General features: G+C 42.8%; 1 protein-coding gene across 1 annotated transcript; it reads right to left on the minus strand.

The window, feature by feature from the left end:
- Positions 1 to 30848: 30848 nt before the first annotated feature.
- On the minus strand, positions 30849 to 120722 carry LOC122943639 (cytochrome P450 2D14). The gene is made up of 9 exons (XM_044301531.1): positions 120483 to 120722; positions 104943 to 105114; positions 101245 to 101397; positions 88001 to 88158; positions 61928 to 62101; positions 56170 to 56311; positions 35823 to 36010; positions 35321 to 35462; positions 30849 to 32256 (listed from the first exon to the last, which is right to left on the minus strand). Exons 1-9 carry the CDS (start codon positions 120675 to 120677, stop codon positions 32075 to 32077), a joined length of 1506 nt encoding a protein of 501 aa, XP_044157466.1. The 5' UTR covers positions 120678 to 120722; the 3' UTR covers positions 30849 to 32074.
- Positions 120723 to 144179: the final 23457 nt, after the last annotated feature.

The raw sequence follows: 144179 nt of genomic DNA on the forward strand, positions 1-144179 counted from the left end.
CATGGACTTTATCACGGATCTTCCTCGTTCCTCAGGGAAGTCGGTGATTCTGGTGGTGGTGGACCGTTTTAGCAAGATGGCTCATTTCGTACCCTTCCCTGGTTTACCCAGTGCTAAAACGTTGGCGCAAGCGTTTGTCGACCATATTGTTAAATTGCATGGCATTCCCTCGGATATTGTTTCTGATAGAGGTACGCAGTTTGTGTCCAGATTCTGGAAGGCTTTCTGTTCTCGCCTGGGGGTTCGGCTGTCCTTCTCTTTTGCTTTTCACCCGCAGTCGAATGGTCAGACTGAACGCGTCAACCAGAATCCGGAGGCATAATTGCTCTGTTTTGTGGCAGAGAACCAGGAGGATTGGTGTTCTTTTCTCCCTCTTGCCGAGTTTGCTCTGAACAACCGTCGCCAGGAATCTTCTGATAAGTCACCATTCTTTGGTGCATATGGGTTCCATCCGCAGTTTGGGACATTCTCGGGAGGGGCTCCCTCTGGTTTGCCTGAGGAGGAGAGATTTTCCTCGTCTTTGTCTACCATTTGGCAAATTGGATTTGAGGGGCGCGTACAACCTGGTCAGGGTCAGAGAGAGGGATGAATGGAAAACGGCCTTTAATACCCCTAACGGGCATTTTGAGAATCTCGTTATGCCTTTCGGCCTGATGAATGCTCCGGCCGTCTTTCAGCATTTTGTTAACAGTATTTTCTACCATTTGATAGGGAAATTTGTATTGGTGTATCTTGATGATATTTGGATTTTTTCCCCTGATGTTCAGACCCATCGGGATCATCTTTTTCAGGTTCTGCGGATTCTGCGGGAGAATAAATTGTACGCCAAGCTGGAGAAATGTGTTTTTATGGTATCGGAGATTCAATTTCTGGGTTTTTTCCTCTCTGCTTCTGGTTTTCGCATGGATCCGGAGAAGGTCCATGCTGTGCTGGAGTGGGAGCTTCCTGAGAATCAGAAGGCATTGATGCGCTTTCTGGGTTTTGCGAACTATTACAGAAAGTTCATTTTGAATTATTCCTCTGTTGTATACACCACTGGTCAAAAGACCAAAGAAAGTCCCTATAGGGGTCTACTAATTTAGAAAGTTTAAGACGAGTACTTTATTAAGTTCATTTAAAAAGGGAGTTTATAGATAACCAAAAATACTACACATTTTAAAACTGTCAGGCGGCAATGCAAATTTGTGTAAAGACTTGCTCTTCTCTCATTTAATAAGGGAGATATATTTGTGCAGGTGGGTGGTTGGTAACAGTTGACCACAATTGGGTATGCCCTATTACTTGGCGTCCTGGGACCTGGGCCCAAGTCCCGAACACCAATCCGTTGGGTGCCTTTGCACTGGTACCGCAACAACACCACACTAGTTCGACACACACAAAACTGAGGCCCTACTACTACGTGGGGTTAACACATTTGCTGCCGACTGAGCTAAAAAGAGCGCCTAACACTAGTCCCCACCCGACATGTTTCGCCGCGATGCGGCTTCGTCAGGGGTTCGGGGTATTAGCGTCGGCGCGCTGAGCAAACATGGGTTATATGCCCTAGGTAACGCCCACTGTTTGTGTATTGCAGCAAACCCATTGGTCATGGCCGCAAGGGGCGTGTCTCCGAAGTCACGTGCGCAGACGCCTAGCGATGAGATCATCACAGGTCGTATGCGCCCGGTCACATCCCTGTTTAAGCAGCGGCCGAACTATTGGTTGCGGCCGTCCGGGGCGTGGTCAGTACGTGACGTGCACAGGCGCCCAGCGATGACCTCATCACCAGGCGTCCACTCACCCAAGCCAGTCATTGACGCCGTCTGATGACCGCGTGCTCATCGTCATCACCTCACCACCTCCCCATCAAGGAAATGGGAGTGGTTATCTCAAAAGATACAATGCCAGAAACTTACACTGGATACATATTTAGTAAAGATGACTGGATACAGGCAAATGGACATTAATTACTTAGATGTGATATGGAGGGAAGAACAAGGTGGAAAGATACACAATATATTTGAGTGACACCAGCAGTTTATAAACTGTATATGATTCGCTGGTCAGAATCATGTGCACTACATTTGTCATATAGTATCTACCACCTTGCTCCATTCTACCACAGCATATGTGGCCATGTCGGCTCTAAAAAGGGTTTTTTTAGGGATAATCTTATCACTTTATATATATTTTATAGATTTATTTTATTTTAAAATTTATAATTTTATCCTCTCATAAATGACGATTAATGACAGTTAATCCAAATTTCTTTTTTACTCCCCCAGTTTGGGGCCCCAGATCTGGAAACTTGGATACCAGATTGCTAAGAGAAGAAGCCAAATGGATATACAGACTGTCAAGTCAAACTCCATCTGGCCTCAATGAAGGCTTCTCCTTTTCTGCCTTTTTATAATAATAATAATTACAATATTCTGTAAGTAAAAAATAAATTTGGATTAACTGTCATTAATCGTCATTTATGAGAGGATAAAATTATAAATTTTAAAATAAAATAAATCTATAAAATATATATAAAGTGATAAGATTATCCCTAAAAAACTCCTTTTTAGAGCCGACATGGCCACATATGCTGTGGTAGAATGGAGCAAGGTGGTAGATACTATATGACAAATGTAGTGCACATGATTCTGACCAGCGAATCATATACAGTTTATAAACTGCTGGTGTCACTCAAATATATTGTGTATCTTTCCACCTTGTTCTTCCCTCCATATCACATCTAAGTAATTAATGTCCATTTGCCTGTATCCAGTCATCTTTACTAAAAATGTATCCAGTGTAGGTTTCTGGCATTGTATCTTTTGAGATAACCACTCCCATTTCCTTGATGGGGAGGTGGTGAGGTGATGACGATGAGCACGCGGTCATCAGACGGCGTCAATGACTGGCTTGGGTGAGTGGACGCCTGGTGATGAGGTCATCGCTGGGCGCCTGTGCACGTCACGTACTGACCACGCCCCGGACGGCCGCAACCAATAGTTCGGCCGCTGCTTAAACAGGGATGTGACCGGGCGCATACGACCTGTGATGATCTCATCGCTAGGCGTCTGCGCACGTGACTTCGGAGACACGCCCCTTGCGGCCATGACCAATGGGTTTGCTGCAATACACAAACAGTGGGCGTTACCTAGGGCATATAACCCATGTTTGCTCAGCGCGCCGACGCTAATACCCCGAACCCCTGACGAAGCCGCATCGCGGCGAAACATGTCGGGTGGGGACTAGTGTTAGGCGCTCTTTTTAGCTCAGTCGGCAGCAAATGTGTTAACCCCACGTAGTAGTAGGGCCTCAGTTTTGTGTGTGTCGAACTAGTGTGGTGTTGTTGCGGTACCAGTGCAAAGGCACCCAACGGATTGGTGTTCGGGACTTGGGCCCAGGTTCCAGGACGCCAAGTAATAGGGCATACCCAATTGTGGTCAACTGTTACCAACCACCCACCTGCACAAATATATCTCCCTTATTAAATGAGAGAAGAGCAAGTCTTTACACAAATTTGCATTGCCGCCTGACAGTTTTAAAATGTGTGGTATTTTTGGGTATCTATAAACTCCCTTTTTAAATGAACTTAATAAAGTACTCGTCTTAAACTTTCTAAATTAGTAGACCCCTATAGGGACTTTCTTTGGTCTTTTGACCAGTGGTGTATTTGAGGGTTAATTCCCGGGGTCTGACTAGGGCCTAATTTTTTGTATTCCTCTGTTGTCAAACCCCTCACTGACATGACAAAAAAGGGGGAGGATTTTTCCTCTTGGTCGGAGGAGGCGCTTGCAGCTTTTTCTAAGCTTAAAGAGAGTTTTGCTTTGTCTACCATTTGGCAAAAGATTCAGAGTAATCTTAGAAAGATGAGGGAGAGATATAAGCGTGTGGCTGATAGGAGACGTGTGCCTGGTCCGGACCTGAATGTGGGTGATCTGGTGTGGTTGTCTACAAGAAATATTAAACTGAAGGTTCCCTCCTGGAAATTGGGTCCCAAGTTTATTGGGCCTTATAAAATCTTGTCAGTCGTCAATCTGGTTGCCTTCCGTCTTGATCTTCCTCGGGTTTGGAAGATACATAATGTATTTCACAGGGCTCTTTTAAAACCATATGTCCAGCCCACGGTACCCTCCTCTTTGCCTCCTCCTCCGATTTTGGTTGATGGCAATCTGGAGTTTGAGGTTTCCAGAATTGTGGACTCTCGCATTGTCCGCGGTTCTCTTCAGTACCTCGTTCATTGGAAGGGTTATGGTCCTGAGGAGAGGATGTGAGTTCCGGTGTCGGACATTAACCCCTTAAGGACCGGGCTCATTTTCACCTTAAGGACCAGGCCATTTTTTGCAAATCTGACCAGTGTCACTTTAAGTGCTGATAACTTTAAAACACTTTGACTTATCCAGGCCATTCTGAGATTGTTTTTTCATCACATATTGTACTTCATGACACTGGTAAAATAAATTTAAAAAAATTAATTTTTTTGCATAATAAAATACCTAATTTACCAAAAATTTGGAAAAATTAGCAAATTTCAAAGTTTCAGTTTCTCTACTTCTGTAATACATAGTAATACCCCCAAAAATTGTGATGACTTAACATTTCCCATATGTCTACTTCATGTTTGAATTATTTTGGGAATGATATTTTATTTTTTGGGGATGTTACAAGGCTTAGAAGTTTAGAAGCAAATCTTGAAATTTTTCAGAAATTTACAAAAACCCAATTTTTAGGGACCACTACAGCTCTGAAGTCACTTTGCGAGGCTTACATAATAGAAACCGCCCAAAAATGACCCCATTCTATAAACTACACCCCTCAAGGTATTCAAAACTGATTTTACAAACTCCGTTAACCCTTTAGGTGTTGCACAAGAGTTATTGGCAAATTGGGATGAAATTTGAGAATTTCATTTTTTTGCCTAATTTTCCATTTTAACCCATTTTTTCCACTAACAAAGCAAGGGTTAACAGCCAAACAATACTGTATCTTTATTGCCCTGACTCTGCTGTTTACAGAAACACCCAATATGTGTCCGTAAACTACTGTACGGCCAGACAGCGGGGCGTAGAGTGAAAGGTGCGCCGTATGGTTTTTGGAAGCCAGATTTTGCTGGACAGTTTTTTTGACACCATGTCCCATTTGAAGCCCCCTGATGCACCCCTAGAGTAGAAACTCCATAAAGTGACCCCATCTAAGAAACTACACCCCTCAAGGTATTCAAAACTGATTTTACAAACTTCGTTAACCCTTTAGGTGTTGCACAAGAGTTATTGGCAAATTGGGATGAAATTTGAGAATTTCATTTTTTTGCCTAATTTTCCATTTTAACCCATTTTTTCCACTAACAAAGCAAGAGTTAACAGCCAAACAAGACTGTATCTTTATTGCCCTGACTCTGCTGTTTACAGAAACACCCCAAATGTGGCCGTAAACTACTGTACGGCCACACAGCGGGGCGTAGAGTGAAAGGTGCGCCGTATGGTTTTTAGAAGCCAGATTTTGCTGGACAGTTTTTTTTACACCATGTCCCATTTGAAGCCCCCCTGATGCACCCCTAGAGTAGAAACTCCAAAAAAGTGACACCATCTAAGAAACTACACCCTTCAAGGTATTCAAAACTGATTTTACAAACTTTGTCAACCCTTTAGGTGTTGCACAAGATTTAATGGAAAATAGAGATACAATTTCAAAATTTCACTTTTTTGGCAGATTTTCCATTTTAATATTTTTTTTCCAGTTACAAAGCAAGGGTTAACAGCCAAACAAAACTCATTATTTATGGCCCTGATTCTGTAGTTTACAGAAACACCCCATATGTGGTCGTAAACTGCTGTACGGGCACACGACAGGGCGCAGAAGGAAAGGAATGCCATACGATTTTTGGAAGGCAGATTTTGCTGGACAGTTTTTTTGACACCATGTCCCATTTGAAGCCCCCCTGATGCACCCCTAGAGTAGAAACTCCAAAAAAGTGACCCCATCTAAGAAACTACACCCCTCAAGGTATTCAAAACTGATTTCACAAATTTTGTCAACCCTTTAGGTGTTGCACAAGATTTAATGGAAAATAGAGATTCAATTTCAAAATTTCACTTTTTTGGCAGATTTTCCATTTTAATATTTTTTTTCCAGTTACAAAGCAAGGGTTAACAGCCAAACAAAACTCATTATTTATGGCCCTGATTCTGTAGTTTACAGAAACACCCCATATGTGGTCGTAAACTGCTGTACGGGCATACGGCAGGGCGCAGAAGGAAAGGAATGCCATACGGTTTTTGGAAGGCAGATTTTGCTGGACAGTTTTTTTGACACCATGTCCCATTTGAAGCCCCCCTGATGCACCCCTAGAGTAGAAACTCCAAAAAAGTGACCCCATTTTAGAAAGTACGGAATAGGGTGGCAGTATTGTTGGTACTAGTTTAGGGTACATATGATTTTTGGTTGCTCTATATTACACTTTTTGTGCGGCAAGGTAACAAGAAATAGCTTTTTTGGCACGTTTTTTTTTTTGTTATTTACAACATTCATCTGACAGGTTAGATCATGTGGTAATTTTATAGAGCAGGTTGTCACGGACGCGGCGATACCTAATATGTATACAATTTTTTTTATTTATGTAAGTTTTATACAATAACTTCATTTTTAAAACCCAAAAATTGTTTAGTGTCTCCATAGTCTAAGAGCCATAGTTTTTACAGTTTTTGGGCGATTATCTTGAGTAGGGTCTAATTTTTTGCGGGATGAGATGACTGTTTGATTGGCACTATTTTGGGGTGCATATGACTTTTTGATCGCTTGCTATTACACTTTTTGTGACGCAAGATGGCAAAAAATTGCTTTTTTTACACTTTTTTTTTTATTTTTTTTTACGGTGGTCACCTGAGGGGTTAGGTCATGTGATAATTTTATAGAGCCGGTCGATACGGACGCGGCGATACCTAATATGTATACTTTATTATTATTTATAAAAGTTTTACACAATTATTTTATTTTTGAAACAAAAAAAATCATGTTTTAGTGTTTCCATAGTCTAAGAGCCATAGTTTTTTCAGTTTTTGGGCGATTATCTTGAGTAGGGTCTCATTTTTTGCGGGATGAGATGACGGTTTTATTGGTACTATTTTGGCGTACATGCGACTTTTTTGATCACTTTTATTACCTTTTTTGGGAAGTAAGGTGGGCAAAATTTCAATTTTCTCATAGTTTTTATTTTTTTATTTTTATGGCGTTCACCGTGCGGGGAAAGTAACATGACCGTTTTATAGATCAGGTCGTTACGGACGCGGCGATACCTAATATGTGTAGTGTATTTTTTTATTTTTATTTTTATTCAGTGATAAATGTTTTTTTATTTTATCTTAACTTTTTTCACTTTTTTTAAAAAAAATTGGACCCAGACCCACTTGGTTCTTGAAGATCCAGTGGGTCTGATGTCTGTAAAATACAGTACAGAAACTATATAGGTTTCTGCACTGTATTTTACTTACACTGAACAGATCTATGCTTTCAGCACAGATCTGTTCAGCACCATGGACAGCAGGACGCCTGAGCAGGCGTCCTGTTGCCATGGGAACCTTCCCCGTCTGTCACAACTTCGCAGACGGGGAAGGGTGAGGACGGGGCTTCGGGGGGCTCTCTGGGGGCTCTCTCCCTCTCCCATCGGGGGGCTGCAAAGGCACAGCAGCCCCCCGATCGGAGAGGGAGGGAGCTCCTTGCGCTGTTAACCTTTTCCATACAGCGGTCCGTACGGACCGCTGCATGGAAAGGGTTAAACGGCTGACATCGCATCACCGATGTCAGCCGTTTATACCAGGGTGCCAGCAATGTGCTGGCACCCTGGTATAACCCACTAGACGCCAACGATTATGCAATGGGAGGCGGGCGGGGGATCGCGATCCCGCCTGCCGCACCGCCCGCCTCCCGCAACGCCCCCACCGCCTGCGACACCCCCCCTGCACCACCCGCCGCCATCAAATCATGCAGGGGTGCAGGGGGGGGTGCGCAATATTGATTTTAGGCACTCTGAAGTTTCTGATCCCCACGGTCAGGGACCGCGGGGATCAGAAACTGCAAAAAGCGCAGCAAACCGCAGGTCTGAATTGACCTGCGGTTTGCTGCGATCGCCGACACGGGGGGGTCAAATGACCCCCCCCTGCATTGTTACGGGATGCCGGCTGAATGATTTCAGCCGGCGTCCCATTCCGATTAACCCCCGCGGCGCCGGAATGCAGATTTTAAGTCAGGACGTACCGGTACGTCCTCGGTCCTTAAGGACTCGGGAAATAGGGCGTACCGGTACGTCCTCGGTCCTTAAGGGGTTAAAGCCACTCGCCTCATCAGGGCATTTCATAGGGCTCATCCTGAGAAGGTGGGTCCTGGGTGTCCGGAGTCCACCCGTAGAGGGGGGGTACTGTGACTACCAGAGCTTTGAGATATTCTCACAACTCTGTTTCTCCACCCCTGTGATGATGTCACTACTAGAGCTTGGAGGAGTTCCCTCTGCCCTGTTTCTCTGCCCCTGTGATGATGTCACTACTAGAGCTTGGAGGAGTTCCCTCTGCCCTGTTTCTCTGCCCCTGTGATGAGGTCTTTACTTTTGGTTTCCTTCCTCCCAGCTGTCCCTCCTATGTTTGATTTCGCTGCCTTTAAATCACCCCTCCTCCTTTGTAGAGGTGCGGATTATACTTTTCATTTGAGCTGTATCTCTCGCTTGAGTATCTTCACCTGTGTGATATCGTTTCACTGGATCTGTGTTCTGCTGAAGCAAGTACCTTGGATATTGTCAGCTGACTTTGGATCTGTTTCACTGCAGCTCCCGCTCCTTCAGTTAAGTGTTCAGACATTGTGTGTTTCTGTTTCTTTGTTGACTGGATCCGAGGCGACCCCGGTTCCGTCCATATACTGAGCAGGGCACCGGTGGCCGTGCCCCTTCCACTATTGTAGGGGTTTCAGTGGTCATCAGCCTCAGGTACGCGGGCATGTCTCGATCCACCATTCGGATCCGGACATGTGCTTAGCAGCTTAGGGAGAGCTTTTAGGGTCTGACAGGGGTCACCCTTTATCCTCTCTAGTTTGGGTCCGGTCAGTTGCTATTCACTGTGTAGGCTCTTGTTGCTCACTTACAGCCGTGACATATTCCTTGTTTTTAACCTTGGCTTTTAACATTTGCCTTCAACCTTCTGTGCAAACCACAGCAGGGACCTCATTTTATTTCAACTGTTTTGAAAAAAAGTTTTTTCATTTATATATAAAATATTTTTTTTACCTATATGTATAATATGCTAGCACTATAGCACCATGATACCAAATTCTTGACATTTTCTAGTGCATTTTTGCTCGGTTTGGTGCCTTTTTGTACCTTCCCCTCACCCTTATTTTTGTCTTTTCAAAATCTATTGTATCTGATCGGGGTTCGCAGTTCACCTCCCTTTTCTGGAGCCAATTTTGCCGCTGCCTCCACATCACCCGCAACCTGTCCTGTGCTTATCATCCCCAGTCCAACGGCCAGACGGAGAGGACGAACCAAACCTTGGAGCAGTATCTCCGCTGCTATTCGTCATACCTACAAGACGACTGGGTGGACCTTCTCCCTCTGGCAGAATATGCATACAATCAACAGCAGCATACCTCTACGGGACTCTCACACTTTTATGCGAATTACGGGTACCATCCCTTGACGCTTCCAGACCTTCCGGTGGACATTCCCGTACCTGAAATGGCCCAGCGCCTCCGTCGTCTCTGGGGTTTGCTACGTACCCTAGTGCGGAAGCTCCGCACTACCCAGCAACAGCAAAAGACTCAGGCGGATCGGAAACGCACCGAGAGCCCCAAGTACAGAAGTGGGGATAGGGTATGGTTATCTTCTCCGCACCTTAAATTGACCTGCCCGTCCAAGAAATTGGGCCCTCGCTATTTGGGACCATTCACCATCGCCTCAATGGTCAACGACGTCACGGCGAGACTAAACCTGCCCACTTAATTTAACATCCATCCAGTGTTTCATGTATCACTACTAGAACCCTACCGTGCCAACACCCTTGTGGGCAGAGTGCCGGTGCCACCCTCTCCCATTTAGGTGGATAACAATGATGAATATGAAGTCATGGGGATCTTGGACTCCCGCAGACGCCGTGGAGTCTTGGAATACCTTGTCCACTGGTAGGGATATGGGCCAGAGGAGCGCTCCTGGGAACCAGCAGGTAACCTTCATGCAGACGCCAAGGTCCGCGCATTCCACAGGGCTCATCCTGATCGGCCATCCCAGGTTCGCGTCCGGCGGCCGCTCCTTGGTGGGGGGCTCTGTCAGGGAACCAGGGGGGCCGTTTCGTATCGGGTTCGCAGGCGCGGTCGGCGGGCACAGATAGCTCCTCCTCTTCCTCCTGACAGGACACCTGACGTCAATGTGGCCAGTGCGCCTGCGCGAGTCGGACGCCGGGTGCGTGGTACACAAGCCGCGTGCGCAGGGATACGAGCGTAGTGCACACGCTCCATTCCAGACCACAGGTGCTACTCAGGCTGGGGGAGGGCTTCAGCCTCCGTCACCGCCCTCAGCCTTGTGATTGGCTTCTGACTAAGGAAGCCTCCTGGTTGCCTGGCAACCAGGGGGGCGGTCCTGGGTTAACTGTGTACTTAAAGCCAGTCAGAGCCTTGACTCATTGCTGAGTTAGTCAACCTTATGGTGAACACCCAGCTCCCTCCTGTGAACCTGTTGTTTAATCTGACTTCCCAGCTACTGACTCCTTGCCTGTTTCCTCGATTACGATTTCTGCTGCCTGCCACGACCCGGAACTGGAACCGACTACACGATTGGATTGACCTTTTTTTGTACTACGCTAATTTTTGGTATTATTTCGTCCCTGCCAAAGGATTCCATACCTGATCCACTATTCCAGTCCTGACAGAAGGACAGCTGTCGATGGGTCAGCTGAAAAAATGAATCTCATATCAGAAGTGGCCAACACATCTTCAAACCGCCATCTTCTTGCAGGCGCTGTTGGATTGGTACCCGCAACAGTTTCTCTGTGAGTGTAAATTCCTCTGCCAGCACCCAAAAAAGCAGAATGCAGCATTTCTCTAAGCAAGGCCTGGAAGTGCTGCATTCTGACAGCCCTCTGTGATGGTGGTAAAATTTCCGCCATTTTTTGTTTGTACCGGGGGTCTAAGTACGTTGCCACCCTGTACTGGTCCTTGCCCTTTATGCTTTTTATACGGGGGTCCCTCTTCAAACACTGGAGCATGAAGGCTCCCATTTGCACTAAACTGGAAGCAGTGTAGTGGCCTGCCTCCTGCTCATCATCCAGGATAATGTCGTCCTCGTTCTTCTCCCCCCATCCACGGACAACACCAGGGATCCCAGACAGGTTTAAAGCATGCTCTTCTTGCTCCTCCTCCTGTGCCCTGGCACCATGCTCCTCTGACTCCTCTTCAGACTCCTGTTGTTGACTTGTCTCAGATGGAATAGCCCCCCCTGGGAATTCATCCAACATTGCGACTTCCTCATCTTCCTGCTCCTGCTTCTCGATGGCTTGATCAATGACACAACGCAATGCACGTTCCAGATAGAAGGCAAAAGGTACGATGTCACCCTGGCTGCGACTGACCAGTTTGGTGATCTCATCAAATGGCCGCAGAAGTCTGCATGCGTCGCGCATGAGCAGCCACTGGCGCTGTGAAAAAAAAAACAAGCTCCCAGAACCTGCCCTGCCGCAGAGTTCGTACAGGTAGTAGTGCGCTCACCAGATTGGCACCGTTGTCGCACACCACTTTACCAACTGTCAAATTGAACGGTTTTAGCCACTAATCTGCCTGTGAACGCAAAGCTGAAAGGAGTGCAGGACCGGTGTGGCTCTTGGCTTCCAGGAACAACAGACGCAGCACAGCATGGTCTAACCTGGCATGTCGAATAGGTTCTGTGGATCTTGGGTGGTGCAGCGTAAGAGACAGTAGCAGTGGAAAAGGAGGAGTCAGCCAAGTAGGAGAGGGAGAATGGAGTAGGAGGAGGAGAAAAAGAGGCAGGTCTGCATGCAAGCCGTGGAGGTAAAACCAAATCCACGCAGGTGCCACGGGTTACATGCTTGACGGCCGTCGGAAGGTTCACCCAGTGGGCAGTAAAAGTTATATACCTTTGCTGCCCGTGTTTGCTAGACCACGTGTCTGTGGTCAGATGTATCTTGGCACCGACACTGTGCGCTGAACGTGGCCATATAGCTCCGGGATGCCCTTTTGCAAGAAATATTTCCTTCCTGGGACCTTCCATTGTGGTGTTCCAATGGCCACAAATTTCCGAAAGGCCTCCGAGTACACAAGTTTATATGACAGTAGTTGGCGGGCTATCAGTTCTGACGAGCCAACGGTCAACCGTTGGGCAAGAGGTTTATCCAGCATCATCATTTTCTTACGCTCGAACATTTGGGCCACGGAAGCCTGCCTTTTTCCTGACAAACGTGAGGACGGCATGATAGAAGGTGGAGTGGAGGACAAATGTGAGGAGAGATGAGAAGGAGAAGAGGCTGGACGGTGAGAGCCTGGAGTGTGGCTTTGTGGATTCTGACGACGTTGCTGCCACTAGGCTGGGTGATGGGAGGCCAGGTGCCTTCTTAAGACGGTCGTCCTTAGGTGAGTGTTGGGCTTACCACGACTTATGTGTTGACTGCACAGGCTGCAGATGGCAACACTATAGTAAGCAGCTGACACATTAAAAAAAGCTTACACTGCGGAGCCATGTGCCGGCGTCCTGCGAGTGCCAGATGAGACCGTACATGGTTGATGGCTCACTCCTGATACATTAGGAGTCTGGTTTTTCACTCCTGTGCAATGTAAGTTCGACCTGCTCCTCCTGCCTATCTGCTGGTCCATGTTTCCCTCTGAACTCCCCTCCTCTTCCTCTCTTGTGGGCACCCAGGTTACACCCATAGACACGTCATCATCAACGTCACCTTCCCCACCACTAACATTAGAGATCTCTGAGTAGGCAGCAACAGCGGGGACCAACCTCCTTGGGCTGATCTGGGTACTGTCATCCGACTGAGTGGTGGCTGTTGCTACTTGCTCTTCCTAATCCGATGCCAAGAATGGCTGAGCATCGGAAATGTCTTGTGATGGATCAGAAAATAATTCCTGTGACTCAAGTGGAGGGCATATGGTGGTGGTGGTGGTGGTGGTGGTGTTGTCTTTGGGGGTGCACACAGCAGAGAGTGAAGAGGGTGCAGATAGAGAGGATGAGGAGGGTGCAGAAGCGGAAGGCTGAGCGAGCCACTCAACTAAGTCTGGTGCATCCCTGACGTAATTGAACGCACCTTCTGCAACTTCCCACTTTGGCTCCAGCGATGGTGCTCCTGCCCTACTCCTACCTTCCCTGCGGAAGGGCCTGCCTCTTCCTCTGCCTGTCATTTTTTTACTGACCCGGTGACAAAAGTCTCTAAAGAAGCGCAGTGTATGTGGAAGAAGGTATATAACACCCCGCTTCAATATGTTGTTTTGGGGGGACACTGGTCTATCACACCAGTTATAAAAAAAAAAATCCTGGAAATTTTCTCACTGTGTGTAGCAGAGGTAACGCAGTGAAAGCGGCTAAATTTCTGCAGTACCCAAATACACTATTAGAAAAGTATATTCTTATATAACACCCCGCTTCAATATGTTGTTTTGGGGGACACTGGTCTATCACACCAGTTATAATACTTTTTTCTAATTGCGTTTATCACTCTTTGTAGTTGTACTATCGCTGCAGAACCGATCACAAGTCACAATGCTGCACTATACAAATCCACTATAATATGCTTTCTATATTAGAAAGTGTATTATAAGTGTATTACACCCCTAATTTTTTTTGGTGGCAATTAAGAATAAATTAGCAATTCTTTTTTTTTTTTTTACGCAGTACACCGCAGTCTGGGTCGTTACAGGCGCGGTTATACCAAAACATATAGAGGAGATAATTTTTTTTGCTATTTTTTTCATTGAAAAGCGTATTTTCAATGGAAAAAAAGCGTTTTGTTTTTTTTAACCACTTAATAGTCCCATAAGGGGACTATAACAGACAACATTCTGATTGATTTTAAAATGCAATGCACTATCCCTATAGTGCATTGCATTTAATGTCAGTGCTATTCTGAAACTGGCCAGAGAGGCGCAGCTTGCAGGAAATTACTAAATGCTGGTCTGGGACTTAAACGAGACCAAAGCCAGCCTTCACACACACATCGGCACCCAGCAATCGCATTTGCGGGGTGCCGATGGGAGACAGAGGGAGTCCACTCTCTCTGTCAGCACGTTACATGCAGCAGGCACCATTTCCCGTGGCATATAAAGTGTTAAATGGCCGGATCGGCACTCCTACTGGTACGGAATGTTAGAGCATGGCCGCGTGCAGCGCTTAGACTTGGCCACCGTAAAAAAGTGGCGGCCTAGCATAAGGCCCCTTAGTGACCGCTGTAAAAGGTATATGGGTGGTCACTAAGGGGTTAAAGGACAAGTGCACATTAGATGACCATTGACCATTGTGACGGACTGAACCGCTGGAGAAGCCTGAGGGCCAGCCTCCTTCCTACAAACTATGGACCCAGAACTATGGAGACCCCCTCAGACCTTTTGGGGTTACAAGGAACTATGAACCCTGATTTATGTGTGTAATTTATATGCCACATATTTCCTATTGCCCATTAAAAAGGCATGGTGTGCATTCAGCAACACAAAAAGGGTTAACTCTGCACTGAGACTCTCACTGATTGTGTTAGTGATGGGATTAAGATAGTTGATTATAATAGTAGACGACTCCTAGATGAGTAGATCACCCTATGATACACTCAGGAGATAATCCCATCACATGTGTCTCCTCCCTCCCTATTCATTCATTATGGAGGGGGTGAAGATGTCTGTTTGCATGTTGTTCATGGCTGATTGCGTTATGTTGTTAGACTTCTTGAACTGTATATATACTGAGTTGATAATATTATTTGCAGAAGATCCACTGGACCCAGGAGATCAATATTTATAATCCAATGGTCAAAAAGACCAATAATACCTGTTTTAGGTCAAATTTTAAAATATAACTTTTATTGTTATTTATTAGAATAATTTCCCCCACATATAATACAAAACAAACAAACAAGAAACAACTCTATTGAGAGTGTTTAAAAATATATATGTAAGGGATGGTGTCCACGGGGTGATTGTGGTACTGTATCAATACCTATTCCCGGATAGTATCCTTCTAAGAATGATAGTTGTGTTAAGTAAGTGCACCTCAAAAGGTTATCTTCACCCTTGATGGTGCCCTGGTGTTATATACCACCAGATTGTTCTATCATTCAGCGATGTGTGCGGTCTGCTATTAGCAACATTACATATTTATTAAAGCCATGTGTCTCGCTGCTTGTTTCAGCTTAGTATCTATTTCCAAAGCGACTCGCTACATCTACACCCTCGTGGTCATAATCCAGAGCATACTGCGTCTGCAGCTCGCAGTGCTGTGAATATGCTTTCCCTAACATACGTTTAAAAATTATTACGACGAAGCTCCCCCGACATGTTTCACCGCTCGCGCGGCTTCTTCAGGGGGATGGAGCTACATGCAACACGAGCGCTTGTGATGCGTAATGTTTTATAATCCCAAGGCGGGTCATCAGGGAGGAGAGCCAATCATAGCCTTCCTGCTCGTGTTGTAAGCGTCTGAAGGGGCCAATCAAATTGCCGTCTATTACTTATGACGTCATCCACTAGAGGTCAGAAGGTACGGGTTCATGCGCCTGCGTCAATACCCTCTTCCTACTGCGCATGCTCCCGCACTTAGACGACCAGGTCTGTTCAAAATATACATTAGATCTTCATTGGTTTAAATCGGAGCAGACTTATCAATATATAGAGAGGGGAGATATCCGCTCGGAACTTGTTAGATCCATATGGGAAAAATAACCATTCGGAGCTTACTATATCCACATGAACATAATAATACATTCCGAGCTGTGATTCATAGTAGATGTCGGATGTTCCAAAAGGAGAGGCATATTGACTATATTCCAAGTTTTTTAGTTTGCTTTTTTTCTTTCTCTCTTTTTTTCTCTTTTTTTCTCTTCTTTCTCTTTTTTTCTCTTCTCTTTTTTTCTTTTCTTTCTTTATTTCTTTTCTTTTTTTCTTTTTCTCTTTTTTTCTTTTTCTCTTTTTTTCCCCCTTTTCCTTTCTTTTTTCCTTTTTCAGATTCACATCTTAATTCTCTATGAAGCTTCTCACTTTTATTATCATGATTTTATATCTTCTCCATATATTGTGGAGCTCTCTATAATAGTTCTAATTTTCCTTATACCGTCGCTATATGTATTTAGAACCCAATTGGATGACTATTGCCATATATCCGTTCATTGCGGATTATTGGTGCCCCCATTATCTCAACTATTATTCCCAGTTTGATTCTTAGATATTATCTTTTATCTTTGGTGGTTAATATTCTCAATGTTCATAACTGATATACTTATTATTCATAATTCTCAAGAGAATCAAATCAATACTCAGTTTTTATTCAATCTTCCAAGCTACTTCAAGCTATTATTCAGATCTCTATTAGTACTATTAGTATTCTATCTTCCCCCCCCCCTTTTTCTTTTTCCATTCACTATTAGTATTCCTATAATCTAAAAAAGAGTCCCATTATCTCAGTGTCTATAGAAATGCTGTGAAAGAGAAGCCCTCATTGAGACCATTTGGGCTCATTGTGTTTAATCGATCTATCCATCGTGCTTCACACTGCAGAAGTTTTCTGTCCAAATTTCCGCCTCTGGGGCCCAGATTTAATTTTTCTATACCCCAGAACCGCAATACTGATATTTTATTTTCATGTACATATTTGATGTGTCTGGCAATTGGGGTGTCTTTGCCTGTCTCAATGGAACTGAGGTGGCCAGATATGCGACGTCTCAACTCCTGCGTGGTCTTGCCCACATACAGCATGGGGCAAGGGCACGATGCTATATATACAACCCCCGTGGTCTTACATGTAATTAATTCTCTAATAGTGTATTCTTTCCCGTCTCCAGGATTAGTGAATTTCCTTATTCGGGGGATGTACTTGCAGAAGGAGCAGTCTCCACAGGGGGTTGAGCCACTATATTTTGCTCTCAGTGATCTATTTCCCATTTCTTTTTCTTTTTCTTTTAGATGGCTATGAACCAATTGGTCCTTCAGATTTGGACCTCTTCTATAGGTGATGCTTGGATGTGGGGTAAGTACGGTCTTTAAATCTCTTTCTCTTCCAAATGATCCCACAAAAGTGTATACGTCAGAATTAAAAACACTTCTTTCTGACGCAAAAGAGAGACATCTTATTACAAAGGACGAATTTCAATACCTCTTTAAGAAGGATCCCACAATTCCCACTTTCTATGCACTTCCGAAGGTGCACAAGGACAAAGTCCCGGTCCCAGGTAGACCTATTGTGTCCGGCAATGACAATTTAACTCAGGGTATCAGCGAATATGTTGATAAAATCCTGAGACCCTTCGTGACTGGCCTCCCATCTTATATCAGGGACACTAAAGACCTTCTCCTGAAAATCAATGATATAACCTGAAAGGGATTTTCATAATCTTACTTTTGATACATCACAGATTAGACATATATTATACAAGCCTCCTCTCTTGTGAAATGCAGTACCTTGCATTAACATATCACACCCTCTGCCAGTCCGACACAATAGCAGCCTTCCTGACCAAAAGGCTATTTAACATCTCACCTCTATACATTGACAGGAACCTGTGATTTCCTATTTAACTTGTTAGCATGGAGAGAAAAACCTGTTCAATGTAAAATAACCCTTTCATGTATTGTATATAGCAGATGTCAGCATTGTTTAGCAAAGTTTCAACTGTATATTCACAAACACATGATTCCCAATGCCTTGTGAGTTCTAGGAGGATTGGTGCAATTGGAGCTGGAAGGACACTATGTTCCCACCCCCAACAAGCCCTATAAACTATGTGCTGGGAGAATAAAGATTTCAGATATTGACAACCTATGTTGAGTCAGGGCTGTCTTAGGCTCCTTTCACACTAGCGTTCGCTGGTCTGCTCGTGAGCTCCGTTTGAAGGGGCTCACGAGCGGACCCGAACGCAGCCGTCCAGCCCTGATGCAGTCTGAATGGAGCGGATCCGCTCAGACTGCATCAGTCTGGCGGCGTTCAGCCTCCGCTCCGCTCGCCTCCGCACGGCCAGGCGGACAGCTGAACGCTGCTTGCAGCGTTCGGGTGTCCGCCTGGCCGTGCGGAGGCGTGCGGATCCGTGCGGATCCGTCCAGACTTACAATGTAAGTCAATGGGGACGGATCCGTTTGAAGATGCCACAATGTGGCTCAATCTTCAGGCGGATCCGTCCCCCATTGACTTTACATTGAAAGTCTGGACGGATCCGTCCGAGGCTACTTTCACACTTAGCTTTTTTTTTTGCTATTTTAATGCAGACGGATCCGTTCTGAACGGAGCCTCCGTCTGCATTATTATGAGCGGATCCGTTCAGAACGGATCCGCCCGAACGCTAGTGTGAAAGTAGCCTTATCTCTCTGATCAGAAGCAAATAGGATATTCGTTGCACAGGGAAATATTCACGGGTGTGGAGGTCTGAAGCCTCATAATATAACCATCATAAACCTGCCTAGAAAAATAGCTAACAGTTTGGTGTCAGAAGGTGGGATCCGCCAAAGCAGTATCGGGAAAGTGATTCTATATTTAAGATATATATTATTACTGCCCTATACTGTAAGAGTGGATTATTTGAACCCGGTAAGCGCTTCTGATAAGCGTCTCCCAGGAATCTGATATTCCTAAAGTAATAGAGGGATCTGAAATCCCAGAGGAATCTGATATTCCTAAAGTAATAGAGGGATCTGAAATCCCGCAGGAATCTGATATTCCTGAAGAAAAAATGGGGTCTGTATTCCCTAATTTGAAAAACAGTATTGTGTGCAACGAATATCCTTTGCTAAACCTGTATATAGCTGTATAGTTGCTTAAGCATTTTTTTTTTAGTCGTTATATATATGTATAAGGTTGAATTTACTGTATAGACTGTGTATAGATTATGTATAGATTGTATGTGAGTTCATGCTGAAATTGAAGGTATAAAATTGGCCATCAATAGTTTAAAATCTGCCATAGATTCAGGAGTAATATGAGCCTGAATTAGAAGTAATACCATCCAGAATAGTTAAAATCTGCCATAGATTCAGGAGTAATATGAGCCTGAATTAGAAGTAATACCATCCAGAATAGTTAAAAAATCTGCCATAAATTCAGGAGTAGTTATGAACCTGAATTAGAAGAAATAGGATAAAAAAAAAAAAAAAAAAAAACACATAAACTGATAAGCATAAGGTTTATCAGTAAGTATTTTCGCACTGAACACAAACATAATTATCCTTAGATAAACCTTCAAATTCAGCTGATCTCACTGTATATTTTAGCTAAGTAAAAAAATAAATAAAAAAAAAATGGGCAATTCTTATGGTAAGAAGGATCCCATAAAGAAACAATTTTAAAATTTGGAACTGAAAATCATGTACCCTGAGTCTGCTGCAAATCTCTATGGTGAAACTGTCTCCTAAAAATGAATTGGGGGAAAGTCTAAAAAATGTTTGTCCAGAGGTGTTTAGGTCCATTTTACACTGATCCTTGGGTTGATAATATGTGTAAATGGACAGAAGGAATGAAATGTACTGACCCGTTCCCAAGAGAAGGGTCTTTTTCAGACTTTCATATGGCCATGATCAAGAGCCTGTGTCTGAATGACATAGACACTTTTCCATGGTACAAAGGAGACCCTCATTGGAATAAAATGTATATGAATACTTGTGGCCAAGCATGACTATGTGCAGAAGTTTTGGACTGACTTGTGCAGTTCAAATACAAAACAACAAAGTAGAATCCCCATTGTGACTCCAACTCCTGTCCCACCCCCATATTTAACAACAGAATCAGATGATAAGATATGCGCACACTTGACTCTACCACAGGTTCCTGGCTTTACAGAACCTGAGGAACAAGTTTTGTCTGAGAATACTAGCCAGCCTATTGTACAGTCTGCACAGCCCAGTAGAACAATATATGCAAGGGCATCAAAGATTCAAGGGATGAGCAAAGACACTAAATGGTCTATGCTCAAAGGGAGGAGTAGTATGGGCAGACCTTTCCCAGCCCCATGGACAATGAGTCCATTAATTCTGATGCCTAGATACTTGCAGCAGATACAAGAGGAATATATGACCAAACTGATTGAAAAAATAAAAACATTGATTATGATGATATTTTGCTTTTGTTTCCCTTGCCAACAGGTGCACCAACCCAACCCTCGTCTTAGAGGAAAAGATGGCACTGGATTATCTTTTAGCTTCTAAGGGGGGGGGGGGGGGGGGTTTCTGTGAGTTTATAGGAGAGGACTGCAGATACCAGGGATAAAGTCCAGGCCCATATAGATAAGGTCACTGTAGTTCAGGGCATAGATAGGGCTATTATTAATGAGAGATAGAATCCTTTCACAGCTTTGGGTGGTTTTGGAGATTTCCTGTTTTCCATAGGTAACTGGTTGAAGGAAATAGGAGTATATATCCTCATGTTGTTGTTTTTCTCTTTATCATATATATCCTGGTGAGATGCTCCTGCTGTTTGATCGATCGGATGGCCCAGTCACGTGCAGATAATCACATCCTCATCGCAGCTCCCAGATACACCACGGATCAACCTATGTCTTTGATGGAATCGATGTCCAACTAAACGTTCTTCGCCACGTCACACCTTACCACATCAGGGCTTAGAGTCTACTCCCCGAAGAATCGAACCGAAGGAGGGATCATCATCATGGAGGCAATAACACCCAAGGAGCACCACAATCGACGAGGGCAAGCTGACGAAACCGAAGATTCAGCAAGAGACTCAAAGAACACAGGGGACATATTGCAGAGAGGAGGGAACTGTCGTGGAAAGTTTTATTAAGCATAGGATGACTATGGTAGACTTTCTTTTTGGCTTAGGAATGGTATGTAGGTCTATAGATCAGCACTCTGGTTCCTGCTACCCATGTGAAAGCCGCCACCGTTGGTTTGAGAGGGATCTAATGGCTGCTGGCTCTGAAAGCAATGTTCTTAGTGAAAGCTACCAGCGGGTCCTCATCAGCAACGGTGGGGTATGGCACGCTGATGCCAGTCTCACTGAACCATGGGCGCCCCAACATGAAACATTGGTTGGTGAGACTGGTGTCCATGTGAATGCTATATCACCTTTCTTGGTCGACCCTGTTTTAAAAGACCTTCCTCAGGGACTGATCCCCCCTTTTGGAACCATGTCTAACAGAGATTCACTGTGGGTTAGTAGCATCTTTGTGCCAGATTAAATAGATGCTGTCCGATTAGGGCCACATTTGTTTAAAAAAAGGGCTGATTCATTTGGGAGCATTTGCGCATGTTCTGGGTGTGGTGGTGGATGGTGAGTGTTTGAGCGCCACCCACTGGCACTCTCAGGAAATGTGCGAATGTGGACCTTCCAGGTCTAAAAAGAATTTCTATTGGTCAAGGCATAAGGTGGAATGTACCTGCATATCTGCAACTTTACTGGGCAGCCATGTGCCATAGAGGGCGGGGTTAGCCCAGTAAAAGGTCTAACCCGAATATCCTATCTATGTGTAGAACTTACATGCCTTATGTTTTTTCTTACTTTTCTTTCTTCTCTCTTTTCACTATGCAGGAGATTTTTTCCTACTGTGCGCCAAATTACACAGAAGGTTTTTTTTTCATCTCCTTCATAGTCTTTAGTGTCTTCATGTGACACACACACACATATATATATATATATACATACATACATGCATACATATATACACACACACACAGCCTTAGATGGAGAAAAACATACAGTGATCCCGTTTTTATATATATATATATATATATATATATATAAAAGTTGGGATCAATGGTTGGATTGAAAGGGATTTTCATAATCTTACTTTTGATACATCACAGATTAGACATATATTATACAAGCCTCCTCTCTTGTGAAATGCAGTACCTTGCATTAACATATCACACCCTCTGCCAGTCCGACACAATAGCAGCCTTCCTGACCAAAAGGCTATTTAACATCTCACCTCTATACATTGACAGGAACCTGTGATTTCCTATTTAACTTGTTAGCATGGAGAGAAAAACCTGTTCAATGTAAAATAACCCTTTCATGTATTGTATATAGCAGATGTCAGCATTGTTTAGCAAAGTTTCAACTGTATATTCACAAACACATGATTCCCAATGCCTTGTGAGTTCTAGGAGGATTGGTGCAATTGGAGCTGGAAGGACACTATGTTCCCACCCCCAACAAGCCCTATAAACTATGTGCTGGGAGAATAAAGATTTCAGATATTGACAACCTATGTTGAGTCAGGGCTGTCTTATCTCTCTGATCAGAAGCAAATGGGATATTCGTTGCACAGGGAAATATTCACGGGTGTGGAGGTCTGAAGCCTCATAATATAACCATCATAAACCTGCCTAGAAAAATAGCTAACATAACCTTAACATCAAATACTATCTTGGCAAGCTTGGACGTAGAATCCTTATACAGTAATATACAACATCCACTTGGTATAAAAGCCACCAATAATTTCCTAAGCACTAAAAGTAGTAATTTCACAGAGCACAATCACTTAGTATTATCTATGTTAGAATTTATTTTAGAGCACAATTATTTTATTTTTCAGGATAAAATATATCAACAAATTAACGGTACCGCTATGGGTACGTCATGTGCACCAACTTATGCAAATTTGTTTTTAGGGTAGTGGGAGGATAATTTAGTTTTCACGGATGGGATGTCGTCGTATACCTGCCACATTATATTTTGGGGCAGGTATATCGACGACATACTCATCTTTTGGGAAGGAGATAAGTCACTTTTTCATGATTTTACCCAAGCACTAAATGACAACAATATAGGTATGAAATTCACATATGAGATTCAGGAGAGGGAAATAGTGTTCCTAGATTTAAAAATCAAAATCATCGAAGATGGGCACCTGAGCACTGAGATACATAGAAAGCCGAGCTCCACTAACAGCTATTTACACTGGTCCAGCTGGCATCCAACACCCCTGAAAAGGGGAATACCCACTGGCCAGTATCTGAGGGCTCGACGCAACTGCTCAGATGAGGCCTCCTTTATGAAAGAAAGTGGGCAATTGTGGGAGAGGTTCAAAAAGAGGGGATACCCTACGGCCCCCCTAAAAAAGGCCTTTAATAGGGCGAGAGCGACGGACAGAAGGGATCTCCTGAAGTCACCTTCCATAAAAAAGAATGAGGTCATCAGGTGCATCGGCACCTTTGATGGCTATAATAAAGAGATCTGTAGTATTCTGGACAAATATTGGCACATCATTCAGACAGAAAGAGATTTAAAGACCGTACTTACCCCACATCCAAGCATCACCTATAGAAGAGGTCCAAATCTGAAGGACCAATTGGTTCATAGCCATCTAAAAGAAAAAGAAAAAGAAATGGGAAATAGATCACTGAGAGCAAAATATAGTGGCTCAACCCCCTGTGGAGACTGCTCCTTCTGCAAGTACATCCCCCGAATAAGGAAATTCACTAATCCTGGAGACGGGAAAGAATACACTATTAGAGAATTAATTACATGTAAGACCACGGGGGTTGTATATATAGCATCGTGCCCTTGCCCCATGTTGTATGTGGGCAAGACCACGCAGGAGTTGAGACGTCGCATATCTGGCCACCTCAGTTCCATTGAGACAGGCAAAGACACCCCAATTGCCAGACACATCAAATATGTACATGAAAATAAAATATCAGTATTGCGGTTCTGGGGTATAGAAAAATTAAATCTGGGCCCCAGAGGCGGAAATTTGGACAGAAAACTTCTGCAGTGTGAAGCACGATGGATAGATCGATTAAACACAATGAGCCCAAATGGTCTCAATGAGGGCTTCTCTTTCACAGCATTTCTATAGACACTGAGATAATGGGACTCTTTTTTAGATTATAGGAATACTAATAGTGAATGGAAAAAGAAAAAGGGGGGGGGGGAAAGATAGAATACTAATAGTACTAATAGAGATCTGAATAATAGCTTGAAGTAGCTTGGAAGATTGAATAAAAACTGAGTATTGATTTGATTCTCTTGAGAATTATGAATAATAAGTATATCAGTTATGAACATTGAGAATATTAACCACCAAAGATAAAAGATAATATCTAAGAATCAAACTGGGAATAATAGTTGAGATAATGGGGGCACCAATAATCCGCAATAAACGGATATATGGCAATAGTCATCCAATTGGGTTCTAAATACATATAGCGACGGTATAAGGAAAATTAGAACTATTATAGAGAGCTCCACAATATATGGAGAAGATATAAAATCATGATAATAAAAGTGAGAAGCTTCATAGAGAATTAAGATGTGAATCTGAAAAAGGAAAAAAGAAAGGAAAAGGGGGAAAAAAAGAGAAAAAGAAAAAAAGAAAAGAAATAAAGAAAGAAAAGAAAAAAGAGAAGAGAAAAAAAGAGAAAGAAGAGAAAAAAAGAGAAAAAAAGAGAGAAAGAAAAAAAGCAAACTAAAAAACTTGGAATATAGTCAATATGCCTCTCCTTTTGGAACATCCGACATCTACTATGAATCACAGCTCGGAATGTATTATTATGTTCATGTGGATATAGTAAGCTCCGAATGGTTATTTTTCCCATATGGATCTAACAAGTTCCGAGCGGATATCTCCCCTCTCTATATATTGATAAGTCTGCTCCGATTTAAACCAATGAAGATCTAATGTATATTTTGAACAGACCTGGTCGTCTAAGTGCGGGAGCATGCGCAGTAGGAAGAGGGTATTGACGCAGGCGCATGAACCCGTACCTTCTGACCTCTAGTGGATGACGTCATAAGTAATAGACGGCAATTTGATTGGCCCCTTCAGACGCTTACAACACGAGCAGGAAGGCTATGATTGGCTCTCCTCCCTGATGACCCGCCTTGGGATTATAAAACATTACGCATCACAAGCGCTCGTGTTGCATGTAGCTCCATCCCCCTGAAGAAGCCGCGCGAGCGGTGAAACATGTCGGGGGAGCTTCGTCGTAATAATTTTTAAACGTATGTTAGGGAAAGCATATTCACAGCACTGCGAGCTGCAGACGCAGTATGCTCTGGATTATGACCACGAGGGTGTAGATGTAGCGAGTCGCTTTGGAAATAGATACTAAGCTGAAACAAGCAGCGAGACACATGGCTTTAATAAATATGTAATGTTGCTAATAGCAGACCGCACACATCGCTGAATGATAGAACAATCTGGTAGTATATAACACCAGGGCACCATCAAGGGTGAAGATAACCTTTTGAGGTGCACTTACTTAACACAACTATCATTCTTAGAAGGATACTATCCGGGAATAGGTATTGATACAGTACCACAATCACCCCGTGGACACCATCCCTTACATATATATTTTTAAACACTCTCAATAGAGTTGTTTCTTGTTTGTTTGTTTTGTATTATATGTGGGGAAAGTTATTCTAATAAATAACAATAAAAGTTATATTTTAAAATTTGACCTAAAACAGGTATTATTGGTCTTTTTGACCATTGGATTATATATACTGAGTTGATCTTCAATAAAGGGAGTTCCTGTTTTACCCTTCATCATGTTGAGGCTGGTGTTTGGGTAACTGATCGACACTGGGGATTGCTATACGCTGAAGATTTGCTATACTCCCCTGGCTATAACTACTAGCTCTTGTAAGAGATGTTCCTGTTCCTGCTCTCTGGATTTAGGAGAGGTTCCCCCACTGGAGCCTGGAGCCTTGTCGTAGGTCCAGGGTGGGTAGGAGACGTCGAGACCTCAACGAAGCTTCGGCGGTTCGTGGGGTCTGCAGTGCTTACGGTGTCAAGTAGAGTGCTTGGAGTCCTCGGGAAGCACTAGGAGCATCCATCAACGGAGGTATCCGGTCAGGGTGCCAGGAGATCCGTTATAACCATGGCAGATCCAAGCTCTCTATACAGTTATTTCAGTGGCTAATTCCTGCCCCATTATTAAGAACAATTAATGCTTGGTCCATTTGAGCATACATGTGTACGGGGAGGGGGTGGTTGAGAGAAAAAGCTGTCGGCTAAACAAGTTTTTGTCCAACAACTAAGATGTATGGCCACCTTCAAAGATAGCAAAGGTTGTTGCAGAAGACCTTGTAATTCTTGCCTCATCTATGCTCTTAGGTCAGTGGTCCAGAGCAGGGTTTCTCCAGTCCTCATGACCCCCCAGTATGTCATGTTTTCAGGATTTCTTCAGCATTGAGCAGATGACATCGTTAGGGTGCTGGCACACGGTGCAGTTCTGACATACATTCAGGATGCAGTTTTCAGCCAGTTTACCAGCCTCGTTAAACCATGGTGTTCTGCATTGTGGGAATTATTCATTTAATTTCAGCATGCTACAATACAAAAAGTCACCCTAAATGCATGTCAAAACAGCACTGTGTGCCAGCACCCTTGTTGTCAGGACTTACCACACATATTCTGTGGGACACAATTTGTGGGATATTCTCAAATCATGACCTGGAAGGTGGGCCCTGAGGACTAGAGTTGATAAACACTACTCTAGAGCATCAGAACTATAACATCTTAGACTGGTTGCTAAGGATGTATAAGTACCTACATAGTTATAATGCACAGTATAACTACAAACCAGAGATGACAAAGCTGTTAATCTCAAAACGGAGTTGAAAGTAAGGAGGGAAAAAGCAGCTTGGCAACAGCCATTCCCTTCCTTATCTGGGCCTGTATACTCTATAGTAAGCAGTGTGTGTGTGTTGCCAGTAGCTTAAAAGTCTGTTCTTCTAGCTGTTGGGGAATGGTTAGAGTCCTGGTAATTCTGCCCACACATAATTAACAGCCATTTGTGTATATACTGATACAGAGAGAGTGGTGAATCACTGTGTATAGGTGGGGTAATCGGGACTTTCACTGTCTCTTTTAGGAATCCAGTCACTCTTTACTCAGAAGTCTTTCTCCAAATCATATAAACTCATTTATCATAGAGCTGAGCTTCTCCCTTTCTATCATATCCTGGTCTTAGAGAGGACATCAGAAATCATCTGAAAGGTTCACTTCAAAAAGACCTGTCACAACAAAATGCAGTGCAACCTACAGAGACCACGTTATAGAGCAGGAAGAGCTGAGCAGATTGATATATAGTTTTGTGGGAAAAGATTCAGTAAAACTAGTATTTTTTATACATTTATAACTTTATTTTGACTTCAGTTGTACACAGGGGAGGTGTTATTAGTGAGAGAGGTCAGCAATATAATTTAGCGGATAACCCCTTTAAGTTTATAAAAAACTGAGGTTTAAATGTATAAATGAAGGTGCACGTTTATTAAGACTGTAGTTTTAGACTCTGGTCTTAATAAGCCCCTGCGCTGGCAGTGGATCCTCGGGAGTTATAAAGAGGCGGCGGCGTCTACATAACTTTGGCCATAACTTAGGATCCACCGCTGATTCTAAATGTAAGACAGCTTCCTTGCTGTCTTACATTTAAACCATTTTCTACACCTAAACCAGGCGGGAGTGGGGAAGAAGTCGGAGATTCTGACGCAGTATGGTGTGCAACAGAATCTGCTCCAGATACGTCACAAAAGTTTGTAAATTACCCCTACATGTTTTGCTGAATGTTTTGCCACAAACCTATATATCTGCTCAGCTCTTCCTGCTCTATAACAGGCTGCCTGCAGATCGCATGGCATTTTGTGGTGACAGATTCTCTTTAAAAAAGAGGGCGGTCCTATACCAGAATAGGTGACAAATGGAGTTAGGACCTTGTGATTTTTCATTTTTAAATGTTTTACTCCCTGCCAGGTATTAGTCTGGATGCATTAGTGCTTCTTACAAATATGTATATGTATATATGAATACATTTATCTGTGATAAAGAAGTCTGGTGCCTCTCATACATCTGTAAATTAAGGTCTCACACAAAGAGCAAAGTTTGTAGAAGAGTTTATTGAGTAAATGATTTACAAAAATAGTAAAGTTATTAAGCGTGAAAACTAGAACTTAGTAGGAAGCACGTGCATGGAGGTCTGCCTCCTTGCTTAAGCAAAGGGCTTTTTTTCTGGCCACCTGCCATTTGGACATTCTCCTTACAATTTGCAGACTCACAGTAAGAGTTAACATCGTATTAACAACAATATATCTAGAACACCATCTCTGTCTCGCATATTTTGATCAGCATTTCTTGGACTGTCCTACCCAGGGTTGGACTGGCCATAGACCCAGGGGTCTGCCTGAGCCCTCCGCCATGAAGGTTGATCTGATGTTTCTATAGCTGGCAGCATCAACTACCTATCTACCTGGCAGCTACAGGTGCCCTCCTGACTTCTTAATTCAATTGTATTGCCATACCGAGGTAACTGGAGTAGGAGGATATAAAATGGCACTGTGGGACATCTTCTGGGGAGGTATTTTGTGCTGCTGGCAGGGGCGGATTAAGTGCATGATAGGCCCGGGGCTGTCTACCCAACTTGGGCCCCCCCCCCCCATTTTAGTTTAGTTTTTTTTTTTTTTGTATGAAGAGGCTGCGGTGCTTTATGAGCGCCACAGTCTCTTCTTAGGCCATATGACATCTTCAGACAAAAAAAAAATACCCCAAATTGGGTCCCAAACTGAAAAATTTGGTCGTCAAATTTAAAATACATATAATTGTAATAAAAAAGACATGGAGGAGAATACAGCACCACATACCTGTTACATCCAGTGACATCTCCTGTCATGTAGACCTTCTATTTCCTCTTCTCCTCCATTTGACCCAGACCACCATGGCAAATTCTTTCAGCCGCATCTCGTCTCTACAGTTTGTAACACAGACACGTTAGATTTCTCAATTTTTCCATCAACCTCCTCATCCTGGTGTCCCCACAGTATCATCCTGCCACCCCCAATACTTTGCCCGTTGTGCTCCCCAATGCCCCAGGAACTATACTGCTGAAAAAATAGTGACCCTGAAAGATATAATTGGGGTAATTTATCAAACTGGTGTAAAGTAGAACTGGATTTCCAAAAGAGCTGTCAAATATGAAAGGTGGAATCTGATTGGCTGCTATGGGCAACTAAGCCAGTTCTGCATTACACCAGTTTGATAAATTACCCCAAATGTCCCTATAGTGTCCACAGCAGCTATAATGTCCCCTAGAGACCCCCAGTAATAATACCACCCTCTATTGTGCTCCAGGCAATAATCCCTGTATAGTGTCCCCAGAAATAATAGAATTGCCCCTATAGTGCCTCCCCAATAGCAACACCCCCATATAGTAATTTCCAGCACACTGCCCCCACATAGTAATCCCCCCATAGTAATTTGCCCCCACACAGTAATTTGCCCCACACTGCCCCCACATAGTAATTTGCCCCACACTGCCCCTACATAGTAATTTGCCCCACACTGCCCCCACATAGTAATTTCCACCACACTGCCCCCACATAGTATTTTGCCCCCACATAGCAATTTTCCCACATAGCAATTACCCCACACTGTCCCCACATAGAAATTACCCCACACAGAAATTACCCCACAGTCCCCACATTGCAATTTCCCCCACACAATAGTTTCCCCCACATAGTAATTTGCCCCCACACTGCCCCATATAGTAATTTGTCCCCACATAGCAATTTTCCCACACTGCCCCCACATAGCAATTTGCCCCCACACTGCCCCATCTAGTAATTTGCCCCCACACTGCCCCATCTAGTAATTTGCCCCCACATAGTAGTCCCTCTCATAATAATTTTCCCCCACATAGTAATTTGCCCCCACATAGTATTCCCTCATAATAATTTGCCCCCACACTGCACCATCTAGTAATTTGCCCCCACATAGTATTCCCTCATAATAATTTGCCCCCACACTGCCCCATCTAGTAATTTGCCCCCACATAGTATTCCCTCCCATAATAATTTGGCCCCATACAGCCCCCACATTCCCCCCCATGTTCGATCGATTTATCTTCCCTAATAGGTCCTCCTGTGTCCCCCCCAAGTAGGCAAATGAAATAAAAAAATAAAAAATGAACAAAAAATGAAAAAATAAATACTCACCTATGTCCAGGGCCAGGCGCTTGCTCGCAGAGGAAGGCGGGCGGGATGAGTCAGGCGCGTCACAGTGCTGCGTCCCGGCACAGGCGCGCGATGACGTCATCACGCACGCCTGCGCCGGGATTTCACTACCGCATAGGCCTCAGGCCTACAAGGCCTGAGGCCTATGCGGTGAATGCCGGTGATCGGCGACGGGACAGGGAGCTATGCGCTCCCATGCCCCGCCGCAGTATGTGGGCGTTCGGGTCAGCGTTGGGCCCCCCCAGCGGTGCTGGGCCCGGAGCTGCCGACCCGAACGTCCCTATTGTAATCCGCCACTGGCTGCTGGGGCATTATTTTGTGGTGCAGTGTGGTATTTGGTTCTTCTGGGGCAGTATAGTGGGCTGTACTGTGGTATTTGCTTCTGCTGGGGTAGTATTTTGTGCTTCAAAATGGTATTGTTGGCTCTACCTACTTTTGTTGTCTCTGCCTTCTGGCAATTTGGACCCACTTAGAACATGGGGCCACTTTTTTTTTCAGGGCCACTAAAAGTTCCCAGTCTGCCCCTGGTCCTACCCTCTTAGTCTCCCTGCATCAAAAGAGGGACAGTAAATGTCCCACAACAAATTCTATCTTAGCACATCAAAATTTGTCACCCAAAATCTGTTCTGCCAGTTAAAATCAGATAGCACATATCCTTTTCTGAACATGATTATGGGGGCTGCCATCTTGCCTCAGCTGTTCTCAACAGCATTTACACAGCATAAAAAAAATGCTTAACAGCAGCCGAATGGGTCATAGACATAATGGTCTGCAGGGGACCTCACTGACTTCTACCGGAGAGTTTTCTAGGCATGCTGTGTGACCTGTGCAAAGGTCAGTGTACAAGGAACGAATAGATAAGCTTTGACAATGCAGGATTTGCAGGATTTAATGTTTTTTTGTCAATATAGATATTGACAAGGAAATAACATCACCGAAAATTATTTTAAAGATATGTTAAACATAAAAACGTGATTTAAAACAATAGGTCATTTTCTGATGACACATTTACTTTAAGTAGGCTATGATATGCATATGATACAATATTGTCAACTGATTATTAGAAATGTTATATATGATTATTTCCTTATCTTATGACATTGCTATTGCTTTAAGGTATAAAATAAATGTTGATACTATTAAAAAACCTGATTAAAAAGCTGGTTTTCTTTTGTTGAGTCAAGGCTCCGTTCCCAAGTTTTGCTTTTTCTTAATATGCAAATTAGGCCTTTGGTGCAATTAGGGTGTCACCATTGCTCTGGTTGCACCCAAGCAGTGGCGATGCCCTCATTGCACCAGATGTTTAATGTGCATAGTTAAACGTATCATAACTCGGGAACGGAGCCTCAGTTCAACAAAAGAAAAATCAGTGTTGTAATCAGGTGAACCAAAGCTATGTGTCTATACAAACAGTTGGATAGGGAGGTCACTGGTAACAGATTTCCTCTAAAGGGGTTCTCCGGGGCTCTAACTAAAGTCTCACTTTGTACTAACCTAAGCAAAAAAGAGAGTTTCAGCAGTATTAACCCTGCCATTGCACCTCAGACTCCATGATCTCGGCTGTGATCACGTGATCTCCTGACTGGCTACAGGCTGTTCTGCTGAAGTCCTGACTAGATGTGCTCCTGTTTTTTCCTACTTAGCTACATAATGTACATGCAGACGGACAGGAGAGGAGTTCATCCGGTCAGGACCTCAGCAGAGGTGAAACAGAAGGGTAAGTACTGCTGAAACTCTCTTCCTTCCACAGGCTAGCCAAGAGCATTTAGGTAAAGTCCAATAGAACTCCTTTAATGCTTTAGCCGAACCATCTGAATATTATAAGAAAAAACAAAAGCATCTGTACATATATATTGAAACTTAGCAAGGACTTCTATAATTATATTTTTTTATGACAACACAGAATCCTAGTGCCGATCAATTATACTGTATATATTCAGATCTCAGTCTGAAAAGTTATACTCTAGGCACAACATGAATATTGTAGGGATATGGACTTAGTGTCAATGCATAGATCGGATCTTCTCTTGGACGAGGTTGGTCACTTGGTATCTCAAATGTAAGTTGCTGTAAAAATGTTGTAAAAAACAGGAAGAGTTCCATTCTGGCAAGTTGTTCTCCTAAACAAGCCCTCCGACCTACAAGAGAAAAAATATTGGTTCACATTTACTTTTCTGATTGCTATAAAATGTGGTACAATTTGATGCATCTAGGTTTAATGAAATTATCTGGACCAAGAAGTGTGGCTTACAGGAAATGGGACATGACCTAATACGTGTCATTTTACACCAAAATTGCACCAAAATTCTGATGCAAAATTCTGTCTCAAAGTAAGCCAATAGTTGGTATAAAGACAAAAGTGTCCATCTCTGCACCAAATGTATACTCCAGCTGGGGCCCCAAGGCAGGGGCGTTGCTAGGGTCTGAAAACATCCAGGGCACAAGCCCACTGTGTTGAAATTGTACATTAAAGGCATGCTTAAAGGGGTGTTCTGGTTTACACAAATGAAGTGCAGTACTGCAGACTGCAGTCATTATATAATACAACATTCGGTAACTTTTCCAATATCTGTTATGTTTCATTTCTTCACCACTGCAGAAATCTTTGCTTGGGCCCTTTAATATTGACGGGAGTGGACCCTGGGCAACTCCACAGATCATCCCCCCACCCCCCTGGTACTTGTTCTGCTGATCCGCTACTTGCGGGCTGTGCGGGCATGAGTTCAGTCACTTCAGGTCACGGGTCCCACAGGACGAGATTGCACACAGAAGTCACTGAACACATGCCCGCGGGGGAGTGGGGGGATGATCTATGGTGGGTTGCCCAAGTGCAATACCAGGCCAGCATAACATTCGGGGCACTGGACAAAACATCTGGGGCTCAAGCCCCGACTGTTTTGACCTAACGACGCCTCTGCCACAAGGGATACATTTGCTATATGTCTAGAGAGCTTGTCTAAGGCCTTATGCACACAGTGCAGTCCGCAAAATAAGGACACATTCTATGTGCATTCTGCATTTTTCTCACTCCAATCATTAGAAATGATTATTTTTGTCCACAATATGGATAAGAATAGGACATATAAATGCAAAATTGTGCTGTCAATTTTTTTCTGCAGACCCATAGGAATAAATAGGTCCATGTGCAATCCCCAAAACATGCGGATCAGACATGGATGCAAAATAAGCCCTAAGGAGGAAATAACCATAAAACTCTCCATTTTTCTATGTCATGTCTGTGGAGTATGCTTTGCAGCAAAGTGATTTTGAATGTGGGTGTTACATTTTTAGGGCCCGCTCACACGATGGATTTTGACGCTGTCAAAATTCGCCACTTATACTGTGGCAGAAACCATAGAGGTTGTTCACTTTTGATGCCATGGGCCCGCTAACAGCTTAACTCATTAATCAACTCCATTAAATGGAGCTAAGCCATAAGTGTAGTACACCAGAGCAGACACTACCATTCCTACACCCTGCTACTGTCTCTAATAGGCTAACTATAGTGTCAACTGTGTATTTATTCCAGGTCATTTGCTACTGTGCATTAATAGTATTGCTATGAAACTGTTTTGTTCATGCACTGTTCCTGCTTCACCAGCAGGTGGCAGTTTATGTGGCAGAGACAGATCTTTAGATACTGTTCCTGCTTCACCAGCAGATGGCAGTTTATGTGGCAGAGACAGATCTTTAGATAGAATGTAACTTACCATTCCATTGTCCCCTATTTTAGGCAGAAGTGGGATAGTCATGCTTCCTACCAAGGGAAGTGTTGCAGGAAGCAATAGTCATTCTAGAATTCAGTTCTAGAGTCTAAACTACAGTTGGAAACGGATGAATCAAGTCACGGGGCAGTGAGGGGAATACCCCTCCCTCTGTGACGGGAGTCTCCAAACGGAAGCAGCTCATAGAGCACCAATCTCCCTACAGATATAGTCAAAGGCACCCCACTAAAAGGTACCAGAACTGTCAGAAAGTCCAGCTACCAGACCAAAGCCAGAGTCTAGCACAGCAGAGAAAGATAAAGTAAGGTATCCCAGTTTGCCTGCCAGCTTACCCTAAAGCCTGCTAAATCCAAGAGAAAGACCAAATATTGTCTGGATGCAAGTTTTTTTAAGTAAAGCTGTTGAACTTTATAAAGTCTGGACTTTTACTCCAACAACTGTCACTCTCCCCCTTGTTGCTTCGGCGCCTTACCCTGGAGAGTGACGATATCCAGGTAGGAGCACCATGACACACACAAAACTGTAAAGGCTGCATCACCACTCGGCATTCCTAAAAACTTGGGACATAATCGGCCCTTGGCAGCGGCATGTTGCACAAGCAGACAGCCTCCACGGCTTCAACCAGCAGCTGTCCACACACATAGCACCAAGAATGGACACTGTCCAAACTTTCAACTTCTGGCCCACAAATGAATTAACACAGCTTACAATGCCCACTTTCCCACACACTTTTCAAAAATATAATGGTGGTGTAAAAATGCCACATGTCAAAAATTTTCACAATTAAGCTCAAATAGTTGCAAATCTCTCCTTTGAGACTTTATGAAGACAGAATTCCTGAGTGCAGAACTTGATATATTTTGCCTATATAGTTTGTGTATTCTAGGCATAGTTAACTGATTACAACTATGTAGTCGTTACAAGAGATTGGCACAGTCCAGGCTGATGGTAAACTTACTATTGCTTGCAAGTATAAGGCATTACTAGTATTAACCCCTTCCTCCTGTATGCATTTGGGACCTTAGTGACCACGCAATTTTTTTTTTTATTTGTTGGTTGTCGCATTCTAAGAGCTGTAACTTTTTCATTTTCTGTGTTATCATTTTTTATTGTAGTTAGTAGGTCACAATATAGTACAACAATATGATTTGGAATATTTTAACAAAGAACAACTGGGAAAGGGAGTGGAGAAGGATAAGGAAAGGGGATGGATATAGAATGCAAATAGTACACCTGACTGTACCTTTTTTATTTTTTCCATTGATGAATAAGTGCTTGTTTTTTGCTGGAAAGTTGTAATTTTTAATTGCAACATTTTGGGGTACACATAACTGACTGGTTAACATTTATTAGCTTTTTCTAGGGAATGGGAACAGAACAGCAATGCTACTACAGAATTTTTATTTTGTAAAAACATTGAGCATTATGACTCCTGTCTGTAACAATTAATAGCTAACACCAATAAGACTTTTCTTACCTGCAGAAAATGGTATAAATGCTTCTCGCTTTACAAACTTTCCATTCTCGTCTAGGAAGTGCTTTGGGTAAAATTGAAGAGGTTTCTCCCATACTTGTTGGTCTTTGAGCACAGAGGACAGGTTGGTGATGACAGTGGTGCCCTGAGGAAAATAAAAACTATAAGAATACTGTAGAACAATTCTACTAAACATATTTCTTGTGTAAAATAAGACAAAAATAACCCAATGATAAGAACAACTGTATCTTTGTAACCCAACAGAATTGTATTGATGCCTATTCCAATGTTTTCTCTGGCCTAGTTGCCTGCTCAGGGTTTGCTACTCTTATGGCTGGTATGTTTGTGGACATGCATCACTTTCATATGTTCTGTATAATTATTTTTCTACTGTTTACTCTATACCATTTCTGCAAAATGGAGTACGTGTACACAGAACAGGTTTTACCATATACTTAATGTAGACACACGATACCTCTTTCAGATTTCTGTTAATAGTTTTTACCTTTGGTATTAAGTAACCTTCAATTTCCATGTCTCTGTAGGTCATATGAGGCAAAGCCAAGGGAGCAATATCTCCACGTCTTTGGACTTCATGGATCACAGCGTAAGTATATGGCATTTGCAGCGCATCGCCCATTGTTGGTTTCCGCTCTCTTCCAATTACTTGATCAATTTCTTCTTGTACTTTGGCTGAATGGAAATGTTCAATATGGCATTAAGACTTGTACCTTACTATAGGATTACTTCAAAGTAGGAATATAATATTAAATAGTGACACTAATATAGAGAGAAGCTGGGCAGATGCAGATCATCATGTTATGTCATCAAAGTTAACAGGCTGACAGGACAGCTCAAGCTTAAAGCGTATTCTGGATATATGAAGTTATCCCCTATCCAAGGGACAACTATTAGATTGGTGGGAGTCCTACCTCTGGGACACCCACCTATCACAAGAACTGCGGTAGCAAACCCTGTGGAGCCCCAAGAAATGAACAGAGCAGCTGGTCAGGCATGCGCACAACCGCTCTATTCATTTCTATGGGAGTTCCAGAGATAGCCAAGTACAGCAAGTTCTCATGGTCGATGGGGGTCCAGCAGTAGGAGCTCCATGATCTAATAGTTATCCCCTATTCTGTGGATAGGGGATAACTTCAAATAACCAGAACATCCCTTTAAATTCAGTCAGCAGAGGAAGCAGGATGAGCAAGGGTACACAGAGTGGGTTGGGTAGGACCTCAGTGCACTTAACTGTTCATTTGCATTTGAATGAAGCTACAGATCACTAAGTGAAAGGTAACATTACATTCAGCTGAGCTTGCCCTACAAGACAGTGATTTAATGAATTCCCTGATAACAGATTCCCTTTGAGGTGGCTTTTATCATTCCCACTTTGTTTCATATGACTTCTCGCCTCTTTTGTGCCTCCCTTAAATAAATTTTTTGTCCTTTCTGTCCTTTTCAATGTGGAATGTACATCGCACAGTATGAGTGTGAAAAGATAAATGCAGCTACAAGTAACAGCTTTCTTTTGAAGTAAAGAATAAGCAACGTACATAATGACAACTACATAGAAGTCCAGTAAAACATGTGAAGATAGTACCCCTAAGAATCAGCGTATCAGGGTGTAGTTGTTACTAAATGTATCTCTGAGTTCGGGTGCTGGGCTGTATCCAGAAAAAGGGGACATCTCTTTAAATGTTACTGAAGCAAACCTTCAAAAATGCTGCCTTCTCCCGCAGACTCTGCATCATCATGAGTTTTATTTTATTTTTTTGAAGACAAAAAAAAATTCGAGAAGATTAGAGATGTCAAAGAATACAGAAGGATTTGAGGAGATTGTTTGTACAATTTTCATAATCAATGCTGGACTGTGATTAAAAAGCAGTCTTGACACATACAAACACCACCAGCCCATATACGATGCTACCATGAAATTCCGTCCCATGTTGTAGTAAACCACATCATTAACATAAGATAGAAGATCAATTTGAAACATAAAAAACACATATAAGCACCACTATAACTATTAATACTGCCATATAACTATTAATACTGGTCAGACAGTCATAGACAGAATACATAACAAAAGGAATCTGTTACCACTATTCACCAGATCACCATTTTTTTAAATTTGCCTACTGCCCTCCACCCGTTCCCCACATTGAGAAGTTCGTCACCAGCCTGCCAGCCAATGATCATCGCTGGCAGGTTGGTGACTTTAAAAAAATTGAATCAGAAGCCATTTAACACATTATATTTATAAATATAATGTGTTAAATGGCTTCTGTGCTCTCTGCTGGTTCCTTTTCGTCGGTTGGTCCCAGAAGAGAGCACACATCACTGTAAGTACACAAAACATTTAGCCCCAGATCACCCCCCATCACCCCAATTAAAATCTTGATCACCCCTGTCAATCACTAGTGAAAGGGAAAAAAGTGATCAGTGTAAACTGTCATTTTTTTTTCCACCAGTATTGACTGTTAGGTTTTAGGTTAGTTTAGGCCCCTTTGGTAGGTAATTAGCTTCAGTTAGCACCCACCGCACCGCAGTCACTGATTCGCTAATTAGCATATCGCTAATCAGCATTGGTACTTTTATAGTATCTGTAAGTGATCAGAACTGATCACAGTCAGATCTATAATAGTATTAGTGTCACCTTAGCTCGTCCTCCACCCAAAATGAAGTGTTTGCCCGATCAGGCCTGATCGGTCGCCCACACGTGCGTTAACCCACGCCCTCCCCGTCGCAGAGACAAAAAATTTTTTATCACTGCACAATCACTTCACAAGCACTGCAGTGATAAAAAAATCAGTTTTGATATTTTTTATCAATCGCAGCGGCATCCTGTACTTCGCTAGCCTCCCATTTGTAAGACAGGTTAGCTTTTTTTCTTGGGTAGTCTCAGGGAATACCCCCTAAATTTAGTTGACCAAATGGCAAGTAAGGGGTATTCTTCTGAAGAGGCCTACAGGCTTCTGACCCAGTCGGATGAGGAATGGGAACCCTCATCTGACAAATCCAGCGGGTCAGAATACGAACCTGTAGAAAGCTGTGGCAGTCTGACCCAAAGTTCGGACGATGAGGTTAAGGTCCCTGATACTGATACCACCAGGTGTACCCGGCCCCGTGTTGCTAGACCACAGGTTGCGCAGGATCCGCTTCTAGGGCAGAAGAGTGGGGCTGGCGCTGTTGGATTACGTGGTGAGGCATACACCAGCAGCGCAGCCCATCCTGGACCTAGTACCAGCACTGCGGTAGAACATGGTGAAGTGGCGAGCACCAGAAGGGCAGTTAAAGCTGGTACGGTAGCACATGCATTAGTTCCCCCATCGCAGCCACCGCACAGACAGGCCTGTAGAGCCCCTAGAGTCCCTGAGGTGCTGGCAAACCCTGATTGGCAGCCCCCAACTTTAGCCGCACCAGTAGTTCCCCCTTTCACCGCCCAGTCTGGAGTTCGGGTTGAGACAGCTCAAATCGAATCGGCACTGGGGTTTTTTGAGCTGTTCTTGACTGCGGAGCTCTTGGACTTAGTCGTGGCAGAAACAAACCAGTATGCCACTCAATTTATAGCCGCCAACCCGGGAAGCTTTTATGCCCAGTCTTTCTGGTGGAAACCTGTCCAAGTTTCCGAATTTAAAACTTTTCTGGGCCTTCTCCTCAAAATGGGCCTGACAAAAAAGCATGAATTGCGGTCATATTGGTCCACAAACCCAATTCATCACATGCCCATGTTCTCTGCTGCCATGTCCAGGACACGATTTGAGACCATCCTGCGTTTCCTCCACTTTAGTGACAACAGCACCTCTCGTCCCAGAGGCCAGCCAGCTTTTGACCAGCTCCACAAAATTCAGCCCCTCATAGACCACTTTAACACCAAATTTGCAGATTTGTATACCCCTGATCAAAACATCTGCCTAGACGAGTCCCTGATACATTTTACCGGGCGCCTTGGCTTCAAACAATACATCCCAAGCAAGCGCGCCCGGTATGGGGTCAAATTGTATAAGCTCTGTGAAAGGGCCACAGGCTATATGCACAAATTTCGAGTCTATGAGGGTAAAGATCAGACCCTGGAGCCGGTCGGTTGCCCTGACTACCTGGGGAGCAGTGGGAAGACAGTCTGGGACTTGGTGTCACCCTTATTTGGCAAGGGGTACCATCTTTATGTGGACAATTTCTACACAAGTGTGCCCCTCTTAGGCATTTGTTTCCAGAACAGATTGGCTGCTGTGGCACCACGTGACCTAGTCGCCGGGGCTTCCCCCAACGGCTCGTTACCACCCATCTTGCAAGGGGGGAAAGGGGTGCCTTGTGTAACGAAGAACTGCTTGCGGTGAAATGGAGAGACAAGCGTGACGTTTACATGCTCTCCTCCATTCACGCAGACACGACAATCGAAATTGAACGAGCAACTGGAGTCATTGAAAAGCCCCTCTGTATCTACAACTATAATTCGCTCATGGGAAGGGTGGACTTCAATGACCAGATGTTGGCTCCTTATTTACTCTCCCGCAGGACCAGACGCTGGTATCAGAAGGTGTCTGTATACCTAATTCAATTGGCGATGTACAATAGTTTTGTTCTCTACAGTAAGGCTGGGAGAACAGGATCCTTCCTCAAATTTCAGGAAGAGATCATCGAGAACCTCCTGTATCCAGGAGGTTCCGTGGCCCTAACCACCAGTGTAGTGAGCCGTCTACACGAGCGACATTTCCCCAATGTCGTTGCTGGTACCTCAAACCAAGCGCCACCCCGGAAAAAAAAATTGTGTCTGTAGCAGGAGTGGAATAAGGCGTGACACCTGCTACTGGTGTTCATATGCTTTGGCAAACATTTTTTATCTAAAATAAAAAAATAAAAATTCCGGCAATGATTTATTCATCCACAGCGATTGATGTGAATGGAGAAATCGGGTTTACCAGGGCATACGAGCTGAGTGGGTTTGGATGTTGGGCGGAGCTCCTATGTCCTGGCAGATGCCTTTCTCCTCCTTTTTTTTTTGCACATTTTTTGGCAGAGATTTTTTCATCCACATTGATCGATGCGAATGAAGAAATCTGTGCCGGTAATTTTTTCTTTCACCCCAGAGGCTGAACGAAAAAAAAAATAATCTCATTACCCGTATGCTCAATATAAGGAGAATAGCAGAAACTCCTAATGCTGGCCATACATGTAATGATTGCAGAGACCCTCAAATGCCAGGGCAGTACAAACACCCCACAAATAACCCCATTTTAGAAAGAAGACACCCCAAGGTATTCGCTGAGGGGCATATTGAGTCCATGAAAGATTGAACTGTTTGTCCCAAGTTAGCGGAAAAGGAGACTTTGTGAGAAAAAAATAAAAATAAATCAATTTCCGCTAACTTGTGCCCCAAAAAAAAAATCTTCTATGAACTCGCCATGCCCCTCACGGAATACCTTGGGGTGTCTTCTTTCTAAAATGGGGTCACATGTGGGGTATTTATACTGCCCTGGCATTTTAGGGGCCCTAAAGCGTGAGAAGAAGTCTGGAATCCAAATGTCTAAAAATGCCCTCCTAAAAGGTACTCATTGGAATTTGGGCTCCTTTGCACACCTAGGCTGCAAAAAAGTGTCACACATGTGGTATCGCCGTACTCAGGAGAAGTAGGGCAATGTGTTTTGGGGTGTCTTTTTACATACACCCAAGCTGGGTGTTAAGGGGGATATTCATTATTGATATTTATGCAAATCTCAATAATTAATATTCATAAATAGGTGCGAGTCATCTAGTGATGACTCCGCCTATTTATGCCTAAACCATAATATATAAACTAACCTATTTAGCTATGTTATTTAGCTAACTACCTCTGTTACCTATACACTCCACTGAACTACCTGCGGCTATTTCTGCGGCGCCTTACTTACTACAAAAGACTACACACTGTGCTTAAATAAAAGGTATTTATTAACACACTATATGTAACAGTCTAATATTTGCTTATAATTATATATAAATATATATATATATCTATATTAATGGAATAGATATATACATTTATAGCAGCACACAGCAATATAAGTAAACACACTATAACAAACCACTAATACGGTTCTAACTATACTAACACAGTCCCAAGTCCTCCCCAGAATCTAACTACAATTACAATAATACACTTACATACACACAAAAATCAGTAAGGGGTAAACACAATTGTGGCACTGCAGGAGTAAATACATGCAGGCCAAGGAACACAGAGTTCTGGGCAAGGCGGGGCAAGGGGTGACTCAGGAAAGGGTTAACAAGGCAGCAGCAGTAAAGGGGCTACTGCTGGGGATACACACAGGGTGATGTGGGTGTTTATGCTCTGCAGGGACTTGCAGGGCAGAGCAGGGCTGAGGCAGGGCAGCATGTAGTGAAGGGGTTAATGGTCAGGGACAATAATACAAGTCTAATTATACGCTATATCTATATATATATTTAGATCAATGGTTATAAATATATATACATATAGACGCACACACCACAATCCAAACCTAACTACACTAGACAATTTACAATTCCCAAATTCACCCCACACTCTAGCTATACAATACACTTTCATACATTTCTTAGCAGCCCAACCCAACCTGGCTCTAAGCTATCCCTATGGGAGGCAAAGGGTTAACACACCATCAGCTGCTACTGGGGTAAGCAGGCATCAGTGACGGGGTAGGATTACAGGGCAGCTACAGGGGTAACTGGGGCTGCCTCCAGGGTACAGTCTCATCAGGGATTAATGCTGAAGCATGAGGTCAGCAGCCAGGGGTTAGGGGATGGTTGGTGGAGCAAGGGTCTGGAGGGAAAAGGTTACTCAGCCATCTCCAGGGGCATGTGGCCTCATGTGGCCTTTCTTCCTTCAGGGAGCTGTTCCCATATGTCTCTGATTGTTGTCTGGTTGCAAGAGACCGCCCCTTTGTCCTGCCTGGGCTAATATAGCCCAAAAGCAGCCCCCCCCCCTCCTCCTTCAACAGGAGGGTGATGACATCATCGTGGGCATGTTCCGGAATGCTTGAACTGAAACAAAGGACTTCCTGCCCAAGCTGTAAATGCATCCCCCCAGCTGCTACACCATAACATCACCCACTCCCACGTCATATATATCCACCCAACCTGGGGGCACTTAGGTATGCATGTATATACATACCATATACTGGGAGGTATATACATCCATATAGATGTTTGGGGCACATCTACCTGCATGTATATATATATATATATATATATATATATATACACAATATAATACTGGGGCATAAATGGGCAGTAATGAGACCATCTGCATATGGATATATTATACATAGAGATGTATGCTGACAAGGGGTCATACATACATCTCCATGTATACACCCATACCACCTGGACCGGCCCATACAAAAGGGCCAATATATATGCATATATGAGAGGGCATATATACATATATATTTAAATCCAACACTTCCCTCAACACTGGGTGAGAGAAATATCTCTGTAAAATGACAACTTTGTATAAAAAAAATGGGAAAAGTTGTCTTTTACAGAGATATTTCTCTCACCCAGTATGGGTATATGTAAAAATACACCCCAAAACACATTGCCCTACTTCTTCTGAGTACGGCATGTGTGACACTTTTTTGCAGCCTAGGTGCGCAAAAGGGCCCAAATTCTAAAGAGCACCTTTAGGATTTCACAGGGCATTTTTTACGCATTTGGATATTAAACTACTTCTCACGCTTTAGGTCCCCTAAAATTCCAGGGCAGTATAAATACCCCACAAGTGACCCCATTTTGGAAAGAAGAGACCCCAAGGTATTCCGTGAGGGGCATGGCAAGTTCATGAAAGATATATTTCTTGTCACAAGTTAGTGGAATATGAGACTTTGTAAGAAAAAATAAATAAATCATTTTCCGCTAACTTGTGCCAAAAAAAATCTATGGACTTGCCATGCCCCTCACGGAATACCTTGGGGTGTCTTCTTTCCAAAATGGGGTCACATGTGGGGTATTTAAACTGCCCTGGCATTTTAGGGGACCTAAAGCGTGAGAAGTAATTTGGAATCCAAATGCGTAAAAAATGCCCTGTGAAATCCTCAAGATAAACAATATTTATTAGTAATATACACTATTAAATGAACATGCTTAAAATTACACAAACTAAAATTAATAAAATATTAAATACAATAATACATGATATTAATACTGTACTTTGACCAGAGTTTGTTGTATGATACAAAAATGTCTTTCCAAACTGGTTAATTAACCCAATCAATACCCCGGTAGGTAAGGTCGCAATAGTGAAGATGAACTTGATATTTAGATACAGTTTTTGAATAGTCACTTGTGTCTTTGCGACTTAATAGTCGTATCACATATATTATCGCTACAATGTTATTGCCTGTTATTAGGAATAAGCCGGAGCTGTATTACTCACAGTTGTAGATAGAGTGGTGCCGGCTTTTGTTGCATCACTGGTGGCGTCCCACGTGTGATGAATTCTTTGCAGGCAGCGATATATGGAGGTTTGATTTCCACAAGGTTTATGCAGATTCGGGATCCTCGGTGATCATATGCAGCCATACTGTATTGGGGGTCGATTGGTAATATGCGCCTTGTAGGAGAGTACCTGGGGTGGTAATAGACGGGAGGTACGTGCCACCGGGGGTCCTGGCCCCGGTGGAGTAAGAGCCAGAAAAGTGCATTTTGCAGCAGTTATGCTGTTAACAGCGGATCCGGGCCGGCTCTTATTGGGAGCAGGCAGATATGCGGGCGGGTGACTGTCTCCCCACGGTCCAGGCCAGGTTTTGCAGGGAAGGGTTAAAACCTGACCAGCAACAAGGGTGTGGTGCGCAATGTGGAGCTTCTGCGTTCTCTGGCTGTGAGAGTGAGAAGTGGAGGTGAGCTGGGCTGTGTGCTGATGCCTGTAAAGGACTGTGCAGGATCCTGCAGCTGAAACCAGGAGGGATCCGTGTCCTGTGGCTAGAAGCAAAACCCATGGACTTACTTCACCAAGGAGAAAAAGGTGACATTACTCCTGGCTTTAAATAGACTTTTCTTTATGTGACTGAAACAGGCCTCAAGTAGCCTGCAGCAGGGACTTGCTGTGTTTGAACTATTATTTTGCTGTTGTGTGTGACCACCCTCCCTATGAACTGCACCGTCTTTCACAAATATGCACCGTGTGAATAAACAAAGCATCGTGTTTTACACCAAGACCATTCTGTGTTGCCTCTATACTGCACTCGCTACCACTGCCTACCAGAGCGGATCCCCACAGCCTTTAGTGGATATCTCGCAGGAATAGACTTTACCCAAAAAATCGACTCTCCAGGGAGGCAGATGTCCGGCTGGTCTTTGCTTTTTATAAGCCAAAATCCACCGATCCCTCGCGTCTTTCTTTTCTTTCAAGCGCTTTTTAGTCCTCCGGTATTGTGCTTCATTTCATGGGGTAGTTACCATACGCGTTTCGGAGTGACTACGACACCTTCTTCAGTGGCTAAATTACCCATAGAAATGACTGGTTTTTATACACCTACACAGGTGTGGTCTAGATTGATTAACTATGCATAGGAAGTGACGTAGATTCCTTCCTATGTCGGAAAGGCAAATATATCACCCACAAACTCATTATTTCTGAGTTTAAAAAGAATTAAACAAATGACTAGGTATATCACTTTAAACCAAAAAACATATATAGTAGAATAAGTCATATAAAATTCTGAAATCATGTATTATTATAATTATCTTTATCCCATACAAGTATAGCTCCACCTTTATCTGCTGGGCGTATTATTATTTGTTGGTCCTTCTGTAGTTGTTTTATTGCCTGCATCTCAGCTTTCAGGCAAGCAGTAGAATTCGATATCAGGAAAATAAAAACGAATAACAGCAGAAATAATAATCTATCAAAAGCTGAGATGCAGGCAATAAAACAACTACAGAAGGACCAACAAATAATAATACGCCCAGCAGATAAAGGTGGAGCTATACTTGTATGGGATAAAGATAATTATAATAAAGAATGTATCAGACAATTGTCTGACACAACTACGTATAAACGTTTACGTACTGACCCTACTACAGAATTTTATAAACAACTGATAAACTTATGTGAAAAGGGCCAAAAATTGGGCATTCTATCCTAACAGGAATATCACTATATTACTAACAGCCAATGTAGATTACCAGTATTCTACTGTATTCCTAAATTACATAAGGACCCCATTAATCCGCCAGGTCGACCAATAATTTCCGGTATAGGATCACTGACAGCAAACTTGTCACATTGTATAGATAAATTATTGCAACCTGTAGTCAAAACAATTAAATCATATATAAAAGATACAACCTCAATAATACAAATGGTAGAGAAAATACAATATAGCCCTGAATGGATCATAGGAACATTAGATGTGCAGTCCCTATACACAGTAATAAATCATACGCAAGGAATACAAGCTATGGGACAACAATTACAACAAAATAGTCAGGTACCTATAGAACAGATTGAATATCTGCAAACAGTTACCCAATATATTCTGGATCATAACTATTTCTGGTTTAATTTGGATATATATTTGCAGATATGCGGGACTGCAATGGGTACCAGGTTTGCCCCCAGCTACGCTAATTTATTTATGGCGAATTGGGAACAAGAGATCATCGACCCGAAACTGGGGACAGACCTGGTGCTCTGGAAGAGGTATATCGACGATGTCCTCTTCATATGGAAAAATGATCAGGAATCATTGGACAAATTTTTGGAGGATATCAATAAAAATGATTACAACCTACGGTTTGCAGGAAAGGCTAGTCAAAAAATGGTGGAATTTTTAGACCTACAAATTAAAGTAGAAGGGTCTAAATTAGTCTGCAATACATTTCGGAAGCCAACTTCAAAGAATAGCTATATTCTGTATAATAGCTGTCATTTGCCACAATGGCTCTTAAATATCCCGACAGGACAATTCAGACGAATTAGGAGAAGCTGCTCAAAGTTGGAAGTTTTTGAAGAAGAAGCAGTAGTTATGAAAAACCAATTTCTGGAAAAACAATACCCTACTGAAATTTTAGAGACAGCATGGGATACGGTCAGACAATTAGATCGGAAATCTTTTTTTGACACAAAAACTAAAAATGAACATAAAGATGATAGCACTAGAATAATTTTACCCTTTAATACTCAACACAAAAAAGTAAAGTATATGATAAATAAACACTGGCACTTTTTAAATAAAGATAAAATAATAGGTAATTTAATTTCACAATTTCCACAAGTCACGTTTACTAAAGCACCTAATTTAGCACTTATGGTGGCACCCACTATTCCAAAAACTAATAAAAACAAAGTAGATTCATCCATACAAAAATGGACAAATACCACAGGTTTTTTCCGGTGTGGAAAATGTATGGGTTGTAAAAATACTATGTTTCCTAAAAAGACATCGATAGTAAAATCTACAACAAGCACTCATCAACATACAATTAAAGATTTCCTTACATGCAATTCTAATAGTGTCATTTATGTTATACAATGTCCGTGTAAGAGACAATACGTAGGAAGAACCAAGAGACAGCTGAAGGTCCGTATAGCGGAACACATCTCTAATATAAAGAAGGGTTACGTAAAACATACCTTGTCAAATCATTTTAAAACTACACATAACCAAGATCCTAAGGGACTTGTTTTTTCGGCTCTTGAAAAAATAGAAATAGACTGGAGGGGTGGAAATCACATTAAGAGAATGTCGAGGATTGAATCAAGATATATCTTTGACTTTAACACCCTACTACCAGCAGGATTAAACGCTGAAATCAAAATATATGGATTTTTGTGATTATGTACTAAGGAGGGGCTCTCCACCGAGGAGAGACCTTTGATCTCCGGGTCTTCCCCCGGTGGTGGACCCCATCTACCTACCATCCCCAAATGTCGAATCTTCCTGCTGAATTAAATAAATAGAATACTTTTTTTGGGAAGAGATATCTATGAAGATTTTGAGGAGTCCCACCAGAAGATTTTATACAACTTTCTAGTTAATTAATTAAACAATATATGTAATTATTTAATAGTATATGTTTAAATAATATATGTATTTTTAACATTATATTTATTGTACAAAATTAGAGTGTCAACATATGTCTGATAAAAGCGGTCATTTATATAAAATTGAATTATAGCAAAACGCAATGGAACCGCATTACATAAAAATCACAGGATTACCGCATAGAGAGCTATGCGCTTTTTAATTATGCAATTTTCGGCCATAAATATCCATTGCTATAAATGAGCATCATGAAATATGGGGATATATATAAGATAGTGGACCCTATTTTTATGAATATGTTTATAAGAAAACGGAACTTATTCATGAAAATATATCTATTATAATGAGATTGCGATTTATATATATACATGATTTGTTTCAGAATTTTATATGACTTATTCTACTATATATGTTTTTTGGTTTAAAGTGATATACCTAGTCATCTGTTTAATTCTTTTTAAACTCAGAAATAATGAGTTTGTGGGTGATATATTTGCCTTTCCGACAAAGGAAGGAATCTACGTCACTTCCTATACATAGTTAATCAATCTAGACCACACCTGTGTAGCTGTATAAAAACCAGTCATTTCTATGGGTAATTTAGCCACTGAAGAAGGAGTCGTAGTCACTCCGAAACGCGTATGGTAACTACCCCATGAAATGAAGCACAATACCGGAGGACTAAAAAGCGCTTGAAAGAAAAGAAAGACGCGAGGGATCGGTGGATTTTGACTTATAAAAAGCAAAGACCAGCCGGACATCTGCCTCCCTGGAGAGTCGATTTTTTTGGTAAAGTCTATTCCTGCGAGATATCCACTAAAGGCGCAGAAGGAACATATTACCAATCGACCCCCAATACAGTACGGCTGCATATGATCACCGAGGATCCCAAATCTGCATAAACCTTGTGGAAATCAAACCTCCATAATATCGCTGCCTGCAAAGAATTCCATCACACGTGGGGCGCCACCAGTGATGCAACAAAAGCCGGCACCACTCTATCTACAACTGTGAGTAAAACAGCTCCGGCTTATTCCTAATAACAGGCAATAACATTGTAGCGATAATATATGTGATACGACTATTAAGTCGCAAAGACACAAGTGACTATTCAAAAACTGTATCTAAATATCAAGTTCATCTTCACTATTGCGACCTTACCTACTGAGGTATTGATTGGGTTAATTAACCCGTTTGGAAAGACATTTTTGTATCATACAACAAACTCTGGTCAAAGTACAGTATTAATATCATGTATTATTGTATTTAATATTTTATTAATTTTAGTTTGTGTAATTTTAAGCATGTTCATTTAATAGTGTACATTACTAATAAATATTGTTTATAATAATTATCCGTGTGGAACCGAATAGTGGTGTGCCCTACTACTTTTCTCCTTGTTTCCAATATTTTTAGAGGATTGGGTGAATCCTCTCTGTAGGAGCACCCATACCATTTTTGATTATACAGGTGAGCCCTCTCTAAATACCTATATTTTGAAATCCTCAAGATACTCATTGGAATTTGGGCCCCTTTGTGCACCTAAGCTGCAAAAAAGTGTTACACATGTTATATCACCGTACTCAGGATAAGTAGGGCAATGTTTTGGGGTGTATTTTTACATATACCCATGCTGGGTGAGAGAAATATCTCTGTCAAATGACAACTTTGTATAAAAAAATGGGAAAAGTCATTTAGAGAGATATTTCTCTCACCCAGCATGGGTATATGTAAAAAGACACCACAAAACACATTGCCCTACTTCTCCTAAGTACAGCGATACCACATGTGTGACACTTTTCTGCAGCCAAGATGCGCAAAGGGGCCCAAATTCCAATGAGTACTTTCAGGATTTCACAGGGCATTTTTACACATTTGGATTCCAAACTACTTCTCACGCTTTAGGGCCCCTAAAATGCCAGGGCAGTATAAATACCCCACATTTGACCCCATTTTGGAAAGAAGACACACCCAAGGTATTTCGTGAGGAGTATGGTTAGTTCATGTAAAATTTAATTTTTTGTCACAAGTTAGTGGAATATGAGACCAAAAAAAAATTTCCATGAACTCACTATGCCCATCAGCGAATACCTTAGGGTGTCTACTTTCCGAAGTGGGGTCATTTGTGGGGTGTTTCTACTGTCTGGGCATTGTAGAACCTCAGGAAACATGACAGGTGCTCAGAAAGTCAGAGCTGCTTCAAAATGCAGAAATTCACATTTTTTTACCATAGTTTATAAACGCTATAACTTTTGCGCAAACCAATAAATATACACTTATTGCATTTTTTTATCAAAGACATGTAGAAAAATAAATTTAGAGAAATATTTATATAGAAATGTAGTTTTATTTGAAAAAATTTACAACTGAAAGTGAAAAATGTCATTTTTTTGCACAAATGTCGGTAAATTTCGATTAATAACAAAAAAAGTAAAAATGTCAGCAGCAATGAAATACCACAAAATGAAAGCTCTATTAGTGAGAAGAAAAGGAGGTAAAATTCATTTGGGTGGTAAGTTGTATGACCGAGCAATAAACCGTGAAAGTAGTGTAGTGCAGAATTGTAAAAAGTGGTCTGGTCATTAAGGGGGTTTAAGCTAGGGGAGCTGAGGTGGTTAAAAGGTTTGTTTAGAAGGTATATATTTATTTAGGTCTGAGGGTTTGTATTTGTTCAAAGGGGCTAATCTGAGGCACGTATTTGCTTAACTCCTTCCAGCAAAAGCCAGTTTAGACCAAATGCTGAAGCCCCATTTTTCTAATCTGACATGTGTCACTTTATGTGGTAATAATTTTGGAAGGCTTTTGTATTCAACCAATTCTGAGTTTGTTTTTTGAGACACATCGCATTTCATGTAAGTGGTAAATTTGGGTCAATATGTTTTATCATTATCAAAAAATCCAAACTTTACCAGAAAAATTAGCATTTTTCTAAATGTAAATTTCTCAGCTTTTAAGGGCTCGTTCACACGACTGTTGGTGTCCTGTGCCCGTGCTGTGAACCGCAAATTGCGGTCCTCAATGCACAGGCACCTTCCGTGAAGCAGGCGCATGGGGATCGCAGACCCTTTCACTTAAATGGGTCCGCGATCTCTCCTTTCCACAAAAAGATAGAGCATGTTCTATCTTTTTGCGGTGCAGAGGCACGGAACCCCAGAAAGCACTCCGTAGTGCTTACGTAGTGTTCCATTCCGTGCTTCTATTTCGCATCTCTGGATTTGCGGACCAATTGAAATGAATGGGTCCGCATCCGTGATATGGAATGACAATGGAATGGTGCCCGTGTATTGCGGGTAATACGGAACGGGACACCAACGGGTGTGTGAACGAGCCCTAAGACAGAGAGTGATACATTACAAAATAGTTATTAATTAATATTCACGACATGTCTACTTTATGTTGGCATCATTTTATAAATTACATGTTATGTTTTTTTTTTACATTTTCAAGAAAATCTCCAAAACCCACTTTTTTAAGGATCAGTTCAGTTTTGAAGTGACTTTGAGTGGCTTACATAACTACACGCCTCAAGTTATTCAAATAGGATTTTACAAACTTTGTTAATAGTGATGAGCGGCAGGTGCCATATTCGATTTCGACGAAATTCGCGAATATTCAATAGAATATTCGTTTTATATTCGTCGAAATCGAATATTCGTCATTATTCTTGTTATCGCGATTAATATGCGATTTAAATAATCGAATTTCGATTTTAACGTAAAGGCTACTCTCCTATTGAAATTGCAATTCGATTTTTTCAAGTTATAAAATTCGAATTTCGATTTTAACTTAGCACTGCTATATGCCATATTAGGCTAACTAATATGGCATATAGCAGTGCTAAGTTAAAATCGAAATTCGATTATTATAACTTGAAAAAATCGAATTGCGATTTCAACGTAATTCTCAAATCCGACAGTACATTCTAGTATATGGAGTCGTTCCCATGGTGATGGGGACGCTCCATAACTAAGCATGGAATATGGCTTCAATGGCTTGGTAGAATTAGCGAATTGACGAATATATTCGTTATATTCCACAAAACGAATATAACGAATGTATTCGTCATATTCCACAAAACGAAGATAACGAATGTATTCGTCATATATCACAAAACGAAGATAACGAAGTATTCTGCATCTTCATTTTAGCTACATATTCATCAATTTCGCTAATTCTAGCAATGATATAGGAAAGTTGACTATAGAGACAGCTAAGTATAATTCGCTATGCGATTATTTTACTGCTTTTTTTTATAAATAGTATAATTATAATAATTATCAGGTATTATAATTATTCTATTTATTTTAAAAAAAAGCAGTAATATAATCGCATAGCGAATTAAACTTAGCTGTCCAGTCAGTGCCCGTTGCCGCTTCTGCCGACTTCCCTGCTCATGGAGCGTCCCCATCACCATGGGAACATCTCCATATACTAGAATGTACTGTCGGATTTGAGAATTACGTTGAAATCGCAATTCGATTTTTTCAAGTTATAATAATCGAATTTCGATTTTTAACTTAGCACTGCTATATGCCATATTAGTTAGCCTAATATGGCATATAGCAGTGCTAAGTTAAAATCGAAATTCGAATTTTATAACTTGACATAATCGAATTGCGATTTCAACGTAATTCTCAAATCCGACAGTACATTCTAGTATATGGAGATGTTCCCATGGTGATGGGGACGCTCCATGAGCATGGAAGTCGGCAGAAGCGGCAACGGGCACTGACTGGAGCAGCCAGGAAGCCAGGAATCCAAAGGACAGGTAAGAACAACTTTAGGGAAGTGGGAAAGAAAAAAATATAACAATAAAAAAAAAAAAAAAAAAAAAAAAAAAAAACGAATATTCGAAATATCGAATTTATATCACTATATTCGAAATATTCGCGAATTAGCGAAGTGCCGATATTCGCGAAAAAAATTCGATATTCGAATATTCGCGCTCAACACTATTTGTTAACCCTTTAGATGTTCCACAAGAATTGAAAGAAAATGGAGGTGAAATTTCAAAATTTGTGCATATTTTCCATTGCAATCCATTTGTTCCTGTAAAGCAGCAAGGGTTAACAGCAAAACAAATGTTACTATTGATTACCCTGATTCTGCAGTTTAGAGAAACACCCCATATGTGGTTGTAAAGGAAGAAGCACCATATGGTTTTTGGAGGGGAAATACTTAACCTGATAAAGATCCTAAACTAATGGAATCATATCGTCCCATCTCTTTTATAAACACAGACAATAAGTTATTAGCAAAGGTGTTGGCTAATATGTTAAGACGAGTCATATCAACACTCATACACGAGGGCCAAACTAGGTTTATGCCTGGGAAATCTACAGCAGACAATATTAGAAGATATTATGTAAATATGCAGATGAAATCAAATAATAAGCGTCAGCATTTATTAGTATCCATAGATGCATCAAAAGCATTCAATACAGTAGAATGGCTATTCTTGGTCGCTACATTAAAGAAACTTGGGTTTGGGTATGATTACATTTCTTGTTTCAAACTTTAACCACTTCAAATCCGGTCCCTGACCAGGCCTAATTTAGCAAATCTGACATATCTCACTTTATGTGGTAATAACTTTGGAACGCTTTTACTTATCCAAGTCATTCAGAGATTGTTTTCTCGTGACACATTGTACTTCATGATAGTCATCAATTTGAATCAATATATTTCACCTTTAATTATGAAAAAATCCTAAATTTACCCAAAATTAGAATTTTCTAAATTTCTATTTCTCTGCTTTTAAAACAGAACGTGATACCTAATACAATATTTATTACTTAACATTCCCCATATGTATACTTTATGTTGGTGTCATTTTGGAAATGTCATTTTATTTTTTTAGAAAGTTAGAAGGCTTAGAATTTTAGAAGCAATTCTTAAAATTTTTTACAAAATTGCCAAAACCCACTTTTTAAGGACCAGTTCAGGTCTGAAGTCACTTTGTAGGACTTACATAGTGGATACCCCATAAATTACCCCATTGTAGAAACTACACCCCTCAAGTAACTTAAAACTGATCTTACAAACTTTTTTAACCCTTTAGGCGTTCAACAAGAATTAAAGGAAAATGAAGATAACATTTTTAAATTTCACTTTTTGGGCAGATTTTCCATTTTAATCCATTTTTTTCTTTAACACATCGAGGTTTAACAGCCAAACAAAACTTAATATTTTTTACCCTGATTCTGCGGTTTACAAAAACACCCCACATGTGGTCATAAACTGCTGTATGGGAACACAGCAGGGAGCAGAAGAAAAGGAGCGCCACATGGTTTTTGGAAGGCAGATTTTGCTGAACTGGTTTTGAGATGCCATGTTCCATTTGAAGCCCCCTTGATGCACCCTTAGAGTAGAAACTCCCAAAAAGTGACCCCATTTTGGAAACTAGGGGATAAGGTGCCAGTTTTATTGGTACTATTTTTGGGTACATATGATTTTTTTGATCATTCATTATAACACTTTATGGGGCAAGGTGACCAAAAAATTGGTTGTTTTAGCACAGTTTTTATTTATTTATTTTTACACGGTTCACCTGTCATGTGACATTTTTATAGAGCAGATTGTTACAGACATGGCGATATCTAATATGTATACTTTTTCTTATTTATTAAAGTTTTACACAATAATAGCATTTTTAAAACAAAAAAAATATGTTTTAATGTGTCCATGTTCTGAGAGCTATATTTTTTATTTATTTTTTAAATGATTTTCTTATGTAGGGGCTAATTTTTTTGCGGGATGAGGTGACGGTTTTATTGGTACAATTTTGTGGGACATACGCCTTTTTGATCACTTAGTGTTGCACTTTTTGTGATGTAAGGTGACAAAAATTGCTTTTTTTGACACATTTTTTATTTTTTTATGGTGTTCACCTGAGGGATTAGGTCATGTGATATTTTTATAGAGCTGGTTGTTATGGACGCGGCGATACCTAATATGTATACTTTTATTTATTTATTTCACTTTAACACAATAATAGCATTTTTTAAACAAAAAAATGATGTTTTAGGCCCCATGCACACGGCCGTGTTTCACAGCCGTGTGCGGGCCGTGGAACCGCGGCCTGGATCCCTCCTGAGAGCAGGAGCGCACGGCGTCACTGGTTGCTATGACGCCGTGCGCTCCCTGCTGCCGCCGCACTAATAATATGGTATGATCTATACCAGTGTATTACTGTACTGTGCCGGCAGCAGGGAGCGCACGGCGTCATAGCAACCAGTGACGCCGTGCGCTCCTGCTCTCAGGAGGGATCCAGGCCGCGGTTCCACGGCCCGCACACGGCTGTGAAACACGGCCGTATGCATGGGGCCTTAATGTGTCCATGTCCTGAGAGCTATAGATTTTTTTATTTTTTTGAGAGATTTTCTTATGTAGGGGCTAATTTTTTGTGGAATGGGGTGAAGGTTTTACTGGTACCATTTTGTGGGACATACGCCTTTTTGATCACTTGGTGTTGCACTTTTTGTGATGTAAGGTGACAAAAATGGCTTTTTTTGACACAGTTTTTATTTTTTATGGTGTTTATCGGACTGGGTAGATCATGTGATATATTTATAGAGCCGACCGTCACGGACGCGGCAATACCAAATATGTCTTTTTTCTTAATTTTTTTCCATTTTTTCTATTTTTTTATTACTTACTTGTGAAAGCTTTTTTTATTTATTATTTTACACTTTTTGTCCCTCATAAGGTCATACAAAACCTCTGAGGGACATTTAACTTCACTTTTTTTTTCACTATTGATTTCTCCTGTAACTGAGGCTGACATAGTAGCCCCAGTTACAGGGGAAATACACCCCGCAGAGAGGCTGTACAGCGATATACTGCACTGTACAGCCTCAGTGCAGGGCTGATCAAGGTCTGTGATCAGCTCCTGCACTCACCTGGCTCCGGCAGTCACATGACCGGCATGCATAGCACTTCCTGCTCTGTATACACAGCGCTCAGCGAGTGCTGTAAAACTGTAAAATCAATTTTTAATACCTTGAGGGGTGTAGTTTCTAAAATGGGGTCATTTTTGGGTGGTTTCTATTATGTAAGCCTCACAAAGTGACTTCAGACCTGAACTGGTCCTTAAAAAGTGTTTTTTTGAAAATTTCAGAAAAATTTCAAGATTTGCTTCTAAACTTCTAAGCCTTGTAACGTCCCCAAACAATAAAATGTAATTCCCAAAATGATCCAAACATAAAGTAGACATATGGAGAATGTAAAGTAATAACTATTTTTGTAGGTATTACTATGTATTATAGAAGTAGAGAAATTGAAATTTGGAAATTTGCTAATTTTTCCAAATTTTGGGTAAATTTGGTATTTTTTTATAAATAAAAATGATTTTTTTTTATTTATTTTTTTACTCCATTTTACCAGTGTCATGAAGTATAATATGTGGCGAAAAAACAATCTCAGAATGGCCTGGATAAGTAAAAGCGTTTTAAAGTTATTCACACATAAAGTGACACTGGTCAGATTTGCAAAAAATGGCCTGGTCCTGAAGGTGAAATATGTCCGTTTCCTTTAGGGGTTAATATGTCAACGGAAAATAAGAGAATTAATATGTTGTAATGACCTGGTAGCAATATTACCCTCTCTAATTGGAAACCACAACTAAATTCCATTTTATCATACACAGGCCTACAAGACATTCTTATTACAGACCTATGGATATGCCACAAACGTCTGAAATATCACCTACCTACCACTGTCTGGCTTGTACAGAATTACTTTGGGCTCACATTTTCAAAGTGGGAAATAAATGGTAAATCAAAGTTGTTAGGATGAAAACGTTAAATTTTGGCATATGCTACTTACATTGCACATCTGGGTAGAGGATCATATATAACAGTGCCCACCTTAGGGTGGTGCTTGTAGTTTCTGTCCCAGCACTAAATAAATCATATGTTGTCGCGATCAGGTTTGCCTCAACAAAACTAGTGGAACTATTTTCTTTCACCTAGAAGAAATGAGTTTCAAAAATGCGTTACTTAGATTATAAACAGTATACCAGAAAAAGTTAAGTTACGTATATCACTAATCCTATGCTGTCCTATTAAATCGCAACAGCCCAACTATAGAAGGAACCATAAGCGAGGTGACAAATCAGTTATTAGAGTTTGCCACAACATTTATCGTTGAAGTGTAAATTTAGTTTTTCTGTTTATTTTGTAGGGGCAGGAATGTTAAACGTTTTGTAATATACTTTTGTAAGGAAATGTGTATCTTTTTACTAGAAAACAGACTGTAAAGAGTCTCCTTAGCAATGCTCTGAATGGACATTGCTAAGTAGAGTTGTCTTCAGCGTTCTACAGAGGCTTACAATCTGTATTTTAGCTCACTACTCCAGCCCCACCTGATATGTGACCTACGTAACTATCACTGCTGTTTCATTGCCTATGTGACCTGCAGTAACCACTAACATGTCTCTCTTCACTAAGTTTTTCTTTGTTACTGAGCTCAGGGAAGAGAGCTGAGAATGGGGCTTTCAGTAGTAGTAAGTCTACAATGAAGAAAGCGATGACCTCTTAACAAGCTCTGCCTCTAATGCCTCCAGATGTAATACAGCTATCCTATAAGTCAATGTTCAACCCTTTAAATAGGCCTTGAGACATCACTCGGATACTAAATAAGCCAGCACCTCATCTGCAGACAGCTGTTTTGGGGTGATTGACCCTCATCAGTGCAGAGCAGAGAGTACTGACATAACTGTGTAAGAGCATTCTGATAGAACCTTTCCCAGAACGGGTCATTAGACATTCCTATATGGTTCGCTGGGAGGAATATCTGGGAAGAACCCTGCCTGATGCAACCTGGCGTCTCATATGGAGGAGAGTGGTGAAGTCTTCATTGTCCGTTCTCTCTCAGGAGAATTAGTATAAGATACTAATGTATTCGTACCATACTCCCGATCTCCTCCATAGACTGAACCCGAGTTTGCTGGAGATGTGGGACATCCCTGGGAATGCTTCATCATGTTTTCTGGGATTGCCCTCTTATACGCCCCTTTTGGACTGGGGTCAGCACTCTCCTAGGTGATCTCTTTGGGAGCAGTATGCCCCCCGACCGCATATCCTTCCTACTAAATATTGCACCTACGTCTATAAGGAAACATTCGCTTAAATTGTTAATACAGGTGCTGACTGTGGTCCGCTGCCCTTAGTCCTCCAAAGATCTCTGATCTCTATACCAAGGTGTCAGAGGTTCGAACAATAGATTATATGACAGCTTTGTTACAGGATAGGGTGGACTTATTACAAACTATTTGGGAAGCATGGGACACTTATTGGATTACCAGACAACCTTTGGATGGAGTAGAACCCCTCTCCCCTCCTTGTCTCCTTATGTGTCTCTGTCTGTATTGCCCATGTCTTTTTATTTATCTGCTATTAGTTATGTCTTACTGAGATGCCGTAAAGATCATACATATTTAATTATGATATTTTTGATAGATATATCCTCAGGAGCATCTTCTTTATGTTGACATACTGTTGACATTCATCCTTTTACAAATGATTGAATACAACAAGATGCTTGGTTATCAATTAGCCTTTATTTGCATTTCAGATATATGGACTGATTTTGATCCTTGATGCCTTAAGTATGTTACTTCAGTCAAGTAAATTGTGCATCTTGTTTTGCTCATATCCCTTTATGTACCATGTAACTGACGAAACAAAATTGTTATTTTGTATTTCAATAAAAACATAATTACCACAAAAAATAATAAACTGGGTGAGAGAGGCTTAAGTCAGGGGGGTAGTATCTGTCTGGTGGCATTAGAGCAGTGATGACGAACCTATGGCACGGGTGCCAGAGGCGGCTCTCAGAGCCCTCTCTGTGGGCACTTGCACCCTGGAAAAGTGTACCAATATGCCTTAGGCCTCCTGCACACGAACCCCGTGGCTGTGCTGCGGGCCGACATGCAAGAATACTGACCATGGGGCAGCCGCAGTGGATCACGGACCCATTCACTTTAATGGGTCCACGATCTGCAAAAAGATAGGACACACATACTTTCATATGTTTTCTTGAAACCCCCGGGAGAACACAATTTTTAACATTTTCCATGTAAACAGACAGTCCTTAAAATTTTAAATGCAACACCAAGAAGGAATGCTCATGTAATTATGGAAATTACAGGATCAATAGACATGTTAATTATATGCAAATGACAAAAAAAATGGAAACAGCTCAATTATGCAAGCCACTGTAGCACGTTTAGTCCACGCAGGAAGGTGTAATGATGTGGACTCCTATAACCAGTGTTGAAGAAAGGCAGGGACACAACAAAGTCACTTCAATACAGTTTATTAATTATTTCAGCTATCTTACAGTTCAGTAAAGCCAGATCGCAGCCGGGTTAGGTAGTCAGTCCATAACAGCGAAAATAAGTAATACAGGCTCGGGTCTCCTTTCGATTTGTCCATAGGCCAGTGTTGATCCACACATGCCTTGCACTTGGTGATTTATAGCCTCTCACTATAGGTGGGGGAGAAGAGTGTGACAAGGGAGGGGGGGAGAAGGGTGTGACAAGGGAGGGAGGGGGGAGAAGGGTGTGACAAGGGAGGGAGGGGGAGAAGACAGTGACAAGGGAGGGAGGGGGAGGGGTGTGACAAGGGAGGGAGGGGAAGAAGAGTGTGACAAGGGAGGGGGGAAAGGGGTGTGACAAGGGAGGGGGAGAAGGGTGTGACAAGGGAGAGGGGGAGAAGAGAGTGACAAGGGAGGGAGGAAGGGAGAAGAGAGTGACAAGGGAGGAGGGGGGGGGGGAGTGACAAGGGAGGGAGGGGGAGAAGAGAGTGACAAGGGAGGGGGAGAAGAGAGTGACAAGGAAGGGAGGGGGGAGAAGAGTGTGACAAGGGAGGGGAGGAGAAGAGAGTGACAAGGGAGTCCCCAGAGCCAGACTGCAGCCAGAGACCAGATCATCTTATTGTCCTGGTGGTAAGTAGACAATGCAATATGTTTATTATTTAATTGTTTAGTTATTAATACTACATTGGAAACTAATTTACCTCACATTAAAATTAGTCCCAGAACCAGTACAGTTTAGTGTAGTGGTGCTGGTGTCTTTAGCCTGTTCCTGCAGAGAAAAGACACTGTGCAGTACTGGTGTTAAAGGAACACTATAGTGCCAGGAAAACAAACTCATTTTCCTGGCACTATATAGTTGTTAGGAGTGGGGCACCCTCGTGTCCCCCTCCCACTGGGCTGAAGGGGTTAAAACCCCTTCAGCCACTTACCTTTCTCCAGCGCCGGCACTGGAAGCTCTTCTCCCCGATCCTCCTCTCTGCTGCGAATGCGCATGCGCACTCATTCAAAACTATGTTCCGCGTCTTCCCACTGTAATTTTCACAGTCAGAATCGCGGAAGCACCTCTAGCGGCTGTCAGGGAGACAGCTACAAGAAGCTTGATTAACCCTAAGGGAAACATAGCAGTTCTTTTCATTTAAATGCTGAGAAAGGGGTGGAACATATGTGATGTCATGATATGGGCAGATCATCTGATAAGGGGGCGGCAATTTTTATCTTGCCTAGGGAGGCAAAAATCCTTGCACCGGCCCTGTGGACACTCTAGCTACTGGCTTTTACTCCACCAAGACCGGGTACCTTGATGGCATGTCTCATGTGATGCAATAGGAGAAGAGAAAAAAGAGGTTGAGTAATTCCACCAGGGTTAACAGCCCTGGGGAACAGGGGCCAGAGGGATGGAGAAGATGTTAGTGTGAATGAAGTAAAATAAGATAGCACCACCGTCTACGTGCCGTTCGGTAATTCTATTAGGGAAGGCAGCACAAGTGTTAAAGGGAAATGAAAAAAAACATTATTTATATATATTTTTTTCATTCCCAACAGACACATACCAGTAATGGATGAATCTTGTCTGGTGGCTCCAAACCTACTGAATGGGTCCAACCAGACGTGACTCAAAAAAAAGGGAAACACTATAATAGGCGCCACTCCCAAGAGTATGAAGAAGATAGGTGTGGTAAGAAATACCCACCTTACACCAGATAATGGTGATAGTACAGAGTGATCTCCTGAGAGGAGATTGGTGATTCTAAAAGTTAAAGTACTCACTTCACAGGGGGGGTAGTCACAGGATAAAGCTCAAGACACCCGTGACCAACTGCCCCCCTAGCCAGGATCGCATGTCAGATGGTATCAATTGATGGCCGCCAAACGATAAGGCTTCTGATCAATGCAGTTTATTGCAGTAGAACAATACAAAATATCCCAACGCGTTTCTGAGGTATCACAACCCTCCTTCTTCAGGGGTATTGAGAAAAAAGTAATAGAAATAGTAAATAAAAAATAAAAAACATATATATATGGAAATAAGAATAAGCACATATTCTATTACGCACATACTCTAATACATAAACAATTAAAAATTGGATCCTATGAGCTGTCCCAGGCCAAAAGTGTAGATCGAGAAGAGCAGGGGTCCTAGGCTAGGATAGAGCCTTGTGGGACACAAACAGAGAGGGAATGAGACGAGGAGGTGGTGTGGGAGTGGGAGACGCTAAACGTCCGGTCTGTGAGGTATGATGTGATCCAGGAGAGGGCCAGGTCAGTGATGCCAAGAGATGAGAGAGTTTGTAGCAGAAGGGAGTGGTCAACAGTGTCAAAGGCAGAGGACAGGTCAAGGAGAAGGAGGACAGAGTATTGTTTCTTGGTTTGGGCTGTTAGTAGGTCATTGGTGACTTTGGTAAGGGCAGTCTCAGTCGAGTGGTGGGGTCGGAAGACAGATTGTAGGCGGTCAAAGAGGGAGCAGGAGGAGAGGTGAGAGGACAGTTCAGAATGGACATCTTGTTCAAGTAGCTTTGAGGCATACGGAGGAAGTGATATGGGGTGATAACTGGACAAAGCAGATGGGTCAAGTGAACGCTTTTTGAGGAAGGGTGAAATGGTAGCATGTTTAAAAGCGTACCTCCAGCCACAGAATCCAAAGTTCTTTGCTGTCAGGTGAATGCCTATTGGCTAATTTTTGGGGCCTGTACTGGCCGACAGTTACATATTTATCTTGTGGCCGCCTAATGTACCTCCAGCCACAGAATCTAAAGTTCTTTGCTGTCAGGTGAATGCCTATTGCCTAATTTTTGGGGCCTGTACGGGCCGTTTTTTAGGTTCACCTGCCATTAAAGTGAATGAGGCCCGCCGGGAACGCGCGGTTCGCGAACATTTAATCGAGAACGCGCGTTCGCAAATCGTCCTGCCCGATGTTCATCCATCACTAATTCTGACCCTCTCAGTTTGCAACAAATAGCGATAACTGGCTTTTTGAACAGGATGCACAATCATCCCACATGACTTGATTCCATTTTTTTGATTTCATGTGGCTAAAAATGTTTGCTTTCAATAAGTTTTGTCCCCCTTTCACACACCACAGATTGGAACTAGGTGCTTGACAATTTGATCATCTGGAGATCTTAGAGACACCTGATACTTCCTCCATTTGAATAACTTTACAGCTTGTTCTTGGTCTTGCAGTTTCAATGTTGAGGAGTATACATACATGATGAAAGAAAAGGAAAGTGCTTTTATCCTGTCTTAAAAAAAATTAAAAAGCACTTACTTTTTCCATCTCCACTAAGTAGAAATCAATAAAATCACGGATGTCGTTTGGATTCCATGTTTGCCGATGCTCTGAAATCATTTCCTTTAAGAATGCAATCAGTTCATACTCTGGTTGGATCACACGATCAAGAAGCCATGGGATTTTAATTAACAATGGAATTTCATTTAGAATCTGAAAAATAAAATAAAAAGTTTTTCAATATACTAATACTTATGTATACATATCAATAAAAAAAAGGTGACATACCGTAGCTATTCAATTCCTTTTGTTAATGTGTTAAAGGATTTGGCCACCTTCTAGTGACTGATGGACCAGACTGATGACTAAAATAGTCTTTGTTGAAATGCTGCACCATTTACTATATTTCATAAAGTATGCCCCTTGTTTACAAAGTCTTTTATGCTGTCTACAAAGAGATCCTGTCCATAAGATGGCCACTGATGGAGGGTCAGTGACCAGTGTGGCGATCAGCAAAAATGGTGACTTCAGATATAGTTCAAACAATAGTCTTTTATTTTGCCCAAAACGGATTCAACAAATACTCACTTACTTCAGCATGTAAACACACAAAAAAACACAGTTCACCACCAGCTTGAGGGGAAAAAGACTTGGCAATAGCAGGCTTCTCCGCTGAAACACTCCACACAGCTGTACTCCCAGTCTAACACACCCCCAGCTCTCCTGGGCTTCCTAGCTTATATAGGCCAGCCAAAATCTAGTCTGGATACATGGGAGTAGTCATCCCACCCTGCTCTTTGACTACTCTAATGAAACCCGGCCCAGATCAGCTGCAGCCAGCAGCTAAACTACTACTAACAAGAGTCAGTAACCTAGGGTTACTGACAAAACGTTACCGGTTCATTTCACTGAGGTTAGGCACCTCGGTGACACGTATCTATCGTCTACTATGGCACCTTGTGCCTTCTCACACCAGACAAATTGCCTCCATGTGATGTCTCTTCCATTCTATCACACAGCATCTGCCATGTGCACTTGTTCTGTTGAGGGTTAAGTTCAGGTGCAGTGTGTTTGAATGGATGAGACATCACATGGAGGTGATCTGCCTGGTCACATGACCCTCCATCAGCGGCCATCTAATGAACAGGACTTTTGTGTGGACAGCACAAAAGACTATTTAAACAAGGTTGCTGTAACATGGGGCCAGCGCCCTGTGCAAGGGGAGGGTCAAGAATGCAGCCTGCGTCCTCTTCTTCATGGCAGCAGGCAAGCGGCCGAGGAGCTGAGCGCCAAGAATTATGATCGGTGCTCGGCTGTGTTGGGCTGTGTACTGTGATTCACCTGACGCTGGCCACGTCATCTTACCAGCCAGGGATATTAAACAGGCAGCCTGCTGGCCACAGGTTGCCTGTGATTGGTCCTATTTCATTCACCAGCATATCACCTGCTAGTGTTTGTTGTGTTTTGACCCCGGCTTCGTATTTTGACCTCGTTCTTGCTACCTCCTGCTTTTGACGTTACCTCTTGGCTTTGACACCGGCGTTAGTTTGACTTGATCTTGTTTTCCCTTTTGTATTGTTTTACCTCCTGGCCCCTGACCTCGGCTCGTATTGACCTTGATATTTGATTTACCCCTCAGTGCCTGCCTGTCACTTTGTTTGCTGTTTTCTCCTTTATTCTATTCTTACCTTTAAGGCCCTGCACGTACTCAGATCAGACCGCCGTCAAGTTGTACACCGTCGCCTAGGGCGAACCATGCAAGTAGGCAGGGACAGAGGTGAGGGTGGAGCTCAAGGCGGCACACACTCCTCCCATACATGACAGGAGCATAGCTTAAAAAACTATAGACAATGGTGTAGAATTTCAACAGTTATATTAGTAAGTGCCATATAGTCATCTTATATACACATTGGTCAACAATAACCAGAAAGTGGCCAACACCTTTAATGGAAGAATAAGGACTGTAATTTCTTTCTGCAATCTCTATAATTTAAAGAATTGTATCCTACATAGTTACATAGTTGCTAAGGTTGGAAAAAGACAAAAGTTCATCAAGGCCAACCTGTCATCCTGCTATATCGATCCAGGGAACAAATCTCTCGATCAATGTCCATCTTTATTTTAAAAAGGGGTTGGGCCAAAGGGTGTTTAGAACAAGATTTCTATACATTGTCATAAGCCTCAATGTTATTTTGGATTTAAAAAAAATCTAAACCTTTTTTGAAACCATTTCCCGTATTTACTGTGACCGGCTGCTGCGGCAGGCTATTCCAGAGATTCACAGACCTTACTGTAAAGAATGCTTGTCGCTTCTTATGACTGAATCTTTTCTCCAGGTGTAGGGAGTGGCCCCTTGTTTTTTTGAGGGGTTTAACACAGAATAGCTTCCCTTGATATTTTTTGTATGGTCCATTTATATATTTGTACAGGTTAATCATGTCCCCCCTTAGACGTCTTTTTTCAAGGCTAAACAAATTCGGTCCATTTAATCTTTGCTCATAACTAATGTTCCAGGCCCTTTATGAGTTTAGTTGCTCTACTCTGCACTTTATCTAACACCAGGGCATACTTTTTATGGACTGGTGCCTAGAACTGAACGTATTCCTGTTTAGGCTGCACCAACGCTTTGTATAGTGGCAATATTACATCCCTGTCCAGTGATCCAATACCTCTTTTAATACAAGACAAAATCTGTTGGTCTTAGAGGCAGCTGACTGGCATTGCATGTTGTTATTTAGTCGATGATCTACTAATACACCCAGATCCTTCTTAATAAGTGAATCTCCCAGTTTTACTCCCCCTAGAACATATGCTGCATGCAGATTATTAGCCCCCAAGTGCATAACTTTACATTTCTCTATATTGAACCTCATTTGGCAAGTTGAGGCACAAACAGTAAGTTTGTCCAAGTCAGCTTGTAACTTATTAACATCTTCCATAGACTGGACTGTATTACAAAGTTTGGCATCATCTGCAAAAATAGAAACAGCACTATTAATCCCATCCTCAATGTTATTAACCACTTCAACCCCCCCTAGCTGAAACACCCTTAATGACCAGGCCACTTTTTACACTTCTGCACTACACTACTTTCACTGTTTATTGCTCGGTCATGCAACTTACCACCCAAATGAATTTTACCTCCTTTTCTTCTCACTAATAGAGCTTTCATTTGGTGGTATTTCATTGCTGCTGACGTTTTTACTTTTTTTGTTATTAATCGAAATTTAACGAAATTTTTGCAAAAAAATGTCATTTTTCATTTTCAGTTGTAAATTTTTTTTAAAAAAATGACATCTATATATACATTTTTCACTAAATATAATGTTTTACATGTCTTTGATAAAAAAAAATGTTTGGGTAAAAAAAATAATGGTTTGGGTAAAAGTTATAGCGTTTACAAACTATGGTACAAAAATGTGAATTTCCGCTTTTTGAAGCAGCTCTCAATTTCTGAGCACCTGTCATGTTTCCTGAGGTTCTAAAATGCCCAGACAGTAGAAAAACCCCACAAATGACCCTATTTCGGAAAGTAGACACCCTAAGGTATTTGCTGATGGGCATAGTGAGTTCATAGAACTTTTTATTTTTTGTCACAAGTTAGCGGAAAATGATGAATTTTTATTTTTATTTTATTTCCTTACAAAGTCTCATATTCCACTAACTTGTGACAAAAAATAAAAACTTCCATGTACTCACTATGCCCATCATGAAATACCTTGGGGTGTCTTCTTTCCAAAATGGGGTCACTTGTGGGGTAGTTATACTGCCCTGGCATTTTAGGGGCCCAAATGCGTGCAAAGTAGTTTGAAATTAAAATCTGTAAAAAATGCTCGGTGAAATCCGAAAGTAGCTCTTTGGAATGTGGGCCCCTTTGCCCACCTGGGCTGCAAAAAAGTGTCACACATGTAGTATCGCCGTACTCAGGAGAAGTTGGGGAATGTGTTTTGGGGTGGCATTTTACATATAGCCATGCTGGGTGAGATAAATAAAAAATCGCGTCTACAGCCTGCCAGCGAACGATCGCCGCTGGCAGGCTGTAGATCCTGTCTCTTACCGGCCGATCCTGTGAACGCGCGCGCCTGTGTGCGCGCGTTCACAGGAAGTCACGCGTCTCGCGAGATGACGCGTGACTCTGCCTGGGACAGCCGCCTCCGGACCGCGATCCTGCGTTAGGCGGTCCGGAGGCGGTTAAAGAATAAGTTAAATAATCGCGGACCCAGCACTGAACCTTGGGGTACACCACTTATAACCGGGGACCATTCAGAGTAGGAATCATTGACCACAACTCTTTGGATACTATTATGAAGCCAATTTTCAATCCAATTACAAATTATATTTTCTAAACCAATAGACCTTAATTTACCCATTTGTTGTCCGTGTGGGACAGTATCAAACGCCTTTCCAAAAAACGCCTTTCCTATATCGATAGCTTTCCTTTGTTCAGGGTTCTACTCACCTCCTCATAAAAACAAATCAGGTCAGTTTGACGGCTTCTGTTCTTAGTAAAACCATGTTGGCTATCACTTATTATATTATTGACAGTTACATAATCCTGTATGTAGTCCCGTAGAAGGACCTCAAACATTTTTCCCACTATGGATGTTAAGCTTTACTGGTCTGTAATTTCCTGGTGAAGACCTAGCACCCTTTTTGAAAATGGGCACCACATTCGCCTTGTGCCAGTCTCTTGGTACAATACCTGTCATTAAAGAATCTGTAAATATTTTGAACAGAGGCAAATCAATAACTGTACTGAGCTCCTTTAGAACTCTAGGGCATAATCCATCTGGACCTGGAGCCATGTTCACTTTAATTTTCTTTTAGCATATTAAGGACCATATTTACAGTCAGCCAGGTAAGTATGTTATTTTAGTTATTTACACCGGTGGCACCACCTTTATGAGATGCCCTCTCTTCTTTTGTATATACAGAGCTAAAAAATACATTTAAGAGCTCTGCCTTCTCTTGATCCCCAGTGACGTCAGAAAGCTAGAGCTCCGTAATCTTGCAAGTACAAGGCTCATCTCAGGTTAGTTTGCATATGTATCAAATCATTTTTTTACTCAATAAAAGCACACAGAGCTATGGGGACTGGGTATTGCTGATGTGCTAGCAGACATCTAGCAACCCATGTCCTCAGCTCTATACACAAAATCCCGGTGACAGGTTCCCTTTAAATGAACCTATCAGCAAAGGTATGGTTGTTAAAAGGGAACTTGTTGCAGTGCACATGGTTGCAGATAGTAGAATTAAAAATCAAATGCGGCGCTCAGGTCAGCAAAATATTTATAAAAAATATTTACTAAAATATTGGGAGAATGAAAAAAAATTTAAGGAATCAATTATTAAAGTCAGGTGGTTGGCGTGGTTGGATCACAGTTCTGGTATGGAAACAGTAGCGATCCCACCGCTACCGCTGAGAGAGTACAGGGAGGCTGTATGCTGATTAGGAAGAATACAGTAAGTCTCCTAGGAAACAGATAAACAAAAGGAATGATGAATGGATGTGCTAAATTAACAAATGCTAAAGGGTAAAGGAATGTGAGCAGCAAAGGGAGGGTGATGCAACAGTGTGAGAAGCTTAGGGGGAAGTGAGGTCGTGTAATGTGTGAGGTACAGAAGAGCTGAGCCAGCAAGAAACACAAGAGGAAAGTGTGTATGGCAGAAGAGTGGACGCTGAGATCATGTGAGGATGTAAAAGCAGATCAGGAATAGATGTGCATGTTAGTTCATGAAGTGACATTCTTTTTGATGGATATGTAATGTAGGGAAAAAGATACAGAATTGTTTAACCACTTCACAGCATCCGCCATAGATGTATAGTGCAGCGGGAAGTGACTTTCCGTAAACCACCATACATGTATGGCGGAAAGAAAGCCAGTCACAGTGCAACTAGCCTGCAACCGCTATATACTTCTCACAAAAATTTAGGGATATTTGGCTTTCAGGTGAAATTTATGGAAAACGTAAAACGTTCCCGCGCTAGTGATATTGTATTACGAAAGTAGGACATTTAGTAGAAGCAGCAATGGTGATTCCCTCATCTCAAACAATTTATTGAAACAAAAGCCAACAACAATGGTAGGTATACCCCCACAAAAGATTTTATTGTTTCAAAAACTTGTCATGAGGCCTTGAGCATCAATTATAGCTTAAGAACAATGTCTCATGCTGCTCACAAGTCGACTTATTGTCTGCTCTGTCATGGCATCTCACTTTTCTTGAACAGTGGCCCTAAGGTCATTTAGGTTCTGGGGCACAGCATTACGAGTTTGTACATGGCAAATCAGCTGCTACCATTTGTTTTCAGTGGGATTCAGGTCTGGAGAAAGTGTAGGCCACTCCATTTGAGGTACCCCAGTCTCCAGCAGTCGTTCCGTAATGATGTGACCTCGATGAGCTGGCACATTGTCATCCATAAAGATGAAATTAGGCCTGTGTTGTTCATGCAGAGGCACAATGACTGGGTTGATGATGTTATTCAAGTAGTATGGGCTTGTCATTGTACCATTCACAAAGTGTAGGGCAGTTCTGTATTGAATAGACACACGTTCCCACACTTTAACACCACCACCAAAGGCTCGTCTGGCGACAACAGTGGCTGATGCATAGCGCTCTCCTTGACGTCTCCAGCATCGTTGGCGGTAATAATTTCAGCTCAGCGTGAATCAACTTTCATCAGTGAAGAGCACTGAGGCCCACTGGTCCCTCGTTAAGTGTAGATGCTCCCTCGCCCATGCAAGACGATAATGCTGTCACGAGTTGGAGGTCCCAGGAGAGACCACCGCGTCGTCAAGCAATAAACAAACAGAAGTCAGGTACAGACACACAGGAGTAACAAACATAACTGGCAGAACAGATACCGAAACACAGGTAAGAGGACATTAATGAACAAGTAGAGAAACCCACAGAGCACAGACAGACACAGATCCCTTGGGTCAGCAGCATGGGAGAGTGGGTACAAACAAGGAGCAGGACAAGACAACACACACCAGGAGAGCTGACACAGAACTGAGGAAACCTCAGCCTTAGGCCTCATGCACACGACCGTTGTGTGCATCCGTGGCCGTTGTGCCGTTTTCCGTTTTTTTTCATGGACCCATTGACTTTCAATAGGTCCGTGAAAAAATCGGAAAATGCACCGTTTTGCAGCCGAGGCCGTGATCCGTGTATCCTGTCCGTCAAAAAAATAGGACCTGTCCTATTTTTTTGACGGACAACGGTTCACGGACCCATTCAAGTCAATGGGCCCGTGAAAGAACACGGATGCACACAAGATTGGCATCCGTGTCCGTGATCCGTGGCCGTAGGTTGCTTTCATACAGACGGATCCGAAGATCCGTCTGCATAAAAGCTTTTTCAGATCTAAGTTTTCACTTCGTGAAAACTCATATCCGACAGTATATTCTAACACAGAAGCGTTCCCATGGTGACGGGGACGCTTCTAGTTAGAATACACTACAAACTCTGTACAAGACTGCCCCCTGCTGCCTGGCAGCCCCCGATCTCTTACAGGGGGATATGATGCGGCACCTAAAGGGGTTAATTGTACTATCATATTCCCCTGTAAGAGATCAGGGCTGCCAGGCAGCAGGTGGCAGACCCCCCCTCCCCAGTTTGAATATCGTTGGTGGCACAGTGTGCGCCCCCCATCGGGCCCCCCTTCCTCCCTCTAATGTTAGAAATCGTTAGTGGCACAGTGTGCGCCCACCATCGGGCCCCCCCTTCCCCCCCTTCCTCCCTCTAATGTTAGAAATCGTTGGTGGCACAGTGTGCGCCCACCATCGGCCCCCCTCCCTCTATAGCAGTAACAACATTGGTGGCAGTGTGCGGCCTCCCATTCCCCCCCCCCCCCCCATCAATGGTGGCAGCGTAGTTCCGATCGATATTCAAACTGGGGAGGGGGGGGTCTGCCCCCTGCTGCCTGGCAGCCCTGATCTCTTACAGGGGAATATGATAGTACAATTAACCCCTTTAGGTGCCGCACCTGAAGGGGTTAATTGTGCTATCATATCCCCCTGTAAGAGATCGGGTGCTGCCAGGCAGCAGGGGGCGGTCTTGTACAAAGTTTGTAGTGTATTCTAACTAGAAGCGTCCCCATCACCATGGGAACGCCTCTGTGTTAGAATATACTTTCGGATCTGAGTTTCACGAAGTAGCTCATATCTGACAGTATATTCTAACATAGAGGCGTTCCCATGGTGATGGGGACGCTTCAAGTTATGTTCGGGTGTCCGCCTGGCCGTGCGGAGGCAAGCGGATCCGTCCAGACTTATAATGTAAGTCAATGGGGACGGATCCGTTTGAAGATGACACACTGTGGCTCAATTTTCAAACGGATCCGTCCCCCATTGACTTTCAATGTAAAGTCTGGACGGATCCGTATGAGGCTACTTTCACACTTAGAAATGTTTTAACAATATAATGCAGACGGATCCGCTCTGAACTGAGCCACCGTCTGCATTATATGAACGCAAGTGTGAAAGTAAAGGGACTCCAGACTTTACATTGAAAGTCAATGGGGACGGATCCGTTTGCAATTGCACCATATTGTGTCAACGTCAAACGGATCCGTCCCCATTGATTTGCATTGTAATTCAGGACAGATCTGTTTGGCTCCGCACGGCCAGGCGGACACCAAAACGACTTTTTTTTCATGTCAGTGGATCCTCCAAAAATCAAGGAAGACCCACGGACGAAAAAACGGCACACGACAGTTTATTTTCACGGTCCGCAAAAACGGGGTCCGTAGGTCCGTGATCCGTGACCGTTTTTTCGGCCGTGGGTCTTCCTTGATTTTTGGAGGATCCACGGACATGAAAGAAAAGTCGTTTTGGTGTCCGCCTGGCCTTGCAGAGCCAAACAGATCCGTCTTGAATTACAATGCAAGTCAATGGGGACGGATCCGTTTGACGTTGACACAATATGGTGCCATTTCAAATGGATCCGTCCCCATTGACTTTCAATGTAAAGTCTGGACGGATCCGTATGAGGCTACTTTCACACTTAGAAATGTTTTAACAATATAATGCAGACGGATCCGCTCTGAACTGAGCCACCGTCTGCATTATATGAACGCAAGTGTGAAAGTAAAGGGACTCCAGACTTTACATTGAAAGTCAATGGGGACGGATCCGTTTGCAATTGCACCATATTGTGTCAACGTCAAACGGATCCGTCCCCATTGATTTGCATTGTAATTCAGGACAGATCTGTTTGGCTCCGCACGGCCAGGCGGACACCAAAACGACTTTTTTTTCATGTCAGTGGATCCTCCAAAAATCAAGGAAGACCCACGGACGAAAAAACGGCACACGACAGTTTATTTTCACGGTCCGCAAAAACGGGGTCCGTAGGTCCGTGATCCGTGACCGTTTTTTCGGCCGTGGGTCTTCCTTGATTTTTGGAGGATCCACGGACATGAAAGAAAAGTCGTTTTGGTGTCCGCCTGGCCTTGCAGAGCCAAACAGATCCGTCTTGAATTACAATGCAAGTCAATGGGGACGGATCCGTTTGACGTTGACACAATATGGTGCCATTTCAAATGGATCCGTCCCCATTGACTTTCAATGTAAAGTCTGGAGTTCTTTTATACCATCGGATTGGAGTTTTCTCCAATCCGATGGTATATTTTAACTTGAAGAGTCCCCATCACCATGGGAACGCCTCTATGTTAGAATATACTGTCGGATACGAGCTACATCGTGAAACTCAGATCCGACAGTATATTCTAACACAGAGGCGTTCCCATGGTGATGGGGACGCTTCAGGTTAGAATATACTACAAACTGTCTACATGACTGCCCCCTGCTGCCTGGCAGCACCCGATCTCTTACAGGGGGCCGTGATCAGCACAATTAACTCCTCAGGTGCCGCACCTGAAGGGGTTAATTGTACTATCATATCCCCCTGTAAGAGATCAGGGCTGCCAGGCAGCAGGGGGCAGACCCCCCCCTCCCCAGTTTGAATATCATTGGTGGCCAGTGCGGCCCCCCTCCCTCCCTCTATTGTAATAAATCGTTGGTGGCACAGTGTGCGCCCCCCATCGCCCCCCCTCCCTCCCACTATTGTAATAAATCGTTGGTGGCACAGTGTGCGCCCCCCATCGCCCCCCTCCCTCCCTCTATTGTAATAAATCGTTGGTGGCACAGTGTGCGCCCCCCCATCGGCCCCCCCTCCCTCCCTCTATTGTAATAAATCGTTGGTGGCACAGAGTGCGCCCCCCATCGGTCCCCCCTCCCTCTATAGCAGTAACAACATTGGTGGCCAGTGTGCGGCCTCCCATCTCCACCCCCCCCCTGATCATTGGTGGCAGCGTAGGAAGCTACTGCAGCCCTGGTTGCCATGGTTACTTAGCAATAGTACAATAGTAGAAGATTCATACTTACCTGCTTGCTGCTGCGATGTCTGTGACCGGCCGGGAGCTCCTCCTACTGGTAAGTGACAGTTCATTTAGCAATGCGCCGCACAGACCTGTCACTTACCAGTAGGTGGAGCTCCCGGCCGGACACGAACATCGCAGCAGCAAGCAGGTAACTATGAATCTTCTACTATTGTACTATTGCTAAGTAACCATGGCAACCAGGACTGCAGTAGCGTCCTGGTTGCCATGGTTACCGATTGGAGCCCCAGCGATTAAACTGGGACTCCGATCGGAACTCCGCTGCCACCAATGATCGGGGGGGGGGGGGAGATGGGAGGCCGCACACTGGCCACCAATGTTGTTACTGCTATAGAGGGAGGGGGGGCCGATGGGGGGCGCACACTGTGCCACCAACGATTTATTACAATAGAGGGAGGGAGGGGGGGCCGATGGGGGGACAGCCACAGTGTGATCTTAGTTTGGTCACTTCCCCTTTATGTGTGTTTCCCTTCTGTGGTGCTGGAAGGGTTAACTCCCTTCCCAGTGCGTGTGATGTCACTGGGTGTGTCCGACTGTGGGGTTTGGCTTCTTGGCCTATATAGCCTTGGTGTTTGGCATGGCTCAGTAGGTTGCTTCAGTCATGCTTGGCTGGAGCAGCCTCCTGTGCATATTTCCTGCCAGTGAGAGCCACCCCTGTGGTCATAAAGATATTGTCCTTATGTTTATGTCTTGCTGTGTGTTGATGTTGTATGTTATGTTCTGTTGGGACCTTGCTATGTGTTTTGGTGCAGCTTACGGTTCTAGATTCCTGTTTGCGCAGGGATCCAGTCAGCAAGGCTGTGGCAGGTTGGTGGAACTACTAGTTCGCCTGCCATACCCGTAAGGCTGTATGAGTTCCCCTTTTCCCAACAGCTTGGCCATTGAGACTCCTGCTCCTCCATGCCTAGGAGGAGTAGGTTGTCTTACCCAGCTCCTAGCTCAGGGATCTGCGGAGGGTAAGTCAGGGCTCCGAGGTTCCTGCGCATGGGTCCTCCTACCTTTAAGGTCGGCCCATGCAGGTTAGGAGTTAGGGTCAGGTTAGGGATGCTTGAGGAGGTGACCTGCTCCCTATCCTGTTCTCATGGCCGAGTAGCCACAACATCATCGGGCATCGCACGGCTGAGGGTTTTCCCCATCCTCAGCCGTGACATGAAGTGAGCAGGCGCGGTGAATCTTGTGAATGGTGCTGGATTTCAAAAGAACCTAGGGTGGGCCAGAGGGGTGAAAGGGGAGAGGCTTCACATGAAAAGCGACGAGGGGCCTGGGCACCGGCCGCTTGAACGCCGCCCCTGGGCACCTTCAGAACCTAATTAACATATTTAATAAAAGTGTTTTTTAGCGAAAATAAGCGACGGACAGTTATACGATAAGTAACATTCCAATATGGGGACTATAATGCAGATCATGGTGTTAGTGTTAAGGATCGGGCTCTTCCAAACCAAATCTGACCAGTGTCGCTTTATGTGTGAATAACTTTAAAACACTTTTACTTATCCAGGCCATTCTGAGATGTTTTTTTTTTGTCATATATTGTACTGCATGATACTAGTGAAATGGAGTAAAAATAAAAAAATTTATTTATTAAAAAAATACCAAATTTACCCTAAATTTGTAAAAATGATCAAAGTTCCAAGTTTCAATTTCTCTACTTCTATAATACATAGTAATACCTCCAAAAATAGCTATTAATTACATTCTTCATACGTCTACTTCATGTTTGGATCATTTTGGGAATGCCATTTTATTTTTTGGGGACGTTACAAGGCTTAGAAGTTTAGAAGCAAATCTTAAAATGTTTCTGAAAATTTCTAAAACCCACTTTTTCAGGACCAGTTCAGGTCTGAAGTATTTCTTACATAATAGAAACCACCCAAAAATGAACCCATTTTATAAACTACACCCCTCAAGGTATTCAAAACTGATTTTACAAACTTTGTTAACCCTTTAGGTGTTCCACAAGAATTGATGGAAAATAGAGATAAAATTTCATAATTGCACTTTTTTGGCAGAATTTCAATTTTAATAATTTTCTTCCAATTACAAAACAAGGGTTAACAGCCAAACAAAACTCAATATTTATGGCCCTGATTCTGTAGTATACAGAAACACCCCATATGTGGTCGTAAACTGCTGTACGGCACACGGCAGGGCACAGAAGGAAAGGAATGCCATACGGGTTTTGGAAGGCAGATTTTGCTGGACTGTATTTTTTACACCATTTGAAGCCCCCCTTATGCACCCCTAGAGTAGAAACTCCAAAAAAGTGACCCCATTTTAGAAACCACATGTCATGCCCTGCTCAGGTTATGTGTGGATGTCTGCCAGGTTAGCCGCACGTGTGTAGTTTTTTGTTTGTTTTGGGTTTGGAGTTGAGTTGTATCCGCCTCCCTTCAGGTGCACTGGGTGGGGTCAGTTGTGTGAGTTTAAATTACGCCCCTTCCCAGTGTCCTGTGCGGGTTATAGATTCTTTCTTGCTCTGAGGAAAGGTGGATTTGCCATTTCTACTCTGCTACAAGATAAGTTGGTTTTGGTTTCCTTTTTGTGTTCTGTCTAGGCTGTTAGAGAGACACCTGCCTCCTCCAGGTCCTGAGGAAGCAGACTGCCTCTTTCCACCTTTCCATCACCTTAGGGACTTTAGGGTATCTTCAGCCTTAGGCACGGGGCACGTTGATTCCCACCTTTAGGGTCTGAACGTGGGCACAGAAGTCCAGGGAGAGATGATAGGGTATTGTCAGGAGGGGACCTTTATCCCCAGCTTCTGGCCTAGATGCTTGTTTTGAGGTTTTCTGTGTGTTTATTGTATCTTGTATCCTACCCAGTGTGACATTATAACCCGCCATACCTAGACTGCCATTTTGCAGCTGCTTTTAGATGGAGTCAATTGATGCGTTAGTTGATCTAATGCAGGGATTATCCCCAGAGGTTGCTGATCTGCCTAATTCTTTCGCATGGTGTCAGAATGCTCTTGCTTCAGGTGCTATAGGAGGAAATCAAATTTATGGGGAGCCTAGAGTTGCTCTCCCTGATAGATTTTCAGGGGGTGTGGATGACTTTATCCGCTTTAGAGAGTCATGTAAGCTGTATTTTCAGCTGCGGATGTCTTCATCTGGTGATTAGGGTCAGAGAGTAGGGATAATCATATCCCTGCTTAAAGGGGATGCACAGTCATGGGTCTTTTCTCTGCCGACCGGTTCTCTGGCCCTCCGGTAGGTGGATGAATTTTTTTAAAACCTTGGGATGAATTCATGATGACCAAGATCGGGGCTCGATGGCGGAATCTAAGTTGCGTAATTTATTACAAGTAGAATATACTGCAGAGGTGTACTGCGTTGAGTTTAGGAGATGGGCTGCGGAGTCTGAGTGGATGACCCCGCGCTACTTAGTCAGTTTTGTCAGGGGTTGTCTGAGAGATTGAAAGGTGCCCTCGCTTTTCATGAGTATCCGGATACGTTAGAGAATGCTATGTCTTTAGCAATATGGTTAGACGCATTAGAGAGAGGTGTAAGGTTCCTTCTGCGCGAGGGTTCCCTTGTGTGAGTGGTTTGGTCTCACCGGTTCCCCAGGGTAGTATGACATGTAATTCTGGGGTAGGGGAGGAACCCATGCAGCTGGGTCAGGTGTCTTTCCGTTCTGGTAATAGGAACTTTATGAGGTTGCATAAGCTATGTTATTACTGTGGAGAAAGTGGTCATTTTGTTTATGCTTGTCCTTTTGTTAAACCACATGTTGATGATAAAGAACCACAAAGAAAAAAAAAAAAAAAAACATCCCTGACTCTTGGTAGTGTGAATGGGGTGTCGGAGCAAGCAGGTATGCCAATCTACCTGCAATACTCATTTTCTCCTTCCAGCTATAGTGGCGCTAGACTCAGGAACATTTTGAAGTATTCATTAACCGTGATGCTGGGGTAAACCTTATGGATTTTCTTTTTCTTCAAAATATGGGCTTAAGTACTTGCACTTTAGAAAGAGAGATTCCGGTGTTCGCAATTGATTCTTCCCCTCTTTCTCAAAGGAGTCTCACTCATATTGCTCATGGTATTCAGTTGAGTGTGGGTTATTCACATGTTGAGATCATTTCTTGTTTTGTCATGAAGGACTTGCCCGCTCCTATGGTCTTAGGTTTACCATGGTTGATAAAACATAACCCAACTATAGATTGGCAGGCAAGGCAGATCTTTGGTTGGAGTGAATTTTGTTTGGACAATTGTCTTAGTGCCTCTATCTCTGGGGTGTCTACTACGGTTCTACCTTAATATCTCTCAGATTTTGCAGATGTCTTTTCGGAGGGTGGGACTCAGGAGTTGCCTCCTCATCGTGAATATGATTGTCCAGTTAATCTCGTCCCAGGGGCTAAGTTGCCAAAGTCTCGGCTATAAAATCTTTCTCAACCCGAAAGAGAGGTCATGCGGACGTATATTGACGAGAGTTTGGCAAAGGGTCATATTAGGCCATCTAAGTCTCCGGTCGCAGTTGGTTTATTCTTTGTAAAGAAAAAGGATGGATCGCTTAGACCTTGATCCGTATCCCCTTCCTTTGGTTTCTGACCTTTTTGATCAAATTGTTGGAGCCAAGGTGTTCTCAAAGTTAGATTTAAGAGGGGCCTACAATCTGATCAGAATCAAGGAAGGGGATGAGTGGAAAACGGCCTTCAACACGCACGAGGGTCATTTCGAGAATCTGGTTATGCCTTTTGGGTTTACTAACGCGCCAGCGGTGTTTCAGTGATTTATCAATGACATTTTCCATCATTTTGTGGGAAAGTTCATTGTAATTTACTTGGATGACATACTAATTTACTCTCCTGATCTGAAGATCCATCAGGATCACGTGAGACAGGTTTTGTCTATCCTTTGGAAGAATAAATGATATGCTAAATTGGACAAATGTGTGTTTTCTGTTCAGGAGCTTCCGTTTCTGGGATATCTGCTTTCTGACTCTGGTTTTCGTATGGAACCCGAAAAGGTCCGGGAGGTTCTGGAATGGGGCCGACCGGAGAATCAGAAAGCTTTGATGCGGTTTTTGGGGTTTACCAATTATCATAGAAAATGTATCTTGAACTACTCTACTATTGTAAAACCTTTGACCGATATGACTAGGAAAGGTGTCGACTTCTCTGTCTGGTCGGATGAGGCATTGCAGGCCTTTTCGACTATTAAGGAATGTTTTGCGTCTGCTCCCATTCTGATTCAGCCCGACGTGTCTCTGCCATTCGTGGTGGAGGTGGATGCATCAGAGGTGGGGGTTGGAGCAATGTTGTTGCAGGGTTCATCTCCTGGTAAATGGCGTCCATGTGCTTTTTTTTCCCAAGAAGCTCTCGGTCACCGAGAGGAATTATGATGTAGGAGATAGGGAATTGCTGGCCATCAAATTGGCCTTTGAGGAATGGCGTCACTGGTTGAAGGGGGCGTCTCATCCCGTTACGGTATATACTGATCATAAGAATTTGGCTTACCTACAATCTGCCAAGTGTCTGAATCCTAGACAGGCTGATGCTCACTGTTCTTTACTAGGCTCAATTTTGTGGTTACTTTTCGCCCGCGGGTTAAAAACGTCAAGGCAGATACATTGTCTCATTGTTTTCCTGGGGGGATGTGATTCAGAGGATCCTGCTCCGATTTTGGTTGATGGGGTGGTGGCCTCCGCTCTGTACCCCGAGTTAGAGATGGAGGTGTTGGGAGCCCAGGAGGGGGCTCCTGATTCTTGTCCCCCAGGGAGGTTGTTTGTTCCTGTTGGACTGCGATACAAGGTATTCAAGGAACATTACGATACTGTCCTTGCTCGACATCCTGGTGGCAAGTCCACCTTTGATCTTATTTCCCAGAGGTTCTGGTGGCCCGGGTTAAGTAAGAGTGTTGAGGATTACGTAGCAGCTTGTGAGACCTGTGCACACTCGACCTTCTGGTTCACTTCTTCCTTTGACTATTCCATCTCGTCCTTCGATGCACTTGTCTATGGACTTTATTACTGATCTACCGAGTTCCTCCAGGAAAAATGTGATTTTGGTGGTTGTGGACCGTTTTAGTAAAATGGCTCACTTTGTGTCGTTAGCTAGTCTGCCCAATGCTAAGACTCTTCCTCAGGTTTTTGTTGATAACCTCATGAAATTACATGGCATTCCCTCGGATGTGGTTTCTGATAGGGGCACACAGTTTGTTTCCAGGTTTTGGAGGGCGTTCTGCTCTCGTCTTGGTATTCAACTTTCGTTCTCTTTGGCTTTTCAGAGCATACTAACCAAAACCTGGAGACCTACTTGAGGTGTTTTGTGGCTGAGAACCAGTATAACTGGTCCTCAGTCTTATACCAAGCAGAGTTTGCTTTGAATAACTGTAGGCAGGAGTCCATGGCTAAATCACCATTTTTTGGTCATATGGTTTTCATCATCAGTCTGGTACCTTTTCTGGGACTGGTTTCTCTGGGATGCCAGAGGAGGAGAGATTTTCTTCTGCCTTGTCTTCTATCTGGTGGAGGATCCAAGTGAATTTGGAGAAGATGGGTGAGAGGTATAAGCGAATGGCTGACAGGAGACGTATGACTGGTCCAGACCTGTGTGTGGGTGATCTTGTGTAGTTATATACTAAAAATATTAAACTGAGAGTACCATCTTGGAAACTGGTCACAGAAGAAATGCACCAAACGGATATGCCACTGACTATACTGGCTAGTCATAAATGCAGATATTAAAAGCTGAGACTTTTGCCAATATATTCCTGTCAGGAAGATATCAGAGCCCAACATGCACCACGTCACGGTTCTCAGCATGGCAAGGGGTCCTACCACTAAGCTACCTATGGTGTGAACAAGGTCTGAAGGTGATGTAATCCAGCTCACAGCCAAGCTTCCACACAACCGCCTAGCAGGACAACTAGTGCAATGTGAACAAAGCCAGACTGTAAGCCACACCCATATCAGACCATGTGAAACTGGGTCCAAGATTTATTGGACCTTACAAAATATCTGTGGTTGTCAATCCAGTGGCGTTTCAACTGGATCTTCCGCAGATCTGGAGGATCCATGATGTGTTCCACAGGTCTTTACTGCAGAAATATGTGAAACCGGTGGAACCATCGCCATTGCCTCCTCCCCCTGTTCTGGTTGATGGCAATTTAGAGTTCGAGATCTCTAGGGTTCTCGACTCATGTGTTCTTCGGGGTTCCCTTCAGTACCTGGTACACTGGAGGGGATACGGCCCAGAGGAGAGGATGTGGGTTCCGGCTGTGGATGTTAGTGCCAGCCGACTGGTGAGGACCTTTCACAGGGCCCACCCAGATAAAGTTAGGCTGAGGTGTCCGGAGGTCACCCGTAGAAGGGGGAATACTGTCATGCCCTACTCAGGTTATGTGCGGAGGTCTGCCAGGTTAGCAGCACGTGTGTAGTTTTTTGTTTGTTTTGGGTTTGGAGTTGAGTTGTATCCGCCTCCCTTCAGGTGCACTGGGTGGGGTCGTTTGTGTGAGTTTGAATTACGCCCCTTCCAAGTGTCCTGTGCGGGTTATAGAGTCTATCTTGCTCTGAGGAAAGGTGGATTTGCTGTTTCTGCTCTGCTACAAGATAAGTTGGTTTTGGTTTTCTTTTTGTGTTCTGTCTAGGCTGTTAAAGAGACACCTGCCTCCTCCAGGTCCTGAGAAAGCAGGCTGCCTCTTTCCCCCTTTCCACCACCTTAGGGACTTTAGGGTATCTTCAGCCTTAGGCATGGGGGCACGTTGATTCCCACCTTTAGGGTCTGAACGTGGGCACAGAAGTCCAGGGAGAGCTGGTAGGGAATTGTCAGATGGTGACCTTTATCCCCCAGCTTCTGGCCTAGACGCTTGTTTTGATGTTTTCTGTGTGTTTATTGTATCTTGTATCCTACCCAGTGTGACACTACACCCCTCAAGGTATACAAAACTGATTTTATAAACTTTGTTAACCCTTTAGGTGTTCCACAAGAATTAATGGAAAATAGAGATAAAATAAAAAAAATATCACTTTTTTGGCAGATTTTCCATTTTAATAATTTTTTTCCAGTTACAAAGCAAGGGTTAAAAGTCAAACAATACTCAATATTTATGGCTCTGATTCTGTAGTTTACAGAAACACCTCATATGTGGTTGTAAACTGCTGTACAGGCACACAGCAGGGCACAGAAGGAAAGGAATGCCATATGGTTTTTGGAAGGCAGATGTAGCTGGACTGGTTTTTTGACACCATGTCCCATTTGAAGCCCCCCTGATGCACCCCGAGAGTAGAAACTCCTAAAAAGTGACCCCATTTTAGAAACTACGGGATTGTGTGGCAGTTTTGTTGGTACTATTTTAGGGTACATATGATTTTTGGTTGCTCTATATAACACTTTTTGTGAGGCAAGGTAACAAGAAATAGCTGTTTTGGCACCGTTTTTATTTTTTGTTATTTACAACATTCATCTGACAGGTTAGATAATGTGGTATTTTTATAGAGCAGGTTGTCACGGACGCGACAATACCAAATATGACTACTTTTTGTGTTGTTTGTTTCAGTTTTACATAACAAAGCATTTAAAAAAAAATATTGTTTAGTGTCTCCACATTCTAAAAGCCATAGTTTTACAAATTTTTGGGGCGACTGTCTTGTGTAGGGGCTAATTTTCTTTCGGGATGAGATGACTGTTTGATTGGAAGTATTTTGTGGTACGTATGACTTTTTGATCGCTTGGTATTACACTTTTTGTTATGTAAGGTGACCAAAAAATAGCTTTTTTTTACAGTTTTTTTTTTTGGAGGTATTCACCTGAGGGGTTAGGTCATGTAATATTTTTATAGAGCAGGTTATTGTGCACACGGCGATACCTAATATGTATATATACTTTTTCAATTTACTTAAGTTTTACATAATAACAGCTTTTTTAAAACAAAAGAAATGATGTTTTAGCGTCTCCATATTCTGAGCCATAGTTTTTTTTATTTTTTGGGCAATTTCCTTAGGTAGGGGTTCATTTTTTGCGGGATGAGTTGACCGTTAGATTGGTACTATTTTGGTGGGTATACGCCTTTTCGCTTGCTGTTGTACTTTTAGTGATGTAAAGGTGACAACATTTTTTTATTTAGCACAGTTTTTCGTTTTAATTTTTTTACGGTGTTCATCTGAGGGGTTAGGTCATGTGATATGTTAATAGAACTTTTTTTCCCCCCATCTTTTACCAATTTTTTTTTTACATTATTTGGGGAAAATGAAGTTTTTTTAGTTTTTTTTTACTTGAAACTTTTAATTTTGGGGGTGGAGAAATGTTATTTTTTTCAGCTTTTTTTTTAACTTTTGGGGTTCTGATCCCCTTTACAATGCATTCCAATACTTCTTTATTGGAATGCATTGGCTGGATGAGTAATAAAGTGTGTATTACTCATACAGCTTCCTGCCTGTGAGATAAGGAAGGCATCGGACTGCCTTCCATGCCATCGGGTCCCCATTACAGCAGCACGGGGACCCGATGGCCACTGCAGTTGCCGCCCGAACCACACAGAAACGAAGCAAACCGCAAGTCTAAATTGACCTGCGGTTTGCAGTGATCGCCGATACGGGGGGTCACAGGACCTCCCTCGGCATTGTCGCAGAGTGCCGTGTGGCGGTGATCGCAAATACACATGACGTACCGGTATGTCAAGTGTCCTTAAGTACCAGGGCATCATGACGTACCGGTACGTCATGTGTCCCCAACAGCTTAAAGCAATTCGATCTCAAAGTTAAAAGTCGATTCACACCTAAGTCTTACCATCCTGTAGAATGATTTATTAATCTAGTGCAACAAGATATGTGTACACTATCACAACAGTTTAAACTGGGCAGATTATATGTACATCATAATCTGACTCCTGATGAGAAATACACTTTAGATCACCTGTTAGATGATAGTTCATTCATATTTAAGCCAGCAGGTAAAGGGGGAGCCCTTGTTGTTCTGGACAAAACATACTACATAAATGATATTATGCGACATTTAAAGGACTTTCAAACTTATCAGCCATTGAAAATGAATCCGGTATGGCAGATAGAAAATATGCTAGATACTCTGATTCAGAGGTACAAACCGGATTCCAAAAAAGTTGGGACACTAAACAAATTGTGAATAAAAACTGAATGCAATGATGTGGAGATGGCGAATGTCAATATTTTATTTGCAATAGAACGTAGATGACAGATCAAACGTTTAATCCGAGTAAATTTATAATTTTAAAGGAAAAATACGTTGATTCAAAATTTCACGGTATCGACAAATCCAAAAAAAGTTGGGACAAGTAGCAATAAGAGGCTGGAAAAAGTAAATTTGAGCATAACGAAGAGCTGGAAGACCAATTAACACTAATTAGGTCAATTGGCAACATGATTGGGTATAAAAAGAGCTTCTCAGAGTAGCAGTGTCTCTCAGAAGCCAAGATGAGTAGAGGATCACCAATTCCCACAATGTTGCACAGAAAGATAGTGGAGCAATATCAGAAAGGTGTTACCCAGCGAAAAATTGCTAAGACTTTGCATCTATCATCATCAACTGTGCATAACATCATCCGAAGATTCAGAGAATCTGGAACAATCTCTGTGCGTAAGGGTCAAGGCCGTAAAACCATACTGGATGCCCGTGATCTCCGGGCCCTTAAACGACACTGCACCACAAACAGGAATGCTACTGTAAAGGAAATCACAGAATGGGCTCAGGAATACTTCCAGAAAACAATGTCAGTGAACACAATCCACCGTGCCATCCGCCGTTGCCAGCTGAAACTCTACAGTGCAAAGAAGAAGCCATTTCTAAGCAAGATCCACAAGCTCAGGCGTTTTCACTGGGCCAGGGATCATTTAAAATGGAGTGTGGCAAAATGGAAGACTGTTCTGTGGTCAGACGAGTCACGATTCGAAGTTCTGTTTGGAAATCTGGGACGCCATGTCATCCGGACCAAAGAGGACAAGGACAACCCAAGTTGTTATCAACGCTCAGTTCAGAAGCCTGCATCTCTGATGGTATGGGGTTGCATGAGTGCGTGTGGCATGGGCAGCTTGCATGTCTGGAAAGGCACCATCAATGCAGAAAAATATATTCAGGTTCTAGAACAACATATGCTCCCATCCAGACATCATCTCTTTCAGGGAAGACCCTGCATTTTTCAACAAGATAATGCCAGACCACATTCTGCATCAATCACAACATCATGGCTGCTTAGGAGAAGGATCCGGGTACTGAAATGGCTAGTCTGCAGTCCAGATCTTTCACCTATAGAGAACATTTGGCGCATCATAAAGAGGAAGGTGCAACAAAGAAGGCCCAAGACGATTGAACAGTTAGAGGCCTGTATTAGACAAGAATGGGAGAGCATTCCTATTTCTAAACTTGAGAAACTGGTCTCCTCGGTCCCCAGACGTCTGTTGAGTGTTGTAAGAAGAAGGGGAGATGCCAAACAGTGGTGAAAATGGCCTTGTCCCAACTTTTTGGGGATTTGTTGACACCATGAAATTCTAATTCAACATATTTTTCCCTTAAAATGGTACATTTTCTCAGTTTAAACTTTTGTTCCGTGATTTATGTTCTATTCTGAATAAAATATTAGAAGTTGGCTCCTCCACATCATTGCATTCAGTTTTTATTCACGATTTGTATAGTGTCCCAACTTTTTTGGAATCCGGTTTGTATAAAGAGAATGGAACGATTGATGCCAAATTGAGTGACTTTTTGATAAATCAGCATCCCATCACCCCTGTATTTTATACTTTGCCTAAAGCGCATAAATCCATAACTCGCCCAATTGTGGCATCGACCAATTCCATTCTCTCACCACCTGCCATTTTTTTAGAAAAGGTTTTAACACCTTTAACGAGATTGGCGCCCTTATAATCAAAGGACACTGTGCAATTTTTTAATGATATTGCACCTTTGAAAGTTGATGATGGCTGTGTTCTTGCTACATTTGATGTGTGCAGTCTTTTCACATCCATCACACACGAAAAGGGACTTGCGGTAAAGAGTATTTTACAACATAGTACCTATACAGACATGGAATGCGATTTTTTTTTTCTCTTTCTTTCTCTTTTGACCATTGTATTAGAGCAACATTACTTTTTTATTTCAGGATACGTATTATCAACAGCGATGCAGTACCGCGATGGGTTTGAATGTCACACTGCCATATGCAAATTGTTATATGGCTCATTTTGAGGAGATTTTTATTTATTCTAATTCATTGTATCAATAACATTGCGTTTTTGGTGCAGATTTATTGATGACGTTTTTACATATGGTATGGCGATGTTCGAAAGCTCACTGACTTTGCAACTTATTTAAATTCTGTATAGCCAGAGCTCCAATTCACTTTCCATTTTGATATGTATCAGGTTTCTTTTCTTGATTCTTGAGTAATTAAGGGAGGAGATGGAAAAATTAAAAACAGATCTATATGCAAAAATTACAGACTGCAATAGTCTTTTGTTATATACCAGTAATCATCCAATTTCTACCAAAAAATCCATCCCTTATTCCCAGTATCAGAGAATCAGACGTATAGTCAGTGAACCCGCAAAGTGTGAAACCAGATTGGATGAGATTACAGACAAATTCTGAATTAGAGGATATACCCACACACATATTAAAACAACAAAGAGAGAAAATTAATGTCTCTTTCTTAGCCAACACTTCACAAAAACTGAATACCTTTTTATAGTCAAACATCATCTATGGGTTAATAAGGTATGAGCGATTATTAATAAACATTGGAATGTTGTGGCTAAATCTTATCCACAAGTTGAAGAGTTTCAAAGTCCGCTCATGATTTGCTACAAAAGGGCAGAACATATTAGGGATAAAATTATCCATGCAGACATTGGTAGCAACAAGGCTGCATTACATCTAAACATGGTACTTTTCCATGTCTTGGTTGCAATCATTGTTCAAGTGTGATAAGAGGAGCTTACCTGACCCATGCTCATAGTAAGTTTGTAATTTACATTCTTAAATGCCCTTTTGGCTTACTTTATGTCGGCAAAACGTCTACCCGCATGAAGGATAGGTTTTGAAACTTATTGCTAGTGATGGGCGAGCACACGGTGTTCGGCCGAATACCGTGTGTGCTTGAGCACGATGCTTGAGTCTCCTCCCCGCACGTTTGTTGCCTGCTATGCAGCCAATAAACGTGCAGGTGAGTACTGCCATTCACTGTAATGCTGTAGCCATATTGGATGCTGGAATTACAGTGATTGGCTGGCCGGAAGGCGTCATTGGGTGCTATATAGCACCTGATATAACGTGTTCGGCTCAGTATTTGTCAGGGAGAGCTGGAGAGCAGAAGGGAGAGAGATAGTGTAGGGATTGAAATAACAATATTTTTGTTTTTATACTTGTTGTTATAGACCCAAAAGTCCTTTTAAGGACTATTGTGTGTGGCAGCAATATATATTTTTAGTGCAACCTGCACTGAATTGCTAAAACGTGTTAGAGACCCAAAAGTCCTTTTAAGGACTGTAGTTGTATCTGGTAGAAATATATATTTTTAACGCAGCCTGCGCTAAATAGCTTGCAATTGTTTGGCCGCTGCAGACAGAGACATTATCTGCACTACATCTCCTGTCTAACGTGTGCGCAGCCTAAAAATATCCGTGACATCCAGTGTACTTTTTCTGTAGACTGTGTCTGCTGCGGACAGTTACATTACCTGCGCTACATCTCCTGTATAACGTTTGCGTATCCGAAATATCAGTGACATTCAGTCTAATTTTTTTGCTGCTGGTGGCAGCGACATTACCTGCGCTACATCTCCAGTATAACGTTTGCCCATCCGAAATATCAGTGACATTAATTCAGTGTAAATTTTTATTAGCCGCTAGTGATAGCGATATTATTTTCTCTATACCTCCTGTTTAACGTGTGCGCATCCTAAATATCAGTGACATTCATTCAGTGTAATTGTTTATTAGGCGGTGGTGACAGCGACATTACTTGTGCTATACCTCTTTTTTAACGTGTGCGCATCCTAAATTTCAGTGACATTCACTCAGTGTAATTTTTTTATTAGGCGGTGGTGACCGTGACATTACTTGCACTATACCTCCTGTTTAATGTGTGCGCCTAAAAATATCTGTGACATTCTGTGTACTTTATTTGCACATACACTTACAAAATCTGTGCTACTGTACGTCTCACATACTTGCAAGCTTATATACCATTTAATATGTGCAAGGCGAGCAGTAAGGGACAGGGACGTGGCCTGCTGCCAGAGCACAAGAAACACACAACTATCCACGATACTTAGCTTCATGTCCCAGTTTGCAGGGCGGCTCAGGGCGGCTCAGGGCACCTCTCTCAAAGTCAGACCAGTCGGTTGGATTGCAGCAGATAATGCTTCCAGTCGGTTAAGCACCACCCTGTCTTTCACAAAGTCCAGTCTCAGTAGCCAGAGTCTGGTTAACAGAATCTTCACCCTGTACTCCTTCCACCCACCATGGAGAGTCTTGGCAAACAAGTGATACCACACTTGGATATTCCAAGGAGCTGTTTTCGCCATTCCTTAATTTGGACCTCTTGCCAAGCCCGCTTGAAGAGGGACATAAGGAGATCTTGTGCCCTGATTCCCAAACTCTGGAGCATCCACAGTCAGTAGAAGATGACGATGGGGAACGACAGTTAGTGTTTCACGAGGTGGGTTATGGAGATGAGACATAGTTGCCAATAAGTCAACCGCAATTAGTGTCTAAAGAGGTTCATGATGAGGATGAGACACAGTTGTCAATAACTGAGGTTGTTGTTAGGTCAACAAGTCAGGAGGATGACCAGAGTGAGGAAGTCGCCCCTAAAGAAGCGTGAGAGCGAAACCCGGTTCGGGCGTAGATGTGCATGCGGTTTTAAGACTTTGACGTGCTTTTAACAAGGATGTGTTTGTAAGCAGAATAAACCCTTTTTATATTTACAGAGTCTAGCAATAATTCACTATTGTGGTGAATATTTGATCCCTATAGGAGAGTCTGGAAGAGGAGAGACGCTTTCCTGGGGAGCTGGATGGTGTTTTCAATGTCGGATTAAAAATAGCATTTTGACCAACACCAATTACTGGTTCTAAAGGTTTGCATCTGACAGGGCATGCTGGGAGAGGGGGACAGTAAATATATGAGCATTTTATTTATTTATCAGTAAATACCTTTTCTTCCATTATTTTAGGGACTTGGGGACTGGCCTGGCTGAGCACACTTTTATAGCTTTATTTTAAAAAGAGCCTCCTGCTGCTCTTCTTCTGCCCTGTCATCACATTCTCCCACACTGAGCTTCTGGGCTCTGCTCATCTCTGGAACAGGGGCGGCAGGAGAGCTCCCTTCGCCGCGTGCAGTGTCAGCAGGATGACGGATGCACGTAGTGAGAGCAGAGGTCAGGAGGTGGGGCCCACTGTTGAGTAAGATTGCTCTGCAGTACTGTGCCAGCTATACAAGACAAGCAGCTGGATGACAGGCATGATAATCTGGCTGCTTGCTACATACACACTGTGCCTATGGTAAATGCTGTGCTGTGTATTACAACAGCTCTTGTCAGCAGGCAATTGGGGTTGCCGCTGACTAGTATAGGCAGACAGGCAAGGGGCCCACCGAGGATTTCACCGACTCCCCGGTGGGCGAGTCCCAGCCTGAGTGGCAGAGCAGATGAACTAGGTAAGTGTACCTAAGAGGCATTTTTCTATAAAAGTTTTCTCTTGCTTGTACTATTGATTTTCAAATAAAATGAAAATATTGTACCTGAGCCAAAAGTCCAGATTCTGTCTTCAAGGCTGTTTCAAACAGACGTAAAAGATGTTGGAATTTTGCATCATCATACTCAAACCGATTTCCAAATGCAATGGAGCAGATGACATTACTAACAGCATTGTTTATGAGGAATCGTGGATCAAACGGATCTGCAGAGAACACAATAATGGCTTCAGATAAATAAAGGACTACAGTATATAGGCTTTATCACATATACAGTACAGACCAAAATTGTAAACCCTTGTTACCTTATTATAGAAATTTCTAAACATGTACAGTACAGACCAAAAGTTTGGACACACCTTCTCATTCAAAGAGTTTTCTTTATTTTCATGACTATGAAAATTGTAGATTCACACTGAAGGCATCAAAACTATGAATTAACACATGTGGAATTATATACATAACAAAAAAGTGTGAAACAACTGAAAATATGTCATATTCTAGGTTCTTCAAAGTAGCCACCTTTTGCTTTGATTACTGCTTTGCACACTCTTGGCATTCTCTTGATGAGCTTCAAGAGGTAGTCACCTGAAATGGTCTTCCAACAGTCTTGAAGGAGTTCCCAGAGATGCTTAGCACTTGTTGGCCCTTTTGCCTTCACTCTGCGGTCCAGCTCACCCCAAACCATCTCGATTGGGTTCAGGTCCGGTGACTGTGGAGGCCAGGTCATCTGGCGCAGCACCCCATCACCCTCCTTCATGGTCAAATAGCCCTTACACAGCCTGGAGGTGTGTTTGGGGGTCATTGTCTTGTTGAAAAATAAATGATGGTCCAACTAAACGCAAACCGGATGGAATAGCATGCCGCTGCAAGATGCTGTGGTAGCCATGCTGGTTCAGTATGCCTTCAATTTTGAATAAATCCCCAACAGTGTCACCAGCAAAGCACCCCCACACCATCACACCTCCTCCTCCATGCTTCACGGTGGGAACCAGGCATGTAGAGTCCATCCGTTCACCTTTTCTGCGTCGCACAAAGATACGGTGGTTGAAACCAAAGATCTCAAATTTGGACTCATCAGACCAAAGCACAGATTTCCACTGGTCTAATGTCCATTCCTTGTGTTCTTTAGCCCAAACAAGTCTCTTCTGCTTGTTGCCTGTCCTTAGCAGTGGTTTCCTAGCAGATATTCTACCATGAAGGCCTGATTCACAGTCTCCTCTTAACAGTTGTTCTAGAGATGTGTCTGCTGCTAGAACTCTGTGTGGCATTGACCTGGTCTCTAATCTGAGCTGCTGTTAACCTGCGATTTCTGAGGCTGGTGACTCGGATTAACTTATCCTCCGCAGCAGGGGTGACTCTTGGTCATCCTTTCCTGGGGCGGTCCGCATGTTAGCCAGTTTCTTTGTAGCGCTTGATGGTTTTTGTGACTGCACTTGGTGACACTTTCAAAGTTTTCCCAATTTTTCGGACTGACTGACCTTCATTTCTTAAAGTAATGATGGCCACTCGTTTTTCTTTACTTAGCTGCTTTTTTCTTGCCATAATACAAATTCTAACAGTCTATTCAGTAGGACTATCAGCTCTGTATCCACCTGACTTCTCCACAACACAACTCATGGTCCCAACCTCATTTATAAAGATAAGAAATCCCAATTATTAAACCTGACAGGGCACACCTGTGAAGTGAAAACCATTTCAGGTGACTACCTCTTGAAGCTCATCAAGAGAATGCCAAGAGTGTGCAAAACAGTAATCAAAGCAAAAGGTGGCTACTTTGAAGAACCTAGAATATGACATATTTTCAGTTGTTTCACACTTTTTTGTTATGTATATAATTCCACATGTGTTAATTCATAGTTTTGATGCCTTCAGTGTGAATATACAATTTAGATAGTCATGAAAATAAAGAAATCTCTTTGAATGAGAAGGTGTGTTCAAACTTTTGGTCTGTACTGTACATGTTTAGAAATTTCTATAATAAGGTAACAAGGGTTTACATTTACATCTTCCTTATAAATAAAAAAATTTAGTCAGATTTTCTGTTAAAGAGCAATATTTAAAGTATATAAGACCACGGTGTGTGTAGTGCTTCAAAATACAGATCCCTATTCCATCCTCCATTGTTTTATATATTTGAAATATAGCACACCAATAGAACAGGCACCCACCTGCATGGTGAATTTGCACAGATTTCCTCATCTGTGTCAGTAATTTATTTATAGGAATCTGCCTCTCAATCCATGTTATAGATATTTATTCGACAGGTCAGCCTGAAGATGGTTTATTAAATTCAAGTTAATGCATGCATGTATGTATGTATATTTATGTATGCTTGAGAAAGGCTCCAGTATAGAGCCGAAACGTTGCGCTTCCAGCATGGGTGAATAACTACTTTTTTTTCTCTATTTGAGAGTGCTGCCTGTCTTCCATTATTGTATTTTTGGGCCATTGTCAGGCCCCTTTGGGCTTGCACCTCGTGTTTGCCATTTTTTCTTTTTTTGCCTTGTGCTGCCATTTTTCCTATTTTGTATATATATATATATATTACTCACAAAAAGTTTGGGATATTAGTCTTTCGGTGAAATTTATGGAAAACTTAAAAAGTTCACGCTACGGTGATATTATATCATGAAAGTAGGGCATTTTAGTAGAAGCATGGAATGGTGATTTCCTCATCCCAAACAAAAGCCAGCAAAACTGGTGGGTATACCCCCACAAAAAAATTCAATGTCTAAAAAAAATGTAATGTGGCCTTGAGCATAAATTACAGCTCGACAATGACTTCTCATGCCGTTCTCAAGTCAACTTATTGTCTGCTGAGGCATGGCATCCCACTCTTCTTGAAGGGCAGTCCTTGGCGACTCAGCTGATCCCATAGGTTTTCAATGGGATTCAGGTCTTGAGAAAATTCAGGCCACTCCATTTGAGCTACCTCAGTGTCGATGAGCTGTTGTCCATGAAGATTAAATTAGGCCTGTGTTTTTCATGTAGAGGCACAATGATTGGATTAATGATGTTATTCAAGTAGTATGGGCTTGTCATTGTACCATTCACAAAGTGTAGGGCAGTTCTATATTCAATACAAACACTGTAACACCACCACCAACAAAGGCTTGTCTGGTAACAACAGTGGCTGAAGCCTAGCGCTCTTCTTGACGTCTCCAACATCGTTGGCGGCCATTATTTTTGCTCAGGGTGAGTCAACTTTCATTAGTGAATGGCACTGGGGCCGACTGGTTCCTCATCCAATGTAGATGTGTAATGCCCCAGAGTGGCATTACCACTTCTTCACTCCACTACTACTGTATCTTTAATGGGCTAATATAATGTGATCTTGTGTATTTATTTCAGGTCCACTACACTGTGCATTTCCAATCTTTTGCAACTGTTATGTTATCATGTAATGTGCTTGGTTCACCAGCAGGTGGCTGCAAACATGGCAGAGCTACAGTTAGGTAGAATGGAACCTTCCATTCCATTCTAACCCCCCTCTGTGGAGAAGTGGGTGAGTCCCACTTTCTGCAGGAAGGGTGGGGACTAGAGTTAGTTAATTCCAGCCTACCCCTTGCCAAGGGAGGGTGTGCTGGGCATGTCTGTGCTGGACGTGTCCAAGAAAAGCCAAGCCATATAGAGCACCCTCAGCTCTGCTGGTCATGGAGGCCAAAGCTTAGAGCCTAAGAAGCCAGGAGGAAAGTGCCCTGGCATAACCCAATCCTAGAGACAGACTAAAGAAAGGAGTTGCAGCATACAGAAGAAGCAAAGTTATAAAGTCACCCTGTCAGTACAGCAGAGTTGAGAGCAACAGATGTAGCAGAGCCGAGTTTGCCTGCCAGAGTTTTAATGCTAAAGCCTGCTGGGACCAAGACAAAGCCTGTATTCCATTTGGAGAAATGTTTACCCAAGTAAAGCTGCTTTTCAACTGCATCTTAAGGTCTGGACTCAAGTTATTCTTTTATCCCTCAATTATTCCCACTATTTATTGCTTCAGAGCCAAAGCCTGGGGTCCAGCCATATCCAGGTAGGAGCTCCGTGACACTCAACATAAAGGGACATTGTAGGCCACCCTATACCACTCGGCCATTCCTACACCTGGGTACTACCACTGTCCACTTAAAAGGCCCAGGGGGAGGCCGCCTGTTGCAATATTGGCATCACGAACAGGATCTACTTGTGTGTCTTTAATCCCTTAAGGACGTAGGGCGTACCGGTACGCCCTATTTCCCGAGTCCTTAAGGACTCAGGGCGTACCGGTACGTCCTAACTTTAAATAAATAGATACTCCGGCGCCGCGGGGGTTAATCGGAACGGGATGCCGGCTGAAATCATTCAGCCGGCATCCTGTCACAACGCCAGGGGGGGGTCATGTGCCCCCCCCCGTATTGGCGATCGCCACAAACCGCAGGTCAATTCAGACCTGCGGTTTGCTGCGCTTTCTGCAGTTTCTGATCCCCGCGGTCCCTGACCGCAGGGATCAGAAACTTTAAAATGCCCAAAATGTCGATTTTTCACCCCTTCCTGCACCCCTGCATGATTTAATGCCGGCGGGTGGTGCAGGGGGGGTTGTGGGCGGTGGGGGCGGTGCGCGCCCGCCCGCCTCCTCTTGAAAATTGGTTGGCGTCTAGTGGTTATACCATGGTATCAGCACATTGCTGACACTCTGGTATAAACAGCTGACATCTGTGCAGATGTCAGCCATTTAACCCTTTCCATACCGCGGTCCGTACGGACCGCTGTATGGAAAAGGTGAACTGTCAGGGAGGTCCTTCCCTCTCCCATCGGGGGGCTGTTGTGCCTTTGCAGCCCCCCGATGGAGAGGGAGAGAGCCCCCCCGACAGCCCCGTCCTTACCCTTCCCCGGCTGCGAAGTTGTGGCAGACGGGGAAGGTTCCCATGGCAACAGGACGCCTTCTCAGGCATCCTGCTCTCCATGGTGCTGAACAGATCTGTGCTAAAGGCATAGATCTGTTCAGACAAAGTGTAAAGTAAAATACAGTACAGTACCCTATATAGAGTACTGTACTGTATTATACAGACATCAGACCCACTGGATCTTCAAGAACCAAGTGGGTCTGGGTAAACAAAAAAAAAAATGTAAAAAAAAAAGTGAAAAAAGTTAAGATAAAAAAACAAACACATTTATCACTGAATAAAAATTAAAATAATAAAATACACTACACATATTAGGTATCGCTGCGTCCGTAACGACTTGATCTATAAAACGGTCATGTTACTTTCCCCGCACGGTGAACGCCATAAAAATAAAAAATAAAAACTATGAGAAAATTGAAATTTTGCCCACCTTACTTCCCAAAAAGGTAATAAAAGTGATCAAAACAGTCGCATGTATGCCAAAATAGTACCAATCAAACCGTCATCTCATCCCACAAAAATCATACCCTACCCAAGATAATCGCCAAAAAACTGAAAAAACTATGGCTCTTAGACTATGGATATACTAAAACATGATTTTTTTTTGTTTTAAAAATGAAATCATTGTGTAAAACTTACATAAATAAAAATAAAGTATACATATTAGGTATCACCGCATCCGTATCTACCGGCTCTATAAAAATATCACATGACCTAACCTCTCAGGTGCCCACCGTAAAAAAATAAAAATAAAAACGTCATCTTACGTCACAAAAAGTGTAATAGCAAGCGATCAAAAAGTCATATTCACCACAAAATAGTACCAATCAAACCGTCATCTCATCACGCAAAACATGAGAGCCTACTTAAGATAATCGCCCAAAAACTGAAAAAACTATGGCTCTTAGACTAAAACATTTTTTTGGTTTTAAAAATGAAGTCATTGTATAAAACTTACATAAATAAAAAGAAAGAATTGTATACATACAGTCATGTGAAAAAATTAGGACACCCTTTGAAAGCATGTGGTTTTTTGTAACATTTTTAATAAAAGGTTATTTCATCTCCGTTTCAACAATACAGAGAGATTAAAGTAATCCAACTAAACAAAGAAAACTGAAGAAAAGTCTTTTCAAGATCTTCTGTAAATGTCATTCTACAAAAATGCCTATTCTAACTGAGGAAAAAGATAGGACACCCTTGCCCCTAATAGCGAGTGTTACCTCCTTTGGCTGAAATAACTGCAGTGAGACGGTTCTTGTAGCCATCTACCAGTCTTCGACATCGGTCTGAGGAAATTTTACCCCACTCCTCAATGCAGAACTTTTTCAGCTGTGAGATGTTTGAGGGGTTTCTTGCACCCACAGCCCTTTTCAAGTCACCCCACAGCATCTCAATGGGATTCAAATCTGGACTTTGACTTGGCCATTCCAGGACTCTCCATTTCTTCTTTTTCAGCCAATCTTTGGTTGATTTACTAGTATGTTTTGGGTCATTGTCATGTTGCATGGTCCAGTTCTGCTTCAGCTTTAATTTTCTAACTGATGGTCTCACATGTTCTTCAAGCACCTTCTGATACACAGTAGAATTCATCGTGGATTCTATGATGGTGAGCTGACCAGGTCCTGCTGCAGCAAAGCAGCCCCAAACCATGACACTTCCACCTCCATGCTTCACAGTTGGTATGAGGTTCTTTTCTTGGAATGCTGTGTTTGGTTTACGCCAAACATGTCCTCTGCTGTTGTGTCCAAATAATTCAATTTTGGACTCATCTGTCCAAAGAACATTATTCCAGAAGTCCTGGTCTTTGTCAACTTTATCTCTGGCAAATGTCAGTCTGGCCTCGATGTTTCTCTTGGAAAGCAAAGGTTTCCTCCTTGCACACCTCCCATGCAAGTTAAACTTGTACAGTCTCTTTCTGATTGTAGAGGCATGTACTTCTACATCAACAGTAGCCAGAGCCTGCTGTAGTTCTCGAGATGACACTTTAGGGTTTTTGGAGACCTCTTTTAGCATCTTGCGGTCTGCTCTTGGGGTGAACTTGCTGGGGCGACCAGTCCTGGGCATGTTGGCAGTTGTTTTGAAAGCCCTCCACTTGTAGACTATCTTCCGGACAGTGGAATGGCTGATTTCAAAATCTTTTGAGATCTTTTTAAATCCCTTCCCAGACTCATAGGCTGCTACAATCTTTTTTCTGAAGTCCTCTGACAGCTCTTTTGCTCTCACCATGGTGCTCACTCTCACTTCAACAGTCAGGAGCACACCAAACTAAATGTCTGAGGTTTAAATAGGGCAAGCCTCATTCAACATGCAGAGTAATGATCTACTAATTATGTGCACCTGGTGTGATATACCTGTGTGAGATCTGAGCCAATTTAAGAGGGAATACATGTGAGGGTGTCCTATCTTTTTCCTCAGTTAGAATAGGCATTTTTGTAGAATGACATTTACAGAAGATCTTGAAAAGACTTTTCTTCAGTTTTCTTTGTTTAGTTGGATTACTTTAATCTCTCTGTATTGTTGAAACGGAGATGAAATAACCTTTTATTAAAAATGTTACAAAAAACCACATGCTTTCAAAGGGTGTCCTAATTTTTTCACATGACTGTATTAGGTATCACCGCATCCGTGGCAACCTGCTCCATAAAATTACCACATGAGCTAACCTGTCAGATGAATGTTGTAAATAAAAAAATTAAAAAAAGTGCCAAAAAAGTGTAATATAGAGCAACCGAAAATCATATGTACCCTAAACTAGTACCAACAAAACTGCCACCCTATCCCGTAGTTTCTAAAATGGGGTAAATTTTTTGGAGTTTCTACTCTAGGGGTGCATCAGGGGGGCTTCAAATGGGAAATGGTGTCAAATAAACCAGTCCAGCAAAATCTGCCTTCCAAAAACCGTATGGCATTCCTTTCCTTCTGCGCCCTGCCGTGTGCCCGTACAGCAGTTTACGACCACATATGGGGCGTTTCTGTAAACTACAGAATTAGGGCCATAAATAATAAGTTTTGTTTGGCTGTTAACCCTTGCTTTGTAACTGGAAAAAAAATATTAAAATGGAAAATCTGCCAAAAAAGTGAAATTTTGAAATTGTATCTCTATTTTCCATTAAATCTTGTGCAACACCTAAAGGGTTAACAAAGTTTGTAAAATCAGTTTTGAATACCTTGAGGGGTTTAGTTTCTTAGATGGGGTCACTTTTTTGGAGTCTCTACTCTAGGGGTGCATCAGGGGGGCTTCAAATGGGACATGGTGTCAAAAAAACAGTCCAGCAAAATCTGGCTTCCAAAAACCATACGGCGCACCTTTCCCTCTACGCCCTACTGTGTGCCCGTACAGTAGTTTATGGCCACATATGGGGTGTTCCTGTATACGGCAGATTCAGGGCAATAAAGATACAGTCTTGTTTGGCTGTTAACCCTTGCTTTGTTAGTGGAAAAAATGGGTTAAAATGGAAAATTAGGCAAAAAAATGAAATTCTCAAATTTCATCCCCATTTGCCAATAACTCTTGTGCAACACCTAAAGGGTTAACAAAGTTTGTAAAATCAGTTTTGAATACCTTGAGGGGTGTAGTTTATAGAATGAGGTCATTTTTGGGAGGTTTCTATTATGTAAGCCTCGCAGAGTGACTTCAGACCTGAACTGGTCCTTAAAAATTGGGTTTTTGTAAATTTCTGAAAAATTTCAAGATTTGCTTCTAAACTTCTAAGCCTTGTAACATCCCGAAAAAATTAAATATCATTCCCAAAATAATTCAAACATGAAGTAGACATATGGGGAATGTAAAGTCATCACAATTTTTGGGGGTATTACTATGTATTACAGAAGTAGAGAAACTGAAACTTTGAAATTTGCTAATTTTTCAAACTTTTTGGTAAATTAGGTATTTTCTTATGCAAAAAAAATATTTTTTTTTACTTCATTTTACCAGTGTCATGAAGTACAATATGTGACGAAAAAACAGTATCAGAATGGCCTGGATAAGTCAAAGTGTTTTAAAGTTATGAGCACTTAAAGTGACACTGGTCAGATTTGCAAATAATGGCCAAGTCCTTAAGGTGAAATAGGGCTGAGTCCTTAAGGGGTTAAACTACAAGGCCCATAGATTTGTCAGAAAACCACTTAAAAATGACTTTATTACGTTTACTGCGGAGTGACAGGCGCAGTAAAATGAGCGCCGGCATCCGAAGGTTTAATCTGCCATCTTTACCTGTGATGGCGTATCTTCTTCTTGCACCTCAAAAGAGGGAAAATCAGGGAATGCCCAGCCCAAGAGCGGGAAACTACAGCCCTGCCCACAGGGGACAACCCAGTACAAACGTACAGAGAGAAACTCCACCCCTAGAGCTCCCACTCTTTCACCAGCTTGAATTGATTGGAGAGTGAAATAGATGGCATTCTCCCCAGCAAACAGGGACGAGATGATGTGGGGCGATCAGGTCGAGAAGGAAGTTGCCCCTCCAGAATTCTGCATCACACAATTGCAGCGAAAAACAAAGCACCCCTATCTGCCCCAGGCCCAACACAGCCTCTACAAGGGGGATCAAGTGGAGTATTCTCACATGGAGGCCCTCAAGGAGGAGCCCCTTGTCCCAGTGCCAGCACAGGAGTGCTGGTAGGAAGATCCAGCAGCTGTGGGTCGGGTGCGCTGCCTACAGGAGACCACGGAGGGAGTACTCCATTTCTGTAAAAGGCCTCAGCCAAAGCCGGAGCTCCATATTCCAGGGCTGCCTCCACCCCCAACTTACCAAGTGCGATGTGCATCTACTACCACCTTTACGTACAGCCCAACGGTAGTGAACTACCAATTACCATGGAAGATGGCGGCAGCGATGGAGAGAGCCACCCAGGATTCACCACAGCAACCAGAGGATTGCTTACCATCGCCTCTTCAGCTGGAGGTCCTGAATCCATTCCCTATGGAAGGAGGTTCCAGTCCCATTAAGCAAAAAGTTGTGGCAGCCATGGCAAGGGTAACCACCCGGCCACTACCCAGATCAGCCACTAGAGGTCAGTGGAGCTCCACCACAGCATAAAGCCTGGCTTACAGGAAGCAGGAGCAACCTATTAGCTTTAGCAGATCCAGCAGTGAAGAGGATGTAAGGTCTTTCCTCTAAGGAGTTGCCTTTCCATCAAGGAAGAAAACTTACTTTATGGACTTCGTGGACTGGACTTGATGGATGAGGACTTGTTTGCTTGTTTTTATGTTTTGTTGCTTCTGTTTTGTTCTCACCCAGATGGCCATGTTTGTCAAGACTCCCCCCATTTCCCCAAGAATATTCCAGGTTGCGCAAATCTGCGCCCAATTTTCCTTTTCCCCCTTCTTAGGTTAGGCTACTTTCACACTAGCGTTCGGGTTTCCGTTCGTGAGCTCCGTTTGAAGGAGCTCACGAGCGGACCCGAACGCAGCCGTCCAGCCCTGATGCAGTCTGAATGGAGGCGGATCCGCTCAGACTGCATCAGTCTGGTGGCGTTCAGCCTCCGCTCCGCTCGCCTCCGCACGGACAGGCGGACAGCTGAACGCTGCTTGCAGCGTTCGGGTGTCCGCCTGGCCGTGCGGAGGCGTGCGGATCCGTGCGGATCCGTCCAGACTTCCAATGTAAGTCAATGGGGACGGATCCGTTTGAAGATGCCACAATGTGGCTCAATCTTCAAGCGGATCCGTCCCCCATTGACTTTACATTGAAAGTCTGGACGGATCCGTACGAGGCTATTTTCACACTTAGCTTTTTTTTGCTAAAATAATGCAGACGGATCCGTACTGAACGGAGCCTCCGTCTGCATTATTATGATCGGATCCGTTCAGAACGGATCCGATCGAACGCTAGCCGAACGCTAGTGTGAAAGTAGCCTTAATTGGGTAGACCCGCTGCTAATATGTGTTTTGAGGGATTAGCCCTCCTGGAGATATGGGAGAGAACCGACTTCTCCTAGTTTGTATGTCCTAAGACCTTGTCCACCGCCTTAAGGAAAATTTTGTAGCTACCTTTTTAGTCATCAAGGTGACCACGCGAAAAACTATTTATAGACCTTGGTGCTTGGAAGGGAATACACGATGAAGCCACCCTTCTATTTGTAGGCATCTCATAGCATCATGGAGGGATTACAGTACATGACACCCCCACACTTCATATACGACTATGTCCAGGTCGTGGAGTATTTGAGCGCTTAGTGTAGTCTGTTTGGTTTGCTGGTTATTTCCGAGAGGGCAAACTGTGAATAGACACCCCACTCATACGGCAGGAACCTAGTGGTAGCTGTTGCTATATCAGTCTATGTATGTGTGTAATAGTCTACATTCTCATGCAGCACTTTAACATTTTCTTGGATACCCTTAGAGTACCTCCTAAGCACAAGCCGAGGGTGGGTTGGTTTTAAGTAAGAGGGAATGTAACGCCCCAGAGTGGCATTACCACTTCTTCACTCCGCTTCTATCTCTAATGGGATAATATAATATAATCTTGTATATTTATTTCAGGTCAACTACACTGTGCATTTCCTAAGTTTTGCAACTGTTATGTTATCATGTAATGTGTCTGGTTCACCAGCAGGTGGCAGCAAACATGGCAGAGCTACAGTTAGGTAGAATGGAACCTTCCATTCCATTCTAACCACCCTCTGTGGAGAAGTGGGCGAGTACTACTTCCTGCAGGAAGGTTGGGGACCAGAGTTAATTCCAGCTTACCCCCTGCCAAGGGAGGGTGTTCTGGGCATGTCTCTGCTGGACGTGCCCAAGCCAAACCAGCTAGAGCACCATCAGCTCTACTGGTCATGGAGGCCAAAGCTTAGAGCCTCAGGAGTCAGGAGGAAAGTGCCCTGGCATAACCTAATCTAGAGACAGACTAAAGAAAGGAGTTGCAGCATACAGAAGAAGCAAAGTTATACAGTCACCCTATCAGTACAGGTGAGTTGAGAGCAACAGATGTAGCAGAGTCGAGTTTGCCTGCCAGAATTTTAATGCTAAAGTCTGCTGGTCAAAGCCTGAAAACCATTTTGGAAAAAATTTTACCCAAGTAAAGCTGCTTTTCAAATGCATCTTAAGGTCTGGACTCAAGTTAATTGTTTTATCCCTCAATTATTTCCCCTCTTTATTGCTTCAGAGCCAAAGCCTGGGGTACAGGCGTATCCAGGTAGGAGCACCGTGACACTTAACATAAAGGGACATTGTAGGCCACCCTATACCACTCAGCCATTCCTACACCTGGGCACTACCACTGTCCACTTAAAGGGCCCTGGGGGGAGGCCGCCAGTTGCAGATGCTCCCTGGCCCATGCAAGACAATGACGCCTGATCAGGTACCATTGCAGGTCGTCTAGCACACAGACCACACTGATGACTTCATCATCCAGTTCCACAGGTCATTGTTCACAATGAAGCGGTCATCAGTGTGGGATGTGGGCAAAGGACGTCCGCTTCTATGCCTTTCTGTGACTCTCTGTTGCAACCTGCTGATGACACTCTGTGACACTCTAAGCTCCGTGGCCATTTCCATCTGCGAACATCCTGCTTGAAGTCTCGCAATGGCGGGGTACTGTTGATCAATTGTTAGGTGTCCTCTTGGTCTCATGATGTCAAAATGTGAAAAGTATGATGAGGAGGACTGTTTAAATTCTAACTGAACTACGAAATCTATCAGCTTATTCATGGATCTGTTTTGAACAGCAAGTTGTGCAAAAAGTACAAAAACATTGAACAGTTGGACATGTGCATTCAAATATTTAGAGAAGGTCACATTACGTTCACTTGTAAAGGTTAGAATGCATTTTAGGTTCATCCTGAAATTTCACCTATATACAGTATAGTGGGAATTTGCACTGGTAGTTGGCATAAGTGGGTGCAGTACAGAGGCAAAGTACAAGTTCGTAATTTAAATGTCCGTGTTTATTCACATATAAGGTCAAACAAAAAACACTCTTTGCAGGGTTGATGTTTGTTCACACTGAGTAGAAAGTTCATGCATAACAAAAAAGTCACCTTGTCGGTGGTTCTGCTTCCAGCAGTCTAAATGCAGGCTTTAGTGGCCTGCTTTCCCCACACGGGTCTCAGCTTTTCAGCCCAGCACAGGGCTCAGATCACAACACACAGGGCGTTCTCTGCTGCTGATCCCAGCTGCCTTTATAAGGTTAGCCAGGTGCTGTCAAAACCGGGCCAGGAACGTGGGGAGTAGTCACCCACCCATCACTTTGATTACTCCCAATAAGAGCCGTCCCGGATCAGCTATTTGCAGCCATACTAAATAAATAGCAAAAGTGTCAATCAGCATTAGCTGCCACTGACACATGAAAATACCGTCTCTTACTTAACCAAGGCCAGGAACCTCTGTGACACATACCTACCATCAATGACGACCCCTTGTACCTTCCTACAATATATATAAATATATATATACTCTTTAAATTAACTTCAGGAACCCACCTTTCTTGGATTTAAATACAGAACATAGGCATTGTGCTTCTTCTGTCACTCTCTCCTCAAGAGATTTCTTGCCCATGCCAAAGTTTCTAAGTGTTGTCAGGGTAAACCTTCTTTGCTCTTTCCATGAGTTCCCATATCGGGCCAATATTATTCCTAATATGAACACATAAAATGTTAATTTTTAAATACATCCCTGGTGCATTAAAGTGAAAGAAATGTTGTATTCAACTATCATGTATATATCAATTTGATGTATTCCAGACTGCAGTGTGGTATCATCACTGATGATCATACTGGTGTCATAATATTGGCACAAATTTTTCATCAACACCTACAAAGCATTAAAGGGGTTGTCCCACCTCACACCAGGGTTGCACTAGCCCAACGGCTCTGATACATAGTGGTCCTTAAAGATCCTGGATAAGCAATAACAATTTGGCTGCCTTTAGAGCCAGTCACTTGCCATTAGTGTTTTTGGTTGGGTCTTCGGAATAATTTCCTCTGGTGGGTCCCAGAAACCCCAGTCTGCCACTGCCTCAGACATTGGTGGCATATCGGTAGACTATGCCACTAATGTTAGATAGGTGGTGGCCCCCCTTCTGGAACCTGCACTGATCTCTAGAATTGGGCCCCCAAAGTAAACAAGAGCCTGCAGCATATTCATTAATGCAGGGTGGCCACGCGTGTGCAGTGTGCTTTCGTTTGCTTTGGAGGCTCCATTCTAGATATAAGTGCAGTGTCCCACAGGTTGGGCCTATACTTATCTGACATTGGTGGCATCTTCTAACGATATGCCACCAATGTCTGAGGTGAGAGAACCCCTTTATAGATTCATGTAGTCATTGTTAAATGTTTGTAGAATCAGTTGCCATACATGGTATGCTTTTTCCTTATGTCTGACAATTATATTTAATCTTTACTAGAACATTCCAGCTACAGCTTTCTCATTCCAGTTTAGGCTACTTTCACACTTGCGTTCGGGGCTCCGCTTGTGAGTTCCGTTTGAAGGCTCTCACAAGCGTTCTGCGGATCCTCTCAGAATGCATCAGTATGGCACCGTTTGGCCTCCGTTCCGCTCAGCAGGCGGACATCCTAACGCAGCTTGCAGCGTTTTTGTGTCCGCCTGGCCGTGCGGAGCCAAAACGGATCCGTCCAGACTTGCAATGTAAGTCAATGGGGACGGATCCGTTTGAAGATGACACAATATGGCTCAATTTCAAACGGATCCGTCCCCCATTGACTTTCAATGTAAAGTCTGGACGGATCCGTCTGACTAACTTTCAGACTGAAATATAATGCAGACGGATTCGTTCTGAATGGATCCCATCGTCTGCATTATAGGAGCAGATCCGTCTGTGCAGACACCAGACGGATCCGCTCTGAACGCAAGTGTGAAAGTAGCCTAAGGCATCATCTATATACATATTTATACTGGATAGAGAGCTTTTTATAAAACAGTGGAATTGGCACATGCTAAACGCTGGTTTACTGAGGCCTCCCAATTTAGAAGACTGTGAAAGTTTTGTCAGAACCCAGGATAATAACATTATATAGAAAAGGACTCTGTTATGTTGCCAAAATAACCCAAGGCAGCTGCCAAATCTGCATCCCCAGCTGCACCTCACGAACTGTAACTCACAGTTTGAGAAGCAGTTTGTTAGACTGAGGCGTTACTACACGGAACGTCTCAGGCTGCACCCTGCTTCTACAGTGTATGGGTGCTGTTAGGACACACGGACACCAGAAATGTAGATGTGGTCCGAGTTACTGAAATAGTGTTGGTAAACAATTTTAATATTTAATGCTTGTTTCTTGACAGAATTTTTTTGTGAATGGTCAGTGTGGATATTCTTGCAGCAAAATTCCCACCGCTGATTTTGCAGCAATTCTGTAGCAGAAATTTATTGCAGATTCTGCTGCTGGTTTCACCATTTGCAATAACATCCACAACAACATGCACTGACATACTGTGGATTTAAAATCTACACAGTGTGTCCAGTTATATGCAGATTTCTTTGTGGAAAATGTCCACAGTATGTGGATGAAGTTTCTAAAAATCTAATTGACTTTGCTGCTACTGTAAACGTCAGGCATTTTTATAAAACAAATCTGCTGCGGAAAATCCACAGTAGACCCACCACATGTGGACGTACCCTAAAGTTCATTGCATCTAGGGTACAGATAAGTGCAATTAAAGGGGTTGTCTCATCTCAGACATTGATGGCATATGGCTAGGATATGCCACCAATGTCAGATAGTCCAGCCTCTGGGACCCAAATTTTTCTCCAGAACAGGACCCCTGAAGTCAGTGGAGAGCAGCCACGCATGCACAGCAGCTCCCTACATCCATTTCTATAGGACTCATGAAAATAGATAAGAACTAGCTCAGCGATCTCCAGCAATCCCATAGAAGGGAAGTAAGCAATGGCCATGCTTGGTCGCATTAAGGGCCGAGGCAAGATGAGAACCTCGCCTCAGGCAACAGTTTTTCACTATTTTTGAGGGGGTTAAACACTGCTGGTGGATGCAGCCAGTGTTCCATTTAAGCTGCACCGCCCTCCCCCTCCTGGAGCGCAGGGCGCTGCAGTCCACTCACTTACCGACCGCTCAGCTCCCCGTGCTCCTCCCCTAGTTCAGGCTGGCAGTACACTGAATGATCAAGCAGGAAGACTTCTCCCTGCTCCACCATTCAGCCTGCAAGCACGGATCACACTGCCGACTTGTGTAGGAGGAGCCTGCAGCCTGGAAATCTGCATAAGCTCCTCCCACAAAGTGCTGCAGATTGATCTGTGTCTGCAGGGGAGAAAGGACTGTGAGCTTCAGGAACAAGACAAGGTGAGTAGGTATTGTGTTTTTTTATTTGTTTATTTTTTTAAACAGAGAGGGCATTGCTACTACAAAGGGGACACAGAGCAGAGGACATTACTACTACAAAGGGAGCACAGTGGGAATTACTACCATAAGGGGTGCGCAGAGGGCATTACTACTACAAAGGGCATTACTACCACAAGGGGGGCACAGAGGGCATTGCTATTACAAAGGGGGCACAGTGGGCATTAGTACCATAAGGGGGGCACAGAGGGCATTACTACTACAAATTGGGCACAGTGGGCATTACTACTACAAAAGGGGGCACAATGGAGAGGTCATTACTACTACAAAGTGGGCACAGTGGGCATTACTACTACAAAGGGGGCACAAAGGGCATTGCTACCATAAGGGGGGCACAGAGGGCATTGCTACTCTAAAGGGGGCACAGAGCAGAGGCATTACTACTACAAAGGGGACACAGTGGGCATTTCTACCATAAGGGGGGCACAGAGCAGAGGGCATTACTACTATAAAGGGAGCACAGTGGGCATTAGTACCATAAGCGGGGTACTAATTAGTACCATAAGCATAAAAGATTATGCAAATTGCCATTCCTGTACATGTTTGACTACTTTTATTTATTTGGACCTAGGGTGCACTAAAACACTTCCTTTAATCTTAAAACATGCAATTTGCACTCAATCTAGGTGCACTATACTGTACTTTTGCCACCTCATAGCTTTTTTAAATACTCTATATGACATGCCAGGGGTGTAACTAGGATTTTTTATGCCCCCAGCATTTTTTTTTTTTATAATAGAGGGATTTCCTCCAGGCCACACATACAACAGCTGAAAATACTTTCTATGGAATTGTTTAGACTGTACCTGTGTGGTCTCCAGAATATCCGATTGTTTCATAGATAGGAAATCGTGGACGGTCTGCTATTTCTTCAGACCTGTTGATCAGAGCTTCTTTCATCACTTCATATCCATTGAGCACCACCATTTTCTTCCAGAAGTATTGCAGACTAAATACATTCCCAAACTCTTTGCTCATCTGTTAAAAACAGATAAATGTGTACATGTACTTAACTAATATTTTCAGTAAAATAAAATCCATGAAGATTGCAGAGATCCTCTGCTCACTGAATTTGCACTTGTATTCCCATATTATCCATTGGAGCAGAGTGCTCATACTTATTTCATGATACAACAGTAAAAGCCCAGCCGTAACAGTATAAGTACCATCCTATAAAATTATGCCACAAGTATCATTGTATCATGGGAGAGCTGTCCATTGTTTTATGGGATGAAGTTGTAGGTCACATTTTGATGGGGTTTGTCATATACTTTTATTTTTTAAATCTTCTGCCCAGGGATTAAACTAAAGGCTCAGGGGCTTGGTGCAAAAGTTTAGCTTGGGCCCCCACACACTTCTCCTTCTACTCGATAGCTAAAGCCTGTCCATGACCCATCGATGCAGCACTAGCAGCCTGGCTCATTGCTAGGGACTGAAAAGAATAGGGGTGCAAGCTCCAAGACATATTTTGTGATCCCTCTTTCACACAAAAATATATTAGAGACATCACGTCTACAGAATAAGATGATTTTTCTAACATAGCAGGCTTAGATACAGTGGCTCATCTCCGTGCATGGCAGTATACCTATATAATGTGGTCATCAAATAAAGGTTAGATACCAGACCTAATAAAGGAAAACTGATAACACTACAGTTACATTCTTTCTGATTAGATTCATCCACTAATAGCGACCTCATCATCTAAGGAGTTTGACGGAGCAGAGGGTGGGACCTTGCACACCATATTGTGTGTGTTGTTGTTTTTTTGTTTGTACTCTTTTTGGGGGTACTAACTCTCCTTGGGGAAAGAGCACCTTAACAGAGTGAGGAGACTTATAGGCCATACATGCTCCTCTGGAATTCTGGGAAGAAACATGTGCAAATGAGCTAGCTCTGCCTCTAATGCCACCAGATGTAAGGCAGCTATCCTCTTAAGTTAAAGTTCAACCCTTTAAATTGGCCTTCAGACATGACTTGGATATTAAATAAGCCAGCACCTCATCTGCAGACAGCTGTTTCGGGGGGGATTGCGCCTCATCAGTGCAGAGCAGAGAGTACTGGCTTAGTTCTCAGTTAAGCCAGTACTCTCTGCTCTGCACTGATGAGGGGCAAATACCTCGAAACAGCTGTCTGCAGATGAGGTGCTGGCTTATTTAATATCCAAGTCATGTCTCAAGGCTTATTTAAAAGGTTGAACATTGACTTATAGGATAGCTGCCTTACATCTGGTGGCATCAGAGGCAGAGCTTGTTAAGAGCTCATTTGCATCCCTTTCTTCTTTATAGTTCTATGCATGCACTTCGTGTCTGGTGTCAGCTAGTTCATGAACAGCTGACTTTAATTTCCTTGGGTTGAACATCCTGCCATGGACCTCACATCAGTTTGTGGATACTCTTGCACTACTGTAAGGTGCAGTATAATCATCTTATGTACAGTCAGGTCCATAAATATTGGGACATCGACACAATTCTAAAATTTTTGGCTCTATATAACACCACAATGGATTTGAAATAAAACAAACAAGATGTGCTTTAACTGCAGACTGTCAACTTTAATTTGAGGGTATTTACTTCTAAATCAGGTGAATGGTGTAGGAATTACAACAGTTTTCATATGTTCCTCCCACTTGTTAAGGGACCAAAAGTAATGGGACAATTGTCTTCTCAGCTGTTCCATGGCCAGGTGTGTGTTATTCACTCATTATCCCAATTACAATGAGCAGATAAAAGGTCCAGAGTCCATTTCAAGTGTGCTATTTGCATTTGGAATCTGTCGCTGTCAACTCTCAAGATGAGATCCAAAGCCATCATTAGGCTGAAGAAACAAAACAAACCCATCAGAGAGATAGCAAAAACATTAGGCGGGCCAAAACAACTGTTTCGAACATTCTTAAAAAGAAGGAACGCACCAGTGAGATCAGCAACACCAAAAAACCCGAAAGACCACGGAAAACAACAGTTGGCCAGATCAAGAACACTCTCCAGGAGGTAGGTATATGTGTGTCAAAGTCAACAATCAAGAGAAGACTTCACCAGAGTGAATACAGAGGGTTCACCACAAGATGTAAACCATTGATGAGCCTCAAAAACAGGATGGCCAGATTAGAGCTTGCCAAACGACATCTAAAAAAGCCTTCACATTTCTGGAACAACATCCTATGGACAGATGAGACCAAGATTAACTTGTACCAGAGTGATGGGAAGAGAAGAGTATAGAGAAGGAAAGGAACTGCTCACGATCCTAAGCATACCACCTTATCAGTGAAGGATGGTGGTGGTAGTGTCATGGCGTGGGCATGTATGACTGCCAATGGAACTGGTTATCTTGTATTTATTGATGATGTGACTGCTGACAAAAGCAGCAGGATGAATTCTAAAGTGTTTCAGGCAATATTATCTGCTCATATTCAGCCAAATGCTTCAGAACTCATTGGACGGCTCTTCACAGTGCAGATGGACAATGACCCAAAGCATACTGCAAAAGCAACCAAAGAGTTTTTTAGGGAAAGAAGTGGAATGTTATGCAATGGCCAAGTCAATCACCTGAATCCGATTGAGCATGCATTTCACTTGGTGAAGACAAAACTGAAGGGAAAATACCCCAAGAACAAGCAGGAACTGAAGACAGTTACAGTAGAGGCATGGCAGAGCATCACCAGGGATGAAACCCTGCATCTGGTGATGTCTATGCGTTCCAGACTTCAGGACGTAATTGACTGCAAAGGATTTGCAACCAAGTATTAAAAAGTGAAAGTTTGATCTATGATTATTATTCTGTCCCATTACTTTTGGTCCCTTAACAAGTGGGAGGCACATATGCAAACTGTTGTAATTCCTACGTTCACCTGATTTGGATGTAAATGCCCTCAAATTAAAGCTGGCGGTCTGCAGTTACAGCACATCTTGTTCATTTCATTTCAAATCCATTGTGGTGGTGTATAAAGCCAAAAATGTTAGAATTGTGCCAATGTCCCAATATTTATGGACCTGATTGTATAATCATATTATGTCAGACCCCGGCAGCCCTTGCAGCTTCTCATCTGCACTCTTCTCCCCAGCCTTTCTTCCTTGACTCTGTACTCCAACTTTTGTCATTAAAAGTTAAAATGATCTCCTTTCTGACTGTAGGGGATGTCCAGCAGTCTGGGCATCCATCAATTTTCTTCCACTGTCTCTTTCACTTCAACATCCCAGTACACTAAAAGCTTGGTAATTGGAGATCAAAAATGAGATCAAAGTACAATTAACTTTAGTATAGTGAAGGTGACCTTGTGGGGCTGGTCGCAACTTCAGCTGCTGTGACACCTATAGTCACACCACTTAAAGAGGACCTGTCACCACTCCTGACATGTCTATTTTAATAGCTAATGGAAAAAAGGAATCCAGCTTCTTATGGAATAAAAAAGGCTCTTTATTGGCTCATCATATAAAATCCACCAAAATCACAGGAAAATGACATCAAAGTGACGCGTTTGATACCTGCATGCCAAAAGGATTAAATAGAAAACATGATCTTACTCTGCAATATAATTAAGATGTTCTTATTATGTATATGTATGCACCACCTGTGATGCTGGATCTCCTCCCCTGGATCACTATATGGTTCTCATTCTAGGTTCCAGGTGCGGACACTTTGCTAATTAGAAGAGGTTGGACCTTGTGCTGTATAAAAGGAATGGTTTTTATACATTTGTTATGTCTTGATGAAGGGCTGGATTTTGTAGCCCGAAACGCGTCACTTTGATGTCATTTTCCTGTGATTTTGGTGGATTTTATATGATGAGCCAATAAAGAAGCTTTTTTATTCCATAAGAAGTTGGATTCCCTTTTTCCATTGGATACCCTATAAGGCCCAGTTCTGGCCTTTTTTCCGTGCTTCATCGATTGAAGGTAGAGGTGAGAGCTGCAGCCACTTAAACTATTGTTTGGCTATTTTAATAGCTATATGCATTCCCTGGGCAATAACAGTTCTGGGATTATCTATTCTTATGATTCTATGCTCCATTCCTTTATTATTTCTACAAAAAATGATAGAGTGAGACTGTGCAGGGTCGTATCCTAAACTTATTACTTCCCCCCTGTACCCTTACTGAAGGTTAATAGCAATTAATTCATAACTTCTAGTAGAAAACAATAAAGGAATGGCACAACATAGAGCCGTAAGAATAGATGCCCCAGAACTGTCCTGAGAAACAGACTGCAAACTAGCATTTATTAATACTGTACTGTAATTAGGAAAGCATGTTTGTTTGCTAAAGTGTTAAAATCATAAACTTTACTGACTCTTCACATTAAAATGCATTTTAAACCTGTGTCGAATGAGCTTGAAACACAAAACGGAATAGAATGTCAACAAATCGTCTTAACGTGAAGATTCAAAAACATTTATTACTTTTTAACTGGTGCTGGACATTGTACACATTTCTCTAGCATAACCCAATGTAAAGGATGCATCATTGGCGTAGGCTGCACAATCATGCCGTCACGACCACCTGCTCCAGCACTCAGGCAACTCAGGCCACAGGCCTTAAGGCCTGCATCGCAGATGGCAGTGGGGAGAGGGAGTGAGGGGAGTTTTTGATTTTGGGGCACTTTTGGAGGTATACTGGGGGCAAAAAGCATTATACTGCTGGAGCACTACTGGGGGCAGAGGCATTATAACTGCTGGGGCACTACTGGAGGTAGAGGCGTTATAACTACTGGGGCACTACTGGTGGAAGGGGCATTATAAATGTTGGGGCACTACTGGGGGCAGAGTCATTATAACTACAGGGGCACTTCTGGGGGCAGGGGCATTATAAATGTTGGGGTACTAGTGGGGGGTAGAGGCATTATAACTGCTGGAGCACTACTGGGGGCAGATGCATTATAACTACTGTGGCACTACTGTGGCAAGGGTATTATAAATGTTAGGGGACTAGTGGGGGCAGAGGCATTATAACTGCTGGAACACTACTGGGGGCAGAGGCATTATAACTACCGGGGCACTACTGGGTGCAGAGCCATTATAACTACTGGGGCACGACTGGGGGCAGAGGCATTATAACTGCTGGCACAGTACTGGGGGCAGTATAACTGCTGAAGCACTACAAGGGGGCATCATAATTACTAGGGCACTACAACGGGAATTATATAACTACTCGTGCACTAAAGGGGACATTTTAATTGCTTCCTTAACCCTTTCATGACCAAGGGTCATTGATGCCCCAGTGTCCAGGTCAAAATGTACAAATCTGACATGCGTCACATTATGTGGTAATAGCTTTGGAACACTTTTACTTATCCACGCCATTCTGAGATTGTTTTCTTGTGACACATTGTACTTCATGATAGTCATATATTTGAGTCAATATATTTCACCTTTATTTATGAAAAAATCCCAAATTTACCAAAAATGTAGAAAAATTCTCAATTTTCCAAATTTCAATTTCTCTGCTTCTAAAACAGAAAGTCATACCTAATAAAATATTTATTACTTAACATTCCCCATATGTCTACTTTATGTTGGCATCATTTTGGAAATGTCATTTTATTTTTTTAGGACGTTAAAAGGCTTAGAAGTTTAGAAGCAATTCTTACAATTTTTAAGAAAGTTTCCAAAACCCACATTATTTCTTTATTACCTACATATGTGGCAGACTCTGCAGAGACAAGACATGGCTGACAGAAGTTGTCATTGGCCGAATGGAAAAGTAGAGGAGATGTCAACGGCGAGGCATTGGATATAAGAGGCATGTGGTGGAATCTAGTCCTGTATGTTTTGGTAGTGTCCATCCAGCAAGTAAAATATCAGTGCTATGGTGTATGTGTGTGTGTGTGGACGGGGGGCTGGGGGACTAGAGGGGTTACTTCAAGAATATGGCACATATGCATTGGGGATTGGGCTATGAATCCTTTGAGACCCTAGCAACACCCCTTCTATGCACCTTCTCTGCATCACTGTTCTCATGTGTGAGCTGTAAGGCCTTTTCTTTTGTTGTTCAAAGTTCAGCTGGAACAAAGCTCTACCTGCTGGCAGAGACGAAGGCCGCCTTGTGAAATCTGCCTGCATGCTGTGACATGTCTCTTTATTTGCGATTTAGAATGGAAATAAAGGTGCAGGTACCATACTTTATTATTCTTTAGTTTTTAGGGATTTTTGTGGAATCCATAAGAATAAATATTCTGTCTGATGGTAAATATAAATTGCCTTCACAAATTAGAGTGGTTTTCTTCCAAATATGCAGAGGATAGCGTAATTTCAACTTCACTGGCAGGGTGCCTCTAGTGGCAGGATTTTGGGGGTACTATCTGCTCCTGTGATATTGAGGAGAAAAAGGGATATAAATGAGCTCTTAACAATCTCTACCTCTAATACCACCTGATGTAAGGCAGCTATCCTATAAGTCACTTGGGTTAAACATCCTGCCATGGACTTCACATCAGTTTGTGGATACTCTTGCACTACTGTGAGTAGTGGTGGGGGTGCAGTATAATCATTTTATGTATAATCATATTATGTCAGACCTCGACAGCCCTTGCAGCTTCCCATCTGCAGTCTTCTCCCCAGCCCCTATATTGCCCCTCATCAGTGCAGAGAATACTGGCTTCACTGGATGAGAGGCCTAAGTCAAGATTTAGGGGGTACTATCTCTCCTTGGGGAGAGAGTGCCTTAATTGGTGTGAGGAGACTTATAGGCCATACATGCTCCTGTGATATTGAGGACAATCTCTGCTTCTAATACCACCTGATGTAAGGCAGCTATCCTATAAGTCAATGTTTGTCCCTTTATATAGGCCTTGAAACATGACTTGGATATTAAATAAGCCAGAGCCTCATCTGCAGACAGCTGTTTCAGGGTGATTGCCCCTCATTAGTGCAGAGAATACTGGCTTTAACTGGGTGAGAGTCCTAAGTCAAGATTTAGGGGGTACCATCTCTCCTTGGGGAGAGAGTGCCTTAATCGGCGTGAGGAGACTTATAGGCCATGCATGCTGTCTGCTCTGCACTGATGAGGAGCAATCGCCCAGAAACAGCTGTCTGCAGATGAGGTGTTGGCTTATTTATTATCCAAGTCATGTCTAAAGGCCTATTTAAAAGGTCGAACATTGACTTATAGGATCGCTGCCTTACATCTGGTGGCATTAGAGGCAGAGTTTGTTAAGACTCATTTGCATCCATTTCTTTCTAGTGGCTGAATACTCACTCTAGCACACATTGATATCTAGACTTTGTGCACTGCTATCTACTTTTGCAATATTTAGGGAAACCTTTTCTCTGTGGATGATGTCTTCCCATGATAATGGATTTTCAGATGAGATCAAAATGGTAAACCATGCACACATACATACATTTGTCCCAAACTAAACAAAAATAAAATCGGGTTCAGGCTCTCAAAGCACCTGTGGAAATATATGGTTTAATATATGCAGCAAAGGGGCTTGATAAAACAACACCACGACAATGAAAATAAAAAAAAGAGAAAAAAAATAAAATAAAAATCCAGTCCAAAATATTGTGAATATATGTGATGCTGTGGGCCCTGCAGCGAAAAATAGATGCAAAATGTCTTATCCACCAAATACTAGATCAATGTCTTTTCTTAGGTTCCTGAGGGACACTTTTGAATTCAATGATATGCTAGTACCTCTTAAAGGGAACCTGTCACTGGGATTTTGTGTATAAAGCTGAGGTCATGGGTTTCTAGATGGCCGCTAGCACATCCGCAATACCCAGTCCCCGTAGCTCTGTGTGCTTTTATTGTGTAAAAAAAAAAACTATTTGATACATATGCAAATTAACCTGAGATGAGTCCTGTATGTGAGATGAGTCAGGGACAGGACTCATCTCAGGTTAATTTGCATATGTATCAAATCGTTGTTTTTTTTACACAATAAAAGCACACAGAGCTATGGGGACTGGATATTGCGAATGTGATACCTGTGTGAAGTTGGCACCCCATGTTCTTAAATTTTAAAAATAAATACACCATTCGTTTGTGCTACGTTTGTGCTGGTTTGTGCCGCAAAAATGAACGTTTGTGCCGGTTCGGTTCCTGAGATATTGCGCGTTGGATTTTTATGAAGCCCGGCCCATTTTCCACCCCATGTTCTTAAATTTCAAAAAGAAATACACCATTCGTTTGTGCTGCGTTTGTGCCGCAAAAATTTACGTTTGCGCCGCTTTGGTTTCCGAGATATTGCGCTTGATTTGCTGAAACCCCACCCACTTTCCACCCCATGTTCTTAAATTTCTAAAATAAATACACCATTCGTTTGTGCTGCGTTTGTGCTGGTTTGTGCTGCAAAAATGAACGTTTGCGCCGCTTTGGTTTCCGAGATATTGCAAGCTTGATTTGATGAAACCCCTCCCACTTTCCACCCCATGTTTTTAACCCCGACTCTAGACCCACCAGGTGTGCTGCAGCTTGCCCCCCTCCCGCCCCCCCCCACAACTTTTTGGGGGGTACAAGCATATTATATATTTTTTTTCTGCGTACGCTGACTGTTAGCGCATCGCACGCCCCACCGCTGATCAACTTCGGACGGTTGATCAGCGAGTTTGAATAAAAAAAAAATAATAAATCACATTTTTGGGCCTTTTTTAATTTTTTTGTCTGTTAGGTTTAGGGTAAGTTCCCGAACACCCGTCCCCCCACACACACGCACACCAAATAAAGTTTATCACACACACACACTCCCCTATGGCCCGCCGGATGTTCTAGGCGGCATATGCCCAGCTTGCCTCCGAGTCCAAGAGCCCCAGTGAGGACGAGGGTGACCCCACTTTCCTTTTGTCATCCGCATCCTCCTCATCATCTAGCGATGATGATGAGACCCCAAGGCAGCGGAGACGCCGCCAGGTGGAGCAAGGAGACCGCCATGCTAGGGACCCTGTGGCCCACACTAGTACGAGAAGCTCTGGGGCTCGTACTAGTTTTCCGGCCCACCAGTTAAGTCCACCAGAGCCCCCTACCAGTGAACTTGTCTGGTATACCCCAGAGCGTTTTGAGCCCGTGATTCCTGATTTTGTAGGCCAACCAGGAATCCAGATTTCCACAGTGGGCTTCACTGAATGCGACTACTTTAGTCTTTTTTTCAGTGACCACTTTGTAAATCTGATGTTGGAGCAGAGGAACCTGTACGCCCCACAGTCCATTGCTCAACATCCGGGCTCCTTTTTGGCTAGGCCCGGTAGCTGGACTCCGGTCTGTGCAGCCAAAATGAGGACGTTTTGGGGCCTCGTGCTGCATATGGGCCTGGTCAAGAAAGCTAGTGTCAGGCTTAGTGGCGTCGCTAGAGGGGGGCGAGGGGGGGCAATTGCCCCCCCTATGTTGTCCCTTGCCCCCCCGGGTGCCCCCCCCCGCTGATTCCCCAGAGTGAATACTAATGAGCGCTTCCATTATGGAAGCGCTCATTAGTACCGAAGGACCAGGAAGTGGTGAACGCTCTGTACTCACCACTTCCTGGTCCTCGGCTGTCGGCTGTGCAGGGCTGCGCACAGCGTGAGGGCGCTCTGTGACCTCACGCTGTGCGCGCCAGTTTAGAGCACAGTCGACTGAGGAGAAAATGGCAGGCGGCGTCCGTCCAGGAACAGGAGAGGTAAGTGTTTTTATTTTTTATTTTATAAAAAATGTGGCTGCTGGGGGCATTATGGGGGCTAATAGGAGGCATATAAGGGCTAATTGGAGCCATATGGGGCATTTGGAGGCATATTTGGGGGCTAATAGGAGGCATATGGGGGCTATTTGGGGGCTAATTGGAGGCATATATGGGGGCTAATTGGAGGCATATTTGGGGCTAATTGGAGGCATATTTGGGGCTAATTGGAGGCATATTTGGGGCTGATAGGAGGCATATGGGGCTGATAGGAGGCATATGGGGGCTAATTGGAGGCATATGGGGGCTAATTGGAGGCATATGGGGGCCTATGGGGCTAATAGGAGGCATATGGGGGCTAATTGGAGGCATATGGGGGCTAATTGGAGGCATATGGGGGCATATGGGGCTAATTGGAGGCATATGGGGGCTAATTGGAGGCATATGGGGGCTAATTGGAGGCATATGGGGGCATATGGGGGCTAATAGGAGGCATATGGGGGCTAATAGGAGGCATATGGGGGCTAATAGGAGGCATATGGGGGCTAATTGGAGGCATATGGGGGCATATGGGGCTAATAGGAGGCATATGGGGTAATAGGAGGCATATGGGGGCTGATAGGAGGCATATGGGGGCTAATAGGAGGCATATGGGGGCTAATAGGAGGCATATGGGGGCTAATTGGAGGCATATGGGGGCTAATTGGAGGCAAATGGGGGCATATGGGGCTAATAGGAGGCATATGGGGTAATAGGAGGCATATGGGGGCTGATAGGAGGCATATGGGGGCTGATAGGAGGCATATGGGGGCTAATAGGAGGCATATGGGGGCTAATAGGAGGCATATGGGGGCTAATAGGAGGCATATGGGGGCTAATAGGAGGCATATGGGGGCTAATTGGAGGCATATGGGGGCTAATTGGAGGCATATCGGGGCTAATTGGAGGCATATGGGGGCATATGGGGCTAATAGGAGGCATATGGGGGCTAATAGGAGGCATATGGGGGCTAATAGGAGGCATATGGGGGCTAATAGGAGGCATATAGGGGCTAATAGGAGGCATATGGGGGCTAATAGGAGGCATATGGGGGCTAATTGGAGGCATATGGGGGCTAATTGGAGGCATATGGGGGCTAATTGGAGGCATATGGGGGCTAATAGGAGGCATATGGGGGCTAATAGGAGGCATATGGGGGCTAATTGGAGGCATATGGGGGCTAATAGGAGGCATATGGGGGCTAATAAGAGGCATAATGGGGCTAATAAGAGGCATAATGGGGGCTAATGAGGCATAAGGGCTGATATGGGGGCTAATGAGGCATAAGGGCTGATATGGGGGCTAATGAGGCATAAAGGCTGATATGGGAGCTAATGAGGCATAAGGGCTGATATGGGGGCTGATATGAGAGGCATAATGAGGGCTAATGAGAGGCATAATGTGTCATCCACAGATGCCCCCATAACAGTGTGTCTTCCACAGATCCACCATAACAGTGTGCCTGTGCACTGACGAGAGACAGAAAGAAGGGGAAAGAATACGTGGATGCAAGCAGAGGACGGCACAGCAGACGACTGAGTAGCTTCTTTTGTAAGTAAATTGCTTTATTATAACTGTATCCCTGCATATCGCAATTCACTCGTATTTTGTAATCTTATTGATATATACTTATTTTGTTTGTGCCCCCCCATTTTTGACTGTGGTATCTTTGTGCCCCCCCTATATATTGTTCCTAGAGTCGCCACTGGTCAGGCTGTACTGGAGTGGGGACGTCCTCTACCAGACCCCACTTTACAATTATGCAGATAATGCAGCATGTCCCCCCCCCCCCCCCCCAAGGTGATCCTGCCTATGACCGCCTGTACAAAATCAGGCCGGTCATCGATCACTTTGGGGCCAAATTTGTGTAGGTCTATGTACCTGGAAGGGAAGTCGCGTTTGATGAGTCTCTCATTGCTTTCAAGGGGAGACTCATTATCCGCCAGTATGTTCCCTCTAAGCGGGGGAGGTATGGCGTGAAGCTGTACAAACTTAGTGAGTACCTCAGGGTGCACTTACAAGTTTCGTGTGTACGAGGGGCGAGATTCACGTATTCAACCCCCAAAATGTTCTTTCCAGTATGGGGGACCACACCTGGAAAGTGTTGGCCAGGGACGATCTGGGCGCCTCCAGTTCCCGAGGTACTCTGGCCTGCTCTTTCCCGGTCAGAAAAGATCAGGGCCTTGAGGACTGCCTCATAGAACTGGAGGAATGTCCCTGTGTTGCCAGCGCTTCGGGACAGCACAAAAGAGTTGTACAAGGCAACCTGCACCAAGCAGACCGCAACTTTTTTATACCATGCCTGGGTTTTGCGCATGGCGTTATATGGCTCGAGGACTTGATCAGGGAGATCAACTCCTCCCATATATCGATTCTAGTCGACGATGCAATCAGGCTTGAGGACCGTTGCCGCGATACCTCGCACAGGGACAGGGGTGATGCCGTTACCGTGAATTGTGGACAGTACAAGGACATCCCTCTTGTCTTATATCTGACCAGCAACAGGTTTCCACTGGTAAGTGCACGGGTCGCACCTCTAGGGAATAGGTACCTGGAAGGGGGGGGTGGGTGGGGAGGCTGCGTTGATTTTTCCGCACGGTCCCACAAGCGAACGTGGATCTGGCGGCGAGAGACTGGAACAAGGGGATACTAGTATAAAAGTTATCCACGCAAAGGTGGTAACCCTTATCTAGCAGTGGGTGCATAAGGTCCCACAAAAGTTTCCCGCTAACACCAAGAGTGGGGGGACATTCTGGGGGTTGAATACGGGAATCTCGCCCCTCGTACACACGAAACTTGTAAGTGCACCCTGAGGTACTCTCACAAAGTTTGTACAGCTTCACGCCATACCTCCCCCGCTTAGAGGGAACATACTGGCGGATAATGAGTCTCCCCTTGAAAGCATTGAGAGACTCATCAACCGCGACTTCCCTTCCAGGTACATAGACCTGCACAAATTTGGCCCCAAAGTGATCGATGACCGGCCTGATTTTGTACAGGCGGTCATAGGCAGGATCACCTTGGGGGTGGGACATGCTGCATTATCTGCATAATTGTAAAGTGGGGTCTGGTAGAGGACGTCCCCACTCCAGTACAGCCTGACACTAGCTTTCTTGACCAGGCCCATATGCAGCACGAGGCCCCAAAACGTCCTCATTTTGGCTGCACAGACCGGAGTCCAGCCACCGGGCCTAGCTAAAAAGGAGCCCGGATGTTGAGCAATGGACTGTGGGGCGTACAGGTTCGTCTGCTCCAACATCAGATTCACAAAGGAGTCACTGAAAAAAAGACTAAAGTAGTCGCATTCAGTGAAGCCCACTGTGGAAATCTGGATTCCTGGTTGGCCTACAAAATCAGGAATCACGGGCTCAAAACGCTCTGGGGTATACCAGACAAGTTCACCGGTAGGGGGCTCCGGTGGACTTAACTGGTGGGCCGGAAAACTAGTACGAGCCCCAGAGCTTCTCGTACTAGTGTGGGCCACAGCGTCCCTAGCATGACGGTCTCCTTGCTCCTCCTGGCGGCGTCTCCGCTGCCTTGGGGTCTCATCATCATCGCTAGATGATGAGGACGCGGATGACAAAAGGAAAGTGGGGTCATCCTCGTCCTCACTGGGGCTCTTGGACTCGGAGGCAAGCTGGGCATATGCCGCCTAGAACATCCGGCGGGCCATAGGGGAGTGTGGGTGTGTGATAAACTTTATTTGGTGTGCGTGTGTGTGGGGGGACGGGTGTTCGGGAACTTACCCTAAACCTAACAGACAAAAAAAAAAACGTCCGAAGTTGATCAGCGGTGGGGCGTGCTATGCGCTAACAGTCAGCGTACGCAGAAAAAAAAAATATATGCTTGTGCCCCCAAAAAAGTTGTGGGGGGGGGGCAAGCTGCAGCACACCTGGGGGGTCTAGAGTCAGGGTTAAAAACATGGGGTGGAAAGTGGGAGGGGTTTCAGCAAATCAAGCGCGCAATATCTCGGAAACCAAAGCGGCGCAAACGTTCATTTTTGCAGCACAAACACAGCACAAACGAATGGCGTATTTCTTTTTGAAATTTAAGAACATAGGGTGGAAAGTGGGCGGGGTTTCAGCAAATCGAGCGCAATATCTCAGAAACCAAAGCGGCGCAAACGTTCATTTTTGCAGCACAAAAGCAGCACAAACGCAGCACAAACGAATGGTGTATTTCTTCTTGAAATTTAAGAACATGGGGTGGAAAATGGGCGGGGCTTCATAAAAATCTAACGCGCAATATCTCAGGAACCGAATCGGCACAAACGTTCATTTTTGCAGCACAAACCAGCACAAAAGCAGCACAAACGAATGGTGTATTTCTTCTTGAAATTTAAAAACATGGGGTGGAAAGTGGGCGGGGTTTCAGCAAATCAAGTGCGCAATATCTCGGAAACCAAAGCGGCGCAAACGTTCATTTTTGCAGCACAAACGAATGATGTATTTATTTTTGAAATTTAAGAACATGGGGTGGAAAATGGGCGGGGTATCAGAAAATCAAGTGCTCAATATCTCGGAAACCAAAGCGGCGCAAACATTCATTTTTGCAGCACAAACCAGCACAAACGCAGCACAAACGAATGGTGTATTTCTTTTTGAAATTTAAGAACATGGGGTGGAAAATGGGCGGGGCTTCATAAAAATCTAACGCGCAATATCTCAGGAACCGAACCGGCACAAACGTTCATTTTTGCGGCACAAACCAGCACAAACGCAGCACAAACGAATGGTGTATTTATTTTTAAAATTTAAGAACATGGGGTGCCAACTTCACACAGGTGAATGTGATAGCGGCCATCTAGCAACCCATGTCCTCAGCTCTATACACAAAATCCCAGTGACAGGTTCCCTTTAAATAGGAGAAACTGGTGTTCCATAGAATGATAAATATTAGCCTTGTCCCAGCAATGTGGTTAATTATACTTCACGGCATCATACAGAGTTAGTTGCACAATATATATATTGTGTTGTCTCACTGCACCAGATACATGAACTCAGGCGGTAAAGAGATCCTCAGATGTCAGCGTTGTTAGTGTCCCGAGATCAAGCTGGCAAAAGAGAAACCATGGGCCTGTACAGTAGATAGTCCAGGGCTGGATGCGCTATGTAGTTCTATAGATCGTTTGTTGATTCTCCACTGCTACCTTAAGGAAATGAGGTGTTCAATGACCCAACAGGTGAAGGTATATAAGGTTCTACTTGTTGGTTGTGAACGTTTCCTTCATAAGCGATAACAGGCAATACAAAGTCCAACATAGGGAGTGGACTTGATAGGTGATGGTGGATCATGTTGGTGGAGGAGATATATGTATAAATGTAATATCCCCATTCTGCCATATGCCTGACCTGATAAAGGGAACAATCTTCTACAGAAATGCATTGGAGGTCATTTATAAAAGACGTGTTTTACACCGGTCTTTGATACCCCCTGAACTTCCATAGGACATGCCTAATTTGGGACAATGCTTATCCTCCGTGCACCTAGATTCAAACCTACTCCAGTTTATGACTGAAGTAGATTTCAATCAGATGTGGCCAGCCACACCATCGAGACATACCCTAATATGTATGGGTGTCTTTACTCAGGTGAGGTAAAGTCTGATAAATTTAAAGGATTGTAAACTTTCTTCCATAAAAGATTAAGAGAGGGTTATCTTTATATATAAAAATAAATGGACAATGTAATATAGGACATTAAGTGTAACACGCTATGCACATACTGTACCTGGTAAAATGTCTGTGTTGGGTGTCTGAAGTCTACCTGCAGAATGTTCCCGAGAAATGGAAGACCTTTAGGACCTGGAGGAAAACGTGGTCCATTATTTCTGCTCTTCATAAAGTCCAGGAGGAAAAGTAAAGCAATTAAAGAAATGCCCAATAAAAACACATTGGAAAACAAGAAGGAGAGGAACTCAGCCATTCTCTCTGTGCTGTGTCTAACAATCCTACAGACTGTTTCAGCGGTGCTGAGTAGAAAACAACTAATCCTGAACACGCCCCACACTGAAATCTAAACACTTACACTTAACCCCTTAGTGACCATGCACATTTAAAAAAAAATTGCATTCAAAGAACTATAACTTTTTTGTTTTTTCATCAATGTACTCGTATAAGGTCTTATTTTTTGCAGGACAAGTTATAGTTTTTAATGCACCAATTTTAGTATATGTAATGGTTGATTAAAGCCAGCTGTTTAGTTAAAACCCCCTTTATTTACGTCAGTAAGGCTTCATTCACACGTCCGTGGAACACGGTCCGTGAGATACCGGACTGGCATCCTGCTTAGTGCAGGAGCGCACTGCGTCATTGGTTGCTATGACGCCGTGCGCTTTGAGCCGCCGCTGCTGTGCAGTAAATACACATAGATCATACGAGTGTATTACTGTACTGCAGCAGCGGCACAAAGCGCACTGCATCATAGCAACCAATGACGCCGTGCGCTCCTGCACTAAGCAGGATGCCAGTCCGGTATCCCACGGACCGTGTTCAACGGACGTGTGAGTGAAGCCTAAAAAGGTGTATTAGTGGTCACTAAGGGGTTAAAGGGGTACCACACACAGAAGTAAATGCTCTCCTTCAGCAGCATTACAGTGTAAGGAATGACAAACTAGATGCTTGCAGTGGATCCAACAATCTGTCCAGATTTCTAACAAATACAAAGGGTATATAAGGACATTTATTAGCACATTGTGTGCTTGACAACAAAATATACAAAGCAAAACTGGGACATATTTATATGAACTATATATCCGATGCAGATTTTCGTGCAAAGGAAATTTTGCCCCCTCACGCTGCTCATGCCAGTGCTGCAAAAAGGTGGAGTGGACGTGTAAGGTGGCGGGCCAGCTGGCCCATCTCATTTATCATTTTCTGTATATATACGCCAAAATTATGTAGAGGCCTGTGCCTCTGGTCCTTACTATTTATTTAATTGGAAATAATGTATCAATAAATACATGTCCCCTGAAGATTCATATTAAGCCATCTCAGGGACGCTATATGCTGCAGCATAATACTGTGTGACGTAAGATTGCAGTAAGTTAATCAGCCCAAGCGACAGGAGACAGCACAAGGGCAACACATCTGTCTCCTGAGTGGGCTGCAAACCCAGGTAACACAACACTCAGTGTCGGCTCCAGGCTCATGTGGGCTCTTGGGGGCGATAAAACCTCAGTGGGCCCCCTTGTCGTATTTTGCATGTGGCAACAAAACTGCACATATTATAGATGTTGCCAAACACAATAGACAGAGCATACTACAGGGTGGATATATGTGAATCAGTCCTTATGGGCCTACTGTTTTTTTACCTACCCAGTGTTTCAGTCCCTCAGGTCTACTCACAGTATTCCGTTATTAACTGTACACCCTCTAAAGAGAAACTACACACATTGAATATACTGCAGAGTGTGAGAGGGTAGCTGAGCTGGAGGAACTTTGCCCTACTTTATGCTTATGATGTGCAGCTGGCCTCCTCTGACTGGCTGCTCACACTCCGCGCTGGCACCTAGCCTGTTGGTCTTTCCTGTGGCTTCATTACAGATCACAGAGATGCAAGCTACTATTGGCTGAGAGCCAAGGTGTAATTATTCCAGCTTTGTGCCAGTACTTTGTACACAGTAGTAATGTCCACATGTGCCCCTTTACAAAATCTATGGCCAGATATGTGCCCCCTTCACAGTTGCTACACCCAGATATGCCCCCTCACAGCTGTTAAGCCCAGGCATGTGCCTCCTTACAGTAGTTATGCCCAGATGTCACCCCTCACAGTAGATATGCCAAGATATGTGCCCCCTCACAGCTGATATGCCAAGATATGGGTGTCCGTATATGCAATGTCAGCTATAGATAGTCCAGGTGTTCACGTAATTGTAAGTTCTGGTGGATGATGCAGATATGTATATATATATATATATATATATATATGTGTGTGTGTCACAGAGGGTTTAAAATATATTTGGAGGGGAAGAGCAATACAGTAATGATATACCACTACTAAATGTTTCAATACTGTCAATATTCATCACGTTAAAGCGACCCTCTTGTTCAAAAACAAAAATTAACTTAGGCTCCTTTCTGGCAAACCAAGATGACTACACCGCTGACAATCCAAGGGCAGGGCTGGACAAGTAGCAGGTCTCTTGGTCTATCGAAGCATAGTATGCCTTAGTCTGTGGTGCAACAATTTTGAATGGCTAAAAAGTAGCCCAATAATTAGCAGGTCTGCAACTAAAAAGATGAAATGGAGGTCACCATTTAGTTGTAGGTAGATCAAAATCACTAGGATGTAAGCTCCACATAATGCAACAATTATCTATGAACGAGGCGCCAAATCACCTGATGACTTTATATACATATATATATATATATATATATATGCAAAGTACAGACGAAAAGTTTTGACACACCTTCTCATTCAAAGAGTTTTCTTTATTTTCCTGACTATGAAAATTGTAGATTCACACTGAAGGTATCAAAACTATGAATTAACACATGTGGAATTATATACATAACAAAAAAGTGTGAAACAACTGAAAATATGTCATATTCTAGGTTCTTCAAAGTAGCCACCTTTTGCTTTGATTACTGCTTTGCACACTCTTGCATTCTCTTGATGAGCTTCAAGAGGTAGTCACCTGAAATGGTCTTCCAACAGTCTTGAAGGAGTTCCCAGAGATGCTTAGCACTTGTTGGCCCTTTTGCCTTCACTCTGCGGTCCAGCTCACCCCAAACCATCTCGATTGGGTTCAGGTCCGGTGACTGTGGAGGCCAGGTCATCTGGCGCAGCACCCCATCACTCTTCTTCATGGTCAAATAGCCCTTACACAGCCTGGAGGTGTGTTTGGGGTCATTGTCCTGTTGAAAAATAAATGATGGTCCAACTAAACGCAAACCGTATGGAATAGCATGCCGCTGCAAGATGCTGTGGTAGCAATGCTGGTTCAGTATGCCTTCAATTTTTAATAAATCCCAAACAGTGTCACCAGCAAAGCACCCCAACACCATCACACCTCCTCCTCCATGCTTCACGGTGGGAACCAGGCATGTAGAGTCCATCCGTTCACCTTTTCTGCGTCGCACAAAGACATGGTGGTTGGAACCAAAGATCTCAAATTTGGACTCATCAGACCAAAGCACAGATTTCCACTGGTCTAATGTCCATTCCTTGTGTTCTTTAGCCCAAACAAGTCTCTTAGGCTTGTTGTCTGTCCTTAGCAGTGGTTTCCTAGCAGATATTCTACCATGAAGGCCTGATTCACACAGTCTCCTCTTAACAGTTGTTCTAGAGATGTGTCTGCTGCTAGAACTCTGTGTGGCATTGACCTGGTCTCTAATCTGAGCTGCTGTTAACCTGCGATTTCTGAGGCTGGTGACTCGGATGAACTTATCCTCCGCAGCAGAGGTGACTCTTGGTCTTCCTTTCCTGGGGCAGTCCACATGTGAGCCAGTTTCTTTGTAGCGCTTGATGGTTTTTGTGACTGCACTTAGGGACAGTTTTCCCAATTTTTCGGACTGACTGACCTTCATTTCTTAAAGTAATGATGGCCACTCGTTTTTCTTTACTTAGCTGCTTTTTTCTTGCAATAATACAAATTCTAACAGTCTATTCAGTAGGACTATCAGCTGTGTATCCGCCTGACTTCTCCACAACGCAACTGATGGTCCCAACCCAATTTATAAGGCAAGAAATCCCACTTATTAAACCTGACAGGGCACACCTGTGAAGTGAAAACCATCTCAGGTGACTACCTCTTGAAGCTCATCAAGAGAATGCCAAGAGTGTGCAAAGCAGTAATTAAAGCAAACGGTGGCTACTTTGAAGAACCTAGAATATGACATATTTTCAGTTGTTTCACACTTTTTTGTTATGTATATAATTCCACATGTGTTAATTCATAGTTTTGATGCCTTCAGTGTGAATCTACAATTTTCATAGTCATGAAAATAAAGAAAACTCTTTGAATGAGAAGGTGTGTCCAAACTTTTGGTCTGTACTGTATATATATAAATCTTAATGCAATATACTATTGTACAAGCTTAAAAATGACTATGCAAATGATGAGAGGCAACATCACTGGAGGAGATTAGTATACCAATAATATTCTGGTGAAACTAGAAAAATTAGAATATCATGCAAAGTTCATTTATTTCAGTAATGCCACTTAAAATGTGAAAAGAACATATGAGATAGACTCATTACATGCAAAGCAAAATATTTCAAGCCTTTATTTGTTATAATTTGGATGATTATGGCTTACAGCTTATGAAACCCCAAAGTCACAATTTTGAGGTACCCTTTGCTCAGGGGTTATGGATTAATTAGCTGACTGGAGTGTGACACTTTGAGCCTAGAATATTGAGCCTTTTCACAAAATTCTAATTTTAAGTTGCATTAATGCAATTCCTTTTAATTTGCATTACTGAAATAAATGAACTTTTGCACGATATTCTAATTTTTACAGTTTCACCTGTAGATGGCATGTGATAAGGAGACATTTCAAACACACTTAACAAAGGCCAAAGTACAAAGATCCTACATGTAGTGAGAACAAATTTGTATTATGTTATAAGGACAAATGCCTTCACATACCAATGTACTAGTAAAGCAGTAGAGATGCACAGTTCAGGAACCGCATGCCAAGATATACAATATATCAATTAGAAATATTAAAGGGAACCTGTCACCTCAAAAACACATATAAAACTGCCAGCATTACCTTATAGTAGCCCACAGTCTGTTAATAATCATATGTAGTCTGATGCTCAATAGCTTAAAAAAAACAATATTTTAAGCGCCATCAGTGCTATCTTGCCAGTCAGCTTCAAGTCAAGGGGGCAGCGGCTTCTTTGCTTCAAGTCAAGGTAAGAACGCCCCCTAACCGTCCCCTCTCTTGTTTGTTTGATTGACTGCCTGAAGTGTGGCCGGGATCTCAGAAGTCTCACGCATACGCGGTGCGCTGCTGAAAGCCGGCTAACAGCGGCAGCCGGAGACGGGATCGCGGCTTACCAAGGAGCGCACCTCGCATGCGTGAGACTTCTGGCTGTCAATAAAACAAGAGAGAGGACCATTAGGGGCATACTTACCTTAACTTAAAGCAAAGGAGCCTCTGCCCCCTTGACTTGAAGCTGACTGGCAAGAAAGCACTGATGGCCCTTAAAATATAGTTTTTTTTAAGCTAGACTACCGGATTAAACATATCTGGGGGCTACTATGAGGTAATGCTGGAAGTTTTTATATTAGTTTTTGAGGTGACAGGTTCCCTTTAAGTTAAGAAATAACCCATAGTCATCTCAGTAATGTCTCCAACTCAGACGCATATTTTAACATGCTGTTATCCATGGTTGGCGTCATTACTGCAAACCTACCTAATAGCTACATGTTAGAGTTGAGTAAATCTATTTTAGGAAATCGATTTGATTATCTCTTCACCCGTGAGGGGCTGTCCCCACAGGTGAAGAAGCACCCACCTGCAGGTTAATTGAAACGGCTGCTGCTCCAAGTAGTAGTGTAGGTACCAAAGCTCAAATTTGGCTTTGGGAGCAGTGACTGCTCTGCTACATTTCCAGGTAGGCACGCTGGCACAGTTACTGCTCCCAATGCCAAATCTGAGCAGTGGTGCAAGGCCCAGATTAACAGGTCCAAGCTAAATGTCCAGTCTTGTCAATCAACAAGCAAATGGGAGCTTCTTCACCTTTACGAACAGCTCCTCACAGGTAAAGAGTTAATTTGCTCATCCCTAATCTACAGTGGCATGCAAAAGTCCCCCCTGGTCAAAAGTACTGCAACTGTAAACAGTTAGACAGTTGAAGATAAAAAATGATCTCCAAAAGGCATACATTTAAATATGAAACAATCAACATTTTCAACATTTTAAGCAATATCTGTGTATTAATTTGGTTTTGTGCAATTTTAAAGTGAAAAGAAGGAAAGGAATGTCTTGCAAAGTTTTAGACACCCAAGGAGATTTGAGTGCTTAGATAACTTTCACTGTGGTCACAGACCTTAAATAGCATGTTAGGGTTAAGGCTTGTTCACACTCATCATTAGGAAAGGCCTAATAATGCAAATTTTAAAGCTTTATAAATACCCAGACTTCTATAACCTTTTTCCAAAAAACAGCAGCTATATATTTTTTTCTAAGCAGCTTCCTAACACTCTGAAAATGAAATGCCCACAAGGCAGGAAAAGGCTATAAGAAGATAGGCATGCGTTTCAGGCTGCCAATTCCTCAGTTCGAACTAGAATTAGGAAATTGCAGTTAACAGAAACAGTTGAGGTCAATAAAAAGTCTAGAAAACCCAAGAAAAATTCCAGACACAGCTACTCATAGGATTGCTAGAAAGGAAAATTAGAAGCCCTATTGAGTGCAAAAGACCTTGAGGAAGATTTAGCAGACTCCTGGAGTTGTGGTACATTGTTCTATTGTTCGTTGACACTGGCACAATTATAGGCTTCATGAAAGAGTCATCAGAAGAAAACCTCTCCTATGTCCTCAATTCAAGATTCAGCATCAGAAGCTTATAAAAGAACATCTAAACAAACCTGTGGTATGATGAGATTAAAACATAACTCTTTGACCAGAATGAGCAAAAGTATTGTCAGGGAAAAGAGAGGAAGGAAAGAGGGTGCACTCTGACTCCACCCACAACCCCTGTCCCTGTCTACTTACACTACCCACCCTAGGCACAGAGGAAAGATACGGAAGGTCAACAAGCCAAGGGTCAGAACCAGGAGAAGTGGGAGTACAAATGGAGCCAGCAGGTTGCCTGTATTTATAGTGGGGAGTGAGGGTCATGTGACGTGGCCAGCGTCACATGACCGACAGACAGACAAGTCGAGCACCGAGTGATCAGCTCGGCGCTCAAGGCAGACCTAAGAGCAGGGAGCCTCCCAGCTACCAAAGCCGCCCTGGGAACGAGGCCGAACACAGATCCTTGCTCCCGAAGCTAAGCAGCAGGTCGGCGCCCCGTTACAGTACCCCCGCTTTTATGAGGGGCCACCAGACCCAAGCCCTTGGCTGCAAATCTCCCAGGATGCTCATCATGAAACTTCTTGATGAGCCTAGGGGCATGGATCTCAGTAGTTGGGAACTAAGACCTCTCCTCGGGTCCATAGCCCTATCAGTGGACAAGGTACTGCCAGGAGTTTCGGACCTTTCTAACATCCACAATTCTGGAGACTTCAAACTCCTCTTTATCGTCAATTTGTATGGGAGGAGGAGCTGACTGTGACGGGACAATGGGTGGAATATATTTCTTAAGCAACGATTTATGGAAAACATTATGAACATGAAAGGAGTCCGGCAATCTCAATCTAAAAGATTGTCAGAACTTTTGGGAATGAATAAAGTCCATAAGTATAAGGCCTATATAAGAGTATGGACATGAGCCTAAGGGACAACCATTTCGTCTTATTTTAAAAGGCAGAATGAGTTAAGGATTTTTTTACTCTGAAATTGCTAACCTAAGGTTTACGATATGTACCAAAGTGTTTACCTAAGTCTGTTTTTGTGAGAAGGAGATGTCCCAAGGTCTAATGAAATGTAATTGCCTAGATAAGACAATGTATTAGAAAGGTGCTGAATTCTGATGATTTTCAGTGAATAGAAAGACTCTAATCTTTCTTTGTGGTTTTTATATTAATCAACGTAGGAGTAGATTGATTTTATATTATCAATTTTAAAAGGCGTACCGAATATATAGTATATATAAGAGTATGGTCCTTATAGCTATATTCAGTTTTAAGAGTAGAAACGAGGTACGAATTCCTTTGTTATTTTTTCTCTCTCAGTGTAACACACAAATTAATAATTTCTTTCCTTGAGGTTTTCTTGAATGGAGAAATGTGGACACAGGTGATCATGAACAAACCCTGTCTCTTCCAAGAACAATGAATTGAGATAGCCCTGTTTATCTTGATTTAATTAGGTCTGGTCAAAAGATTTAAGGATAAACAAATAGGGTAATAGGTAAAATAGGGTAACAAAGATTTAGGGAGGTTCTATTAATTATAAAGTGAGGTCACTAGTTAATGATAAAACTTGGCCAAGCCCTTTCTAAGATAGGATAAAAAGATGGTATGGGCTGACAGAAGGATCGATCTCTAGAGCTCTCTAGCTCTCTCTCTGACCATCTTCAAAAGACCAGATCCAGCCCTGACCACCTTTTCAGTCATTGGAGGCAGCCATCTTAGAACCATTGAAACTGATTTCTGCTAGCTGACATTTTGGTATAGTATAACCTTACCTATATTTTATAGGATAATTAATTAATATAATACATATCTATATATATATATTCAATTAACCATACTTTGTGTATAGTATCTGTTTTGGAATAAGATTGGGGTGTACCTGCAGCATCATCCTGAAAATTAATCCAATACAGGGAGATTGAATATATACTAGTGAAAAACACGGTATTATCTCCAAGGAATTGAATTCAGTTCTAGACCAGTATGGTTGATAATATATATATATTTATATAGATAAAAGATAAACCAGATTTGGGTTTAATCGGACATTTGTCGGCTGAGAGAAATCAAGTATTAAATTGATTTTAAATATAATTGAGGGGTATTATTATAAGAAGGCATAATTCTGTATATATATGTTCTCAATTATTTTTGTCTTTATCACTATTTTGCATATCATTGATTAAATTTTATCGCCAATTTTATTATATATATTATTTTGCACTATAAATTGTATTAATAAATTACATATATATTTTGTCTGTAACTGGGTTTTGTTTTCAATTCAACGCAGATCACGAGCTTGTTTTAGCTTGATATTTATGATAATAAGTTAGAATCTCCTTTATTACCGATTTTAATTTATTCACATAAATAATATAGACTGTCAATCGGAGACAGCATAAATATTCCGACATTAATCTGGAGGTCCCACCGAGATCTGCTTGTAATAGAAACAAAATTTTGGGGTGCAAAATATATATTTGATAAAGTTATTGTGGTACTTGTAGTGCAACAAGTAAAAATATGTCTGAAAACAATGGCGAGGCTAGCCAAGGCATGCAGGCTGCTGCTGCAGTGGTAAAGACTGATATGCATGATAGAAAGACTCAAGAATTAATTGAATATATTGTGATGGGTCATATGCATGACAGGTTGGATATTAAGAGAGATTTAAAGGATTGGAGGGTTGAATTGGAAAAGAGAGCTGCAGAATATGCAGATGATGTCTGGTCTGATAAATCCCGGTTTGCTGATTATCTCGGTCACATTTCCCAAGCTAAACATAAGAAAGATAAGGATTCATTAATCCTTCAATCTTGGCCTAAATTTGTATATTTAGTTGTTGAAATAGCAAAGCAATTAGAAAAAGCAAAATATAAAAATGTTGAACAGGCATATGAAATTGATAAATTTCAAAAAGATTTATCTGAAATGGAAAATAAGGCGGACATGGTTTCTGGTGAATTAGCACAATGGTCTGCTAAATTATCAGAATATAATGACAGAGACAATCAACAGAGAGAGGTAATAAGTACTCTGGAATGGAAATTAAGTCAGGCTACTAATGAACTGTCTAAATGTCAATTGTCTATGGTGGATCTAGATGAGGAATGTAAAAAGTTGTATAAGGACAATAGAAATTTACAAACAGAGTTAGATAACCGGGATCTTAACCCTCTTCAATTCAGACAGCTTAAGGATTCTAATAGAGTGAAGGTAATATATTCCAGGGGGGAATCAGATGCAGAAAGTAAATATGACAACCCCTTTAATGGAGAAGAGTTAATGGCTCTGAGAGAACATTCTCTTCCTAAATTAAGACCGATTTCACCTCCTAGGTCCTCTAAAAGTTCTGTACAGAGATCTTATCAACCCATGATAGACACTACTAAAGTGATCACGTTTCTCAAGGAAACTGTGGGTCAGTTTGCTAAAAAAGGATCACCCTCCATAATAAGTCATTTGGAAATATATGAGGAGGCCATGAAAACTTTACATTTAGAACAGGACATACAGAAACTTGAATTTATTACCTGGGTATTCAAACCAAAACACCGCTATTTCTTTAATTCCCTTAGAGATATGGGTAGGGATTCTTGGTCAGATGTGGTCGCAGAAATAAAAACTGAATTTGGTCCCTATAAGTCCGCTACTGCTGCAAGGAGGGCCTTATTTACCCTGAAATGTAGACATAATCAAAGTCCCAGGGAATTTTTGTCAGTCCTCAAAAATGCCTATAGTTTTGCTAATAGCCGCGCGCCTTTTGCTTCCCAAGCACTGGCTACACTCTCATATACCATCCTTGGAAGACTGGATCCAAAAAATGGATCAAATACACAGGTTCGAAGAACTTTCCTCATGGGAAATGCGATCCCATACCATCTTTCTCAAGAAGTGGCTTCCTTGGTCGGTATTCAGAAACCCCCAGAAGTAAACCATGTACCTAGCCAATGACACTATGCCCCTTGTTTCAAGGGAACAACCCCTACTTTAATTGTCCACTCTTTGGATAGCCTCCCACCCTGGTGGCTCTTGGGGATGGGATCTTGCTCTGAGAACCATTCGGCCTTCCATAAAGCTAAGACCTTTTCCCTCTTCGATATGGTACTCGGTCTAGGGTTATGCCTTTCCTAATGCCAGGAAGTGTATTGCCCTCCACCCTAAGATATATTTTATGATATGTAGTTCAAGCCTGCTCATATACCTTTCTTTCCTCATATCACATTTCACCTGACTTTACTTGACTATGTTATGCTCTAGGTTCAAGATAAGATTGCGTGACATGAATCTATGTTGTGCCGCTAGATAAAATGCAATGTACTCTCTATTGATTTGAACCAGGCCTGCGTGCCTTACCTTGGTACCCTGTTACCCCCTGTTATTGTTGGAAAAACCAATAAAATACAAATTAAAAAAAAAAATGCCTATAGTTTATCCGAAAAAGATCCCAATTTTGAAGGTAGTGAATTCATCCAGTTATTTTATGACGCTTTGCCCAATAAAATAAAATTTATTTTGGCCAGGGATTACCATCCCAGAAAGACTCTGGATTGGTTACTCACTGAGAGTACAACTCTGTACGCTGCAATACAAAATTGTGATGAGTCTCCTGATAGAAAATTTAAAAGAGCGAGTGAGGAAATAGCAGAAACTCACATAAAAAGAGATCAGGGAAAATTTGAGAGCCCTAAAAGAAGTTATGCTGATGTGTTAAAAACTCCTAGACCTTCCCAGCCAAATAAAATTCAGCCTAGGCCAGATGGGAATAAGGGTCCAAATGTTGCTGAAAAGAACCCAAACCACCAGAAGGAGTTTAGAAATAGACGGTTCCCTCCTTTTCAAAGATATCAAAATAATTATTATAGGGGATATCAACGTAGGCCAGAAAGGGCTCAAAGTGGTTCTGAGTCAGATGGTTCTGGGAGATCACAATCATATCGGTACCAAAATCAATCTCCCAAAGATTATGGGAGAAAGAGAAGTAACCTCTATGATCGAATGGATCAAATCCAAGATCAGTTTGGTATGTTGATGCAACGGATGGAGGAATTGTCTAAAACAATCACTGCTAACCCTAAAAATCCTTTTTTAGGGGTAACCCCTCCTGTAGAGAATCCTCCCCAAATATAAAGGGGGAGAAGCAGGTAAGTATGTCAAATGTTGCAGAGGTTGATGACTTAAATGTATGTAAAGTGGAGCAATCTAATATAATTGTCTTTCCCTTTAAAAGGAATTTAACCCTTACAAAGCCACATGGCAAGGGGGAGGGGAAACCTGTTTGTTTTGTCTTACAGCACACAAAGTCTTCAGCTGCACAGAAGAAGACATGCGATCCTGCTCATAAAAGGAAGGAGGAGGAGGAGTTGAGGACAAGTATAACTGCTGAGCAGGAAAACCATTTCAATAATCATGCCAAATATATTTGTTCCATACAGGAAATAGATTATAGATATTATATGAAAGTTGAATTATTTGATAATTTCTCGCCAATAATAGCCTTGATAGATACTGGTAGCCAAGCAACTTTTATTATCTGTAAAATACTTCCAACAATTGCAGGATGTATCTTCTAACAGGTATAGGTTAAAAAGTTTTAATGCTAACCTGGTAAGTGTCTCAGGCAATGCCCTCAAGGTTTTAGGTAAAGCTTGGCTGGATTTTAAAGTAGGAAACAAAGTAATTAGCCATCCTACATTGATCGTGGATATGCCCATTGATAGATTAATTATTGGCATCGATTTCCTGAAAAGATTAAGTCCAGTTATTGATTTTGTTAATAAGGTGATATGGTCTCAAGTGAGGATGCCCATTAATTATGAACAATCACAATCCTATCACAATAGGCATAACTGCCATGTGATAGAGGAAAGGTCGGATTCCATTGAGGTACATTTCTGAAATAGCCAAGTCCCTGATGTCTCTTTCCTGCAAATCACTCCAAATTCCACTAGAGGTGAACAGGAAGATAACACCATATGTGTGTCTCCTGAACGAGTAAAAGATGTCTGTTTGGAAGGGGATGTTCTTACAATCCACCTACACCCAGAAACTACTGACCCTATTGGGTTTAATGGTCACGAACAATTCCTAGTGGGAATGGAAAAGGTGGATGATGAGATGTTCTTCCCAGTACAGGTGAATGACTTAGGAAGAACTAAGAGAGCTAAATTGGATTTGCGCCATGAAAACAGTTATATTAGTAGGGATCTACTAAATCAAGTGGCCAATTCTAAAGTGATTCGATATCCAAATCCACAAGATAATTGGATACATGACTTAGATAATGATTCTGATGATCATAATATAATTGCAAAATGTATATTAACCATTTCTATTGCAGGAAAATCGGCTACTCATTTATTCCTGGTGCTTGATGAACCCAGATATCCTATGTACATTGGCAACGATATTTTACATCGTTTTGCTATCCATGTGGATATAGTGAATTCCACATTGTGCACAAGATTAAAAGGGAATCCTGAAGGTTTTATGGATGAACATGAAGCACTCAAGTCATCCCAGATACTGCCTTATGCAGTCAGTGTATTAGTGCCACGAGATATAATCATCCCTCCAGGTACTAATAATTTCCTGTTACCCATTCAGGTGTCAAAAGGCCAAAAATTTAAGAATGGTGATGCATTGATATGCCTATCAAACAGAATGCAACTATTAGGTATTTCAGTAAATCATACCCCTATGGTGAATTTACAAACCTTTAAAACCCAAACAATTGTGAATAATGGTATGACAAATGAAGTTCATTTGTCTAAAGACACTATCATTGGTATGGCATTAGATTCAGATTATTATACTTTTGGGTTTCTGAATGTAATTATTGGCCTAATACCTGAATCGTATCTAACAGAAGAACAATTGTTTGAACAAACATTTTATTCTTCTCCTGAAGGATTGTTCACCATTAGTTCAGTATATCCTTTTAATCTTGAAGAAGGTACCTGTAAGGTAGAGGAATCCTCTCTTACCTTTGATCATACAATCAATGAGCAGGAAGCCCAGGAATATCATGAGTTTGCTGAAAAAGCAGGTAAGTCAAATCATGACCTCACTGACAGGTTGGAGGAAACCTATGAAATAGGTCAACCAGAAGTTTTCCCAGGGTTTATGGAAATGGTCCAGCAACAAATCTCATTAGCTGATGGATGCTCCAATGACCCAGAGCGACAATTTGATTGTAGTCTGACTGACATACACATTGCCAGGATCCAGACTGATCCTGAGGCACCTCCCGTTTATATCAAGCAATATCGTCTTCCACTAGCTTGTTACGACTCGCTAGCAGAAATAATCCAAAATCTCAAGGAGAGAGGTATTATAAGACCAGTGCACAGTTCTTATAACAATCCTATTCTTGGAATTCTTAAACCGAATGGTCAATGGCGTTTATGTGCTGATCTTCGTCAGCTAAATAAACGTGTATATATGTCCGGCTGGCCCGTGCCATATATAGACCAATGCTTGGTACAAATGCAAGGCGCTAGGATCTTTACCACCTTAGATTGCGCTCAGGGATATTGGACCATCAAAGTGAGCCCTGTAGATCAATACAAATTAGCCTTTACTTTTGGTAAAGAACAGTTTGCCTGGACTAGACTACCGTTTGGGTACATAAATTCAGGTCATAAATTTGCGGTATTTTTACATAAGGCTATGCCTGATGCCACCGAAAGAGGAAATTTAACTTATGTAGATGACATTTTGATGAAAAGTACTTCATTTGACCAGCATATCCAAGAAATTAGGCATGTACTGAATCAGTTGAAAGAGGCAGGTGTGAAAATGTATTTACAGAAAGCCCAGTGGTGTCGAACTAAGGTAAATTTCCTTGGACATGAGGTTACCTGTGAAGGCCTGAATCCCCAGAAGAAAAAGGTGGAGGCTGTTATGAAATCTAAAATGCCTACCAACATCAGTGAATTAAGATCATTCCTGGGAATGATGAATTACTCCCGTAAATTCATTGATAACTATGCTGAGATTAGTAAACCATTGCTGACATTGTTAAAGAAAGGTGTACCCTGGACATGGGGGGAGGATCAGGAACAAGCTATGTCTGAGCTTAAAAGGAGACTCACCCAAGCCCCATGTCTAGCTTATCCAAGTAAACCCTTTTATCTGGAAACTGGTTTTACAAATCTTAGTATTAGTGCTGTCCTATGCCAAAAACAGGATAAATTGCATAAAGTTGTAGCTTATGCAAGTAAATCACTGTCACCCGTAGAAATAAAGTTTAGTGACTGTGAAAAAGCTTTACTAGCCACAGTCTGGGCACTTCAAAACTTTAGAAGTTTTGTACAGGGTGAGAAAATCATTGTTGAAACGGCCCATCAACCCCTACAATATCTACAGAGTGATAAAATTAGGGATGGTAACTTGTCTAACAGCAGGATCACTGCTTGGACCTTGTCTTTACAAGGATGGCCGTTGGAAGTTCAGTATAAACAGAATAAAAAGTGTCCAGTAGCCCAAGGACTTGCTGAACTGCATGATTGCGCCGCTAATTCTCATACGGAAGAACTGGTAGATGATTTTCTAGAGGAACAAAAATCTTCCCCTTACAAAGTGTATGAAGATGACTATTGCTCTCTACTCCCCTGTGCGTACATAGATGGTTGTGCTTACCACACCATTGTAGGGGATGGAAGAAAACTAGTGGCAGGAATTGGTATTACGTGGATAGATGGGTGCCCGAGTATTTCAATAGGTTACAGTATTGGTGCTAAGAGTAGCCAGGTAGCCGAATTAGCAGCTGTCTACCAAACCGTTAAAATTGCTATAGAGCACAATATAAAGGAATTCGTCATAGTTACCGATTCAAATTATGTGCGGAACAGTTTTGTAGAATATATGCCCACATGGAAGAGGAGTCATGTGTTACGGTCCAATAACAAACCAGTGAAACACGCCAAGTTGTTTTGTGCCATAGATGAGCTAGTCCGACATAATGATCTAACCATTTATTGGAAAAAGACTAAAGGTCATTCCAAAACCCAAAATAAAGATAAAGAGGGTAATGACCTAGCTGACAAACTAGCCAAACAAGGAGCCATAAATGGTGATCATGTGAATATAGATCATCTACTAGAGATGATTCCCATTGACGCTATCACTAGACAACAGGATAAGGCCCAAACTGAAAATAGTATAGTTCAGTGGAGCCAAGAATCTTCTAGTGAGGATCTGATCAAAAGCCAGAAGGAAGATCTTATATTGGGAATCTTCTATAAACATATTGAGGATCCTAATGATAATCCCATATGGGAGGATAATTATACCCAAAAAGAAGACCTCCGATTACTTATGAAATCCAAATGCCAATTTAGTATTCAGGATGGATTATTAATGAGAACCTCTAAAAATGGTATTCAGCAGTGGGTAGTTCCTACTACATTTAGAGGTTTAATGTTACAGCATGCCCATGATGCACCTACAGCTGGTCATCGTGGAGAAAAGATTACATATGAGTCACTACGTGATTATGCCTACTGGCCTCATATGTTAAAGGATGTCCAGAGTTATTGTCAAGGTTGTTTGATATGTGCGCAATTTCAACCGCAAGGTCCTAAACATCGTGCTCCACTTCAGAAGAAAGGTTTTTCATTACCATGGTCTGACATCCAAATCGATTTTATTGGTCCTGTTACCCGGTCATCCCGAGGAAATAAATACATGTTAACCGTCACTTGTGTGTTTACAAAATGGGTAGAGTGTCTTCCGGCCCGCAATAACACAGCCGAGACCTGTGCATTTTTGTTGATTGACCATGTATTTTCCAGATTTGGGTTACCGTTAAGGATTGATTCAGACCGTGGATCACACTTTGTAAGTGAGGTAATGGCGAAGATGTGGAAGATGTTGGGTGTGAAGAGAAAATTACACATTGCCTATCGCACAGCATCTAGCGGATCCGTTGAGCGCTATAACCAGTCTATTGTCAACATCCTTAAGAAATATGTTAAGGAGTCGGGTAAAGACTGGGATATAAGGTTACCATTAGTACTCATGGCCATTAGAGCTACTCCAAGCACGGCTACCCAGATGTCACCTTTTGAGCTGATGACGGGGAGAAGAATGGTACTTCCTCAACATCTGTTGTATCACACATCAGATCATAACCTGATCAATGCAGCCACGACACATCAGTATGTGGAGGACCTTCGTAAGTATCTTCAACACGCGTTTGCTTTCGCGCAGAAGAATCTTGAGAAAGCCGCCGTAAGTAACAAAACTTATTATGACTTGAAAACAACCAAAAAAGAATATGAGGTAGGAGATAGAGTGTATCTCTATAACTTTGCCCGGGATCGGGTAAAAGAAAGAAAATTTCTCCCATCATGGAAAGGTCCGTATGATGTAATTGATAAAATATCACCTGTAGTTTATAAAGTGAAAATTAATACCAAAGATGGTTTCATCGAGAAATGGGTCCATGTAAATCAATTACGAGTATGTCATCCGAAATCACAACTGAGAATTATAGAAGATGACGCTGAATAAGAGAATGAATAAGGATGCGTTAATCTGATTTCTCTCAGTTCACAGATGTTCCAATTCTGGTGTTTCCATACAAAGCATTTTACATGGCAACGCTAGGTAAACTGTATATCTTAAAAGATTAAAGAATATATATTCATACTTTAATTTTATTTTATAGAAAAAGGACGGGCGGAACCAGACGTGATTCCTGGCGATGATGATGACAACAAAGATACCGATATCGTGCGGATGATGTTGATCCAAGAGGTCCAATTGAAGACGGAACTAATCATCAACCCGAATCTACATCCGTGTTTCAGATGTCCCAGGATTGTGAATAATGACTAAGAAGATTGTACTTCAAGAATCTTTGCGAAATTGGATCCAAGGACATTCATTGGATGAAGATACCGGATATCACCATTTTAGCTTGGGAAAGGAACCAAATTGGTACATTATGCATGAGGACAAAGTCACAGCAATAATGGCATGATTGGGGCCAAGTTTTGCATTTTTCTTACATGCTAAAACCATTGGACACATGATCTCTGTAATAATATACTTTTCCAGGATTGACTTTATGATGCGACAAAAGACTCAGATAAAATATTGATGAACATGAAAATTCTTCCAACCTTCTCCCAGTTAGGTCTTAAGGGGATCCTTGACTAACGTGGGAAGAAGGGGGGGATTTGTCAGAACTTTTGGGTATGAATAAAGTCCATAAGTATAAGGCCTATATAAGAGTATGGACATGAGCCTAAGGGACAACCATTTCGTCTTATTTTAAAAGGCAGAATGAGTTAAGGATTTTTTTACTCTGAAATTGCTAACCTAAGGTTTACGATATGTACCAAAGTGTTTACCTAAGTCTGTTTTTGTGAGAAGGAGATGTCCCAAGGTCTAATGAAATGTAATTGCCTAGATAAGACAATGTATTAGAAAGGTGCTGAGTTCTGATGATTTTCAGTGAATAGAAAGACTCTAATCTTTCTTTGTGGTTTTTATATTAATCAATGTAGGAGTAGATTGATTTTATATTATCAATTTTAATAGGCGTACCGAATATATAGTATATATAAGAGTATGGTCCTTATAGCTATATTCAGTTTTAAGAGTAGAAACGAGGTACGAATTCCTTTGTTATTTTTTCTCTCTCAGTGTAACACACAAATTAATAATTTCTTTCCTTGAGGTTTTCTTGAATGGAGAAATGTGGACACAGGTGATCATGAATAGAGTTGAGCGAACACCTGGATGTTCGGGTTCGAGAAGTTCGGCCGAACATCCCGGAAATGTTCGGGTTCGGGATCCGAACCCGATCCGAACTTCGTCCCGAACCCGAACCCCATTGAAGTCAATGGGGACCCGAACTTTTCGGCACTAAAAAGGCTGTAAAACAGCCCAGGAAAGAGCTAGAGGGCTGCAAAAGGCAGCAACATGTAGGTAAATCCCCTGCAAACAAATGTGGATAGGGAAATGAATTAAAATAAAAATTAAATAAATAAAAATTAACCAAAATCAATTGGAGAGAGGTTCCATAGCAGAGAATCTGGCTTCCCGTCACCCACCACTGGAACAATTCTAGTAAGAAGCAGGGCGGCAATACCAGAGGGTTAGACGGATCGTTAGTGATAGGGATATGTGTCAAACAAGATTAGACGATATGACCAATAAATTTAGAGAGCGAGGCTACCCCCCTGATCTATTGAAAATACAGCGTAATAAAGCTGAGATTACACCACCAGATAGAACTAAGAAAGAAACAAGGATCCCCTTAGTGATTAAATACCATCCCTGGTCCCAGCGCCTTAGGACTATTGTTAATCAACATTGGCACATATTATCTAAGTCCTATCCACGGATAGGAGAGTTCCAGAGGCCACCCATGATATGCTATAAACGGGCAGAAAATATTAGGGATAAAATAGTCCGGGCGGATGTGGGAAGTAATAAAATAGAAAGAGGACAGAGTACTTTATCTACACCTAGACGGGGCACTTTTCCTTGTTTAAACTGTGTCAATTGTTCCAGCGTTATAAAGGGTTCATGTTTCTCCCACCCTCACTCAGGTGAAAATATTCCAATAAGGGGCACGTTCACTTGTGATAGTAGATTTGTGGTTTACATTCTTAAATGTCCATGTGGATTACTATATGTGGGGGAAACCTCAATGAGAATGAAGGACAGACTAAGTAAACACAAATCTACTATCCGTAAACAGAATTTATTACTCCCAATACCCCTTCATTTTTATGATAAAAAACACAACATCTCGCAGTTGAGGTATCAGATTATTGAAGGTGTATCATTACCCCGTCGAGGGGGTGACAGAAATAAATTGTTATTGAAAAGGGAGGCTTACTGGATCCATCGTCTTCAGACAATGGAGCCCAGGGGCCTCAATCGTGAGTACAATGTGTCCTGCTTCCTATAAGGCATTCGGCCTTATGCAATCTGATAAATATATTTCTTTTTTTCTTCAGCGTGATTAATCACTGCAAGAATGGACTATGTGACTGAAAATCTTCGCCAGTATAGAGTGGATATGTTTTTTGCGAATTTTCAATTGCGAATTTTCAGTTGCGAATTTTTAGTTGCGAATTTTCAATTGCGAATTTTCAATTTTCAATTGCGAATTTTCAGTTGCGAATTTTCAATTGCGAATTTTTCAATGCGAATTTTTCATTGCGATTATTTGATATGCGAATTTTATTTAATGAGGGAGGCGGAGCTTCTTTGATGATGTCAGTTCCTTTGTGTTTCATTTATGTATAAATAGCTGGAGTGTAAGATGTTTTATGCAGTCTGATGAAAGCACATCTGTGCTGAAACGCGTCACTATGCCATTTTGAATATGTGACTGAATAAATCTACATTGTGATCTACATCAGCGAAGTGCCGGTCCTTTCCTTTGAAACCACCACTGGAACAGTCCATTCTCAGATATTTAGGCCCCGGCACCCAGGCAGAGGAGAGAGGTCCCGTAACAGAGAATCTGTCTTCATGTCAGCAGAGAATTAGTCTGCATGTCATAGCAGAGAATGAGGCTTCACGTCAGCCACCACTGCAACAGTCCATTGGCATATATTTAGGCCCAGCACCCAGGCAGAGGAGGGAGGTCCCGTAACAGAGAATCTGTCTTCATGTCAGCAGAGAATTAGTCTGCATGTCATAGCAGAGAATGAGGCTTCACGTCAGCCACCACTGCAACAGTCCATTGGCATATATTTAGGCCCAGCACACACACAGGCAGAGGAGAGAGGTCCCGTAACAGAGAATCTGGCTTCATGTCAGCAGAGAATCAGTCTGCATGTCATAGCAGAGAATGAGGCTTCACGTCAGCCACCACTGCAACAGTCCATTGGCATATATTTAGGCCCAGCACACACACAGGCAGAGGAGAGAGGTCCCGTAACAGAGGATCTGGCTTCATGTCAGCAGAGAATCAGTCTGCATGTCATAGCAGAGAATCAGGCTTCACGTCAGCCACCACTGCAACAGTCCATTGTCATAAATTTAGGCCCAGCACCCAGGCAGAGGAGAGAGGTCCCGTAACAGACAATCTGGCTTCATGTCAGCAGAGAATTAGTCTGCATGTCATAGCAGAGAATGAGGCTTCACGTCAGCCACCACTGCAACAGTCCATTGGCATATATTTAGGCCTAGCACACAGGCAGAGGAGAGAGGTCCCGTAACAGACAATCTGGCTTCATGTCAGCAGAGAATCAGTCTGCATGTCATAGCAGAGAATGAGGCTTCACGTCAGCCACCACTGCAACAGTCCATTGGCATATATTTAGGCCCAGCACACACACAGGCAGAGGAGAGAGGTCCCGTAACAGAGAATCTGGCTTCATGTCAGCAGAGAATCAGTCTGCATGTCATAGCAGAGAATGAGGCTTCACGTCAGCCACCACTGCAACAGTCCATTGGCATATATTTAGGCCCAGCACACACACAGGCAGAGGAGAGAGGTCCCGTAACAGACAATCTGGCTTCATGTCAGCAGAGAATCAGTCTGCATGTCATAGCAGAGAATGAGGCTTCACGTCACCCACCACTGCAACAGTCCATTGGCATATATTTAGGCCTAGCACACAGGCAGAGCAGAGAGGTCCCGTAACAGACAATCTGGCTTCATGACAGCAGAGAATCAGTCTGCATGTCATAGCAGAGAATGAGGCTTCACGTCACCCACCACTGCAACAGTCCATTGGCATATATTTAGGCCTAGCACACAGGCAGAGCAGAGAGGTCCCGTAACAGACGATCTGGCTTCATGTCAGCAGAGAATCAGTCTGCATGTCATAGCAGAGAATGAGGCTTCACGTCAGCCACCACTGCAACAGTCCATTGGCATATATTTAGGCCCAGCACACACACAGGCAGAGGAGAGAGGTCCCGTAACAGAGGATCTGGCTTCATGTCAGCAGAGAATCAGTCTGCATGTCATAGCAGAGAATCAGGCTTCACGTCAGCCACCACTGCAACAGTCCATTGTCATAAATTTAGGCCCAGCACCCAGGCAGAGGAGAGAGGTCCCGTAACAGACAATCTGGCTTCATGTCAGCAGAGAATTAGTCTGCATGTCATAGCAGAGAATGAGGCTTCACGTCAGCCACCACTGCAACAGTCCATTGGCATATATTTAGGCCTAGCACACAGGCAGAGGAGAGAGGTCCCGTAACAGACAATCTGGCTTCATGTCAGCAGAGAATCAGTCTGCATGTCATAGCAGAGAATGAGGCTTCACGTCACCCACCACTGCAACAGTCCATTGGCATATATTTAGGCCTAGCACACAGGCAGAGCAGAGAGGTCCCATAACAGACAATCTGGCTTCATGACAGCAGAGAATCAGTCTGCATGTCATAGCAGAGAATGAGGCTTCACGTCACCCACCACTGCAACAGTCCATTGGCATATATTTAGGCCTAGCACACAGGCAGAGGAGAGGTTCATTCAACTTTGGGTAGCCTCGCAATATAATGGTAAAATGAAAATAAAAATAGGATTGAATGAGGAAGTGCCCTGGAGTCCAATAATATATGGTTATGGGGAGGTAGTTAATGTCTAATCTGGACAAGGGACGGACAGGTCCTGTGGGATCCATGCCTGGTTCATTTTTATGAACGTCAGCTTGTCCACATTGGCTGTAGACAGGCGGCTGCGTTTGTCTGTAATGACGCCCCCTGCCGTGCTGAATACACGTTCAGACAAAACGCTGGCTGCCGGGCAGGCCAGCACCTCCAAGGCATAAAAGGCTAGCTCTGGCCACGTGGACAATTTAGAGACCCAGAAGTTGAATGGGGCCGAACCATCAGTCAGTACGTGGAGGGGTGTGCACACGTACTGTTCCACCATGTTAGTGAAATGTTGCCTCCTGCTAACACGTTGCGTATCAGGTGGTGGTGCAGTTAGCTGTGGCGTGTTGACAAAAGTTTTCCACATCTCTGCCATGCTAACCCTGCCCTCAGAGGAGCTGGCCGTGACACAGCTGCCTTGGCGACCTCTTGCTCCTCCTCTGCCTTGGCCTTGGGCTTCCACTTGTTCCCCTGTGACATTTGGGAATGCTCTCAGTAGCGCGTCTACCAACGTGCGCTTGTACTCGCGCATCTTCCTATCACGCTCCAGTGCAGGAAGTAAGGTGGGCACATTGTCTTTGTAGCGTGGATCCAGCAGGGTGGCAACCCAGTAGTCCGCACAGGTTAAAATGTGGGCAACTCTGCTGTCGTTGCGCAGGCACTGCAGCATGTAGTCGCTCATGTGTGCCAGGCTGCCCAGGGGTAAGGACAAGCTGTCCTCTGTGGGAGGCGTATCGTCATCGTCCTGCCTTTCCCCCCAGCCACGCACCAGTGATGGACCCGAGCTGCGTTGGGTGCCACCCCGCTGTGACCATGCTTCATCCTCATCCTCCTCCACCTCCTCCTCATCCTCGTCCTCCTCGTCCTCCAGTAGTGGGCCCTGGCTGGCCACATTTGTACCTGGCCTCTGCTGTTGCCAAAAACCTCCCTCTGAGTCACTTCGAAGAGACTGGCCTGAAAGTGCTAAAAATGACCCCTCTTCCTCCTCCTCCTCCTCCTCCTCCTGGGCCACCTCCTCTTCCATCATCGCCCTAAGTGTTTTCTCAAGGAGACATAGAAGTGGTATTGTAACGCTGATAACGGTGTCATCGCCACTGGCCATGTTGGTGGAGTACTCGAAACAGCGCAACAGGGCACACAGGTCTCGCATGGAGGCCCAGTCATTGGTGGTGAAGTGGTGCTGTTCTGTAGTGCGACTGACCCGTGCGTGCTGCAGCTGAAACTCCACTATGGCCTGCTGCTGCTCGCACAGTCTGTCCAGCATGTGCAAGGTGGAGTTCCACCTGGTGGGCACGTCGCATATGAGGCGGTGAACGGGAAGGCCGAAGTTACGCTGTAGCGCAGACAGGCGAGCAGCAGCAGG

Source organism: Bufo gargarizans, chromosome 7 (assembly GCF_014858855.1).
Source record: "Bufo gargarizans isolate SCDJY-AF-19 chromosome 7, ASM1485885v1, whole genome shotgun sequence".
Lineage (NCBI taxonomy): Eukaryota > Metazoa > Chordata > Amphibia > Anura > Bufonidae > Bufo > Bufo gargarizans.

Bases quoted from the DNA above. Each gene is read 5' to 3' on its own strand.
- LOC122943639 (XM_044301531.1), bottom strand. From the start codon at position 120,677: ATGGCTGAGTTCCTCTCCTTCTTGTTTTCCAATGTGTTTTTATTGGGC. The intron at 62,102-88,000 runs GTACAATATTTT...TTTATTTTTCAG, and splicing joins AATCTGGACTTTTGGCTCAG to ATTCTAAATGAAATTCCATT. The intron at 56,312-61,927 runs GTAAGTGCTTTT...CATTTCTTCTAG, and splicing joins ACTTAGTGGAGATGGAAAAA to GTGAAAGAAAATAGTTCCAC.